Raw genomic sequence first — 144,179 nt, 5'->3', positions numbered from 1 at the left:
AGTCATCCAGATAAGCCATGAAAATGCTCACTCCTGGGCCTCTGCATCTTGAGGGGAGTGCTGCAAGAATGGGGAAGATGGTTGGCACCCACACGCTCACTGCAGTGGGGGCACCCTACTAGACCACTAAGTGGTTCCTACTCTCTGCACCCTACTACCTAGGCCCCTGCTCCAGACCCCTTTTTTAATCCCAGTCCACAACCTTGCCATCGGTTCTGTGAGCTACCCAATGTACTTTGACAAATTACTTTCATGCTTAAGCTGATTTCCATTTAAACCTAGAAAGTTAACACGTGGCTGCCAATCTGTGAGGGCAGGAGCCACGTCTACTTAGGCTCATCCTTGCATCCCAAGTACCTAGCCCAGAGTTTGGTATCTACTAAGCAATGAACAAATATTTTAATTTCTTAATTAATTAGTAAGGTCCAGAAATAAATGAGTCATCCCAGTCTATCATCAACCGGAAAATTGAAGCTTAAATTGCAGATTCTCTTCAAGGATTTTTATATGGGAGATTATCTGCTGCTTGTCTTGGTTAAACAAAAACAGAACCTTTGACATTATAAAGAGTGAGTGACAGCCTTATATAGAAACAAAGAGAATGTGTTTCTTCTTGTGCCACCAAGTCTAGAATGGGCTATTTGAAAGACAGGCAGAGAAATGTGCGCCTTCCTGCGTGAAATATTCTCTATGCCACACATCCCAGAGCCTCTGATTCTTAAAGAGGATGATTAGGTGGATGGACAAAGGATAGGAAAACCAGGGATAGTTGCAAAGGAAGCCACAGTGTCCCTCTGCTAAGAATCGTAAGGGCAGGAGTGACTGACCAGGCCGATAGGCTACTTGCTGGATAAAGAACAGGGATAGGACGAGAGCAGGAAGGACTCAGCACACTGCTGCCTGTTCTCTTCCTTAGCTTCTTTTATTTCTCTTCCAATCTCTCAATTTGTCCTCCTTACACCACACACACACACACATGCACACACACACACACACACACACATGCACAGAGAGGCTGTGAGAACTAAGAAAGATACAGACATAAAACAAATGGAACTGAAAGAAATCCTAGCCCACAACCCCCTGGTAATGATAATGATGAAGAAAAGCTGCTGCCAGATGCATCTTGTGATGCCGCCAATGATCTAATTCTCTTATTATCAAGAGATGCAGGTAAAGGCAGCCTTGACAGAAGGCTCTAAAAAATCAAAAGAGCACAGCATCACTGGAACTGTTATCTGATCTGCGTCTTTTCAAAGACCAGGCTTGTGTCATATGCTGATAATAGACCCTAGCCATCAAAACGTTATTTTATCTGGTATCTTGATTTTAAAGAATTGTGGAAACTAGCAAATGGAACTGGGTTATTTATATAATGTTTGAAACTCTGTTAGTTCACTAGGCGAAAACAACAACACACACACGAGAAAAATCAACACCCAGACTAGATAATAACATAATGAAAAGCAACCGCCTTGGTGTTATAGGCAGCCAAAGATGTAGAATGTAATTTCCAAAGTAGAACGGACATTTTTCTTTCATAATTTCATAATGAAAGTACGAGTGAGTGATAAGTTGGCACGTGGGTGCCCACCAGCCAAAATCCTTACCCACTAGTTCTTGGGCACTGCCAGGATTCAAAGACATCACTGCCAGCAGATGGAGACCTGTGCTAAAGAAGAATCTACATCAGGAAACAGCCCCATCTATTAAGTTATACAGGGATGAGAGGGTCCCCTTGGAGGAGACGCAACACAAAATTAAAAAAATAATAAAAGTTTTAAAAAATGTTTAAGTAATTGAATGTAAAAACTCCCCAGAAGCATGACCTAATCATTTCACTTTTCATGCAACTTAGAGAAGACATCTTTTTCCTTCAGTGACTAGACATTAATCAAATGGACCTCTACACTTGAGAAGATAAATGCCAAGCAAAGAAAAGGAAGGCTTCTGTATATTCACCTTACCTTTTAAAGCACAGGCGTTAGAAATGAATGAGATTTTTGACCATTTATCACACAGAGAGACGGATTGTCTCCCAGAAATTTTTATGTCAAACCACACCTGGCCATACATGTTTGTCTCTTGATTCATGAGCTCTAAATATCACATTGCAACATTGTTGGGCTTAAGCCAAAAGTAATGTGTTTAAAACTCCTTCCTTGCAGTCTTAAATTAGCTGCAATACTGGAAGAAAAAAGCTGCCTTGATGGTCCAAAACTATGGATAATCTGTGTTATTTATTTGGTGTTTTAAATATATTATTTAATGGGGTTTGGGCAGTATATTGACCTTCCTAATGAGGTTTGACTAAAGCCAATATTAAAATTAATGTGCTCTCCCTGAGCACCCAGTGACAGAATGTAAGAGAAGCTGTCTCGGAAAGGTCTGAGGGCAGAGAGAAACCAGCTTGGCAATAAAAACTGGCCTTGGACAATCTGTATGCAGATGATCAAGAACTGACTTCATCACTATTACAGATTCCAGGAACCATCATTTCAGACCAGGCCCAGTGCTCAGTGATCAGAATATATTGATAGAAAATATTGATTACAGTGGTTATAGCTTGTGGAAACACAAGAAGAGAATATAAAACATCCTGAAAGTGGTTTTAAGTGGAAAGACCAGTACCGCACACATCAGAACTCCATGGTCATTGAAACCACTGCAAATAATGCTTGGGACTGGCCAGTCCTACCGCACATCTACATTCTCTTCTTGAGCCTACATGTATTCCAGCCTCACTTGCATTTTTAAGCAGTTATTAGGATGCTCACTTGCTAACCGATCTCTTCAAATAAGCCCTAATTCTTATTCCCAGGCATCACAGAGCCATGTCTCCCCTAATCCCTGACCGCACAGCCAGTCCAGGCCAAAGGTGATGCAGGTGAATTTGTCTCTTCCATCTTGCAGCTTCTCCATTGTGTCCCTTTCACTTTCCCCCTCCTCCTGAATCTCCAGGTTGAAACGATTAATAATAGCTTATAGCATGGCATCTCCTGGCAGCTCCAAAGTAGATTTCAGAGTATGGCCTGTAGTGAGAATCAGCTTGGGTTCCATTTACGTATCCTTACCTGGTCACTTCACAGCTGCGTATTTTGGGGTGGCTTATTTTGCCTTTCTCAGACATGGTTTCTCCACTGAAAAAATTGGGGAAAAGGAATGAAATTATATTCACAAAGTTCGTAATACCAAGAGGCACTTCTTTGTAATCGAAAAGATGTAGGTGGACCAGGGTTCCTCATCATTAAGTCTGGAGATTTAAAGACTGCATGCTCATTTCTTTAATATAGTCCATCTGGATATTTCAAACTCCAAAGGGAATTTGAGAGGTCAAATTACCCAATTCATCCTCAGAGTAACCATTTTTAACTGTCTGCCTATTCCACGGCATCCCAAACAGGATAATTTCTATCTCAAATCCCCTTAGGTTAAATCCTTTGGCATATTCTCTGAGCAGATGATACAGATGTGCTCCTTCTCTTTGTATCTGGATCCTCAGCCCAACTGGACAAGGCGAGCAGGACAAGGAGCAAAGAAGACAAGCAAAGGACAAGGACGGACTTCCTGGCAAACTTGCCTAACTTCCATTTCATGTTTAAGATACCAAAATAGTTCTTCAAATATGCTTGCGAACAGTGGCACTGCCCTTGAATATGCTCCCCCGGCTCCCGTCTGAGTCAGTGTAATGAGTCTGCATTTTATAAGAGCTGAGCCTGGTCCAAATGGAACCGTGTAACTGTTAGAAAGATTAATGGACTGTATCATCCCATGGTTGACTATAAACTTCTAATTGTGTGAATCTCAGTGTGGCGTCTCGAGCTAAATCGGAGCCTGCTTCCTCAGTCGCTAATATCCACTGATATCGTTCATTATTTTTCTAATGCCGACCCTAGGTACATCAGGCCTGGACAGATCCCTGAGGAAAACAACAACTTTTGTTGTAGGTACTTGTGAGCAGTCATTATCACTGTTGCCAATTAATTCATCAATCAGTGTTTACCAAGCTGCCACCGAGAAAGGGGACGGGCACTGAGCCGTGCTGAGCGAGGAAAGGATGGAGGAGTCTATGAAGACCAAGGCTCTGCTCTGGAGCAGACCAAAATAGGAGCCAAGAAACCTCTTCCCGAATCGGGACTGTGTGACATCAGGCAATTCACTTACTCCTCTGAGCCTTAACTGGGAAGCAGGACACTAGCCAGGCCACCTACCTGAGGAACAATGGACACAATGTGTGTGAACATGCTTTGAAAAACATTAAGCCTGACATGAAAGCATTCATCATAATCTATAATAGAAAATACAAGTCCTGTAGAGCTAAGACTAAATCAGGTTAACTTGAGTGTATTTGCATCCATTTTCTTCCTTATAAATTCATGCTCCTCTCTTCTCACATTTCAGAACATTTGTAGTGGTTCCTCCACAAAAGTAAACCCTTCTCTTTTTCAGCTTTGAAATTGTGTGCAGAGGGTTCTTTAAGCTGCATTTGCTTTGTCCTTGACAGAATCACATTCTATTAAAAGAACCATCAAGCGTTGGCCCCTGGGTGGGATCAAGAGAAAGCTAGAGATGACTTTTTTCCTCCACCCTTACCCACCAGCTCCCTCTCCCACTCCTTCTTTTTCTGGCTCCCTTCTGCTCCTCTAAACAGGAAACACAGAACTCTCCACCTCTTGATGCCCCTCCATCCTGCAGGAAATTGGACCATTGAGCAAAAGTCCCACAACCACTGGGTCCTTCATCCCAGGCACCTAATAGTATAAATTGCTTTTAATCACTTTGCAAAAATGTCCTTCTCTCCTTCCTTACAGCTGCAGTTAATGACCATTCCCTCATGTTCTAAACAGTCTTTTCTTTTCAAGAAATGAGGGAGAGAAGAATGTTAGTTATCTGTACTGCTACAGTGTGTTCTGAAACTCTGGATGGCATCATGCTTGTTGGAGAACGGCACCGCAAGTCTCCAAAGTGAATCAAGTTGCTGAGGTTTTCAGGATACGGATGTTGGCATAACTTCCCCACACCCCGTGCCAATTTAGATGTTTAAATGTCTAGGGAGCAGTCAATATAGAACACACCACTGCAGCACTAAGAAAGTACCGTGGCTGCAGTCCTGTCGAACCAGCATGTCCCCTTCTGTTCTCAAACTTCTCTTTTGACTCGATGGCGACATAGTAATATGTATGCCCTCCTCAGTCCTGGAAAGAGCATTGCTATTGCTCGCAAAATGATTCAAGCCTTGGCCTGCCGCCTCATTTATAACAAACTCCTTTATGCTCTATAGATCAGAGAAATGGGCTGATTAGGAAGAGATTTGTGTAGATTCGAACCTGCGCTTTGAATGATAGAAAAGCTAAAACCTATTGCACTCTAGAGTTTAGAAGTACCTCTCATTCCATCAACGTCTCAAGTTGTTGCAGTGAGGCCTATGAAAAGACAATCTCAAAGAGGCCTGAAAATCATGAGCTGGCAAAAGGTGCAGTATCAGATTTGACCAGCAATAGCCATACAGCTTTTACCAGAATATGCGAAGGTCATGTGTTAGCCAAGATGACTTTTTGCATCACTGAAGGAATGACGGCTAAGTTTGGGTCTTAAGACTCATCACCACATATCTTCTGTCACTTCCCCCCAAGGATGAGTAATAGTCTCTGAAATTTCTTCCTGCCGGGGTTTCTCAGCTGCATGAAGGGAGAGGGAAGACTGGGAGGGGAAATTAAAGCAGGGGGAGAAAACGGAAGGAAAAGACTCCTAATACCAATGAAATTCTGCCATTTGCAAAGAATTTTCTGTCAAATCTGGACTGTGTGAACTTTGGTAAGTGAACAAAACACCCTGGATGCTACTGAAATAAGGGAGGAAACGGTTAAAGCCTTAGAAAGCCCAAGAAAAGGGGCTTCTGTTAGCTGAAGGAGCTGGTGTTTTTCCTTTCATCTTTAAGAGTATAAAATGTGGAGGATATGAACAAACAAAAAGCCCAATAAGACTGTTTATGAGGAGAAGCAATATAGCCCACACGGATAATGTATGACAGAGAAAGGGAAAGGAGGTTCCCCAAACAGAGTACGGACACCCTCTTCCTGGGCGCAATGCACAAGATTACCGATGCCACCCTCAGACTCCTTGGTGGCATTTCAGGACCTTGCTTTACAGCTCCCTTTCATTACATTGGGATGTAAATAATTGATAACTTGAAGGGACCCGAGAAACTATGGCAACTGAACACAGATATTTTTTATGACATCAATTACGGGGCTAGTGACTTGATGAGAAAAGGAAAATATTTCAAACTACACTTTAATGATCTCCACCAAAGAACCCCTAGTGTTCCAGATGAAACGTGGGTCTCCAGGCCTTGATATGTTTTTATTCCTCCATTTTCCTCCTCATAGGGAATGTAAGTTAGCTCAACAGCAGAGATGGTTAATTGTTTTCATGTCTGTACTTTGCAGTGGTGGCTTGCAGCCCTCCTTATCCTAACAAAGAGGGAAAGACCTGGGGGGCATCGGGGGCTTGAGAGGAGATCGCTTGCATGGGCCACCTCAGGGCCACATGTTCATGATAGAGATGTTATGGAGTTAGCCTTGGCGACTAGGACGATGATCGTAGTTGAGATTGTCGTTTATGACATTACAACACCGGGGCACGTTAGAATGATATGGTAAGTGGTAGCATTAAGGCTGTTGAAAGGAAGTCAGAGTTCAAGTATTTGCGCACGGAGCACTTTATGTGGTGACGACTTCCGAATTTATAGTTGTCAGGACGGGAGTGGAAACATTGATTTGGTCTGAGAACGGGTCTGTTCATGCTTGTGTCTGGTTGATTGTGAAGTCCAGTTCATTTTTCTTTTCTTCTGGCAAAACTCTGTCAAGACTGCTATTGCTTCATGAGAATAGTCCAGAACTATGTCTAGAAGGCTATCCAAAAACCCAGATGACAGTGCAGTGGGAGATGTGCTGAACACTCATTGCACAAGGGTGGTGAGGGTGCTTTGAGGTAATACTGGGGTGAGGGGCAGAGAGGGCCTGGGGATGTCTTAGAAGGAAGGGAGTGGAGGATGGGGAAGATGCTTAAACCCAATTCCAAGAACAATAAAATGCTATTCTAATGTGACTCATTACATGTATTGGAACCCACCGTAAGTCAAAACATACACCTTGAAATATCATTACAGGACCCAGGAAAAGTCTCCTGGAATTAGCTTATAATAAGGGTTTGAGTGTGTTTCTCTACTCCCAGCATTATTACCGTTGAGCTGTATTTCTTTCATTCATTCTTTAAAGCAATGCAATTCTAAGCTTCCATATCTTGTAAAGAGCTGCTCACTGACTTGGCTCGCAGACAAGAAGAAAGGGAGGCGAATGATACAGTGAAAAGAAGAATTCTTCCTCTTCCTTCCAGTTTTCTGATATAAATACACCCTTGTTTCTCTAATTTCATTTCCTCACCACTCCTCTATGCTTTCTTAATGCTCTGTGTCTTCTGGTGATGTCAGCTAAGCTATAGGATGTAAGATCTTCAAAATGTCAGCAGCAAAGTGCTTCCTGTGGCTTCCTTTCTGGCCATCTGTAAATGGCACTAGGAAAAATCAATCTATTTTTATAAGTCTTCCAAACCCACCTGGGTCTACTTAGGAAAAATCTACAAGTGAAATTTAATGAAATGTTCCTAAAACGCCTCCTATTTACATATCACAAATGAAACGTTATTTTGAAGTTGGAAATGGTTTGTGGAATAATTGAGTCTTTTCAGATTGAGCCTGTAAGTACAGTTCATATTGAAAACTTATTAATGGAGTAGATATTTTATAACATCTGTGTTAATTGGATACTGCTGATTGATCATCAATAAAGCATTTGGCTAGAAAATGATGTCCATATTTGATGGTCTGGAAACTTTTTTCTTCCATTTTATGCCACCATAACTGCCCAGTCTTATTCTTGCCCATCATAAATGTGTAAAGTTTTATGGACTAAGTAATGTCAAGTGACACAGTGTCAAGCAGATCTGGAGACAAGTTGGAAGAGTATAGACAGAAAAGGAAGTTGTATGGTCTATGCCAGCTTTGCTTGTAGTTTTAGTGGGTATTGATCCCTTTTTACACCCTGATTTAGCATCCTGAATTATGATACAGTATTAAATTTAAATACCAGTCGAGGCCTCCTATCTCCAAGTTTGCTCTAAGTCACAGCCATTTTTGACTCGGTGGCCTCTGCCTCTCTGGAGTGGGTGTTTCATTAGAATTGTCCATAAAAGACTGCATGGCAGTCAGCCTGCAGTGGACAAGACAAGTGGTGCTTTGTAAGTGTCTGGAGGGTCCGGAAGCAATGAGTGGTTTGGTATAACAGAAATATTCACACAATCACAGTCTTGAAAGGAATCTCCGGAGATCGTTCAGTCCAGTCTGCTACCTCTGGGTAGAAGCGCACATGACACATTCCTAAAGTCTTCAGAAAAGGGGGTTCCACAGACTTGCTTGATGACAAAGTTCACTACTTGACAAGCCTAATGCTCAGGGCAGGTTTCCTAGCCCCTCCCCAAGCCCCCGCCCTTCGCACTCGCTCCCATTTCTCCCAAGGGAACGGGCATTGAAATCCCACGTAGTCTACCACAAGAGGAAGGAGAGTATAATGTATTGGTCAAATTTTTTGAAAATTAGGAGTCCTTAAATTTTTAATTAGGTGTAATGCATTACACTCCAGGTGTTATTTATATAGCTTCTATTTGTTGCATATAGGCCAGGGCTATTTTTGTGAGTGGAATATGTCTGAATACCGTGCTAGAACTTCTTTTTATTTTAGAATCAGAGAACGTGGATTGAGTCCTAGAGTCTCTTTTTAATAGGTGTCAGTTGCCACTATTGCAAAATACATGCTGTATTCCTATGATATTTAATGTCCAAATATAGGAAAGGAGGAGAGAGAGAAGAGGAGGAGAGAGGGAGGAAAGGGGGGAGGAAGGAAAGAATGAAGGAAGGAAGGGAGGGAGGGAAGGCGTGAAGGAGAGAGGAAGGGAGGGAGCGAGAAAGGAAACTATTGGTCTAATGAATTTAAGTCTGTGTGGAACCCACTCCCACAATTTGTGAGTCTTATATGAGGCCATCCCATTTCTCCTTGCTCATCACTGAGGCAGTGCAGGGAAACGGGAAGGAGCAGACATCCAGTGGACCACGGATTGCTTTATGTTCCATGCAGGTGAGAAGTTACCCTTCCATTACTGGTCTGGATTCCAGGGGTATACGGGGGGAGCACAGACGGGACAATGGGAGAGCAGAATGTGATTTATTCATGCAATCTAAAATGACTCCTTTCAGGTTGGCCGGGTGGCGTAGCAGTTAAGTGTGCACGTTCCACTTCGGTGGCCCGGGGTTTGCAGGTTCGGATCCCGGGTGCGGACATGGCACTGCTTGGCAAGCCATGCAGTGGCAGGTGTCCCACATATAAAGTAGAGGAAGATGGGCACAGATGTTAGCTCAGGGCCAGTCTTCCTCAGCAAAAAGAGGAGGATTGGCAGCAGTTAGCTCAGGGCTAATCTCCCTCAAAAAAAAAATGCTATGATTCCTTCCTTGCTCACCTTGGGCAAATCTATGAATTCGTCCCTTACAGTGGTGAAAGAACAAGAGACAAACCCATGTTTAGACCGAAACAAGGGTAAGGTGAGGATTTTCTCTTTTGCAGTATGAAGATACGTATGTTTCAGAAATGAAATAGTTTAATTATATCTGGAATTCCCATTCATCACTTCTATTATGAAAATGCAATAATTCATTGGGTTTTATGAAGAGTTAAACATTGAACCTCCAACAAATTAAATATAGCTTTTTATTTCAATCAAATGACTAGCTCCCTGAACCATGCGTTTTACACAATTATGACATTTAATCTTCACCCAATGGGTGAGGCAGTTTTTCTCCAAGTGTGGCTCCTGGACCAGCAGCATCACCTGGGAACTTGTTAGAGATGCACGTTCTCAGGTCCCGCCCAGACCTACTGAACCAGAAGCTCGGGGAGAGGCCCAGCCCTCCGTGTTCTAATGAGCCCTCCAGGGGCTTCTGATGTGCAGGCAGTTGAGAATCACTGCGTTAAGGAATAGTCCCACTTTAGAGATAAGACACCTTGAGGCACAATGAGTTTAAGAAATTTTCCCAGTACCACAGTTTACTTGGGAACCCATTGCCAAGAACATAGATAAATGATAAATATACTCCAGAGAAAGAATTTAGATTTTTTTTAAAAAAATTAACTAACAACATATGGCTTAAAACATGTCTTGCTTGGCCAAATTTCTGTCTAGAAAATTCTTGAACTGAAGCACTTAGGACTCAAAATGTTAAACTCAAATGCCAGGTAGGTGATGGGAAAAAAAACGCCTGGAATCAGAAGGCCCAGCAAGCAGATGGCTCATGGCCTATGTGAAGGGGACAGCCAGTAGACTGAGTGCCAGCAGAACAATGCTACATCAAAATAACCTCTCAAGAGAAGCCAGGAAGGGGCCTACCAGGTGGCATAGTGGTTGAATTAGCACGCTCCACTTTGGTGGCCCAGGGTTTGTGGGCCTGGATCTTGGGTAGAGACTACACTCTGCTCATCAAGCCATGCTGTGGAGGCATCCCACATACAAAATAGAGGAAGATTGGCACAGATGTTAGCTCAGGGCCAATCTTCCTCACCAAGAAAAAAAAGAGAGAGAGAGAGAGAGAAGCTAAGAATCCAAATTTGTGAGTGAAATCTGGCAACTTTAAAACATTAGCTACTAATTCATAAATTTTGAAAAAACTATACAGATTTTAAAAAGAATACATGGGTTTGCTTACAGCGTGCCCTTTTGCAACCTCTGGCTGAGAAATCATGATAACAATTAATAAACCCAGATCAAAGACTGAGGGGTATAAGGTTTATGGAAAATACGTGTGGGGAGAGGCGTGGGAAATTGAACTCAAGGACCCATGCTACGTAATCAGGTTATCAAAACTGTGCCTAAACCTGATGGCTATGGCATAGTGGCAATTTTTATTAACTCACAGTTTGGGACAGTGTTTTATAATATCATCATGCTTGTACAATCTTCACTGAGATCTTGCGAGCACAGACCCTAGTTTCATGAAGCGACTATTTGAGCAAATGTTGGAAAATCACCTTTTGAAGCGTGTATCAAGTGAGCATGTGGGCACCGTTTTAAATTCTCATTGAGAAAGCCACTCTGTGGACTGAAAAACATCCAGAGGAAGCAGGTTTGGAAAGGTTACTGCAAAATCCATCTCAACTGCAAACAGAAGTGATTTTAATGCCTGTTATTTTGGAAGCAGTTCAAAGTTGTTTTTTCCATTGTAAATAGCATTAAAGTGCTCCGCGGAGGCATATTACTTTTTTCTTGGCCCACTGCACTTCAGTAATGGTTCTTCTACACTGAAGGCACAACAATAAGACTCAGGAAGTTATGCACAGTATATCAGGGACGGCAGGGGAGAAGTGGGAGGGGAGGGAAGAGGAGGTCATATGGTAAGTATAGAGAAGAGAAATTTGGGGGCGGAGATGCTGTGCATGTGAATACCAGCCAAGACAGGGAACATCTGGAAAACCTGCTCTGTATTATGTGGTCATGCCACAAACTTTTCCAAGGAATCACATAAGGAGAGTATTACATTTTAATTAGAGCTGGGATTGATCCAGAGAAAAGGGGGGAAAAAAGAGGCTGGTTTGGTGAACAAGATGCAGTGTAGTTTGGCTGGGTCCACGAACTGTAATTAACCACTTGGCTACCTCTGGATGTGCTCTGTACGTTCTAGTAGCTCGGTGACCTAACGAAACATCACACTGGGCTCTTGCTCAGCCCTAACCTGTGAAAGGAGAGCAGAGACAATGGGCAAGTGTCAATTGAAAACAAGGGGTTAAGTCTGGGGCATTTTTGCGGAGGAGCACCAGAAAGCCTATGCAATATCCTCATTTCTCCCTTCCTTTCTTGTTTATGTCACATGGCAAGTTTATCAGTTATTCTCTAATAGTAAGAAGCTAACAGGGAAAAGAATAAATATAAGAATGTAATAAACTATGTAATTTCTTTAAAGTAATATTATTCTATTTCATTTTATGAGAAAATACATGTATTAGGCCAAGAAATACAATAGTCCATCTTGAATCCTCAATAGAAATTTAATGCATTTTAAATGCTAATAATTTATTAGCTTTTTAGTTAAGCATCTAACAAAGTTAATAGATCTAATATTAATAGAAAAGAATGAAAGAAATATTTCCCATAACTTTTTTGTTGCTGTTGTTTCAAATTCATCCTTGTACGTTTATTGAGCTCGGACTGTGGTGGGTATTGTCCTAGAGCACTTGGCCCCTCCTCTTAAGGGACAAACAGTCGAGTAAGAGAGACAAGGCATAGAGCCTTGAAATGTTCTAACACTATAAAACAAGGATATATATGATGGCCACCAGTAAATTGCCAATGGTTCTGTTGCTAATGTTTCAAGAGGAAGCATCATGGGCTCTGGCGGTAGAGAAAGCAAGAGTGGCTTCCTGAGAGAAGCAGCATTTGTCTCGACTTTGACGGCTGGGTAGAATCTAGGGAGACGGAGAAGAGAAGGATCAAGTAGGGAGTGGGCCATGCTCTGAGCAAATACCCAGGAAGGCATTAAGGGTGTTCAGAGGACCCCTGAGAAGAGGCTCCTGGAGGCGACACAGGGAGGGTGACTTCTGAAAGAAGCCAGTGGCCAGATTGTACAAGGCATTGACAAATGCTGTATATGGGGTATTATATAGGGATTGTAGAAAACCTTGTTTAAGGAAGGATCTCTGGGGTAGAGAAGAAAAGCTTACAAGTGGAAAGGCTCCAAAATGAGTAACTAAGTATTTCAGGAGTACACACACTATATACGTACACCAGGAATCAGGAAAGTGGGATACTTCCAAATGTTCAAGGAATGTTTCTGTCTTGAATGGGATCTCTGCGGCGTACACCAGTTGGGACAAGATGTTCACTGTGATTTCTATGTTTACCTTCCTTTATACCCCAGACCCAAAATTGTTATGCCATCTGAAATACTCCAAATTCCTGACCCCTTGCATTACTGACCCCATGCCTATAACATGTCAACTCCTTCTCTTTCCTCTTTTGGCATATCTTCTCCAGACAGTATTTTGCCCTAGTACACAAGCTGCAGACTTTCCAAAAGTTGGAGAAATCTTGCAAAGAAGGAATATGGCATCTGATGCTTGGAATCACCCTCCCTCTATCCTCTTTCAGCTGCTGTGCATACATACACTGCTTCATTTTATTTAATAAGAGAGCTCAAAATGTTTCCCAATTCAGAACATAACCCTGCATGCTGTTCCCTCTAGTCTAAGCAGAAATCCCTTTCTTCTCCTCCTCTAACACAATAAACCAAATCTAATTGGAGAATAATTATAAAATACACTGATATGCAATTTGTTTCACTAACCCAATAATTAATTAATATGCTACTTATGGTTTGGAAGAGCTCTTAAGACACAGCACAAATTCCACTAGATGAAAGACCAAAGACATAAACCAGGGGCAGCATCTTTACACAAGACAGACCAGGAGAAAAAGATAAGAGGGAGAAAAGACAAGATCTATTTGGCCTTTTTGAATCTATGGTGAGATTTGTTTTACCGCATTCGAGGATTCTCCTCTCGCTCTTTTTAACAAGTGAAATAGCCTGTGTGTTTTGCAGATGAATTGGCAGCAATACTCATGCAGCTGAATCCAACTTGTGGATGAGCTTTTTGATGTTTAAATTTTCCAGCCACCAGATGCTTTCAGGTGAGAGGAGAGTTCTAATCAATGGAACCCATCACCCATCCACTCGTGGTTGATTTGATTACACATGCTATGCTCATCCAGATAATACGCGACTCCCAGGCCCTTTTCCTTCACACAGTTGAATCTTGCAGCAGGAAATGCCTTGGCTTTTCCTTTCCATTTTTTCAAATGTACAGTGTGCATAAATTGCTCTGGAGATCTCATTTAAAATCATTATAAACCTATCTTCTATATGTTTTGGAGAGGTGAGAGTTGAAGCTGAATCCAACTCTGTGATTATTGCAACAAGCAATTATTAAACAATCGCTAAGTCAACCAAATCTTTTAAAAAAATATTGTTTTCTTTTGGACAACTGAACTTATTCCTTATAGCTGGGTATAAGATTTTGGATGACACCGACTGATGGTCCAGCAATGCACCTTCATAAACTGAAGGATATTATGTCATGTTTTAATCCTCTCAGCTCTGTCTCATAAAATTCGCTTTCATCTTTAGAAGTGTGGTAAACTCTGTAGTACCCACCACCTGGGAGGCTGCAGTGTATCTCATCCAAGGGGGACAGAACTTGAGGGGATCCAGAATGGTTTGTGTCACTATATCCTCTTCGTCACGGGTTCCTGGCAGGCTTTCTTTTAATCAGCTCCTTTCCTTGGCAAAGCGTGCTTGATGCATTTCCCCAGCTCAGCCTGGGTGTGCCTGTGTCAGACCCCTGTTTTCCTGGAGACCTCATGTTTGTGCAGCAACGACAGTTCGCTTTGGCAGGCCAGCACCATACATGACGAATGAGGATTCAAAACCTACAAGTTCAGCTGATTTCCAATCCAGGGCCTACATGAAGGAAATAGTAAATCCGTTGCAATGTGGTTCCTTGCCAGGGTCTGCATATGAGTACCGCTTTATATCTTTATAGCTCTTAACATGAGGTTTGTAATTCAGCTGAGACTTGCCTCATTTTATTGAAAAACAACTGATCGATTGCCTACCTATTGTCTGCGGCAAAGGATGTGCCTCACTAAGTCACCGTGTTTTAATCCACATTTCTTCCACACAGGATGTTATGTAGAGACCGGAGAGGCTTTCTGCTCACACGCAGCATAGTTAATTATTCACATCTCCGTCTTCAGTGTGTCACCTGATCCTTTTTATCCTGCATTAGGAGTCTCCTGAATTTGGCAAAAAGAACAATTTCTATGCAAGCTTACTTTTTAGGAACGTGGACCTATTTCGAGAAATTCTTTTTTTCTTTCAAAAAAAAAGAAAAACAAACAGTGTCTTTTATAGCCATGGGATTTTCCTTAACAAAGAGAATTAGTCAAGCCAAATACTCTGGCCTCATCCGTGTCGATTCATGAAAGGAATGCTGATTAGGAAATTCCATTTTATTACATGAAGCCATATTGGACAAAGATAAGACAAACTTGCTTAAATGAATTGCTATTTCAAGATTGGAGGAATTTCCAAACTATAGAAGATTGAAAGGAACAACTCCCTTCCTTTCTAAGTTCTGCACTGTCCGTCCTCAATGGTTCTGTCGTATTTTAGCTTTTAACTGTCTAGAGTCTAGAGGGAAATATTTCTACCTGTTTTTTCTCATTCTATAGAAAGTTTGTGGCACAATATGTATATGGATTTTTTTTTTTAATAAAGATGACTGTGGGATAAGGCAAATAGATGCATTCAACACTAAGAGCATCAAACCTGATAAATAGGTGAAAACAGATTACAGACTTCCTACAAATCATTTTCACACAGACTAAAATATGCAGGGAACATAGGGATTGCTTAATGAATGCTTGCTGAGGTGGTGATAATGTTCACATAATACAATGCTCCTCAAACTCCTGTGTTCTATAGAGCCACCTGGGGCTGAGTTAAAAATGCAGATTCCTGAGCCTATTCCCAAAAATTCTGATTCAGTACTTGTAGAATGGGGCCCAGGAGTTGGCGGTTTTGACCAACACCCCAGGTAATTTGGATGTAGGTGGTCTGTGGGCCACACTTTGAAAAAATACTGCCATAGGGCATGACTTGCAAAGAAAGCACCATTTATTTCCAGTATGTCAAGAGCACTTCACCAAGCAATAAAATGACAAACGCTCTCTGAAGAACAGACAGAACATTGCCAAAGGAAGGAGAGGACATTCTGTCCGTTTGTTCATTCACTCATTCCTTCCTTCATGCTTTAAATCCACTGAGCATCTATTACAAAGCATTTCTCTACTTGCCAGACCCTGCGGCTGCTCCGCCCCAGGCATAATCCGAGGTTAGTCCACAGAGAAGCCTATTGGCAGAAAGAGAATCATCAGGTGCGGAGGTCATTCTTTTTCTACTCCAATTTTTCTGTCTGTGAGGCCACTAGTCATCATTCTACAAGCACGTAGTCCTTGATCCAGAAAGGTCCCACACAAGCGCCCTCACTCTACTCCCTGCTTTCAGCATTCAGAACATTCTTTGACTCTGGAGGTTTGAGTGGTTGGTTGGCTTTGAGTTTGAGCCCACATCGCTCTACATCAGGATGGGCTCTCTTTGTTTTGATGACAAGAGGTAGTGCCTGGAAACTCAGGCAAAGTGGAGAAATTCTCTACTGGGGGAGTCGATACTATTTTTCTCAACTGAGAGCTAGTTTTCTACTGAGGATAAATTAATGGCATTATATAACTCCCTTTCAACACATATTTCTTTATCCCCTCAAGCTGAAGGACAGGCCAATTAAATTTATCCTTTAAAATAGACCACGTCCCAAATTCCTTAAAATTGTATGACAATAAATCATATTTAATACCACTGTATGTACTACCTAGTATAGGGCTCAGATAAATAGGGTTCTCATGAAATCTCTGATACAAGATTTTATTCAGGCAAAGTCGTAGAACATATATTGCCAACAAGCACAGGAGAAGTGAGAACTGGTCCCTTTTTCCAGCCTTGAAGCCCTGACTCAAGGTGGTGCCTTGAGGTAGGATTCAGTTGACTACCAGATGCTTGGAAACTGGCAACTCAATTGTATAGCTAGAGAAGTTCTATTTCCAGATATGGTGATATAGGTTTTTTCAGACCAAATTTACCACAGAAAATAACAAAAGTGTTGGATAAAATATTAACCAAAACAAGTCTCATGTGTGTATCACCAAACTGACAAAGCTGTAAGGAAATACCAGGCCAAAATCTAAGGCAAGGAGGGAAGCTAGAGAGGAAAGCGATGCCTGAGCACCACAGATGCTTTCATCCAGAGGCAACTGCTAAGTTGTGTTGGTCCCATGTGGAGGTGGACAGAAGTCAAGGCTCAGGGCCAATGCAGGAGTGGGAGAAAAATCCTTCCCCTCCTTAAATAGAGCCCAAGGTCTACCCCTCAGTATGCATGTCAACCAGAAGTAAACTGGCCTCCACTACACCAGAGGTGGAGAAGGGAAGGAAAGTGGGGGACAAAAGAAACCCATTTGTGAGATATTATGGCCACAGGCCAGCCCTCGTGTGAATTTGCACCTGGGTTTGTCTTGTCCGGAGGTTTCAGACAACTGAAACTCTGACCTTGATTGAAGGTGTTTGAGGACTGGTAATGCCCACAAGTGCCACGCAGAAACAAAACCTCTCTGGAGGAATGTGCCTTCTTGACAGGCCTCAAAGACTCCCACACGTGATTTGTCAACAACAATGACAAGTACACATACAAAAGCTACCAAACACACTGAAACAAGGCACCATGAGCAGCTTTGCTATCTGCTGGGGACCCCTGATCTCTGCTCCCTGAAGGGAGAGTCACTGGGAGAGAAGAATGCACCTGCCCGCTCCACCTGACCAGGGGCCCTTTAATCCATTTCATGTTGGATGAAAAGTTTCTGTGAGTAGAAAAGATTAAAATACCTATTTATGTATTTAGGGGAATACAAACACTGAGGTTTCTTAATTACATGACTCAGAGTGGCACTCCACTCCCTGACAATTAAGAAACCAAATAGAGTAAAAGTCATCAAATTCCTTCAGGTAAGAAACTAACCTATTTGGAAACAAATTTTATATGTGTGAGGAATTCAAAGAGCACAAATTTTCTTTAGAATCTAAAAAAAAGACAAAAGGAGGAATTTAGTATCTTGACCCATTTTCAGAGGCAAAAACTGAGGTGTGAAACTGAATCCCAGGCGACAAGGAGGCCAGAAGCAGCACAGAAAAGTGGCCTGTGGTCTCCTCAGGATTCTATACAGCAGACCGCGTTCACCCAACGGCCATAATCTGAATTCAACAGGCTTCTTGATTTTGTTCATGTGTTTTAGATTCAAAAAGTGTATTTTGCCAGAATTCTTTGCCCTTAATTTTTAAAACCATGTGTGTTTTAGGGTTAATTTAATCTGCATGTTTCCTATTTCCTTACAATTAAACGATCAAAATATTGTCCTTTAAAAAGTATTTGATGTCCACGAAATCTTCTGAGCCCTTTCAATAAACTTCTTAAAAGGGTTTTTTATCCCACTTAAAAACAGAAGTTGCACTGTGTTATGGGTGAGCTGATGCAGAAACCAAGAATCTCCTTTAAATTTCAAAATCCTTGAAGTCTGAATAATTTCTGAACTTGAAGAAAATGAGTTCACCCATTACTAAAGTTTCGGTGTTGCTTCAAGAAGACATTTGGAGCAAAGATGACTTCTATAAGAAGGGAAATCAGGGTCGCAGGAGAAGTTGAAGATATGTGAATTTAGCTCAGGCCTCTGAGGAACAGCTGGAAGCCTAACTTGTCACATTGCCATCCATAGAGCAAGGAAAAACTCAAATGCACATCAAATGTTTGACAGGACTAAAGAAAAATGTGATGTCCATATGAAATAATATTTGTTCAGAGTGCTAAGAAAACAATGGAATATAAATGCATGGGTTTCAGCACATCCAATTTGCTCTCTAGTATAATCTTCTGCTGTTGGCAGCCCCTGGAGAACTCTTAATAAATTTACCAACATTGAATAATTAATTCCTCATAAAAGATAAACAGGATTTGTTATGCTAACTCTAATTCCTGTTATATAGAACTGCAGAACTGCGGGGGCAAGGCCGGAATGGAGAAGGTCTTTCGTAGAAGGATTTGGACAGCAAGCCGGGAAAGTGAGCTGGGCTTTGTAGAAAAATCTCTCGCCTGCTCTGCTGGCGTTGACATTGACAAGAGCCCAAGAGTTGAGCAGCAAGCACGCCTGTGAAGGGAAAGCTCTCCAGCCAGGCTTCAGGGTGCATTCATCAGGCATTTCCAGGGAACCCATAAATACTTCTGTTCTGCGCAGTTCCCAGCTCTTGGAGAGCACAGGCCCGTTATCGCCAAGCATCAAATACTGAGCAGACAGGATGCAGGGGCTTCCCCACCAGGGGAGCTGGCACATGAGCTCTAAGGAAAAGGAATCTGAGTCCGTTTCCTGCAATTGTTAGAGGATGGCGGCCTGGTCCTTGGGTGTTTCGAGTCCTGTGTGCATTGCTGTTCTCACGTGATTGCTAGGATCTCCACGTCTCCAGGCCTTAATCTTCTACTACAGGGAAACCTGCTCTGCTTAGGCACCCAGGAGAATGAAAAGTTTGATTTTTCTATTATAGTTAATAAAATAACTTATAGAGTGCTTCGCAGTTTGCAAAGTTCTGACAGATGCATTAAATATGTCCTTTGATAATGCCGTTGATTTTAATCACAGCAACAATAATAGTAACAATAACAAGCATTATTAGAACACCTGAGTTTAGTAAAGTTGTAGGATACAAAGTTGATACATAAAAATCAATTGTATTCCTACATATTAGCAACAGACACTTGGAACTTTTAAACAGCTTTGTTAAGGTCCAATTGACATATAATAAACTGCATATATTTAAAGTGTATAATTTAAGTTTTTGCGTCTATGTGTGGGTGTGTATATATATATATATATATGCACCCTCTTGAAACCATCATCACAGTCAAGAAAAAGCATGTATCCATCACCCTCAAAAGTTTTCTTTGTCTCTTTGTAATCCCTCCTTCTCACCCCTACACGCCCTCTGTCCACGCTCATCTGTTTTCTGTCACTGTAAATTAGTTTGCATCTTCACAATTTTTACATATGTGGAATTGTAGACTGTGTACTCTCTTTGGCCTAGCTTCTTTCACGCAGCATTATTTTGAGGTTCATCCACATTATTGCTTGGGGCGATTTGAGTTTCTTGGATCTGTAAGTTTATAATTTTCATCAAATTTGAAAATTTGTTCAGCCATTATTTCTTCGAATACTTTTACTTTCCCCTCTCCTCTCCGTCAAGGACTCTATAATACATATATTAGGACACATATCAGGACTCAGTAGCTCACTGATGCTCTGTTTTAAGGTTTTTGGGGGGTTTTTAAGTCTTTTTTTAATCTCTGAGTTTCATTTTGGATAGTTTCCATTACTTCAAATTTACTGATTTTTTTCCTCTTCAATGTCCAATCCACCATTAATTCCATCTAGTAAATTTCTCCAGCAACAATATAGTTTTCATCACTAGAATTTCAACTTAGATCTTTTTTTTAATACTCTTCCCATCAGTATGTAACATTCCTCATCTTTCTTCTAGTTTCTTGAACATAGAGAATACAGTTATAGAGGGGCCGGCCCCGTGGCCAAGTGGTTAGGTTTGCATGTTCCGCATCAGAGGCCCAGGGTTTCTCGGTTGGAATCCTGGTGCAGACATGGCACTGCTCATCAGGCCATGTTGAGGCAGCATGTCCAACATCCCACAACTAGAAGGACCCACAACTGAAAATACACAACTATGTACTGGGGCGGGGGATTGGGGAAAAAAAGGAAAAATAAAATCTTTAAAAAAAAAAAAAGAAAAGAATACAGTTATAGGAACTCATTTTAAGTCCTTGTCCTCTAGTTCTATCATCTGGGTCATTTCTGAGTAAGTTCCAATTGAATGAATTTTCTCCTAATTACGCGTCACATTTTTCTGCTTCTTTGCATATCTGGTAATTTTTTTATTGGATACCAGACATTGTAAATTTTACCTTCTTGAGTACTGGATATTTTTCTTTTCTTTTTTTTAATATATTTTTTTCTTTTTTTGAGGAAGATTAGCCCTTAGCTAACATCTGACCCCAATCCTCCTTTTTTTGCTGAGGAAGACTGGCCCTGAGCTAACATCTGTGCCCATCTTCCTCTACTTTATATGTGGGATGCCTACCACAGTGTGGCTTGCCAAGCAGTACCATGTCTGCACCCGGGATCCAAACCAACGCACCCTGGCCGCCAAATCAGAACGTGCGCGCTTAACTGCTGTGGCACCGGGCCAGACCCTGGATATTTTTCTAGTCCCAAATATTCTTGCCTTCAGTTCTGGGATGCACTTATATTACTTGGAAACATTTTGATCCATTTGGTCTTGCTGTTAAGCTTTGTTAGGTAGGACCAAAGTGGCTTTTAGCCTAGAGCTTATGAACTTTATGAGGATTTTCTACTCTAACTGGTAGGAACAAAAACTATTAGCACCGTGAGAGCTCCCGGTATTGTTTACTCTAAACTTTTTGAGTGTTTCTTTCCCTAGCCCCTGGTAGTTTCCTCTCCAGCATGCACTGATCAGCACACAGCTGAAGACTTATGGGGACTTTCTGCAGACCTCTGGAATTCTCTCTCAATGCAGTTTCATTCTGTCCAGTACTCTGACCTGCAAACTCTAGCCGTCTTGGCGTTCCTGAGCTCCCACCTCTATTTCCTCAACTAGGGGAGATTGCTGGGCTCTGCCTGAGTTGCTGCCCTCTCTGCTATGGTCTGGAAACACTCTCCAAGTGATGAGCTGGGCAATGATCATATGACTCACTTTATTTTTTTTCCGTCACTCAGAAATCACCGTCTTTTGTTGCCAGATGTCCCATGACTTGAAAATCATAGTTTTATATATTTTGTTCAGCTTTTTAGTTGAGAGGATAGATCCAGTCCCTGTCACTCCATCTTGGCTAGAAACAAAATTTCCCCTACTGGAAACTGAAATTGAAAAAGTATATACTATTCACAACGGTATCAAAAATATAAAAACCTCAGGGAAAAGTTTAATGCAATGTGTGTAAAACCTGTATACTGAAAATTACACATTTCTGAAAGAAATTTAAAATGGACCTAAATAAATGGAGAGAGAAACTGTGTTCATTTATCACAAGAAACAATATTGATAAGATGTCAATTCTCCCCAAATTTATCTCTCAACTCACTGTAATTCTCAGAAGGCTTTTTTGTAGAAATAATTTTAAAACTTATCTGGAAATGCAAATGAAGATCTAGAAAATTAAATTATTCTGAAAAGAAGAACAAGTTTGGAGTAATCATGCTACCCAATTTCAAGACATTATAAAACTATGGTACTAAAGATGGTGTAGCATTGGATTGAATATAGACATATAGATCAAGGAAATAGAATACAGAGTCCAGAAGTAGACCCTCAGATCAATGGCCAATTGATTTTCAGCGAAGGTCCCAAGCTAATTCATAGGAGAAGTGATAGCCTTTTTCAATAAATGGTCCTGGAAGAAATGATCATATGAAAAAAACATATATATCCTAGACCCCTACCTCACACCATCTACAAAAATTAACTCAAAAGGTATCAAGTACTTAAAGGTAACATCTAAAACTATAAAACTTATAGAAGAAAATATAGGGAAAAAACTATTTATTGGAGTTAGGAAAATATTCCTTAGATACAACACACAAAAATAAATGAACCACAAAAGGAAAAATATGTTAAATTGGTCTTTATGAAAATTTAAACTGTATTAAAGAGTCTGACTCCATTTTGATGTCTGATTTTGACTGCTGACAGATTTCAAGCCCCACTCTTCCCCCTCCTCCTTTTGCCCTACATCTGGACCAGCTGATAAGAAAGCCCAGATGCTCCCACCTTTGTTGCCAACAGGAAGTTCGAGCACACAAGCCCTGGCTTTCATGCGCGGGAACCCTTACTCCAGCCCCATTCCCTAACTACAATAACAACAAAACCAGTCTCTTTTCCTTGCTCTCTCAAGCCACTTTTGGATTTGCTGAGGAACCAGCCCTGCCCTCCCCAGAAAATCTCATTATTGAGTAATAAACCTTTTCATACCTCCTTGGTGCATGCGTGGCATCAACAGTCTCAACACATAAATCAAATCTGGTGGAGAGGAATCCATCCTGTTTCTATGGGATAACCACACAAAACCTTTACACGTCAAGAGACATCGAAAAGAAAATGAAAAGGCAAGCCACAAACCGGGAGAATATATCTGCACACATATATCTATGAAGGACGTTTATCTAGAACATATAAAAGAACTCTTATACCTCAATAATAAGAAAACAGACAACCCCATTTTAAAAATTGGTAAAAAGATTTGAACAAATTATTCACTAAAGAAGGCATATGAATGACTAAGAGTCATATGAAAAGATGCTGAACATCATTCATCATTAGGGAAATGCAAATTAAAACAGCGAGATATCACTTCACACCTACTAGATTAACTAAAATTATAAAGACTGACAATACTGAATGTTGCTGAGGATGTGGAACAATTGGAAATTTCATATATGACTAGTGGAAATGCAAATAGTGCGGCAACTTTGGAAAGCAGTCTGGCAGTTTCTTATCAAATTACACATAGACCTACCTTACAACCTAGTAATCCCACTTTTGGGTATTTACCTAAGAAAGATGAAAACATATCCATACAAAGACTCATACTTGAATGATTGTAGTAGCTTTGTTCATAATAGCCAGAAACTAGAAATAAGCCAAATGCCCACCAACTGGTTAATGGATAAACAAAATGTATTTCCACATAATGAAATACTACTCAGCAATGAAAAGGAACTATGGGTACATGCAACATCACAGATGAATATTGAAAGCATTGTGCCAAGTGAAAGAAGCCAGACAAAAAAAGGCTGCACACTGCATTTGTATAAATTTATATAAAATTCCACAAAAGATGAAAGCAGGGGTATGGAAGGGGTTTGATGGGAATAGAGCACAATAGAACATTCTGGGGTGATGGCATTATTCTATAACATCATTGTGGTGTCAGTTACATGACTATATATATTTTTCAAAACACATTGAATTGTACCCTAAAATTGATACATTTTATTGTATGCTTATTACATCTCAATGAAAAATTTTAGAATCAATAGCTAGCATCTATTGACTGATGAAGCACTGTACTGGGCTCTTCAGATTGTTTTCTGTTTCATGTACATTGTCTTACTTGAGTGGTTCTGAAGGATGATTCCATAAAGACGGGCTCAGGGAGGCCAAGGGGCTTGCCAAAGATCATACTATCTGTAGGTAAATTGCAGAGTTGGAAATTTTTATTCTAAATTCAGTGCTCTTTTACGTACAAGGCCTCTTTTTCATGAAAATCCATGTTTTTAAATCTTTCTTGATATTTTCAATGCGTTGCTTTACAATACCTTAAGTAATCAAGAAAAAAGAGGCTCTTTTCATCAATCTCTTGTTTTAACTACGGGTTAGTTATTTATAGAGGTCTTTATAATTCTGTATGTGACCACTTCATTTACCACTTATTTTATATTTCACAATAATTCCTCACCCTGATAGAGTAAACAGATTATTCCTTGTAACTTAGAAATTAGCATCTTCTCACTTTTAATGAGAACCTTGGAAGGATGGACTGTGAAGCTGATGAAGGAAATATCCCATTGTAGATTAGCTACGATAGAGTAAAAGTTGGGTCTGTAGTCCCGAGTAAGCATTGTTTTTGTCACAGTTGTACTGGAAATGGGGAGGATGTGCTGCCTTGGCCTTATATTCTCCTGCTTTAGATGATGGCCTAAGAATGTCACCATGATGGTTTTTGCCATAGCCCTGAGTCACTTATGCTATTATTCATTTAATTTTTCTTTAAGCTTCCTACTTTTCATATCTATTCTAATCCTAAACAACGTCTATGAAATCAAAGATTTGATACGTTATGGCCTTTTTTGATACACAGTAAAATACATACCTAACAAGCTGCAAAAGGAGACTTTTTCTGTCATCTCAGAATTTTGGCTAAAGTTTCAAAGCTTTAAAAAAGTAATGAGAAGTATCCCAGCAATCTAATTCAAGGTGCTAATAGGTGGATAAGCTGGTCCTTGAAGACTGTCAAGCGAAGACTGAAGGTTCAACAGGAGGAGTAGCCTCAGTGGGGTAGAGAGTACTGTGGTGTTTTCCTTTCTTTCCTGTGGGCTCTTCCTCCCCCACCTTGAGCAAAGTAAGAAGGCTTCAAGAAAACCACTTATAGAGACTGATGCTACTTGTCAGACATGGAGTATGGCCTCTTACTCCCTACCTGGAGGTAAGCTCCAAAGCATTAGCGAATTCTTGGGAGAACTCCAAGTTGTGTTCCCTGGAGTTTGGAAGAAGGAAGAAGTCAAAGGGCCAGAGGTTAGCTGGTGCTGCCTCAGGCACAAGGAGAGAGGGCCAAGTGGAGCTAGTTGCACTTCTATATATGACAGACAGAGCAAGATATGTGAGCTCCTGTGAACCCCCAGGATGATGCCCCAGAAAGTAGGGGGGTTACAGCCATCTTGAAAGGATGCTGCTCAAGATCCACCTGCTGAGGTAAAGGAACCCCAGCAGAAAAAGGCTGATTGAGATAAACTGCCCAAAGACTGGAGCCAAGGGGGCATCACACAAAGGCAGAGAGAGAATCCATCAGCTCATCAGGGAGTGGTCATTAGTAGGGTAGTGGAAGCATCTCCAAAAGACTCATAAAAATACCCCCAGAGAGAGCCAGCTTGGTCCTCTGTCACAAGGACATAGCTCCAGACAAGCCAATATTTCTGTTTTTCTCTAATCCTTCTCCTCCTGACCTTGACTCTGGGAGAGCCAGAGGCAACCTTGTGAATTGGAATCTGTGACTCAAGAAGAGCAAAATAAACTTTCACTCCCTTTTCCTACTATTGGTCTTCAGGATCAAGGGTCAGAGGGTAGAGGGTAAAAACTCTGAGGTGGATGAAGGATTGAAATTTGGATCTTTATTTGACTGGAACTTTCAATACATGAGCATGAAACTGTTGTATTGATGAGAAAACTCTAACCACCCAAAAGTGATTAGGAAAGTTATGAAACTGGTCTAGAATATCATACAGCAGCAGGATGGAGATCTGAGAGCAAGGAGGAAGGCAATAGAGAATAAAAACAATGCTATTTCCTGATTATATCTTATGATGTTCAACCCATTCAATAAATTGTTAAAATTTAAGATATTCATTCATGTACCCCTAAAATCCTGTTACATTCCCCCAGTGACCCACATTCTATATTCCACACTTTGGGAAAGACTGAGTCACATCACACTAGAATAAGGAGACCGTGGAGAGGACAGCATTTCAGCACTGAGATGGCCCTTGGCCATTGTCTATGTTAAATGTCAAATAGAATCAGTTAGAGATAAGGACAGAATCTCAGAGATAGCAAATGACTTGCCCCAAATCACACAGCTACTTATTTAACCAGAACGCAAGTATTCTAATTCCTAGATCAGAGTACTTTCCTGAATACTACATTGCATCCCTGGTTCACCGTCGGTAAGTTTTAATATGGTATTGGAAATTTAATTATTGAATATACATAATTTGTCTGCCTGATTGTTTTACAAAAAAAGAAATAGCAACTCTCTGAATTTCCCCGGTTTAATTAATACAATATTAAAACTCTGGGAAAATAAATTGTCTTCAGATTCCTACTCTGTCTCTAGTATATCTGCCAGGCCACCCTCTTATCTGAGAGGCTGGGCTTGAAAATCTATGAATAGGAGCTTTTATGTAGGGTATTCATAAATTCAACGAATGTTCATTGAACTTCTCAGGTGCCAGGCCCTGTGCTAGGCACTGAGAGTACAACAGAGAAGAGGTGGAGTTCTTGCCCTCCAGTTGTTCAGCATCAACAGATGAGAAAACAGGCGAATACAATAGAGTGTGGTGAGTGCTCTGATGGAGGAGTACTGCCTGAGAATACAAGAACCAAGGGGCATCAGAACCAGTCTTAGGGGCCAAGGGCACTCAGGTAAGGCTTTGCCTAAATAAACACAGATAAATACAAATACAAATATAAATAATGTTTGGTTCACACCAGAGGTCATGACTAACTAAAGTGGCATCAAGATTTCCACTGGTTCATATGATCAGGTGGGCAGGAAGAGAGCTCCTGACAAACTCCACGTACCACCTGGTGGGACTCTAGGTGTAGAGCCCTCTCCTCTCCCTACGTGAGTTAGAAGAAACAACACGGCACCCCGAGCAGCCAGGAGAGGAGAACCAGGTTGTTCAAGAATGAGAATCTGCCTTGAAATTGCACCTGTTTCCGTGATTTTGCAAATGAAGAGATTTTGCAAATGACGACATCAAAATGCACAGCTAAATTGGCCAGAGCCCATGGTAGGCGGAATGACGGCCTTAGGAAGATGTCCACACCCTAATTCCCAGAACGCGGATATGTAACCTTACTTGGCAAAAGGGACTTTGCAAATGTTATTAAGGTTAAGCACCTTGAGATGGGGAGCAAATCCAGGATTATCCAGGTGGGCCGATCTCCTTAAAAGTAGAAGAGGAAATCAGAGAGTCCGAAGGAGATGCAACCACGGAAGAAGAGTCAGAGAGATGCAACCTTCCTGTCTCTGAAGAGAGAAAAGGGGGTATGAGCCAAGAAATGTGGACAGCTTCTAGAAGCTGGAAAAGGAAAGGATTCTCCCCAACCCTGCTGATGCCTTGATTTTAACCTAGTGAGACCTGCATTGGACTTCTGACCCACAGAATTGTAAGGTAATACATTTGTGTTATTTAAACTGCTAAATTTGTGGTAATTTGTGATAACAGTGACAGAAAACTAATATAGAGCCCGTGACTCCTCACTGGAGTGAGCTGAAAGTGTAGTTAGGAAATAGTTTCCAGGAAAATAAATAACATACCAATAAGCTAATGTCAAAGATAACCATGCAAACTGTTTTCTTCGTGTGTGTTTACAGAGGGATACAGTAGGCTATCTTAGTTATTAAAGGAATGCGTTTTCATTGCGGGGAGGGAAGTTTCCTTGAGTAAGATGTATAATTGTCTGCAGATGCTGGTGGTTGACCTCAAGAGTCTAATGAGAAGCTCACTGTGTGTTCACTACGTACGTCTTCTCCCAGTGGGAGAATAAAGGTGGTGATCATCAGCCAACTGTCAGCAGAGAGAAGCCACCGAGAGCAGTGGCCCGGGTGCAGACCTGAGAACCTGAACCTAAGCTTTCATTCTCTTTCCAGTACTCTGTGCTGCTGAAAATGTACCTAAGGAGACAGACAGGTTATTGAGGCAATAAAAACCAGAGATACGTGGTGTGAGACTCATTACTTGCTTTTACTGTCCAAACAATCAGAGAGAGTAATCTGTAAGTATTCCCTCACAGTGATGGTGGAAATGAATTCTTCTTCCCCCTTCTTAGCCATAAAAACGCACCCATGAGGCTACGTGGAATTGCATCATGAATTTTTCCTTCGTCCTCAGCAGGATCCTGCTTTGCGTTTGCTAAAAGTGGGATTTATGTGAAATAGACTCTTATTCTCTCTAAAAGTTCACCTACAGGCGCAGATCAAAGGATAACAGCTGTGTGATAAAGCGCCTCTGCCCTTATGACGTAATGGCACTGCCCCAAATGTAAATGCTTCCAAGGTGTTTTCCATCTTTGCTTTCCACGAAGTACAAGTCATTTGCCGTTTTCTTTTGTTTTCCTGCAGCCTTGCTCTTTGCACCTCATCTTTATTCATGTCCCTGATGATGAGGTGTTGCTTTGAGGAGCTTTACACAATATCACAAATCCATAGAAATGGCAAGGTCTTCAAGAGTCCCTCTACTGCTCCCCTTTGCTCTCTAATCTGGGGCTTTGCCCAGGCCGGCTGAGGTAGAAGATGTCTTCCATACTCCTAGCAATCCCCGCCTTGGAGTCCGTTGATGGCTGAATTGTGTCCCCCAAAATTCATATGCTGAAGTCCTAACCCTAGTTCTTAGAACATGACTGTGTTTGGAGATAGGATCTTTAAAGAAGTAATTAAGTTAAAATAAGGCCATTAGAGTGGGCCTTCATGTAATACGACTAGTGTTCTTATAAGAAAAGGAGATTACGACACAGACACTCAGAGAGGGAAGACCCTGCACAGATATAGCGAGAAGATGGTCGTCTGCTGGCCAAGGAGAGAGGCTTCAGGAGAAACCAACCCTGCTGACACCTTGATCTCAGACTGCCAGCCTCCAGAGTTATGAGAAAGCACATTTCTGTTGTTTAAGCTGCCCAGTGTGTGGTACTCGTTACGGCAGCCCTAGCAAGCGAATAGAGACCAAACCTATTAGTCAATTTACTGTCAGAAGAATTCTCCTTATGTCTAATAAAAATCACACTTGCTCTAAATAGTAGCCTTTTATTTTATCTTTCATGGAAAGGTTAGCAAGTTCTTGAGACAATGTCCTGAATAGATTAAGGGAATCCAGAGTATTAGGCATAGAAGGGGTGTAGAGATGACTATTTCAACCACTTCTCAGGGATGAGGAAACTGAAACCCAAAGAGGTTAACTGATTCTTCCAAGGTCACACTGCAAGCTGGCGGTCGAGCCCAGGAGCTGGCCGCAGGGCCTGGACCCCTGGCCCACTGCTTCCTAACTCACACCAAAACAACTAGGAAAGTTTCCAGAGAAACCAACGTTGAGAGGCATAGCACGAATCAAGCGAGTGGGGAGTGGAGGGTGGGAGCACAGTTTCCCTGCATATGGTCGCTGTTGGTTCTTATTTTCCAAGATAATAAAAACTGCGCAAAATTTTAAACTGTTGCAGACTAAACAGTTCTGGACTTCATAATCAATCAGAGCAATCCCTGCACTTCTGACAACGAACTCTTATCTGGTATTACAATTTCCCTGCTCTGGGGGTTGGAGGGCGTCACCACTAGCCCGCCCCGCCATGGTGAACCCCGTGACGGGACGCGCCGCCTCGTGTAAACCCAGGCATGCTCCCCTGCCTCTCAGAGTTTCGTCCACTCCCTCATCTGTCCTCCATCTCCCTCTTTTTGCCCAGAACCTTTCATCTCACATCTGTCTCTTTCTAGAAGCTCTTTGAAGGACAGAAAGCTCTACGTAAACCATAAGGTAAGGAAACATACAATTTCATTATCTTACTCTTCTCTCTTTTCCTCTTTTTTCTCACCAGTCCTTCAATCCCTCACATGGAGAAGGAGCAGAACACACATAAAACTCAGAACACTAAACTTGCTCACTTTGAGTGCAGGTCTCTCCCCCGAGAGCACATTGAACCCATCCATTCCTCCGCGCGCTGGGGCCCCTGGAGCCGAGGCAGGGGCTCAATCAGCTGATGGTGCTGACTCCTGGGGTCGCAGCCCTGCACAGGCTCGGGAGCAACGAGCGGAGGCAAAGTGTGCAATTCAGGGGTGAGACAAAGCCCACTGAAAAGAGCACAAGAATCAGGGGCCAGAGCTGAGCTGGATCGTGATTTCTCTGCCATGAAGTAAGCAGAGTCGTCTCACGTGAACCTCCTGACTCATTGGCCCTGGATTCTCAAAGTGACGTCTGCAGACCACCCATGTCAGGATCACCCAAGGGCCTGTTACAAACTCAGATTGCTGAGCCCCACTCCCGACTTACAGTTTTAGCAGCTTGCCAAAATCAGGGGTGATAGCCTTTAGGACACCAGCCTAATATTGTTGCATTGCTTTAAAAATCAATGAGATGGACATTCTAGAATATCAAGAGACTTTGGCCAAATAGTCACTTTATTGTATCTTCATTTAAAATAAGATACTATTAAATGTTATTTCGATACTACCCAAGCTGTTTTCATTTAAGGGATCACCCCTGCTTCTGACAAGTGTTGAAAACATTTATGAAACCAGACTCTCAGGGCTGGGGCCTTGGGATCTGCATGTTCATTAAGCTCCTGGGTGATTCTTAGGTTCATGAATACTGGAAAACTAATTCCCGTAGTTTCCTTTCCTGATCCTTTTGGTTGATCTTTTGGGAAGAATAAAAGGAAAGAGGAAAGGAGGGAGAGAGGGAGGGAGGAGGGAAAACCCCCCATCGTCACTTTGGTGCTGGGTTCGGTTTGGTCTGCGCTCGCCCTGTCAAGTGGGTGCCCTGTCACCCAAGTTTGCTCTGCGCAGCATCCAACTTTCTCTCCTGTGTGGGGCGGAGCATTCGCTATGCACAGTATTGGTGGGACACAGTGCCCCACACCTGTGGGCAGCTCAGGCCTACAGAGCTTCTCTAGAGGCCCAACCAGGAGCCAAGGCTTGAGCACATGACCACATTCAGGCTTCTGAAGCTTCTGCCAAGATGTTGACTGGGGGAGTGAGGGATGAGTTTGGAGCAGTGGCAACAGCATCCTTTAGGAGCAGTAATATCTTAGCCAGATCACATTGCCTAACTATCATCCACTTGAGAATGGTACCATTTGATAATCAGACAATTTGGTATGACAGAAAGCCCTGAGCTGGTCATTGCAAAATTCTGTATTAATCCTGGCTCCACCCCTGCGAGCCACCTGACTCCAGGCAAGTCTCTTGAGCCTTCTAGGCCTTACTTGCATCATTTATAACAAGGAAAATCATTGTCCCCAAGCTGCTTAGTAAAATTGTGGTAAAATCCAAATTTTAAATGTATGTGTGCTTTGCAAACTGCAAAATACAATAGAAATCTTAGTGGAAAGTGAATTTTTAAAATGGATACCTATTTTCACAGAAGCAAAGAATTTCCACCCAGCAAAAATTATTTTTAGAAAGAGCTTCTTGGTTTTCTTGTGTGACTTTTAAACTTAACATCCAACTTGGTGATTTTTAACATCATGAGTTTTTATATTTTGCTAAGTCCCCATTGTGTCATCTGTTATCAGACAGGCAAATTCCCCGAAGGAATAAAAGCATTAAATAAAATACTATACACACTCCAGTAAAAACTTCCATCCATTTCCCAACAGCTGTTGCTTTTTAGAGAAACCAAATATTTTTGGAAAGGGCCACAAACATTCTGGATTCAAACCATTTATTAGCTTTGGAAACGGAACATGCAGTCATCTTGCCAGTCTTAATCTTGCAGTTCCATTAAACACACCACAACTGCATCATAAAACAGAAAAGGGAAGAATTTATAAACAAATAAAGCAGTTAATTGGGGCAATAAAATAGCGGTTCCCTCCAGAGTGTGGAATTGGTGTGTTTCAAACTACAGAACCCTGAAATCAGATTTTCAGGGGTCTAGTGACTACTAGAGGCAAGCACGGATCAAAGGTTTCAGGATTGCTCCCGGGTCCACTTACATCCACTGCCATGCCCTCAGCAGCCCCTGTCCTCTTACCTTGCATTGGCTGCAAATTTTTCCAGGGAGATGAGCAGCCCCAAGCCCAGTACTCTCCTGATCTCTGTTCCACAGCCAGAGTTCCAGTCGAAGAAGGAAATGCTAGGAGATTTCACAGCTGTGGCTGCGTCTGCAACACAACACTCAGGTGGGAAGATGGCAACACCTTCTCAGATGTGTCTTCTTCTATTTCCTGAGTCATCCCCCCTTGAAGACTGGGCAGTGCAGTGACCTCATCATGATGTCTCTCATGTGCTTTTTCAAGAAAAGAGCAAGCTTTGGAGCCACACAAATTAGGTTGATATCCTACCATTGCCTCTGCCTTGCTTTATGACCATGAGCAAAAGCCAGATCTTTAATCTGAGTTTTAGTCAATGCATATTTATTGAGCACCTACCACATACCAGGCTCTGATCTTTAGATTTTTTAGCAGTTAAATGGTGATGGTAAATCCCTGCCTCAGAGAGTTGTTGTGAGAATCAAACGAGAAAAAAATATATATACACGCGTATATATGAGGTATGTATGTATACCCTTGCATACAGTATATGGTCACAAATATTCACTCCATTCATTCAAGGAGCAGATGAGAATTACAGTAAATATATTGTGTGTCGAATAAAAATTACAGTATTTTGCATAGTATTGCTTTTATTCAAGAAAGAGACAGAGAAGACTTAGAGTATCCCCACCCACTCCATAAATGAGCCCTGGCTTCACTCATGTGAACTGTGGAATACTCAGGGCGGACTGTGGGCTCTGAGGGGCCGTCTGTGACAGTGGGATAGAGCAGAGCCAACTGGTCCATGTGGGAAGTGCACTCATGACCTTTGCCTTGTTAACACCCAGGACCTGCACTCTCTCCCACCCTTGGAAGTGTTTACAGTCCATTTATGTAATCAGATGCACACACACACACACACACACACACACTATCTAGCAGGAAATTGTGCCTCTTCATAGAGGTCTGGTTTTCAGTATGTTTTGTTTAAACTCTCTAGAGATAAACTGCCATTTACATTCATTTAATAGCCCCCATAATACATGGACTAGAGCTGTACCCAAAAGATGCTCGATTAATGACTTGTAATACTATGAACAGTTATTTTCCTGCCTTAAAAAAGAATGAGATTAGAATATGGTACTCTTGTAAACTATTTTCCAGGTCCTAAGTCAACGTAAAAGAAGAAAATACCTGGCAGTCAAAATTTGTGTGAAGCCTACGTAGATGCTGGATGCTCCTTGAAATCCTTCTAAGACATAGAAACTGCACGTGGGCCGCGGCTTTAGAAAACATCGACTAGGACACTAATGGCTGAGGTTAGAACCCAACACGGGCCCTACAAGGGAGGCCAGGGAGGTGGCATGGGGGGAAGGAAAAGGCCTTAATCTCTTCTCCAGGTTAGCATCTTAAATACTTACAATTCAAAGGTTTCTAGGCTGTGCAGGCAATATGCTGGGTTAACTGGTTTCCAAATGTACTGGGCTTGCTCAAACCTAAATGAACCTTTTACTTTTGGAATCATATGTGGCTGGAGAGATTGAACCCATGTGTCTCATTCATTAGCACATTGACTGTAAAAATATCTTTAAATTATACTCTGGAAAAGATCTGTAAATCTTAAGCAAGCCTACCATCTCTTTCACCTTAAGACCTACTGGATCTCAACTTTATGGGTGACAGTACTTTCTTCTCGTTTCTAAGCCTTGCCAGCTCTTGTCTCCTCTTACATGTAAACGAAGCTCAAGTGAACCAGGAGGCATTTGGAAGGTAGCTGGAGCGTTGTTCTTTCATCAGCTCACCTGGTGCTCTAATGAAATATCTAAGAGGCCCACATCTGGTACATAACAAAACCCAGAGGAGAATGAAGACTCCTGGCTGCTGAAGTGTTTTAGCCACTAGACAAAGCCATCGCGACATTATTTCAACCATAGCCGATGCCAGGATTTTAATGGGACAAAGCTGAAAGCCCTTTTTCTATATATTTTTCCTGCGCTGGGTTCACTGGCTGTGCTGCTCCCATGCTCCCTCCACAGCACCATCAAACTCACTCACAACCCAAACAAGGAAAATGCTTCTTAACATGACAGAATCAAACACAATAACACTTATCTCATACTCGCATTTCCCCAGGGTGGTGGCACTGAAGGACGGATCTCCTTTTTCTCCACCTCTTCTTAGTCTCCCAAATAAGAATAAATGTTAGATCTCTTTGCAGGAAGAGACAGTTATGCCAACCGCAGAGGACATGTTCTGACTGTCAACAGTGATGGATGAGATTCTGTACATTTAATAAATATAAATGTCATAATCCAACCATCAAATTTAATAAACAAAAATACCACAAACCATCTTTCCTCTCTGCTCCATGTGCTCCTTTAAAGCTGATAACATTAGAACACATTTTGCCCAAGCTGTAACCTCACCATCTGCGTGGCGCAACTTCTGAAGACTTGGCATGCGCTAGAAAGAAAAGCAAATGACTTCACGCTGAGAAAAAAAACGGTGGATTTTTTTTCCCCTCTTTTTCCTTCTCACCCATTTGTTAACTATAGAACCAGATGTAACTATCTGAGCATAAGTTCAACCCTCAAGAATTATTAGGGAAGCAGGTCACAGGGAACATTTTTTTGCACGAGCTGCACAAACAAAACTGAAAAACCTGCTTCACTGGCAGGCTGAGTTGTGCATTTCAGGGCTTTGATTTGAAAATGTGTGAGATGAGATGCAGAAACTAACTGATTAAAGATACACTTTCTTTTGATGGCAAATTAATAATCATAACCACAATGATAAACACATAGGAAAAATAGTTTCATTCCGGGGGTATACAGAGACCAGATTCAAAGCTATAGCTGGAAAGGGTTCTTTATGTTGAGTTTAGGAAACTTCAGTGGCTAAGGGAATGATGAAAGGGGTAACCAGGTCCAAAGAATCTTAAAGAATGTCTAAAAGGAAGAGAGAGCCAAAGGTATGCTAGACCTAAATTTTTTTAAATTCCCTTTTACTGAAAGTCTGCTATGTCCCAGATATCTTACACACATTTTTATAATTTAATGTCATTGGATGTCTCAAGAACACACACCAAAAGATACTACTAACCCTATTTAGCAGTAACCCTATTTAGTGGATACTATGACTACTTAGTGGTTAAAGTGTACAGAGGCTCTCTAATGTGGTCAAGCAAACAGCACTAAAATGTGGGAGAGGAGGATGAACTTCTCCAGAACGGCTACCCCTTCGTCTCTGGGACACCTCAGTTTTTCTTTGGGGAATTACTTTTCCCTCACTCTCACACCGCATTGTTTGACCCCCACCGCCCGGTTCCAGCATTCTCATTTCTGATATCTGCCTCCGAGCCCACGTTTGCGGCTACTGTGCAGTGTGCTCAGGAAATGGCGACATTTGTGGCCGGGGTCATTGTCAGCTGTAGAAAGGACATTTCTTCACCCCTAGAAACCCCCGAGGTGTTCAAGTTAAATCAAAAGAGACCGTGGGCTTCCGGATATGTCCACTGGTTGCTGCTATTCTCATTTCCCAGCAGGGGTGTCTAGGCGGCACCCTGTGCAAACACCCACATAAGAGAAATCATTTGACCTCTTCCAGGTGTGGTGTAGTTCCCCTCTCTTTTGTACCTAATGCACACCCTGCAGTTCTTTCAGAGAACGCTTCAGATTCACACTGGACACAGCATACTTCCTAATGAAGCTGGGGAAGCTGAGTGGCCATCATGTCCCCTTTCTGGTTCTATGTGTCTAGAAGCGGGCTTGGATTATTGGGGTCCTGCAGCTTGTCTCAGTGACTGGCAGAGCAACATGTGTCCTAAGACTGAATTAACCCAGCAGGGAGAAGGGAGAAATGAAGAGGGGCAGTCTCTGCACATTGACCAGCTAGGCAACCTCGCTGGAAACTATGAGTCTCATGGGTTCTTTACTATATAAAACCCAAACACCTGCAGTGCTGGGCAAAAGGAGAGGTGAGAGGATGGAGCCTGAGCAGAGAAGTCCTTTCACTTAAGTTGAAGTCTCCCCACATTCCCTTGGTAAAAAATGCAACGAGAAAATATCTCAGGATTTTGCTACCAAATTACCACTGGGACATCACATTGCAATTGAAAAATTTTTTGTGGAGCTGGGTGGGATCTCTGATTGCAAAGGGTCTGTTTCCCTTCTTAGTTTTGATTGGACCACAAGTCATTTTTCTAGTGTCACAAAAGTGCAATAACTTCAGCGTAACAATTATCATTTTTCCTCTTGACAGAACTCTCAGGCAATGGGAAGCAGCAACACTTGGAACAAACATTGCTACTTACCAGAGAGGATCACAGGGATGGGCAAAATTTCACAAGAGACAGTCCCTGACCTAAAAGCTAGGAATCAAATTTCCGCAAACGTCATGGCCAACGCTATAGTTTGAAGACCTCTGCAAGTTTCATAGCATGATTTCGCACTTCGTTACTATTGCGAATTTCTTCTCTACAGAGTCTTCTAGGATATAAATAAATAAATAAATAAAATCAAGGGGAGGGGGCAGAGCCGTGGGAACCAAATTTTTCACCCTTAGTGCCCCCCCTCCAAAACACATATCAATGGTAACTGAGAGGTGGGAAAGTGGAGAAGGAAAAATATGGGACCCATGCCTCCTTTCTGTTCAGATCTGTCCTTTCTTACTTGCCAAAGTTTTTTAAGAAGAAGAGAAGCATGAGATCGTGTGGGCTGCTAAAGGAAGGCGCCCTTCCCCCCGGGCCACATTCATATCGGCACTGAAGCCAACAGCAGAAGAATCTGGCATCCGTTGTTAGTCATCCTTTTAAATTCAGAATACTAAACAACGAGGCGGATACCCTGCCTCCTTAGTTGAACCTTAAAATGCACATGTCATTTTAACTGTCCTCCTTGGGCTCTGGACTCAAGAAAGGTTAAGTGTATTCCCCAAAGATGCATAGCAAGGGTTTAGAAATTAATCCCGGACATCTGGCTCATTTCTACCTCTACATGAGGTAACAATGGCTGACTAACAGTAAACTTATCTTCAAAGTGCTTGCTTGCTATTTTCCATCGCTAGATATTACCTGGTAGTTTGTCTCATAAATATTGTATCATGATGATTCCTAATATCTCTGTCAGAGTTCTTAACTTTTACGATGATAGGCAATGTAGAAACACTTTGTCAGACATGAGGCCATAATGCACAAAATAAGTGACTTCCAAATGGGCTACAGCTATCTAAAGCACGTCTGGTGAACCTGGACGGCAGTGAAATCAAAGCTTAAGTGCTGTCTTTGTGAAATGAAATGAAATGAAATGAAATGAGTACCGCTGTCTGGTTCTTTGTCTTATGGTGAACTGCTTCAGCAGCTGCTGTCTTTTTAATTAAAAACAGCTCCTTGAAACAATAAACCCAGGAAGAAACTACGGGAGGCAAAGATACAAATACAGCAATTCTCTAACACCTACGACACTGTCGGCTCAGCGGCTCTATTAGCGTAAACAGAAAGTCTAATTCCTTACATTTTAATTTCTCTAAATTCCAAAAGCAAAGTGCCCCCATGAAGAACTGAGACCATCCTTGGAGGCTGGAGACCCAGAAACAAATTACTCCTTGGGATTCTATCGCCCAAGGTTCAGTTGAGAACATTTTTATACAGATGAACCAGATTAAAATAAATTTTGAGGGCAATCTTGAAGAGAAAGAGACATAAAACTTTTAAGATTCAACTTCGAAAAATTGCAGATAGAAAGATAGAAGGGTTTTACTTGGGTGATGGTGAGCGGTTTAGGCATTTTTAAAATTTTTATTTATTTATTTAACTTATTTCAATCCCCTGCCTCTTTCTACCAAATATTGCAGATGGCTTACAAAAATATAATAAGAAAGGACTTTTAAAAATTGAAATAACCTAAATGAAAATTTTACATAAGTACTAACTCCAAGAGTGATATTGGTAGAGAGGAATGTAGCTCATATGCTAGTATAGAGTTGCTCCTAAGCTTCTTAGGAGCCAAAATAAAAAGGGAAACAGAGTCACTTATAACATTCAGCATGTCAACAAAACCAAACATTCAGGAGAGCCACACTTCCTGGAACTGAGACCTGGAAGCATTTTTGCTGTGGCCTCTCGTGAAGAGGATGCAGGCTGATGCCCAACAGCATCCCTACGGTGGATGCCACCAGCAGTTCCTGCAGGCGGGTTCACCCTCCTGTGTCTGCATCACGCCAGATCCAACTGAGTGAGCACGATTCTAGGGAAGGCAGGCACTGTGATGGTTTCAGAATAATCTAACATCGTGAGCCTCAACCCTGGCTATGCATCAGAATCTGAAGTGGGGAGCACTGGAATATCCTGATACCCAGACCACATCCTAGACCAATTAAATCAGAATATCCGGGGATGGGTCCCAGGAGGCCGTATTTTTTTAAAAACAGTTTCCCAAGTGATTCCACTGTGCAGCCAGTGTCAAGAGCCTCTGTGATGCATGCCCTCCCTTCTTGCTCCCACAGGCACCTCCCCATTCCATGCCCCCATTATGAGGCCCAGGGCAATACACAAGACTCACTTCAGCCTCGAGGCTTTATTTTTCGCCTGCCTCTGTGAATAGTTTTGACTGTAGCCATCTTCCCTGGAAGACCCTCCAGACTAGCTGCACCTTGGCTCCGACCTAGCTCCTGCTGTCAATCTTGATGAGTTAACTTTTAGTTCAAAGATGACACCAACTGTAATCTTTGGGTAAGCATTTGTCTCTTTAGTCACAGCCACCACACAGACACAAATCTGTGATTTTTCTCTCTTTTTTTAAACATAATGTAGGACATGTCATGCCTTTTGACAGGTGCTGAAGAATGGCTCACTCAATACCCACTCCATCCCTCCCCCCATCTCCTCTGCCTTCTACTAGGAAGGTTGGAAGTTAACATGCCTTCTCAGCTTTCCATATAATGAGGGTGGCCTTGTGGCACAATTCTGGTCATAGATACAGGCAAGGCCCCTGGGAAAGACTCCTATTCTAAATAAAAAGACAAAACTACATGAAGAAAAGGTTTTGCACATCTCCCTTCTTCTGGCCTGAGAACAACCAACTTTAATACAAATGGATGAAAGAAACACACTAAGCACAGGAAGAGAAAAGATGGGTGATAACAGGAAGCAACAGCACCAGCTCCAAACTACCCATCCTGGGGGTTCTCATCACATGAGAAAAATAAGCCCCTGTTTGGTAGTAAGCCACTGTAGTCAAGTTTCTGCTGCACACAGTCTCATGCAATCCCAGCCAACACACACACGGGACCCTTGGACAAGGTGGGCTAGAACAGTGTTTTTCAAACAGCAAGTCACAGTCAGTCCTAAACTCAATTAACCTGAGATCCTTATGTAGATGCAGACGTGGCCAGAGATGATAGATAAGAGATAGATTTCAGTAGAAATGAAGGGCTTCCCTAATCTCCCCAATTTCTCCTCATCCACGGCAAGTCAATATGGTTGTGACTTTTTCTCTGCTGTAAGAATTAAGAAGGAACATGGCGACTGCTCTTATTCATGAGGAGGAAAAACAGACTCGTTTTTTAAATCCAAGGATCACAGAGAAGATAAGTTAGATTGTCCAAGATGGGGAAGGGCCCCAAGGATTAGAGGAATTGGACGTGGCCCATCCAGGGCACAGAAGGATTCCCCTGAGCAGGATGGGAAACAGAGGGTGTAACAAATTTCTCCAGTGGTGAAGACCTGTGTCCTAGTCCTATGAGGAGACCAGGTAGTGGATGGTAAGGATCCTGACCTTGAGAGTTGGCAGGGTGCCCCACGGTCAGCCTGAGGCAGGTGAGGGCTCTGTGGGCTGCCCAGACCAGCACTGCTGGACAACGCTGAACATCACCTTATTTAGCAGAAGTCTCATTGTAAAGAGTAAGGCCACCAAGAGCTAGGACCACTGTGTTTCAAGTTTTCCCGGCACCACTTAAATTCTGGGATTCTTGTTACTTCATTGGAGGCAGAGGGAGTCCCTCAAAATAATTGATATTGGACACACTTTGGTCAGAGGGAACTTGGAATTAATATGACTGGGAAAAACAAAGAATTGTGAGGGTTGACGGTTCTTGCATCTGAGCCTTGGAGAATTTATTCCTATTTCCCAGTCCGTTGTTGAAAGAGGCGTTCATTCCACAGTATAATCTTTGGGAACAACCCAGTCACTGAGGATTATATTTATCAGAAGATAATTAAACCTTGGAGAAAAGGTTCATATTTGTTTTTGATCAAACTAGAGAAAAGAAATAAGGAAGCCAGTTTCCCCTTCTGGTGAGGCTGTAGAATCATTCAATTGGAGAATGGAAGGGATTTTGAAGATCATCTGGTCCCACCATGTGATGCTCAAATCTCCTCCCCAAAATCCCCATCATTGCATCCCCTCCAACTTTGGCTTGAGCATGCTTTCTGCGCACAGGGCGCTATATGGGGCTCAGCGAGACAAACAGGAAGTGAGGGCTCTGCCCTCAAGACACTCAAAATGGAGAGGCGAGAACTGAGAGCACAGAGGTTTATTGTAACGCTTGGTTTTGGTGGGAAGTGGGCAGATAAAGACCGGGTAAAGTCTGGAGTAGGGGGTTATCCCCAAGAACGAGGGTCTTCTGTGAGGGTCTCTTGGGGGTGGGAGTCAATGAGAAACTGTTCAAAGGACACACAGGGAAAATCTTGGTAGAGCGAGGACAAACTTCGCCAGTTCCACAACTTGGCTGAGGACCAATTGGCAGGGGAGGGTCCTAGAAAAGTCTAACTCAGGTGGCAACAGGACAAAGAAAAAGGGTAAAAATATACATTTAAGCTCAGCAATGCTCTATTCACAAGCCAAATCTTACTTCCTACTCTACTCTGTAATATTAATTTTCCCCAGGAAGATATTGCATTTCATCTGGAGTTCTGAAGCCATTAACAATGCACTCGAGTTCTTCCCCCTCTGTGCCCAGCAATAAACATTACTGAGCCCAGCAGCAGGCAGCTCTCCCCGCAGTCTGTGAGGGACTATTGGGGGAATTTGAAAATTTTATGGTCTGAAAAGTGGGCCTTAGCACTTTAGCTTTTATTCTCTCAGAGAGCTTATAAATCCCTCTTCATTTAGCAGTTTTCAAGAAAGTGACAGCTTTTGTTAGTCAGGCTAAAGCGAGATTAGAAATAAAAATTTTAACCATTAATCCTCACTGATTAAAGTGAAACCAGAAATCAAATTGTTACCAACTGTGTGCTAATTTCAGCTTAATTCTTTGGCAAAAGGCATTGGAAATTCTCGACTCACTGCACTAATTCACAACGCTTTCGTGCTGATGGCACAAAGTCAAGGTCTCCTTCCCTCCTGGGTCCAGAGTGTGAACAATGACTATTTCAAAATCAGTCCAATAAAACACAAACATTAAATCCTTAGCTATGCTGTTTCTCAGCCATCACTTTCTACACCACTCTCTCCTCCCATTCGCCACCAACCAACCTCCCCCTCCTCCACCAACTGCAATGAAAAAATGTCTCCCCAGAGACGAGAGAATCACAGCTGAATGGCTGGCCTTTCCGCATCAAACAGAACGTCTGCAGCATCAAAGCAGGTGTCGCCCCCCCCACCCCCTCGCAAGCCGTTTCTATTACACACAGTGCTGGGAGGGAAGGAAAAGCTTCATGCCAATAAGCCACATCAATTCATCAATCAAAATGAATTCATGCACTAATTAAACTAGCAAAAATTTAAAAAGGCATTTGTGTTACAGACGGAGAGAGTGGAATGGCGAGGGACACACGGAGTTAAAATTCCAGGGAAGCAAAAACTTGACAGGCACAGCACCAAATAGAAAAGGCAGTAAATATATGACCAGAACTAACAGCAAGCCTTTCCTTAACCTAAAAATAATAAATAAATAAATGGCACTCGCACACGCAAAAGAGGCAAATATTTTCCTGGTTGGGCCAAACATTAGCAGAAGTGCCCTCTGAATTGTGTACATTCATTGGGGAAGCCTGTGAGCAAAGTAAAACTCTATCCCTTTTTCTTCACATCCACTTCCACCTTATTGCTGAACATTTCTCTTACTCCTTTTGATGACTTTCCAGGGCCACCATGTACAGATGTACGGTTAGTGCACTGCACAAAAGCTTCCAGCTGAGGGAAGACTGGAGGCTGAAATCTAGTCCACGCTCTGATGGCCAAGTCACAAACTCTGGCGTGGGGTTGCTGTCATCAGGAAGTAGTGCCTCTTTCTTCATACAAAGGTGCCCTCTGCTAGTGCATACAGAAGACTGTGACCGCACAGAGGCTGGCGGGTCATCCTTGCTTTTATTTACTTCTCTTGTCTCCTGTTTCTCTGTTTCCTCCCTCTGAACTTTGAACTGAGTACTTCTTCAGCTGTTTCAGTATATCATAAATATCTGAAGGAAAAGAAAAAAACCTCAATTATCCATCCAAGTGTTTCATCTCTATGACACCAAGTATCCACATAGAGGGGAAACATCTTAACACTGAGTATTGCGTAGACAAAACATCTGGTTGATCAACTTACTTCATGTTTCTTTCAGATGCTTGAATGCCATAGAAACACTCTCATACCCACTCACAGGCTGGGTTCTCCTTTGTAGAGTGCAAACTAGTTGTTTTTCTAGGTTCAAAGAGTCTAATTCAGTACAGTAGGGGCCTGAGAGATAATAAAGGGACAAAGGGGCTGTTTTCCTCTTACACCAAATAAGCAGCATTTAGCTTATATGCTAAATATCGGGAGGAGAGAACTTTTTATCTTTAGTTCAGTTGCTCTGACGCTTCATCTGACAAACAAGATTCTTTCACTGTCTCTTGTCTGTGCTGTATTTCAAGTAGAAAAACTTTATTATTTGCCTCAATATTCCAATTTTTACAAAGTCTTTCAGGTACACCTTTTTCTATTAAAGCTTGCTCTTGAAAACCAGGAGTCCAGTTGAATGAGCTTCCTAAAGTTAATATCAGGGCACACAAACTCAGCTATCTTTGTTTGAAATAATGGAGAAGAAGGATTGTAATATAATGAGCATGTCATTTGAACGTAGCCTCCTCCCCAGAACACTGTAGCATCCTACCAGGTAAGTGGCAAATGTCATTCTCCTCATTTCCCACAGAGAGTAGAGGCCAGTAGAGTGAAATGCTAGGACCATGGTCAGACAGTGAGTCAACAGCATAACAGAGAACTTTTCAGATCTTCCCAGAACCGGCTCCAAGACGACTCACTTGGTACACAAGGGCTGAAAACCAAAACTCCTTTTCTTTTCCCCAAGGCAGACCATGAAACTGTAAAGATGAGCTGGCATTTTGTTTTATTTTGTATAATAAACTGTTCTTTTCACAGCACTTCGCCCCGGGGGAGTTTCAAATAGCACTGCTTGGCTGCAGCTGCGGGTGTGGCCGCGCTCCATCCAAAGGCAACTTGGAGACCACAGCTGTGTCAGGCAGAACGGATCTTAAACTTTACATCTGGGTTGCACACTTCCAAGTTCACCCCCCAAACAAGTTGAGTCATTTTCACAAGCCAGAACCCTCACACGGAGGTTCTGCTCTTCCTCTGCCTGTCGGTACTTGAGGCGCATCAGATAGCCCTGCAGACTGACACCCATATTTGCCTCAGGCCAATTTCTGAAGCATCCGCGAGCCATCCCCTTGCTAATCATGAGAAGAGTCCACACCGCGTTGATAACAGTGGTCAGCATTGGCACGGGGGCTATGGGACTGGTAGGGTTGGTTTGTTTCATCGTGATCTCTTGGGTTCTTTTTGTGTGTGTGACTGTCAGTTCTCTCTGACAACTGGGATATGTCCCCAAATCCACTAAATTCTTACACATTTCCAGAAAATTTTACTTCAAGGGTTTTTCTTTGATCCCTTCCTTCCAGCTGGAGCAAATGATTGACAACGTAACCCTCCAATATTAGCGTCCAAACCCAAGGACGGAAGTGTGAACTCTGAACCCCTCCTCACCCTCGAAGTGGAGGCAAGAATCACTTGCTTCTTTGTTTCATTGAGCAAAATTTCTGGGCCTGTGAATGGCTTCTTTTCTGCCTGGATTACACGAACATCAAAGTAAGCACCTCCCGAGAGGACCAGAGAGGACACGCAGCCCCGGCCGCATGGCTGGCCGCTGGATCCCAGACCACCGTCTCGGGGGCTGCAGAGAGCGCCCGGGAGGACCGGCTCCCCCCCCCGGTGCGGTGTGCGGAGCGCCCGCTAGGGGGCGCGCCCTGACCCCGGCCAGCGGGCCTTTGTTCGCTTGGCCTAGCGGCGGGTCCGGGCAGCTGCTGGGCGGGGACCAGCTGTGCGTTCCTCGGGCAGTAGAGTGCCCGGCTCTGTGCGGTGTGAAGAGCGCTGGGTCTGCCAGCGGGGATCCGCGCTGTATGGGGCTGAAGCCTCCGTCACATCCCCCGTATCCGGCTTCCACGGGAAAGCCGGCGCGGTCCCGCCAGGCCACGGCGGCGCCTGGTGTCCCCGCGCGCCGAGGGGATGGGGACGGAGACCCACAGGGGTGCAACGGCGCGGGCGGCAAAACCCAAAACAAAGCCAGGAGAGCGCGAGCGGGAGGGGGAAGTGGGGGGCGGGGGAGGAGGAGCAGCGAGAGACAGAGGGAGAGAGAGTAGAGCTGGAGGGTGAGAGAGAGAGAGACAGAGAGAGAGAGAACAGCTCACCCAACAAGTCCGGAGTGCAAAGCCGAGTGCTGTCCCCTGGGAGAGACACATGTCCTTCAGGAGGACCCTGCCTGCCCTTGGGTGCTTGTGGACTGGTAGAGGAGACAGAAGAGGGAAGCACGCATTTCCGTTGAAGACAGAGTGGGTTCAACTGATGTAACTAACATGACAATATTTACACTTCTCAGGATCCTCCTTCCTAGAGAAAGGGGCCAACACTTCCCTCAGAGAGCCGCAGTAGCTTCTTTGTGGAGTGTCAGGCTGTCCCAGAAGAGACTCTGGGATCTACGGCCTGGGAAGAGCCATGAGAACACAAAATTTTTTTGCAGCTAGCAACTCTGAACAGGTTCCTGGGACCATGGCCACTTTCTTCTCTTGTCACTCTTTCTTCTGCTCCATTTCAGCCAGTTGGCCTGCCTAGTATTCCTGACCAGGAAAATAATCCATAACCAATCTATAAATGAAAATTTGGGTGAGTTTATTCTGAGCTAAATGTGAGGACCATGGCCCAGGGCCTTCCTTCCCCAAGGAAGAAAGGGCTCCAAAGAAGTGGGGTGGGCAGAGTGGTTATATACGCTCAAGGAGAAGGTTTCACATATGACTGGAATGTCCCTTTTACAATAGTCACAAGACTGCTCTGTCGGCACAGCCATTGATGGACACAGCAGATAGGTCTGTGGTCTCAGTGGACACAGCAGGGTGGCAGGTCTATTGTCTCGAGTTGGGTGGTCACAGGTGAGCACAACAGTCAGTTCTTAGCCTAGGAAGAGATGCTTATCCTTAAGGAAATGCCAGTGTGGGGGAAGTTGCATCTTTATCTTTTAAGGCCATTTGTTCTTGTCTTTGGGACATAGCAAATGCTTAAAGCAGATACACAATGCATGCTCAATGGCCATGTCAGGTCCTTTTGGAAAAACAAAGCAGGCAGAATTAGGATTGCACCAAAAGGCTTCTTCATATACTCCAATATATCCTATTGCTTGCCATTTCTATTTGTCATTCCTATAAACTTGTAATGCCTGGGTCTGTCTGCAGCCAGGCCAGTTCTGCACAGAGTAACCTATTGGTTGATGCCACCAAGAAGGAAAGACTGAATGCCGTCCTGAGAACGAAGGTCACTAGGGACATTTTTAGACCTACTCCCCTTAGTCTGCAGTGGGGGAAGAAGCAATAGAAGTTGGCCACTCAGGTTTAAACACTGGCTTTGAATTTTAAACTCGGCTCAAGGTACAACAGGAAACCAGGCTTGGACTTGGTTAGTTCATTTCATTTTGGGATCTGAGCCCATTAACACCTAAAATACACCACTTCTTTCATATGAGCATGGCTGAGACACTTGGTCCTTTCCTGGTCTTCTTTTCTTCAGTCATAAAATTGAGAGGTTGGATCAAGGTGTCTTCCAGCTCCAAAATTAGAAGACAAGTTGTATCTCTTCAGGAATTTGCAGAGCAATGTTCCCTATTTAAGTGTATAATGTGGTCATGGAATGAAGAACATGACAGACAAACTTTCAAAAGGAGAGAAGTAGCATAGCATTTTCTCCAGCTGAGTCTCCATTTCCACATTTTTCATTTCTAATGTTGGTAATTTACTGTTCCATGAGGTCACGTCTAAAATAGTTAATGCTCCTTTGTGAGAAGGCAGTGTCACCTTGAGACCCAGTGTGGAAATCAACCAGGGAGACCTATGGGCCAGATGGCTCGCTGTTCAGGAGGAAGCCATTTTCCTCTGCTCAGGAAACCCTCATCACCCAGACTTTAGAATCCTTGGGCTTTCAGTACCAAACCCTGGCAGGATGTAGCAGAGTTTTCAGAGCATGTCACTGTTTGGTTTACACTTTGTCCTCTTCTCATTGTTGTGTAAGTTTGGGGGTTTGAGGACAACAGGGAGACGCAAATCCCACTTTGTGGCAAGAACATTGCTCAGTATGCACATCAAATTTTAACAGTTGTGAGAATGTGCATGATTAAGGCTGTTTCACCTAACATTTTTTTAAGCTGAGAAGCTTCCAACAGTGAAATTTAAAGTCTGTGGCTAATGAGGAACACAGGTTTTTTTAAACTTCATGTTCAGAGGGCAGCTCTTTTAGCCTCTCTGTTGGAACTATGACAATGTGGGTCTGATAAAATATGACTTGGTTTCAAACTATCAAATAGCTTTATAAAAATGTTTGGACTAGATTTAGTTCTCCTGAAAGGTGGCAGATTGATAGAGCATGGATAAAGCAAGTCAGCTTCCAGGAATGATTGCCTCATGAGAAACAGGGCCCTTCTTCCTCCAGAAGGACGTGGACATTCCCAGACAATGTCTTAACTTGCAGAGTTCTCAAAGCACGGATCCCAGCTTTCTTCCCTGCTGAGGCCTCTGGCAAGAGTGGGAATTGTAGTAGGAATATACAGTGGAATGATAGCTTCCTGAGATTAGGGGTCACCACGTCATTGCATTCTGATCAGCCAGAAGCCAGCAGGGCTATCACCATGGCCAAACCTTCCAGAACAAGCCTGTGAAACGTGTCCTCTGAGCCCTCTGATCCACTAGGTTGGTTCCTCCCTACTGTGGTTTCCCTCCCCCTCCCCCTGCTCTGGCTGACCAGAGCCCCACCCTGTTGGCCCAGCCTCCTGGCCCCACTCCTTGGCTCTTTCCCCTTCCTCCATTCTCTTTCCTCACTGCCTGCTAGGTACTTTTGCATCTCATTTGTGTGACTGGTGCACCTAAGGCCAGCAGCTCCATAAAGCAGGAATGGGTTCGTCAGTCACCGTTTCTTAAGAGCAGCTTATAAAGCTGGGCAAAGTATTTTGACTGTAAGCGTTGATTAACTTCAAATCATTTAAGTATCACTTCTTTGAAATAGCAGAAATTGTTTTTAACTCAAGTTATTATGGACAACAAAAAAAATAAAGGATTAGTTGAGACAAATAAAGCTGCACTACGGAATAAACAATGCATAGCTCATTAAATAATTTTTAAATTATTATAAATAAAATAACACATACATGCGTATACTCATAAATGCATATTAGGCATCAAATAACGCTTAGCTAGATTTTCCCCATGGTTTGGCTCTTAACTACCTCCATAGCTGTCTGGAGCCTTTAGCACAGAATAATCGAAGAAAATGTGTCTGTCTTGTTCACCTTCTTCCATCATTAGGAGATGGTTCCCTTCTGGGTTTCATTGCTGACGACTAATTACAAAAAGGTCTGTCTCTGCCCACAGGTTCAGAGCTCATGCTTTCCAGAGCAGTCGCTCTCTCTTCTCTCCCTGTCTCCCTCCCTCCTGAAGTGATGGGAGGGCTTTTACCAACTATCTTGGCTTTTTACTAGATAGAACAATTTATGGACTAAGCACCTTGCCCACCCCACAGAAGTCAATCCTCCACGCTTAGTTCCTGGGTTGACTATTAAATATTCCTTCTCTTCCTTGCTCCTGCATTTGCTGCTGTGGTTTCAACTGTCCAGCAGCCATCTCACTGGGAAACGGTTGGTTCATCACAGCATGCTGGTTTCTGAAAAGCTCCGTGAGCATCTTCACAGAGCAGGTCCAAAATCAGGAGCCAATTCGTCAGCCAGACCACGTGACCCCCTTCAAGATGGAAGCAAAACCATTTGCCCCACCGTCTGACTGGCCAACAAGTACCCCACGTTTCTGTAAAAATCAAATCAGCCCACACATATCGATTGCGTGCATTCTTAGCAAAGCCATCTGCTAGGTACTAAGTAACCAGACACAGGATCAGGTGAGGTTGCTAAGAACACTGCAGAATTTCTGAAAATAGCAAATGGAGCTACAGGAAGGAGAGAGAGCTGCCCGAGGCCAAGCTGTGGCGAATCCTGGAAAGCAGTGCGTGACACTGGAGGTCCAGGGTGCCAAACAGCTTCAGCAGAGCGGCATATTTTTACAGAGTTCATTTAAACCATTATGTCGTGTACATTCTCTTTTTAAAAATGATACATCACTGCTGACAGTTGGCATGTACTGTTTTCATAGCTTAGCCTTTATAAATATTACGAGCACATATCACAGCAGTATTGTTATAACGAGTTACAATGATGTGTTCTTTGAAAGAGTGCCAATGACTGGTTTATATCCTTGGTGATGTTGCAGCATCATAATAAATGTGGTATAAATCTTTTCCCAGGTTCCTTTAAGCCAAGAATACTACATGTGGGTTGTTGGGTTCCCCGTGTCACCTCCCCCACCTTGGAAACCCCTGCTTCCTCAAACCTTTGATATATGGTCCCCAATTTTGAGGATTTTAATATGGCCAGTGATCTAACTGCACTCCTTTAATAGAGGGCAGCCTTTATTATAATCTGGAAATAATTTTCATCTAAATATCACCAACAGCCAAACATAATAAAATATGTATAAGTCAAGTAACATTACACAGGGGCCCTGGCGGTTCCAGCAGAGTCAGCCACAGCCACTGCACAGCGGAGGGGCTGAGGCGAGGGAGGCAGGGAGGGAGAGAGGGGGAGCATGTCTGCTGCTTCCACAGGGACGCTGGCATTGCTGGGGGGAACGGGAGACAGCGTCACCCTCTACCAAGATGGCTCTGTTAACTGAGGAGGAAGGCCAGTGGGTTTCTCTGTGAGTATCAGGAGCCAAAAGGAGAGGCTGAGCCAGTGAAATGAGCAGCAAGCCAGACACAGAGGACTGAGAGCTCATCTCTTCTGGCCGTGAACATACTTTCTCGGTTTGGACAGGTGGCCTGCTCTCGGTTCCCTTCTTTCTACCCGACAGGACCAGGATAAGGGCTGAGCCATACAGACCTTTAATAATGGTGCTAAGTCCACGCTCACTATTCTGGGGAAACTCTGGGTAGGAATAACACTGCCGCAGTGGTCCCTCTCATCAGCTCCTGAGTCACTTTCTATAGATGGCACCATGTCTGCCATTTGAATCCCTGAATTGCGTCCACAAAAACAGGTTCCAGGTGCGCCGCACCCTTCAAGGTAGGGTGCATTCAAGTGATTCCTTGAAATTGTAGGCATGTTGAAAACGAAACTGCTGAATCTTCGCTCATTAAATCTTCATGTAATTCTCCTCCTCATATACATGATCCAAGAACTGCCTTCAGATAATCAGGCCGTCTCAACAGAAACTGGCTGTGGAAGCGGAATTGATGTACAGTCAGCTGTCCCAAGCTTGAGGTGGCAATTCTTTGGCCACACACTAATATATTCTTTATTATTCTTTATTATTAACGAAACCACACTTGAATCAGTTAGAAGAAACCCAAGAGAGTGTGGTAGGGGCATGCATAAGAGGGCCAGGATGGAATACTCTCTGTAAGGGGCGCCCTTCATCCAGGCTCTAAATCACCTGCATTCCTGCCTAGGCTGGGGTTACTTCATTACCTTTTCCTGTGAATTATTAATGCCAGAAACACTGAGCCTTGAGGCAAGTGTTGAAGAAAATTCCACGGATGGAGGAAATGAGCCCCACCTATTTTCAAGTGCTTCTCCTTTTCTTTTGCTGGAATTTCCTCATTTCCCCCACCGGCTTCTGAAGTGTTTGTGCATTTGAAATAGCTGGTGTTTCGGTCATTTGTGGATCTAGTGCTGTTGCATGAGTTTGTTTATTCTTTTAGAAATATCTTTTTGAAAGAAAAAACTAGTTCCTGTAAGTTTTTCACAGGGCGTGTCCCAAGTCCCAAGTGACCTGTGAGGAAGGGAGTTCTGAGTAAATTCTCTACCTGCTTTTTCCTTTGGTGTGAGAGTAAACTGGTAGGTGAAAACTGACTTCCATCGGTGACCCCTTCCTGTTGCCACAATGATCTGTAATCTCAAAAGACAGACGCTCAGAGTCAGGGTGCCAGGCCTCCTGCTCTCGCAGCGCAGCACAGATGCGCTCTCCTCAGTCTCATCTCCAATGTCCCTCCCTATCCCTGGTGCCCCCAGTCTCTCCCCTTCTCCTCCTCCTCTGTCTCTCCGAGCCCCCTGGGAGCACACTGGGTCTCAGGACTTCTAACTTGCCCTCTTGTCCTGCCACCTGCTCAGTAGTCATGGACACCCCGCCCCCTTGACTGCCCGGGAATGTGAAAGGCATCTTATTCAAAATTAATTTTATCATATTCCACATCCCCTAAGGACCTACCCCAGCACTGGACTTACAGGAGATACTACGTAAATCTTTGTTGGGTGATTGAAATCGGAAAGATTAAGTCAAAAGAAAATCTTGCATGTGTGTGCAGTTTTTAACGCCCTAAATATGCGGACCAAAGAAGACAGAAAATTGGAGATTGGAAGAGAACTGTGGACACTTTTTGGGCCATAATTTCCAAAATAGACATATTTCCGAAGAAAACTCCAGTAATTAAGTCACTGACTCTTGGTTCAAAATGGTCTTCTAAAGGGGCTGGCCCCGTGGCCGAGTGGTTAAGTTCGCGCGCTCCGCTGCAGGCGGCCCAGTGTTTCGTTGGTTCGAATGCTGGGCGCGGACATGACACTGCTCATCGGACCACGCTGAGGCGGCGTCCCACATACCACAGCTAGAAGGACCCACAACGAAGAATGTACAGCTATGTACCGGGGGGGCTTTGGGGAGAAAAAGGAAAAAATAAAATCTTAAAAATAAAAAAAAATTTTTTAAAAAAATGGTTTTCTAAAGATGAGTTTGACTGAATGGGGAAGAAAAGGTTCATAAAGCTTCTGGAATCTCAACCACATCTCAGAAAATAAGCTCTTTAGGAATTAGGGATAAATGAAATCAGAAACATGTGGAATATATTTCCCTTTAAATACATATGAGGGTAGAAATTAAGAGGAAAGTGTTCAGCTAAAGCTATTTAGGGTTTGGCTTTACCCACAATATCTGAAAAATAGTTCAAGATGTTAGATGAACCCAAAATGCAACCACATTCACCTTCTCCTGAAAATAGAATGTGTGTAGCAGCTGAGGGGGGACATGTTCAATGTCAAGTTAATAAAAGGAGAAAAAGGTATGCTGGAGCTGAAAGAAGGAGGGAGCGTTCAAATACACACAGAGAAAAAATGTTAAAAGCTAGAGGGGCTACACTAGCGAGAAGGGGCAAAGGAATCAGAAGTCTCGGTACTGGTTTCTGAGACGCGCACCTCCCGGGAGCATGCGGTTCACTTAGCGAACAACACTGTTTACAAGACTCTTTCTTTGGTCATCAGACTGACCCTCAAAAATTTAAGCTATTGCACCTTGATTACAACAGAGGGGTCTTACAGACACTAAAGAGGTTGGAAATGTGACTGGCTGTTAGCCAGAAGTTTTAAAAGAACTGATGCATTTTATGCCTAGATAGTTGAACTCCTGGCACCCAGACACTCTCAGTAAGTCAGGACCCTGTATGAGGGAGAGCCTGAGGACCATCTCTCTAGGACTGCTGAAAGCAACAGGACAGACTCTTAGTCGACGGGTCTGCTTTCATCCTTGCTGGGATCCAACGGATGGTAGAGCTGTCCCCCCACTGAGCAGACACAGAAGGACCAGTTTTCTTCAGAGCCCACAGGCTGTATACTCCCACCCTTTCTGCCATGTCCAGTCTGTCTGGATTGATGGGAACCATGGCCCTGAACCCCCCTTTTGAGCTAGCGATCCTTTTCTTTCTTTTTTCACTGGACCTCAAGACAAGAGACAGCAATAAATTTGATTTGTGCCTTGTCAATACTTGTGGAGTCTGGAAATCTCAGCAAAGGAGAAAAAGCCTACTTCTTGCCCCACCTGTAGAAAACAAGCCTTAAATCAGACTAAAACACTCAGTAAGACTGAGATGGAAGAACAGGAACAAATGACCATGTTCCATAGGATGTCCTTGGGATTTGGGGACATGAGCTTGGCTAAATCTCTGAACATCTTTTTGTTTCAATTTTCCCACTTATGAAATAAAGGATAACACTATCTGCTCTAACTTCATAAAGGTATCGCTACGTGATCAAATGAAATAAAATTTGTATAGGTGCTTTGAAAAACATAAAATGCCCTGAAATGTTGGTCTCCAGCCCTCCACACCATTCTTCTAAGCTCTGGGTGGTCTATTTGACATCTCTACCTGAATGTTCTACTGGTATCTCACACGTAGCACGTCCAAAATGGACCTCTTGATCTTCCCCTACAAATTTCTACCTATTCCAATTTTCCCATATGTGCAAATGGCTCCACCTCCCAACCAGATGTTTAGCCAGAAACCTGGGAGTTTTCCTTGGTACCTCCTTGTTCCTCATTCTCACTGCCAATTCATCACCATGCCCTATTGATTCAACTCCATTCTTCTGGAATCTGGGCACTTCTCTAGCCCAGGTTCTATCACTGCCACCTGAACCACTGCAAGAACTATTAGTTTCTCTGCATCCTCTCCATCCCTACTCCCCCTCCTCCCTCCTCCACCTCTCCCCACCCCCGCCCCACCCCTGCAAAGTCCATTCTCCTCACTGCAGCCAGAACAGTCTTTTGAATTTGATCGTGTCATGCTCCTGCTCAAAACGCCTCTGAAGCATTTCTGCCTCCCAGGGACTTGAGGGAAAATCTCAAGAACATAGGAATGGAGAGAAGGCTCCACAATGTTGGGACTTAGGATATGTGACTTACCAAGGTCTTTTGCTGTGAGACACACATGCAGAGCTAATATATCCCAAAACCCTTCCCTCTCCATGGTAGCTCTGACTGAGAACGGATAACTGGGGCCCCCTCAGCCAGGAGTCCTCACTGGACACCCCAACAAACAGGGCCCCCCATTAAGAGGATGTGTGTGTGTGTGTCTCTTATTTGTGTAACTTTTGTGCCTGCCATCTGTTTACCAGCTGTAATTTCAAGAAGGGAAGAGGGGAGGGAATCAAGTATGAAGAAATGAATAACAAAATGAGTTCTTTTCTATTTGTTTTTCTTATTGATAATAAGTATCTTTAACGGTCTGAAAATATCTCTCTAAATTTTGAGTATTTTCTTAATGCCTTAAAAATGCTAAATCTAGAAAAGCCTCTACTTTGCTAAGCACCTGAAAAGTTTCTGGATAACAAATGTGTTTGAAATTTAGAATACGAATAACTCTGTAACATCCATGTGCAAAGTCTTGGCTCCATGGATTATCTAAGACAAATTTTTAATTTAAAACTGACTTCCTCTACCCACCCACTATTAGTGATTTGTATTCAAGAAAGAAAAACTAATTTTAACGTTTTCCTAAATAAAACATATTTACAAAAGATAGATCTACTACCAGAAATATTCTGTAACGTTTCACAAAGCTCAACATAAATACTTCCCGAACGATCTGCTGTTTTAGATTATTGGGTCCGAATTTTAATGCTTTTGGCCAAAAGCCATTTCAAAACTTCCAGAGTAAAAATCAAATATAATGTAATTTTGAGAATAGGTCATACATTATGAAACAGAACAGAACTAAAATATTTCTAAACATTCAAAGTTTTTGTTTCAATTATCTGCACTTTCATTCTATTCCAGAGACCCAAATAATAAGAGTTAACTAACTGTTTTTAAATTTTTGGTGGCACCTTTTCTCAGTGATCTTCAAAAACTTCCTAGACACGGTCTGTGTCAAGTATAATTCAGCTCAGATGCAGAGGACTTCCGTGATCTGGGCAAAGTTGTGTAAGCACCGTGCAGGGAGAACGATGTTGAGTGTCATGAGCCTTAGAACCTGTCGCTTCCTCTCTACCTGCCACGTCCCTGACAATCAGCTGTGTCATCCAAATTCTTAGAAGTTCACCTGCAAAGTGAGAATACAAAGGCTGAAGATTTCTCAAAAATGCTTTCCAAGTTCCAAAATGCCTGATCTGTGAGTCTATCATTTAACATACAGAATAATTCGTAATACTTGGTAATGGGAAAAAGCTTCTGCTAATGAATCTGTTTAAAGCGAAAACTAAAAATTCAGAGTAAAAGTCAGAGCCTGAGGGTAAGCTTTGGAAGAGACTTCACCTTGAAAAACAAAACTAAAAATTATTAAAAGTGGTTTACTTTATCATATTTTAAATTTGGGGTTATAATTACAACTGTGAATTACTTGTTAGAACCAAGAATGAAACAAAGGAGAGCTTTTCTTCACATAATTTTTCTACCAAATTTTGTCATGGTATACCACATTATGGTATCCCTTACTATCATAAAAATGGTAAAATCTTTTAGAACGTCATCGTTTTCTCAAGGGCCCTCTTAATCATTTGATTTTCAAACATTTCTGATGAATTAGTATTCCATCATCATTCTCCCTGATTTTTTCTCTTTTACATATTGCTCATTTTTCTAATTCTTTCATTCCCATCTGTCAGTAGCTTTGTGTGTAATTCAAACAATTGTAAACATTGCTTTTATCAACTTCACAAAATCCTGCGTTTTTTGCAAGATTTGCAACTTCACTTTGCAGTAGATTTATATTATTTTGTCAAAGTAATTGGCAAGTTGAGCATTAAGTAGGGGAGAGATTTTTAAGTGGGGGCTAATTTTACAAGTAAATGCATAACCTCAGTGAATACGTTCATGTTATGGTCACTTTTTGCTCCTGTGCACATTTTATAATGAAAGGGACTCAGGTAATAAGGCAGCTTTGTATCTGTGAGTTCTGGAATCTATTTCTCTTGTCCACACAAATCCATCTTGTATAAAAATAATAAGGTGTTTCCATGATTCCTGATCCCTAGGAAAATTTCTATGGAAAAATATTACATTTTAGAAACAGAATATTAACATTATCAGAATTTTCCTCATTTAATAATTAATAAATGAAAGACTTGACAAAATAATGCCATATCAACTCCAAAACAACTATTTGCTATGACAGCTCACAGCAAAATTGTGATAACTGCCTTCACAGGACATTTCACAGTGAGAAATACTCCTTTTTTAAAACACTCTTGGCAGCAGAATCCATGATGTCTTTATGTGAAAGTCCATTTATCAGGTGATAAGGCAGCAGATCACCTCACAGGGATCCTCAGCTTGAGGTCATTTGTTTCTGAAAAAAGATGGTCTCAGTGGGGCCTGCGTACACATTATGGATAAGAGAAATGGATTGACCTATTGACGCCGAAGGGTAACTTTTAGAATATCTAGTGAAAACAAATTCTTTTACAGAAGGTGTTTGACCAGCCATTCTGACAATTTTGCTTTCCCTGCACTGCTCCTTTTCTGAATTTGTCTGCAGATGTGTCGTTTGGCTCCAAGATAGAGCCCTAATGTCCATATAAATTAATGGTGCTAAGTGTGGGTTTCTGAGCCAGGAATCCCCTTCAACCCTTTACCCCAAAATGCCTCTTCCAAGCAGAGTCTAAGACAGTGGGTTGCATTTGGTAGAGTGGGGAACCCAGGAAACGGGAGTGAGACACTGGACGATAAAACAGGAGAGAAAGTCGAGAGAAGGATATGTTGTTCCATTGGTCAATGCTGTGGGTGACTCCAGCTCAACCCCACCAGAACCTTCTGAGAAACTGTATAGAATGTACCTCTCAATTATCTGCCTGGGGAGCAGACGGAGAAAGCATTTCTCTTCAGCCTCCCATTCCCATGGACCAAAGGTTGCCTGTGAGGCCTTACCTTCCACACTTCCAGGTTGCATGTGTGAGTGGGTTTCCATAGGCATCTCTCTCAACCGTGATGTCAGAGGGGCCTCAGGCAGGAAGCAAGAGATCCGTGGTGTAGCTGAGGTGAGGTCCTGTCACATTCGGTCAGCATGAAGCTAATTACAGTAGCAGCAGCTAGAACAAAAGGTGGCCATGCAGACGAAGTGTTTGACATAAAGAGAGAAAATCAGTGAGGTGAAGACTAACAAATGAGTTCCAGTCAGGGTACCCAGCAGTGATGTCAGTTCTAAGTGTTGCTGTGGTTGCCAAGAAGAATGGGTATCTTTGCAGTACTGGTAGTACTGTGACACATGGGGCACAGCCAAGGGACCTTCACCCCTTTGCTCCATTTTCCACATTCTTTCACAAATGCCATTTTCACCATGTTTGTGACGTCTGCCTCTACAGGAGGATGGGTGAGCTCTTCAAAGCTTAGCATTTCAAAAGCACACTCAGCTGGCCTTCACAGGGCCCCATAAGTCTCCAGTCTAATCTCTGCTTCCATAGCTAAGAGGCCAGCAGAGGGTATGGCTTGGAGTAGACACTCTATAAATAACAACTCTTTTTATTTTTATTCCATAACTTTTAGCCGCTCTACACTCCTTTTGCCTATACTGTTAAATTTTTTTCTTTTTGTTTGTTTGTTTGTCTAAACGCTACCTCACTCTAAAAACTCCCTGAGGTGGCAATGCCTATGTTCTAAAGTTAAATCCTACCACTGTCCGTGCGCAGCCCTATGCAGGGAAAGCTTTCTCTAGGGCTATTCCGCGGAGAATTAGAAGCTCAAAGCTGAACCTGATTAATGAACATATTCATCTATGACACAAATATTTACTGGGTACCTCTTATGTACCAAGCACTGGTTAAAACACTCCACCACTATTCCTTCCCTCAAGGATTCACACTGGTCTCACAGTCCAGGGTGGGAAAGGAAAACAGTTCAGCAAAGAGACAGGTATGACACAGAGGGATGGAGATAAACACAGGGAGTTGAAAAAATAGTGGTCTAGCTAGGGGCTCCAGGAGCACAGAGGAACGTGTGCAAAGTCCCCAGGGCGCCTGAGGGATGCGGAATAGGCAGATCATGAAGGGCCTGGTATAACATGCTGAGCAGTTGGCATTTGATCTTGAAGGACACAGAGAACCATGCAAAAAGATCCAGAATCTGCCCCCTTCTCACCACCTGGTCTAAGCCACCATCGTCTCTTGCCTGGATCATTGCAGCAGCCTCCTAACGATTCCCCCTGCTTCCGCTCTTGCCCCACTACAATCTTCTCAATGCACCATCCAGAATGATCTCGTTAACTATAACTGAGTCCATGTCACCTCTCTGTTCAAAACCCTCCCATAGCTCCGCAGCCCTCTCAGAGCAAAAGTCAAAGTCTTTCAACGGCCCAAAGGCCCTCAGGGATGTGCACACCGACACCATGCTGTTACCCCATCTCCCCCTCTCACTCAGCTTCCGCTGCCCCGCCCTCCTTGCTGTTCCCCCAACACAGCAGTCATGGTCCTGCCCCCTGTTTCCTCACCTAGAATGCTCTTCTGCATATCCCCATGGCTGGCTATTCCTGTTTCATACAAATCTCTGCTCAAATGTCCCTTTAGCAGTGAGGCCTTCCCCAAGCAGGCTCTATACAAAATAGCAAATGCCCTCTCCTGTCACTGGTCCTCCCTGGCTCCCTTACCCTGCTTAGTTTTTGCCTTAGGATGTATCTATTAATCATTCTCTGACATATATATACTTGTTCTTATTTTATACACACACATATATACTAACATGTCATTTATCGTCCCCCTCCCTGACTAGAACGTGAGCTCCATGAGGCAGGAACTTTGTTGGGTTCTCCTCTGCATCCTCATTGCCCAGGTCAAAGAAGCACCTCAGTAAGGATTCATTGGATGGGTGAATGAATGACTGGAACAACTTTAAACAGGAGGGTAACAGGATCAGACGAATGTTCAGACAGCAGCATAGTTGAGAACAGATTAAGGAAGAATAAGACCAAGGAGGCCAGGCAGGGTGAGGGCCTGAGCTGATGAAGGAGCAGAGGGGAAGGGAGGAGGGACAGAGGGCAAGAAGTATCGGCAGCTGAATTCTGCCCATGGAGCAGACTGACTGCAGGGAGTGAGTGGGTGGAGTTGGGAGGACCCCTGGCTTGTGGGAGGGAGGGAAGGAGAGAGGAGTCCTTCACTGAGACGGAGAGGACAGGAGGATGGGGGGGAGGGGCTGAGGGAGGGAAGGGCTGAGGAAATCCCCACTCATGGCCTCTACTTGCCCTGTGAAATGGAAGATAACAAAAACATGTTTGCTGAAAATGAGGGGAGAGTTAACGAGTTAAGGAAAATCTACTGTGAGGGCTGTAAGAGAAAGTTCACAAGGGACATATGAAAGGATGGATATCAAAGAGAAAGCTCATAAGGGACTCACATGGAGGACAGACATCAAAGGCAGCCTTGAGTAAGAACAAAAGACACACTGGAGCCATGAGAGGCTTGTGTGTGAATCCAGGCTGTCCAGGGTGTGAATCCAGGCCTGCACTTACCAGCTCACCTCGGGAAAGTGATTTAACCTCTTGATGCCTCAGTTTTCTCATTAGGAACAGAGGAGCAAACACTATCACACCCTTAAATAAGATCAATGTGCCTGAAAGTGGCACAGAGCTGGGGCCTGGGGGGGGGGGTCCCCATTTGTGGGACCCAGAATTCTTCAATTCGGAGAGCATTCTTTAAAGAATAGCATATAAAATAAAAGCGAAAATTTACTCAGAATGAGAAAAGAAATTCCCAGAAATTATGCATTTTTAAGCTGCCAAATGCCACATGCATCACAAAATTCAGAAGAACGATACAGTATTTTTATTAATTAATTGCCTGGAATACCTATAATATTTTTTTCTACATTATTTGCTTGCATACTCTTGATCACTGCTTTATATGGAAATGATTTTGTAATATGATTTTTATAGAAAGAATAAAAGGATAGTTCGGTCTTTGCTCTAGCTTAGTTGAACTAAATTTGTGTTCTGTTATGGACAGCTGGGATGCAATAAACAGACAAATCTCTGTTTGCAATATGGCTACAAGTCTGTACCCTACAAATACAAGAATTGTGTTTTGTTCTATTTCACACATTCCTATCAAAAAAGATAAAATGTATGGTGGGTGTCTTAGTCCATTTGGCTGCTGTAACAAAAATCCCATAGACTGGGTGGCTTAAAAACAGACGTTTATTTCTCATGGTTCTGGAGACTGGGAAGTCCAAGATCAAGCTGCTGGCCGATCGATGTCTAGTAAAGGCCCTCTTCCTCACTGATGACTGTCGTCTCACAGTAACCTCATACGGAGGAGGGCGAGGGGGCTCTCTGGGGTCTCTTTAATAACAGCATTAATTCCATTCATGAAGGGTCCATCCACCCTCATGACCTAATTACCTTTCAAAGGGCCCACCTCCTAATGCCATCACACTGGGCATTAGGTTTTCAACATACAAATTTGGAGAGAACACAAACATTTAATCTACAGCAGTGGGTTTATGTATGGTGATATATGGTTCATTATGGAGTATATTCCTGACAGAAAAAAACTCCTGCTTTCACTGGTCATTAATGAGAGTAGTTTCTGGCTCTGTACATTTCAAACCTCATGTCTCCTTCATCGCTCACCTATTTCTTATGCCAGGTCATGCAAAGCATGTTGATGCTGTGCTATGACTTCTGGGCTCTGCATCTTTGGGGTCTGATGCTGAGTGAGTCAGTACAGTGGGCAGTAGAAATATCTGGGACACCGTTTGTACACTGTAACCTCACTAGACACGGAAGTGACTGCAGACCCTGTAAATATATCTCAGGAAACCCAAACTAAATGCTGTCCCAATCCAATTTCCCTCAACCAGATCTCCAAAATACTGGTGGCTATTTCAAATACACCAGCTACCAAATAGGGGAAGTATTGAGAGAAGTTGGAGTGGACAAAGACAGTGGTCCTAACCAATTGCATGTAAATATCTTACTTTTCTAAACTTTACAAAACATGTGGCCAAGTGAACATATTACCTAGGCCCCACCCCGGGTATTGGAAGGAACCCATGCAAATGAGGAACTCTAAAGCTTAAGGTTCGTCAGTATCACGGTAAACTTGTGTCTCGTTGGATGATAAAAGGTAGTCAACACATCATTACCCCTCCCCATAAGCTCTTCTGGGGCAGTGCCTCCTAGGACTCCTATGCCCAGCATCCAGGGCACGGCTGCGCTTGCAGGGTGTGCTCAACCAATGCTTGACAACCAGTACACTTTATTCACCGTACGCAACTTGACTTAACTACACTTTAGATGGGTTTTTATTTGAAGCAGTTCCAATTTTTTAAAATAGAAAAATAGACAATATTTGCAATACTCTGACAGGATTTCTTAAAATGTAGTCTATAATAACATACTTCTAAAAATAAAAGAGCTAGAGGTTGGCTTTTGAAATCCAGATAAATTGCATACGAACAATGCCCTCATAATAAATTCAACTACCACTTCATTTACATCAATATTGTACAGATGGACACAAAGGAATTTATTATAAATCTTGGTCTCAATCCACACTCTTCACTAAAGTGTGTTGGGTTTGGATTATTTTTTTTCTTTACCAAATAAAAAAGGAAAGAAAAGAATAAAACCAAACCCCCTCCCACAATAATTTATTATATTTACTTTTTAAACAATTAATTTTTCTCAAAAGACAAAATATGCTGCTATAACCTCTTCTGTCTAGAGAGCAGAAGTAGAAGGCAGACTTTTCCAGGGGCTTGAATATTCTTTGTTCTAAGTAAGATTCTAATAAATGCACACAATTTATAAGTGATGCTTTGAGGACTATCTCACAGAATTTAAAGCAATCCGGGATTTAATAGCAATCAACAGAATCAAGGCAAAGTGAAACTATAACAGCTGAACACACTGGAAAAGTGGAGTTTGAATTGATGCTGCATATTATTCATTTTGACAAGTGCAAACTCACATTGAAGATAGCAGGAGTAGAGACAGGGACTGCAAGGAAGGGTAATACAAATGGATTATTAACACAGAAACAAATCTGACTTTAAACCTGGCATGTCTCTTGGTTAGCAAGAATAATAATAAGGGCTTGAATTCTCATTGTACTTTGCATCGAAAGTAATCAAAGAAGTCCCAAATTTTCCTGGGAGATATGGTAGTCAGTCTACACCAGCTATATCTTCCAAAGGAAACCTATTACCAAATTAAATGTGTGCATGGGTGCAGATAGGCAACATCAAAAACGCACTCAGACACTGAGGAATATGGAAAGTAAAGTTGCAGGGTTCTGCCCGCAAAGGTCACCCAGGCAGCTAATCAGAGATTGGCCCAATTCATATAGTTCAGTGAGGCACTGAGAGCCCTCACAATGCAATGAACTCCAGCAAGTCTCTGAGTTTCTACTGCAGACTAGCCAGGAGAAGCCCTAACAAAACATCTCAGAAAACTGCCTGTGATTGGCAGGGCCCAATGGACTTTCACAAACACTCCAGTAGGATGGAGAGGGCAAAGATAGAATCAGGATTCCAGCTGTGCGCGGTAAACGCCAGGCCGCAGAACGTGTATTGAGCCCACCTGCCGCATGCATACACAGGCACTGTGTCCATGTGTTGTCTCTCTCTCAAAGTAATCCTATGAGGCAAGTGCTATTATTATCCCCATTTTACTAGGAAATTGAAGCACAACGAGGCTGAGGAATTTGAGAGGGTCGCATCTGGTGATGCCGAGACAGTGGCAGAAAAGGAGGAAATTTACTTAGTGGACATAAAGTCTGTCCTTTACAAACGTTTGTATTTTATTTGTTTGCTCACTGGATCTGTGGATTATTCCGAGACTGGCAGATACAGTCAAACTTTCTGGGTTCCAATTTCCCACAGAGTGCGTCCAGTGTCTCTTCTCTCTGGTCAGGTGATTCCTTAGTAAGAAATTTATAAATACAGTTGCTAACCTAATGCCCCAAACTAAACCAAACAAAGGAAGAGAAATCACCGGAATGCACCTACCGGGGAGTCTGCTCCTGGCAGGGAATCATTGCCGTGTCTGCTCTGCGCAGGGGCACCCACAGTCTAATAAAGAGTTAAGGCGGCTGTTCAGTACCGCCGAGGCTGTCACAGGTAGCCATTACTCTAATACCACTGTTCCTCCTGAATTAGTGTCAAGTATGTAAACCCAAATATATATTAGCATAAATATTGAGGAATGTTTAACGCTGTGCTGTATTCTTGATTTATAGGAGGACAAAACAAAACAGATAAATCATTTTCCTTAAGTGCCATGGCAATACATCTTTAAATAACCAGCCCCTCAATTCTGAAGGCACTGGTTTCTCCTTTACCCACATTTGTAATTCTCATTAGTATCCGATGAGAACTGCACCCACCAGGGAGAAATAAAACTGAATGGATACCTTGCTCCTCAGATTTTCAGAGCAACGTGAATAGAGCAGATCTTTTGACTCAGTCATGGTAAAGGAGTGCCAGGAAGAGAAGGAATAGCAAAACGTCAGAAACTCAGAATTAGACGTTCATTAACATTGAACTGCACTAAATTCAGCAAAGGTGGAGATCTTAAATAGATTAGTTTCATATAGGAATGTTGCAGACCATCAGGGAAGGAAGAATATTTAAATGAAAGCAGGTCTTTCTTATCGGCCCTGGAAGTCTGATTTTCAGATCCACCAGGATATACATTGCTCTTTAAGAATTAAAAAGGGGAAGTAATTATCAATAACATAGTCAGCTTGTGAATGTCAGACAGATAAAGTCAAGCTACTTTTAAAAAATCAATGAGATACAGAATCGGAATTCATATTCTAATGGACGGGCACAAGTAAAGAGAGGAAGGCAGAACCCCAGCACAAGACTCAAGATTTTCAAGTTCGGTCCAAAATTTTCTCTCAAGATGCTTCTGAGCACGAAAAATAAGAGTGAAAAAGACTGAGGAGACAACTGCCAGCAATGTGCTAGCTTCTTACCAACTAAGAGCGCTTTGTTAGATATTCAAGATTTTCCTAAACTAGTCCTTAAACTGTTGGTAGTTTAAAATCGGCTGTGGTGGCGTATTTACACTATGGAAATCAGCAAATGCTACAAAGCAGACTCCCCACCCGCCCATCCGCCATTTTACCAGCACACCAGTTGTCAACTCCTAGGATGTGTCCAAATATATTTTTAGCCCAGTTCCAAATTCCTAGACTTCTACTCTCACATTTTTAAATATTGAGTCAAAGTAGTGCACTAGGTGCCAATTCAGTGAATAGAAAATTTGCCACTTTGTTTAAAATGCATTGGGTAATGAAGATGGCGCCCAGTAAATATGACTGTAAAGGATTACTGTCTGACAAAAAGAGCACTGGCCTGGGAATCCAAGGAAATAAGCTTGACTCCCAGCTCTACCGCTCACCAGCTGAGTGGCCTTAGGCAATTCACTTCACCTTTCTGAGCCTTCCTTTCCTTACTCCTCTACATAACGAGAATAATAATACCTTCCCTGCCTATGTCACAAGATTGTCTTGAGGGTGCACATAAAACCATATTCTAAACTGTGAGGCTCTAAAAAATGTCAGGAAATCCACAAAATTAGTCGTGTATAATATTTTTGCCTTATTTCCTACCCTTTTCTCATAATTTACCCTCTATCATGGCAGATGATTCTATCACCTGTGTTCTGGGGCTGTATCTTGACCCCCAACTGTCCTGTGAGGTCTCAAGAGCAGGGATTAAGGCGTGTGTTTCTTTTGGATGATCCATAAACTAACACAGCTTTACACGCATTGCAGTGCCCAAAACACTGACTTCTCGGAGGGCAGCCCACTCCAGGAATGAATAACCAAGAGTTCTGCAGAACTATAAAGAAATTTAATCCACAGAAAGGTTCTTGTTTATCCCCTCGGTCTCAGCATCTTTTTTGATTCCTCTGATTAGAAATTTCCTCAGATTTGGTCTTTGAACCATCTACAGCCTCTGTTTCAAATCACTCCTCTAAATTCACTGATTCCTGAAGTTCCTATGTCCCCAATGCACAGATTCTTCCCAGTCTACACTGAATTATATGGGTCTTGTCCCAGTAAGCAGCAGAACAAAGATGCCACAGGTCATAAAGTAATCAGGTAATAAATCGATATCAACATCCATTAATCCTGTTCACATCAGTTCTCTACTGTTCTCCTTTGTGCCTTTATTTCTTATTTAGATTTTTACAACCCACTAAAAGGACCCTCTATTTTCTCACTGTGGAATAACATGGAGTAGTGAAGAACATATATAAGATTTTAGTCTCAACAGATCAAGGTTCAAATCCCAACTTGACCACTTAACTAGTTGCATGACTTTAAGGAAAATTATTTCACCTCTCTGAACTTCAGTTTCCTCATCTATGAAATGAGAACAATAAATTTGCTAAGGTAAGGGATGAGAGCCAGCCCTGGTGGTCTAGTTTTAAGATCCGACGCTCTCACCACTACAGTCTGGGTTCGTTTCCCAGTCCAGGAACTATACCACCTGTGTGTCAGTTGTCACACTGTGGTGGCTGTGTGGTGCTGTGATGCTGAAAGTTATGTCACCGGTATTCCAAATCCCAGCAGGGTCACCCACGGTGGACAGGAGCTTCCAGACTAGACAGAATAGGAAGAAGGACCTGGCCATCCATTTCCAAAAACAGTGGTGAAAAAATTGGCCATGAAACCCCTGTGAACAGCAGCGGAGCATTGTCTGATACAGCACCAGAAGGTGAGCGGACGGCACAAAAAGACCAGGCAGGGTTCCGCTCTGCTGTCCACAGGGTTGCTGGGAGCCAGAACCAATCCCACAGCACTAACAATAACAAAGGTATGTGAAAGCACCTAGCATGGTGCCAGACGCAAAGCCCCTCCATACTCACCTCCCCTCACTCCAGAGATGCTTCAGCCCCTACTGCAATCGCTCGGAATAGGAAGACAGTCTAACACATTTGCCTTTCAGCCTCCTGTTGGCAATTAAGAACTAAGCTTTTAACTGGCTGAATTAATTGAGGTAAATCATTGCCTGTTACTGTCTGGCAACAGTTTGGGAATGCTGCCTCTGACTCATCGAGGTTGAATTTGATCCTCCTAGTTGCCACTGTTTCGGGGAGGTTTGGGTTTTCTTCCTCCCCTTCCTTACCCTCGCACCTTTCTTTTTTTCTCGTTAGGTAAACAAACATTTATTGCATGTCTATAAGAGGCAGATAGAGGTTTGTGGGGCCTGAAGTTTATAGGATTTGGGAGACCATCTTATGAGAAAGAACATAAAACTGCAAATACTGAGTTAGGTATAAAAGTGAACATATCTTAGAATGCAAATGGAAGGTACCCTGAGGCTTAACATTTATTCGCTTTCCAGTAAATCTGTGTCAGACGCCTACTGCGTGCCAGGCACCGTGTGAGGCTCTGGGAATACAGGATGAGTGCGACAGACAGTCCCACTCTCTGGATCCAGCAGTCATAATTTTCAGACAATGCTGAGTCTTCTCTTGCCTCCCTGGAGGGCTGCGTGGTCCACACCCTTCTCACAGTTGAAAGCCCTTGAACACCAGCATCCTTTCCTGTTTCTTTTCTACTCTGCACTAGAAAGAACTCAGATCTTCTACACTCGGTGGCTATCTGCTCTCTCAAATTTCCTCCAGCTTGAAAGAGAAGACCACTTTCCCTATAGGTGTTAGTGGCGAGATTCCTGGAATTTTCCTAGAATTGCTCATTTACAGATAAAGACATGGGGTCCGAAAAGTGGAGCAATGCTTTCAAGGAAGAAAGATAGTTATCAATCGGCCGAGATTAAAGCTGGGTGCCCTGCTTTGGGCTATAATGACAGTTCTGTTACACCACATCGTCTCCCCCAGACTTGCTGTCCAAATGAGGAGTAAGAAAAGGCAGACAAACTTTATCCATCCCTGGAGAGGAATCTTAGCAAGCCGGTCCTCTGTGTGCATCATGGATAGCTGTTTCTATTACTTTCTCCGCACTATAACCAATCAGCCTTTAAAATTCCGCGGTTGTCATTTTTGGGTTGTGAGGGTTGTTTTTGACAGCTTTATTTAAAAAATACACCAAGGTCTAAGAAAGAGTTACATCTTTATAAGTGTTAAAGATAAACAAAAATTAGACTGTAATTCGTTCTTTTCATTTTAACCTTTATTTTCTCTTTCTCCCTCAAGAACATGGTAGTGTGTGTCTAAAGAGCTGATTCAATCTTGCGAAATTATCGTCTTTTTCTGGTCCGGATATAAGAGTTGGGTGTGTGTAACTGCTGAATCTTTTATCTTAAAGGAACAGGGATTAGCCACTAGATGTTCCTTGAAAATTTATCAATGTCTAATGCATGCAGAATATTGTTTAACATTCAGGACAATATAATCTTGCCTTTTCTTGAACTTCGCCTTTTGATTAAATGGTACTGGCATTCAAGAAATAGAAACAATGATCCCTGAAAAACCATATATATGAGATAGATATTGATTCCATTTTTCGAGTAATAGCAAACCACAACGCTGCTGTGAAATTATCAAATTTGGGTTAGAAAGCCTTAAAGAATGAAGGCTGGGGGGATTTATTGTACAATGAACATATCGCATCTTCGCAACAGCAGAGAAAAAGTATGTAGCAATTGCGGCTGAAAACATCAATGTAAATGTTATTATGCCTTCGCCGTTCTCAGTCATATTGGCTGCTGTCATCTCGCAGTGTTGGTTGATTGTCAGAGGAAAGCAGGGCTGTTGTCTATTGGCTCACCAACGTCATATGATCCCACGGCCTCACTCACGTAAATCACCGAGTGAACTGTTGTGTGAAATCATTCCTACACCCTTTGGTGAATTTGCAGTGTGACAGCTCACACCAGAAATAGATTGGACATCTTCAGACCACATTTACGCTTCTGACAATCCATCCAGAAACCCGTGGTTCCTGTGAACCTCAGGACTCCCATTCTTATTTTCTCTAATTCATGTCCCAGGCGGCGTGGTCTTCGCGCCCTCCTGGGCAGATCGCATGCTTCTTTAGTTGTTGAGCCTCTCTTTGCGTCTGTGCAACGTCTCTTTAAGAGATTTCACAATGAACGTTCTGCAGCAGCTCAAACTGCCTTTACAATTGTTGTGATTTCCCCAAATCTGATAAAGAGCTTAGCAACGCATTTCAGTCTTCGTGTTTGGATAATTTATGTGGTGAAGATATAACAAAATCAGGATTGGGAAGACACTGAGACATCTTCTCACCTGCAAAAAAAAAAAAAAAACACCACAAACTGCATCTCAGAATCTCAATGTGAACAACATTTTGCTTCACAGATTTCTTATTTTCTCAATACATAACAACATTTTCTTATGGTGAGAGCGAGGGTGAAAAATAATATAACCTTTCCGGAGGACAATTTGGTACTATCCTGATGGAGAAATTTTGAGATGTGTGCAAAAATATAGTTATAAGAATGTTGAACCAGAGTTGTTTATGACAGCAAAATAGCTACTTATGAATATATGTATTTATAATTATGTGATATATACTTATAATTATAATACTAAAATAAATAAATGGATAAAGGATAGATAGATATGAAAATAACCTAGATGTCTGTCCAAACATGAAATACTCTGCTGTAATTACTGAATTTTTTTGAGATTATGTTTATAATTTTAGCACATCTTAGTAAGCAAGATACCAAACCCAGAAAACATTAATGATTTTTAATACAAAAAATTTAAAATATCTTTGGTGTAGCAAAAAACCACAAAAACAAAACAGGATAAACCAAAGTCAAATGCTCGCAACACGTATGTTGAAAAAAAGTATGTACAAAGAGCTCTTACAGATCAATTTAAGGAGAAAGAGGAGGAGAAGAAGATACTGATAGAAAAATAGTCAAGGAGCATAAACAGATAATTCATGGAAATCCGATGGCTAATAAACAAATGAAAAGATGCCTGGCTTCACCAATAATCAATGAAAAACAAATGAATGCCATAATTCAACATTTTTCAGCAATTAGACTGGGCAAAGGACCAATAATATTCACTCATGGCAAAGGAGGAAGGAAACTGGTGGTGAGAGTTAAATTGGTACCCTCCTGGAGAGCATTTGGAAACACATAAAATAGTACATATATCTATAATAACAATGTAATAATCACTTGCATGTATTGAGTGCTGAATGTCCTTGGGCTAAGTGCTTGCACAGTTACATGTGTTAACCATGTAATCCTCACAGCTGCCCTATGAGCAGTGCTGTGCACTCCACAATTCTAGAAGGCACTGTTCACATAGACTTCTACGTGAATGGTGAGTCCTGGAGGCAGGCAGAGCAGGCTCCCTGACTATGAGGTGGTCTAAGCCCTGAGAGGTTATGTGACTTTCCTATGGTCATGGCAATGGTATGATAGCAAACTAGCACTCTCAAAAAGAAAGAAAAAAAGAACAAAGAAAAAGCTCTGATTTGTAGCATTTGCCAATTCCTGTGGTGTAAACTCTTCCACCGTGGCAGATGTCAAGCTACCAACCTGAGGTCACTGAACTCGGAATGGGAAGAGATGTGCACAAGTGACTCTCAGGGGCCAGCCTCAGCACTCCACAGTTTGTAAGTGGTACAACCAGGATACAAATTCAGGCAGTTTGGCTTCCAAAGCACGTAGCCTTGGCTCAGAATTCTGTACCTAGGACAACACAAAATCTACAAAATACGTGTGGCCAAAGTTACATGTGGACGAATGTTTGTAATGGAGAAAAACTGAAAACAATACAAAAGTTTATTTACTCATTTATCAGTTATTTATTGAGAGCCTATTATGTAGCAGTCACTATGCTGGTGCTGGGGATACAATGGTGACAGTCAGCTCTGTGGACATGGACATGGTTCTAGAGCTGACAGTCCAGTGGAAAGACAGGAGACAAACACTTATGTAAATTGTAACTCATCCAATGAAGGAATATCATATAAATGGAAAAAATAAATGTGTGAACACACATATATGTATTCTATATATATAAAGATAAAAAGTTTAAAACTTTTAGCATAAATTATCTCATGTAATGTTTTCTTCTTTATTTAAACTGTAAATATGTATGACATAATTAAATATAAAAAATTAGATAAACATCATCGCTGTGCAAAGATGTTTGAGACTGTGGTTTAAAAGAAAGTAGTTATAAAACAGTATGCGTAGTATGATTCCTTTTTACTTTTTTTTAAGGAAGATTAGCCCTGAGCTAACATCTGCTGCCAATCCTCCTCTTTTTGCTGAGGAAGACTGGCCCTGAGCTAACATCCATGCCCATCTTCCCCTATTTTATGTGGGATGCCTACAACAGCGTGCCTTGACAAGCGGTACATAGGTACGCACCCAGGATCCGAACTGGTGAACCCTGGGTCACCAAAGTGGAACGTGCACACTTAACCACTGTGCCACGGGGCCAGCCCCAGTATGATTCCGCTTTTTAAAAAAAATTAATTTTGCATAAGAGAAATGCTGACAAAGATATACACTGAATTGTGAGCTGTGGTTGATTATATAATGCTTTGTCTTCCTCTTTTTGCCTATCTTTACTTAACAGTGTTCTTACTGTGAACATTTGTAGCTTTTGCAATGAGAAAAACAAAAAAATATAATTTTTTCTTTTTGCTAAAGAATATTCACCCTCAACTAACATCTGTCCCCAATCTTCTTCTTTTCGCTTGAGGAAGATTCCCCCTGAGTTAACATCCATGACAATCTCCCTCTATTTTGTAGTGGGTTGCCACCACAGCGTGGGCGCCGATGAATGGTATAGGTCCATGCTGAGGAACCGAACCCGGGCTGCCAAAGCAGAGTGCGCTGAACTCAACCACTAGGCCACGGGGCCGGCCCTAGTATAAATTATTTTTAATAAAAAAAGTAATAAACGAAAAGGTGAACCAGTGAGACCTCTTAGCTTTGCCGCATCAAGAGGCTCAGGGCCACTTTTCTGCAGTAAATCCACTAGAAAGAGTGAGCTGGTGGGATATCTGTTGCCTCGGAAGGATAAATATGGGCTCCCAAGTTTGGAAGTACCGTGACGATTGGTGGAATGTTTCCCCTTTCATCTAGGTGTTTGCCTTCATGTAATAACAGCAACTCAATGAGCTGGTCCAACCCAAGGGGACAAAAAAGAAAGAGAGATGCCCAGTAAACTCCAAACATGAAATCACCTCTCCTGCTGGAAATCACGGTCAGGTTTAAACGAATTCACACATTTTACAAGTATTCCTCTGCTTCCACTTATCATGCCAAAGGTCAATCTACAGTTTACATTCATGTCAATATGACGTGTCCAAACCATTGTAATTCTTAGAAAAACACAATGCACAACTGCACACCAGAAAAACAACCACCCAGCAAGGGGAGAAAATTCAATAGCATTGGGATTGCTCAACAAACCAACAAAAGCCAGGAAATTCAAAGTTAAGTTTTACACTCCCTCCTTAACTCCCTACTATTGTGAAAGAGAAATGAAAGGCACAATGGCGTGTGTTAGGGGTGCAATGTCAGCAGTAACAGCACTTCCAGGCTTTTATTGACTTGTGTCATAACCTTAACATTCTATAAACAGGGCATTTGGCTTAACACCTGGGCCCTTTAAAAAAGAAATATCTTCTGGAAGCCTAGACTAGGGAAACCCAAAGAGGTTCCCAGTCTCTTAGGTATACACAGTAAATCATTCCAGAGAGAGGAAACAGATAAAATTGTTGTTAAGATTACAGCCTTTCTGGCCTCTCGGGAAAATAAATAATTACAACAAAGAAATTCTATTTACTTATGAGACCAGAAGAGACTCCTGAGGAATCTGGCCTACCAGCTAATGACTAGACACATTCTTCCTCAAAGCTTTGCATTTAGGGAATAAAAGTATTGCTCAATGGTACTTAAAAGTGCTAATAGTTTAATGTCTCTTTTCTTACCACTTGCCAAATACCGCAAGCTTCTTTTTGAATGTTCGATGCCTGAGTAAATTGAAATTCCAGCCAATTCAAGGACGACAGAAACACTTTTAGAAGTTAAAAAATAAGTGCAATTTCATTACCAGGCAGGCAACCTAGACCTTTACCTTTTTGTAACCTGGTAGGAAAAGCGTACAGAGGAAATTAGAGAAGTGAGTCCCAAAAAAGTTCCTTTTCATGAATTGGCTTGAGATTCTGAGTAAGGAGAGGCGCTTTGCAGACCCTGAGCACAAGAATCTCCTCCCTGTGGAGAAGCTCTGACCCTCAGGAGGAGGGTGTGGAAAAACCTTCAGCTTCTCCCCACCCACCCTGATGGAAACTCCCCTCTGCTTAACAGTCATGATGAAAGATTGGGGCTCTTTAGGGACCCCTAAGGTTTGGCTCCTAGACCCAAAGTCAAACCAAGGAATGATGTGGGGATCAAGGTTATTCTCCCTGGTAACATACGAGGATTCTGGCAACAGAGCATAAACTTCAATTGAGTGAACTCATTTCTTCTTTGGAATCTTCACTTTAGTAAACATCACTGGTCAGAACTTTTCTTAAATGATTAAATAATAAGCTACTTTAAGGCAAATTCTCGCCATGATCATCGACTATCAAAAGTTATGTAATGAACAGAATAACAGTTACCAATTACTAAGAACGCTTTAAAAGTTAAAGGAATTTTCTCCCATTTTAAGGTTACTTTTTAAAAAATCAGATAATGGGTATAGAATTGTATCAAATGTTTTGGGGACGTTTTTCAAAAAGATCATACATTTTTCCTTCTTGTATTAATATGATGAATAAAATAAAAGATTTCATCATGTTAAAACCACCTAGGCATTTTTGGAGTAAACACAGACCCATTCACATGCAGCTGGCCAAAGTCAGTCACGTGACCACATATAGCTGAAAAGGAGGGGAAGGTAGGTTCTTCGTGTGCCCAAAAAGACAAGAAAATGGGTTTGGTGAATAGCTACACAGGCTCTGCAACACCAGCTGTGCCATCTCAGAACCTACAAGAATACCAGGTGCCACGAGGAGGGGTTCCCCGAGGAAAGGACAAGTCACTAGCCTTCTTCTCCATCTCATCCCCAACTCAAAATAACCAGGAAATAAGGATAATCTGGAGTGAGTGGGGTTTAACTGAACTTTCTTACCTCATAAGAATAAGATAATTCTTGGACTCACATCTCAGGACTCTGCTATCATATCAAGAATGGAGAAGGTCTATACTCCCCTATGAGTTGAGTCAGTATATGCCATTACTTATATGTACTATTGTTTGTGTTGTAACTGGAAAATGATCCACATTTTCACATATGTTATGTTGTCTAATAAATGAAATGTATACCTCGTACAGAAACCAAATTGTGTATTTTATTTTTAAAATTAGAAACAGAAAGCAAAGGTAGGGGCCAGCCCCTTAGCCGAGTGGTTAAATTCCCATGCTCCTCTTCAGCAGCCCAGAGTTTCGCCTGTTTAGACCCTGGGTGTGGACCTAGCACTGCTCATCAAGCCATGCTGAGGCAGCGGCCCACATAGCAGAGCCAGGAAGACCTGCAGCTAGAATATACAACTATGTACTGGGGGGATTTGGGAAGAAGAAGAAGGGAAAAAGAACATTGGCAACAGATGTTAGCTTAGGTGCCAATCTTTAAAAAAAAAAAAAAAAAAGGAAAGCAAAGGTAAAGAAATAACACATTTAGCTGAAAAAGTGAATAATCTATTTTGTAGACATTTTTAAATTGCAATTATGAACTCAATGGATATTGTCTCTAAAGGTAAATTCCATCTAAACATGAGTATGGTGAGTAGGATCTTGTCCCTCTGCCTTGCCCAGGAGCCATTCGTGTGTCTGGCTTCTTCAAACTATCTATTCTATTGACAGAGAATGTAACTTTTCTTTCCTTTCATGCATCAGCCTTAATTTGATTGATCAACTAGATCCTACAGAGACTTGACAACGTCTAAGTGACATTATACAAGGTTAGACTGAAGCCATTGATTGTTCCAGTCCCTAAAGCCATTGATACACACTGCCAGCCAATTCATTTAGAACAAATCATATGACACTGTATGTCCCAGGATGGCAAAAAAGCAACCTTCTATTTTCACATGAAATATTTTTAAAAGATTTGCATATTCTAGAAGGCTGAAAGAAACATTCAAAAGTAGGAAAATATGAATGACAGTTGAATCTCGAAGATGATTCTAAACAGAACATTTTAGAGTACTTCTTCTCTGCCACTGACCCCCTCTCAGACTCTCCTCTCTCTGCTCAGGGTCTGAGGAAATCACCATAATACCTTGCCTCTCCCTGGTAGCTCCCCAATGACAACCTGGAAAAGTTAGGAAATATTTCCTTTTTTCGGATAAGAATTGGGGCATAGAGATCTTAAACAATGTCCCCAAAGTCACTCACAACTGTAGTGAGGGAGTCAAGTACCAACCTCGAGCTCTCTGACGGACCCCATGGCCATGCTCATCCCCGACACCATGGTGCTCTCCCTGTGCTGTCAGGTTTTTGATCCAGAGATGAGTTCCACCAAAAAGAGGCTCACAGGCTCCTCTTTCTCCCACTCTTGGTGCAAAAGCTAAGGCTCATGCACTTTTTGTTTCTCCCAGGACAACAACGGAATCTTTGCCTTATTAAGAGTCTGGAAACTCCACACTTCTTACACGGGAGCTCTTCAAATTCCAGGATTCCATCACTTTCACCACTTCTACTGCCACTGCCCTGCTTCACCACCGCCTCCCTCCTGGATTAGTGTAGTCATCTCCTAACTGCTTCCCCCCACTGCTCCCTCCCTTCTCCCCACTACAGTCTATTCTTAGCCAGACAGATCCTTTGAAATCCTAAGCAAGATCGTGTCACCGCAATACTCAAAACTCCCCAGGTTAACCAAAAACTCAAACCTCAGTGCGATACCACTTCTCACCCACTAGGATGGCTATAAGCAAAAAAGACAGCTAGTATACATGTTGGTCAGGATATGGAGAACCTGGAGCCCTCATACACTGCAGGAGGGAATGTAAAATGGTGCGGCCACTCGGGAAAAAAATCTGGCAATTCCTCAAAAGGTTAAACATAGGACTCAGCAACTCCACTCCTAAGTGAGAAATAGAAGTGAAAACATATGTCCACAAAAACTTGCTCATGAATATTCATAGCAACATTATTCATAATAGCTAAAAAGTGGAAACAACCCAAATGTCCATTAACTGATGAATGGATAAATAAAAAGTGGTATACACACACAATGGAATATTATCCAGTAATAAGTAGCGAAGTACCGATGCATACCAGAATAAGGATAAACTTTAAAAATATAAATGAAAGAAGCTGGTCACAAAAGATCGCATATCATATTATTCCTTTTGCATGAAATGTCCAGAATAGGCAAATCCACAGAGAAAGAAAGTAGATTAGTGGTTGTCTGGCACAGGGGGACTTCGGGGGAATGAGAAATGACTGCTGATGGCTATGGGATTCCTTGTTGGGGAGATAAACACGTTCTGAAATTGATTGTGGTAATGGTTTCACAACTTCGTGAATATACCAAAAGCCATTGAATTGTACACGGTCAGTGGGTGAATTTTATGGTATGTGAATTATATCACAATACTGCTGTTATTTTTTCAAAAAACTCTCCAGGACCAAGCACAGAACCTGTCACATAGTGAGTGTATAAGAAATATTTGTTGAATGAATGAAGCCTTTTCATTTGTAGATCAAATTAATATCACAGAGTGAGTAAGCAGAGTTCAGACAGGGAACTTGGGTCTTGCCTCAATAAATCATTCTTTGGGAGGCCTTCACTGAAACCTCAGAATCTGGTCACTCCCCTTGGTCCAGTCTCCTTCAGTGCTCGCCCTTCCTTTTTTGTCCTATTCCTGTCACATGATTACCTGTACTCCGTGAGGACAGAGGCTGTAGCTGCATCCCCACCACCCCCATCACAGTGCTTGGTGCTCAACTGAGTGCCTGTGTGTGGAATCAATCAATATTTATTTACACCCACTTTCTTTAAACATCTACTTTATGTCAGGCAATACAGTGGATGCTATGGGGACTATAAAAAAGGTTAACAGGCTTCTGAATTGTTTGTCTTGTTATTACAAGCATATACTACTTTTGCAATGCAAAAATAAAATAATGTAAAAAAAGTTCTAAGTCTGGTTTTTTTTGAATATTTGAAAGAAAAAAACATGATAGTTTACTCAGAAGGTCTGTCACTGATATCTGATAAACACAGACATGAACATAGATAATTTGGGTACAAGCCATGACATGCTAAGTGGCAGAATAGAATATATTAAATATGAATGCACTTCCTGGTTTAACCCTTGGCTCAGCCACATATTAATTGAGTAATTTCATGTAGGCTGCTGAGCTGCTTGGAGCCTCAGTTTCCTCATCTGTAATTCGAAGATCCTTACACTGTTACCCCACTTCATAGGGCCCTTCTGATGATAAAACAAGTTAAACAATGTAAATATTCTACAACTTATCAGTAGCAATATTAGCAATATCCACAAAGAGAAAGAGTGGTCTCTACAGAGACCTGGGAAGGAGGTGACCCTTGGCCAAGGGCTTCAGGTTGGTTAATGCCATGGTCTCTGGAGTCAGACCACCCAGGGTTCTGATCCTGGAGTGACCGCTTACTAGCTTGGGGAATTGGGCTGAGTTGCTTCTCATTAGACTCATTTTTTCTTACTGTTAAATGGAGAAATTAAAAGCGTCTACTTTATGGAGGTGTGAATTCAACGAGAAACTGGTATGTTGTATGTGTTCAGCAGATGGTAAGGCTCCCATTGATGGCAGCTGGTACTCAAATCCTGATCCTTAAGAGGGCACTATGCTGAGCACTTTACAACCTGGGTAAAAAGATAACGGGCAAACAACCTTCTAACCAGAGAGAGGCACACAGGCCGCAATGCCCGGTGAAAAATTATTAGCCACCTCATAGTAGTTCATTGTGATCACATCCTACAGCTATCTTCTAAAGACTATCACAGTTACTGAAGCCAAAGTTTTCCTTTCTGGAGCTGGCTTGAAATGCCTTACAGAGAGCATTAAAAGCTTTCTAATAGTTTGGCAACCACTGTCTTCCCCTGCATTGGACTATCAGAAACTTCACCATAATGTTGACCATTGTTAAACAAATTGTAGTCATCCAGAAGAATCGTGTCAATGTTGGGGACAGTATTCTTGTCTGTCTGGTCTCAACAGGACACTGAAGATGTGCTCTAGGTTCCAGAAGGGGAGGAAACCAACAGGCTGTGTGCATCAAGAAACTGCCTTTGGCCTCATCTTAGTTGAAGGGTTTGGGTCACCATTTCCCGCCCTCTCATCTTTGCCATTATATATTCTCTTACTAACTTAATTATGAATTCCTCACCAATTTCCGTGGTTCTCAAACACTAGTGTGCACCAGAATGACCCAGAGAGCTTGTGAAAACAGTTGCTGGGTCTCACCCCAGAATTTCTTATTCACCACGCCTGGCATGGGGCACTGGAATTCACGGTTCCATCGATCTCTGGGGTGAAGTGATGCTGCTGGTCTGGGGAGCACACTAGGAGAACCAGTTACCTATCCAAACAAACAGCTGCTTGGGAAAACAAAAAAAAACAACTAAGGCTGCCTTTCTCTTTAAAAGAACTCTGACAGTAGTAGAGCCTTTCAGATAAAGTTCAATGCATACAGCTCTGGAGTCTCTAAAGGGTGGACATTCTGAGAGGCACTGAGTCAGGAGCTGACAGGCTGCAGCTGCTCTGATGAAATATCCTATAATAGCGGCTGCTTGTCTCCACAGACCTCCCTGAGCACAAAGCGTTCCCAGCCCAGCTGCCTGCTCCCAGCTTCCTGGAGTAGAGCAGCAGCTGGCCCCACTTCCCTCTGCTCAGGGGACCCCTGGGTGTGGTGAGGACCTGAGGCCAGTGGACCTCCTCCCCACTTCCTCCCACCTCCTGACGTCAGCTCTCTTCCCCGGGAAGCAGGCTACACTGTCTTGAGGGCCACCACTGGAGGTTTGGTTGCCATGGTAACTGATCCTCTATCTAACAGAGGGGCAGAGGACCCTGGTGTGTGATTTGATGGGTGGGCTACACCATTTCTGTTTTCCCAAATGACAATTATTTCACCACTAGGAACTCCTTTTGGGTTAAGCACTTTTCAATCCAGGAATTCCATCTTACAAAACAGTCCTCGGGAAGAGTGTGGATCCCTTTATCAATGGAGCCTGGCACCGGCCTCAGAGGAGATATTGCCACACCTCACCCATGAAAGGATGCTGACAGCAGCTACTTTGCCTCCCATACAATTGTATCGAAGTACCACTGAGAGGTACTTGCTGAGGGTAGGAAAGGGAGTGACTGTGACCACAACAAACTGAGGTTGGGACCCATAGCTCTTCCTACATGTGGCAATGTTTTTAAAATCTCTTGATCAAAAGTTGAAGACTAGGGATGGTCACCAAGTCCCTTACCAGTCTTCCCATCGTGAAGCTGCGGAGAAACGAAGGAATGTTCTTTGTGATTGGACTCCTACCGAACAGCACAATTTATTGATGCTTCAGGACAAACACACCTTCGTAATTTGTATTTTATTTTGCTATCATCTATTTTAAGATCTTGAATCGGGTTTCAGATAAAAGAACTAAAGCCAGGATGTTTGAGAAATTAACAGATGATATTTAGCAAACATTTTGATGGGTCATAAAGAAACATCTGCAGCCAGTCTGGGACTAGGAGTGGTGTGTTGGGAGAAGGAGGCCCCCGGCCAGCAGCTGCATTAGGTTACAGACCCAAGCTGAGCTAAGGGTTCAGAGCTGATGTCAGTGCAATTCAGTAAGTCCCCAGCAGGGGGAACCCTTTTGCAGTGAACTCTTTTTTTAATAGCTTTGCTCCCCAGCTGCAGACCTTACAAATAATTGGCATTTTGATTTCTCTAACCCTCTGCTTCCTCCTTCAAAGCAGACATTCCCCTCCAGGAAGCTTTCCTCCCACCTCTTATGAAAACGGACAATTTGACGGGAGGTGCTCTTGTGGGGGAGGATTAAGAGCAAAATCTGAGGAAAGAAGACAGTCAGCGAAATTAAATAAATTATGAAGAAGGTTGAATATATACTCACAAAAGTTTAAAGATGGTCTTGCCCGATTTTCTTGACTGACCCAAAGAGCACAAGGAATTCCTAGATTGTCTCTTAAAAGTCTGAGTCAGTAGAGCATCTGGGCATCAGTATTTCATCTCTCAAGGGTCAACTGTGTCAGCTGACACCTCGTCCCTATGTAGAAAGCACCCAGTACTCTCCTGGCAGTGCATAAGTAATCACAATAAATAATCCACTTATCATCCAAAACAATCAGCCCCACTTTAGACAATCCTAAAATGTCTTGGAAGCAAACAATTCAGAAGTGGATGTCAATATTCTTCTCTCAAAACCAGGATCCAGTATTACTAGCCATTACTATTTAAACATTTTAAATAACCTTTTTATTTGTCCTTTGAATAAAATTAGATAGTTTAATTCCTTACACTCACACTTCACAGCTCTGTAGACACATTTAGGCAATATTCTCATTTTAAACTTGCTATGGATTTTGTAATTTGATAGGTGTTTTTTCATTCCTCTTTTAAAGATTTTCTTGCTGGAGTTATTGTCTAGAAAGGGTTTCACTGTTCATACTAGCTGTCTTCTCAGCCACATTTAAAAAGCCAATTCACTCTAGAAATTTTAAGTCATTTAAGCCTCATGAGATAGATGTCCTGTCACCGAGGGGTAAACTGAGGCACAGAGAAATTAATAACTTGTCAGAGTACACAGAACTGGCAGGTAGCCCAGTCAGGTTTTAAACCCAAGAAGTCTGGAACCAAATTCCAAGTACTTAACCACTATGCAATATTATCTATAAGGAAGGGTCCTTGGTTATATACAAACTCAGCTAATAAAAGACTCTTTTAGTTAAATGTGATACCCTATGTAAGGTATCTAGTCCAATGCCTGGCTCATAGTAGATGCTCAATAAAAGTTGGAGAAGGCTAGATGGATGGATGTATATTGACTCTCTGTATTCACTTAGTGAAGAGGTTGAGAGCACAGGGGTAAACAGAACTGGGATATTTCCAGCTCTTTCCATTACTATCTGTGTGGCCTTACTCAACCAACTCAATCACACTAAAATCAGTTTTCCCATCTGGGATAATACTAGTGTTCATTTCACAGAGTTGAGGTCAGGATCAAGGAAATAATGCGTGTGAAGACTTAGCACAGGGTCTGGCGCAGAATAAAAGCTTGCAATTCTTCCTTTCAGTCTCATTTAGACTCAGCTTTATTTAAGGATTTAATCAGTCTATAGTGTCACTTAAGGGCAAATACTTACTCAAATGTTTCCTCAAATAAGGCCAATCAAGAAGCAAGTTCAAGGCTTTTTGGAGAGACACAGAAGCATTTGGTCATCAATATCGAGTGAGGGTTTTGAGATGAAGAGCACTATTAGCAAATCAGTTACGGACTGAAATTTGGCAAGATTTACAGAGCTTCGAGTTCAATACTCCTCCTGTAGCCGATACTTTTTACTGCGTGAAAGAGAAAGCTGGAAACTCTGCCCTTGAGAGGCCTAGAGGATAAAGAAATCAGACAGAATAAGCTCAGATAGGCCACGCTCAGGCCACAGAGAGGAAGGGAAGGTTTCTCCCTCCTTCCCTCTCCTTGCTCCATCTCATCCTAACACTGCTCTTCATTTCGTACCCACTTTCCCTGGCCTGACTCTTCCTCATCACACCTTCTCCTGGAGCAGCCTTTGAATGGTGAAAGAGCATCAGGAGCTGCCTTTGCTGCCCAGGGGCTGTGACAGGGGCCAGGTGGCCTCAGTGAGTGACCAGGGGTGATTGAGGCCTGAGGTGGAGGGAGAGTGACTTCCCTGAAACCACCATAGATGTGTAAGGGCCATGGGCATCTTTACTGAATTGCCTTGCTATAAGAAAAAGGAAATGATATTCAGTCCTAAAAGTTGTATTTTAGACCATTGTGTGAACCGTAATTGTTGACTCAACATCAGTCTAGGGTTTTCCAGCAGTCACATGCCTTGCTGGGAAGTAACACTTGCACAATGTCTTCCTGGGAATGCCATGGACTTATAGGCAACTTTTAAGATGAGATTTTAACATTGCTATTCTCTTCACCATTTCTTGATGGTTTTCTTCTCACTCAAACTGATGAGGATCACATAGTTCCAAAATACATGAAGAAAAAGAAAGAATGCAAGAGACCCTGCTGCTGGTGAGAGCAAGAAATAGTGAAAAACATCAGAATCCCTTAATGACCCACACACAAGCCTGGAGAGTCTGTTTTGTGATATGTGTCTTCATATTGTACATCTCAGGGGCCCCCAAAGGGCAGGTGGGGAACTTTTACCAAAAATTATAAGAAATAAATCCCAAAGAGATTTCACTATACAATTTATTTGTTCATTCACATTATTTTGAGCTCCCATTATGTGCCCAACACGGAGCTAGGAGCTACAGAGAGGACTGAGGCACAGTTGTTACCTTCAAGGAATTTGTGGTCTGGTGGGAGGGAAAGTCAAGGAGCTCAGCCTTCCACAGTGTGAAAAGTGCAATAATGAGGTGTAACAAGGGCCATGGGTACCAGAAAGGAGCTCTGAGAGGGGCATCTAATGTAGCAAGGCTCTCCAGAAAAGCTCTGCAGGGCATCTGACCCTTAGCAGACCCAGTGGACCTAGAGTAGGAAAGGTTCTAGGCATCAGGAACTGCACCAGAGCATGAAAGCATGTGGGGCAATTGGCAACTACAAGAAGCGAAGCTTCTCATGGGAAACCATGCGAGATGACTCCAGAAAGGCGGGCACGGGCCAGATTGTGAAAGTCCATTAGGCCAGACTAAAGAATGAGAATTTTATCTTCTGGACAAAAGGAAAACACTAAGGTATAAGTTTGAGAGTGATATAATCATATTTGATTCTTGGAAAAATTCTGGTAGGAGTGTAGGAGCTTGTTGCCAAGGGTTGGTCTCATGGTAGAAAGACTATTACCCATGCTCACTCTACAAGTCCTTTCCAAAGTGAGTGCTTACTTTACATCAAGCGGAAGTCATGACAGTCCAAACTGGTAGGAGCCCACTGCTCCAACTCTGACCCCTCCTGCCTGTGGCAGATTGAGCAGAGCTGTGAAGTATTTGCAGCTCCTCCCATTAAGAGGTAGTTCCCACTCCTTGAACCAGAGCTGGCCTTATGATTCTCTTTGACCAGTAGAATGTGGCAGAAGTGATGTAATGAGACTTCCAAGCCCAGACCTCAAGGGATCTTGCAGCTTCCACTTTCACCTTCTTGGACAACCACTATCACCATATAGGAGTAAAGCCCAGACCAGCCTCCTTGAGGGTGAAAGACCAAGTGGAGAGGGAGGCCCAGACATTAAGCCATTCCAGCAATTCACTCACATATGACAGAGACCATCCCCCACCAGCTAGCCTCTGACCAACTCACCAACCAACTGTAGCCACATAGGTGACTCCAGGCAAGAGAAGCAGAAGAACTAGCCAGCTGAACCCAGCACAAAGTACAAAATCAAGAGCAAATTAATGGTTGTTTTACAGTACTATGTCTTAGGGTGGTTGGTTACACAATAGATAACTGGGCCTCCTCAATCCCTGAAAACTGGCACTGGAACAAGCTGTCCAGAGCTTCACTGGAATTAATACTGTCTGGAGGATAAATATACTCCACATACCTTGTAGAAAAAGGGTTTCTGCTAGGATTGTCTGAGCATCTTTCCCTCCAGAGTGCCAATTAGGATGCCTGGATTTCTATAACTTATACCTACCTATAAATGCACAGCCCTGATTGATGGGGCATCAATATTAATTAATAATTCATAGTATGGCCAGACTTTTTTCACATGTAATCACAACTTTAAATCTCAAGAAATGCTTCTGTAGATAGCTGGAAAAGCAGCTTTTCCTTCAAATCCTGACTTTAAAAAAACAAAATTATCTTAGCCTCTCAGGACAGAATTTTGAGAAAGCGTGTGAAAAAGTCAAAGTTGGCCAGAGATGCCATTCTTCTCCTCAGGGCAGGATGCCCCTCCTGCAGAATGTAGCTTTCATGTGAACAGACCCCACCATGGGGACAGACAAGGAGAAGACAAAATGGGCATTCATGGCCTCCCCTGTAAAACACTCGGATTCCATATGGTGGCGAATAGGGGAGGGGCGCTTGAAACCAAGTTGATGTTATGAAATTCACAGCATCTGAATTCCTGCGTGTACATCAAAAGGGAAAGCCTTGTTGCCACACACTTGAACTCATTTTGAACCTGCAGGAATTCTCTGTAGCATGCTACCATGCTTCATCTTTGTCCCATAAATCTAAAGTTAAGTTTTTTTCTTTCTGCTGTCAGTACATCATACCCAAATAGCTAGACATATTTTTACCAAATTTAGAGGATGTGTTTGGGGTGTCCTGACTTGAAAAAATAGGCCCTGGGGTTTCCAAGCATGAAAGTCACTTCGGGAGGCCTCAGGGGGCAGACAAAAATGAGACAAGAAAGACACTTCTAACCACCAATCAGAGACATGGCAAGGAATTAAAACGCCAGGGCCAGAGCAAACAAAACAGAGCTTCAAACGTGAGCCCAAACTGTGATTCATTAAGGGCTCCCACTGCAGGCATCAGTTCTTGAAGGAGCTGCGTCTCTCGAAGCTGCATTTGTGGTGATCCCCAGGTGAGCAGCAGTGGGAGTTACTTAGACAGCAAGGGGTAAGGATTCTTTCCAGCAACATGGGGGAGGCCAATGTGTATCGTAAATACACACGGGCAGTGCCCTTAGAATATGCACTTTTTGGAAACAAAGACATATTCAAAGCTGAGTTTAAACCTGACTAAGAGATGACGTCATATACTTTTTGGTGAGACTTCTCTTCACAGTTGGGTAGTTCATAGCTTCCTCTGTGAACAAGCACAATTTGTTCAATGTAAACTGTTCTATCAGACACCTGCCGTGAACCTGCCAAGACCACTTGCGTGTTTCCGTTGGTATTAAGTAATGTTGTCTGCATATTTACACAAGCGCTCACAGCAGGCATATAATAAACAGCGGTGGGATTAATGGAGGAAAGATTGAATAAGTGAATGAATGAATGTTGTCTGAGGAGCTCTGAAAGGGAGTAACATCTAATAGAACCCTTCGCAGAGGGCCAAACCTTGTTAGCTAGGCTTGAAAGTGAATGGCATCTTTAGTTTCATTACTTAATAGAGTGCTGAGATTTTTCAAACTACATTTAAAGGACCTAAAACATAAAACCGTGCCTTTAAAAGGCCAAGATTACAGCGCTTCCATAACACTTTTCATAAGAACTGTTCGCTTCACGTTTAATATTGGCACTGCCACTGTTCCTGCAATGAATTGACAAAACAGTTCAATACACCTCATTTAGAACCATTATGGGGCATTTCATCAAAGATCTGGTTATGAATGTCTCCAAAGAAAGGATCAATGAGGTTTTTATTATGGTTGGGAGCGATTTCTTTAAGAAAAAAAAAAACCCTGTGAAATAAAGGTGACTAGAATAAAGCATGACTTGGGCAAAGGACGTGTTACATTTTATTCGGTTGAAAGTGAAAATAATTTTTTATTTTTACAATAGTCTGTTCCCACATATATTATCCATGTAATTGTTTAGGTTTCAAAACCCACTTGAAGGCAGTTTTACAGGCGGCACAGACAGACTATTCTCAGGAGCTTGTGCTCAGGGACTGCCTTAAAGAGAAAACTGCCTTATAATTAGCACATTTGGTACAGTGGCAACAAAGCACCCCTTGGAGGGCAAATCAGGCCCACAGCTCACCACACTCCTCTCCCAGAAGAGCGTTAGAGCCAGGTCCTGGTGGCTCGTACGTGGTACAATTGGTTCAAGGTTCCTTTGCATTGTGGTCTTAATTAAGGATCCTATGAAACACGGTACGTTTAATCATTTATTTGTGTATCTTCTTTACGCAAAATGCATTAACTTAGCCTTGTGTGGTTCTATTTAGTCCCAGATAGTCTTATAATTTGATAAGAAAAACATTTCTAACTGGCTTTAATATTTTTCCTCAGTTTGTACCTGCCAAGTTAATGATTTGAAGGAAGCTGGACAAAATTTTCAGAATTGTCCTGTTTTATATTGTCTCCTCAGTTTTGTTCAGCCCTATTCATAAATCCTTAACACTTTTTGTCCTTTATACAAATCTCAGAAATACAGAAAGCAAGCCCTTGAGAAAAGCAAACATTGTTTTCCTGTAGGAATCAGTCAAGGTTCTTTGGGTGCAAAGCAAAGAGCCAGACTCTGGCTAAAGCAAGTCAAGGATGGGGAAGTGGGAAGGACACTGGGGCAGCTGATGGAGAGGAAGAAAGAGGGAAACAGTGAGCCTCAGGCGGGACCGGAGGAGTCCCCGTTAGAACCCCAGCCTAGGCTCCACCAGCCTCCAGTCTCTCAGGATAGAGAAGCTGATTGGCCCAGCTAAGTCTAGCATCTCTGCCCCTGAACCAATCAGCTGAGGTCAGGAGCTGGGGTGGAAACCATAGACAGGGTGGCTGAGGACACCAAGAGATGAGCAGCCACCCTCCCTTATGTCCACTACACTCTACACTCACATCTTGTAAATATTCTCTAAGTGACTCATATCTGTTGATGGTAAGTGCTTAGATTTTTTCAGAATAGGCTCAACAATAACAATAATAACTGTTATTTGTGCAGTTTTACAATTTCGAAAAACTCGGTATGTGCTATTATAAATAGCACACTATTATGAATAATAAGCCATCATTTGTTGAATACTCACTTTCTGATGGTAAATTACCACTTAGTGCGCAAATAAAGTGCTAGGCTTGTGCTAAACACTTTGTATAGATTATCTCTAATTGTCACAACAAACTAACTGATTTGTATTATCAAGTTTGTCAGATCATTTGTGGAATAAGACAGGATGCAAATAAAGTAAAATAATAAATACAAAACCAAAGTGATATCTTACATATGGACTCATTTGGCCTTCCTAAGACGCTGATGAAATTATAATTATTCACAGTACACAGACAAAGATGCCAAGGCCCGGAGAGACAGAGCGTCTGCTGCATATCTAATAAATGGTAGAATCCTCTTCTCCTAACTTTCTGTCCCATGCTCCTTACAACAGTAGGCCAATGGAGCTTGAGGGAATCTATTGGTAACGATATTTCTAGAACTTTGCTTATCTTAGATAAATTCAGTTTTAGTTTATAGGATCAGCGGTAATTACGGGAGTAAATCCTTCCTGAATTGGGTTTATATTTTGTTCACTTATTTTGTTTGACAGAGAAGAGGGGGAAACGAATGAATTAGAGTCCAGTCTAAACTGCCTTAATTAAGAGACTTGATTTCTCTCGTACCTAAGAGTCTGGAGCAAGCAGGTCAGGAAAGGCAGGGCAGGGCCACCATCTTTCACATGTGGCTTCTGGTCATCACCATTTCCCAGCCAGTGGGAAGGAGGAAGAGGGAAGTTTAGGGAAAGTAGCTTAGGCTTTCAGACCCAGAATTTGTCAAGTCTCACTTCAGCTTACCTCCTATTGGCCAAAATTTAGCCACATGGCCAGACCTACTGCAAGGGAAGGTGGGCATCATCCTCCAACTGAGTGGACAAGAGCCCACCTAAACCGGGGGGTGCTGTTACTGAAAGGGGGTAAGGGAAAGTAGAAACCTGGGGGAAATTAGCTGTTTCTGACACAAGCAGTATCTTTACAGGTTCTTTCTTTAAGCAATCAGAGTTTGGAAAAATAGTAACCCGTAATCAGGCAGATCTAGGTTTTCTGGGGCCTGAAGGTTATACAATCTGGGAGGAAGAGTTGTATGAGGAACTTTTTCAAGAAAAATAACACAAAAATATCTAACTTTTGGAAATGTTATGAAAACATATGATCCTAGGAACACATTGCTGGTCTGGGGTCTGTACAAGTGAGAGGCCTAGAAGCTTAAGCCTCATTACCTTCAGGATAAACCAGTTTATGCCTGTAACAGCTGTATTTCTCTAATTCTTTATTCATGCAAATTTATGAACACACAAAAGCTGTGACTCTCTCTCTGAAATGAAAAGCTGAGTCAATGACAGAGACAGTCAGTGTGGTTTTCATAATAGCTGGTTTGTCAGTCTGAAGCCCGGCAGCCCAGCTGGTGGTTGAGAAGCCTTTACTAAGCTGTGCTGACCAGTTAGTCTGTGTTTGCCATAAGTAAACATGGCTGAAACAATGACTCATAAAAAGCAAATGCTAATGTTTGTTTGTTTGTTTTGTTTTGTTTAAGCTGAACTGCAAGAGCTGGACCCCATTTTTGACCCTGCTGACCAGCACTGTGGCCCAGACAGGAGGGAGCAAGTATCCTCCGCCGGCCTCAGGTCCCAGATCCATAAAGCAAGGGGCAGAGCTGGGTCTTGCTCAGGTTTCCTACACTGGAGGGAAGATTCTGGTGGAATCTTAGTGAAACATGCTCTTACATGCTTCACTTTGTGGACCTGAGCCCAAAGAAAAATGATCTGTCACTAAAATGGTTGCTTAACCATTTGCCTGGGGCAAATCACAAAGTAATGCGAACACAATTTTACTAAAACTACACCTTGAATGGAAACGAGAAAGCTGGTTGTAGGGGTCCACCCCTCCTGGAATGCCTGCTTCTCCATTAGATATTTCCAAATGTGCACAGTTCTCCTCAGCACAGCATAAATGCTCATTCATTCATTCATTCATTCCAGGAATATTTATTTTCTGTTTGCACTATGCAGTATGGAAATTAATAAAGGAAACTTTAACTTAAGTGGACGGGGTCACAGCCTATCATACATTGTCAATCACACCAAACAGGAAAAGATAGATGCTTCCTCTTTGACAGGAAGTAAAACTACTTCACTACTGAAGGAAGACTTCTCTCCCCACCCAGCAACAGCCCAGCCAATCAGAAACTCTGCAGCTCAGCCAATGAGAAGCTATTGCAGCCCTGAACTGCTGCTTTCCCTCAATGTGTTTTTGTTTAGAACAGCCCCTCCCTGCTGCCCCTTTTTCTCTATAAAGTCAGCTCACCCTCCTTTCTTTTCTGGATTTGGCTATGGTTTGCCATAGCACACATGTCCTTAATTGCAATTCTTTTGGCTATTCCTGAATAAACTCATTTTGAGATAGAATAACAGGGAAATTTGTTTTTTAAGTTGATGACAGGTAGGCCTGAGGATGCAGGGCTGGATGTGGGAAGGGCAAGGACATCAGGTGTACACACACACACACACACACACACACACAAAATACAGGGTGACAAGGGCTGTGCCAGAGTTATGCTATTAGTCACCATGAAGACTATTTCTCTCCTTGGCTCACCAGGCTGGAACAACCTCTCCTTTTTCAGAGCACTGGGTGCACATGACACCAGTCACATCCCCCTGCGTGGCACTGGGCATCAGCCTTATCCTTCTCACTGTAATGCGAACTGTGGAGGATGACAGGACGGAATATGAGCAGGTGTGACTGTGGAACGGATGCTGATATTTGTTAAGCACATATTTTAAGTCAGGTAGTTGACATAGTCTATTTTATTTAAATCTTATTTTTAAAAACTCAGTGAGGAAGATAATATCCCTATTTTGCAGATAAGAAAACTGACGCTAAAGAAAGCAAGCTTAGGGAGTTTGTCCAGGCTCACATACCGGTAACGGTGGAGTTAGGATTTGAGCCTAGCTGTCTGACTGCAAAGCCAACATACTTTCTAGATATCAGACCTACTCATTTTTCTCTTACCTCACAGTCCATAGGACAATTGATTACTATTTGTTAACAAGAGCATCTTTCTGCTGAAACGTCAGTCTCACTGGGCCTTTCTTCTTGGGCATGTTTAGATGAATAACAAGGAAACCTACAGCAGCCTGGTTTCCCCTGGCGTGGACATCCATCAGTTCAGGATGGACATGTAGAACCCCAACTACCCTAGCCACACTCACTAAATAATGATCACTTTGTAACAACTTTGACCTCAGCCACATTTAAAAACATTTTGGCAATTAAACACTCCAGAATATTATGTCAATATATTGTCAATATCAAGCCTGCTGGTAAACAAATGCTCGGCACTTCCAGTTCTTAAGAAAAAGCAAACCAAAGAAAAAAGAAAAAACCAAGGCCATGATTATTGGAAGTGTTTTTTCCTCACATAAACTGATTTCTGTGTTGACTGGCAGCTCTGTGATTTAGTTTGGCTAGTTACAGTCATACCAAAAGAAAATTTTCTATTTACCAAATCCTATTATATATCTTATTACTGGGGTATGGGAAAATATTACCTAGTATTTCCTATTTAGTGTTCGTGGAAGAGAATCATTTATCTTCCATTTTAAGCAAAAGTAACTAGATATGTTTTTTTAGCTAGTATTAATATTCCAGCCACTAAGTTCCATGTGCTGTTATGGAAATAATATATAATAGATCATTGAGAATAAAAAAATGCAGCCATAACCCACGTGATATATACTGTTTTCAGCACTGATGTGAGACCAGCGCAACTCCGTGCTGATTTCGGATTTTGTGTGTATGCTCTGATGCTCTGTCTAAACTCTTATCTCAGCCAACTTTGCACCAAATATTTGAAATAACTTATTGTAATAGTCCAACTATTAGTGGAATCCAACTCATTTAAAAAAATGAAAATCTTTTGCACTAAGAGAAGATTCAAGACCCTTCATATGATACAACAGAAAACTAACACCGACTAATAGATGGAAATTGTTCTCAAAAAATAATAATAGATATGTGGCTATGCGGGCCACTACTAGCAGGCCTGCAATAGCAGAGGGACTTGAAGCAGCCAGCTGGGAAGACAGAACAGCTACTCCCACAGTCATCTGGGCAAAAAACAGATAGTTATTTCCTATTAGTTTATTTCAATGTAAATAGAACCTTTTAACTCCAACTGTAATATACTTGAAGCTTTGCCAGATTTCATAAAGAGCAGAATCACCCCATTTTTGTTTTTTTCAGGCATGGACATTTTTATTTACCTTCTTTAATGAACTCAAGAATCACGGAGTTTGTGTAGCTCTGTAAAACAACTTTACAGTTGAAGACACTGAGGCAGACGGATGCAAAGTAGGCACGCCAAGTTCATAACCTTCTGGTAAGGCCAAGATGAGAAGCCAGTTTTCCAAATCAGTTTTCTCAGTCTCAACAGTATAGACATTTGAGACCAGATAATTCTTTGCATAGGGGGCTTTGCTGTGTCCTGTTACCTATTGGACAATACTCATCTCATTCTGAGCCTATTATTTATGAATAAACTGATTCCAAGCTCTGAACTCTCTCTAGTCTGCTTCTCTTTATCGTATCAACATGTGCATTGTAGGATATTTGTCAACATCCCCGGCCACTACCCATTTCATGCCAATAGCACCCATCTCCACAGTTGCAACAACCAAAAATGTCTCCAGACTTTGCCAAATGTCCCCTAGGGATCAAAATTGCCCTGGCTGAGATCCACTGCTGCAGACCTACCATGACTTGCCTAACGATTCCTCAGCCCCAAGCCAGTCCCAGTTATGCCACACGGTCCAGCTTTAGAAGTGTCACTTTCTGAGCAGTCCACGCTTTTCCTTGGGAGTAATTATGCTGGGATAGAAAGAACACATAGGATTGAGCAGATTTAGATTTGAATTCTGGTTTTGCCACTCACTTAGACAATATTTTAATTTCTCTGACCCATTTCCTCAATTGTAAATGGGAATGACAATGCCTATGTTCAAGGTTAAGTATTAAAGAAACAGGCTGTGAAAAAGCATGACTCAATGCCTGGCACCCAAGAAAAGCATAGTAATGTTAACTCCTTCCTGCTTGGATCCTTCAAACCTTGAACCTTCCCAGTAATCATGGTACCAAAACTTCTAGAAAAGAAGAAATAAGGTGGTACTGGAGTATAGATCTTGAAGATTCGGGGTTGGAAGAGCTGGTCTATCTTGGAGAAGTTTATGACCAAGCTTTGTCTGGAAATCTCCGGCCTCTGCAGAGAACAGAGTCTACCTGAGTTCCAGCTATCGCTGAGGCTAAACCAAGAGAAGGACAACAAATAGCTAGGATCCAACTGGGAGCAGGTAAGATTCAGGCTCTGGGGCCGGGGCCGGGAAAATGAAATGTGGGTGAGTTTGTCAGGAGGTCAGGCATCGAGGGACTCCCCACAAGTTATAAAGATCTGATTTCTCCAGGAAATCTTTACATAACAGAAGTTTCTTCCTTTTGGAAGCCTGTGGCAGTGTTAGAACTTCAAAACATGTTGAAAACAGGACTACCAATTATCTTCCATAGAAGAATATCTAGAAAAACTTTACCACACATGGCAAGGCAATGTGATCTCAAAACCACAATTTAGAAAAAGGATTAATTTTCAGTTCAAACTTCCCAATTCTTAAAATTTTATTTTGCCCACAGTGCTATATTAACTGTTAGACAATGTCCATCTCATTCTGAACCTATTATGTATGAATGAACTGATTCCAAGCTCCGAACTATCTCTCTTCTACTTCTCTCTAGAGTATCAATTAAAAACACGTGAATAATGGAAAATAGAAATCAATAATTTAAGTTAAAAATTTTTATTTGCACTCCCTTCTTGTTGCTTTTAAATTATAGCATTCTATTTCAATAGAATTAAAATGCTATGTCCTTGAAGATATCTGTAGCAGCTTTGTCTATAATAGTACCACCACCATCACCAACACCACCACCAGTAACGAAAACCTGGAAACAACCTAAATGTCTGTTATGGCTTGAATTGCATCCTGCCAAAAAAGATATGTTGAAGTCCTAACCCCCAGTACCTCAGAATGTGACTTTATTTAGAAAGAGGGTCTTTGCAAATGTGGTCAAGTTAGGATGAGGGCTTCAGGGCAGGCCTTAATCCAATATGATTGCTTTCTTTATAAAAAGGGGAAATTTGGACCCAGACACAGATATACATAGAATGAAGACTACGTGAAGAGACACAGAGAGAACCGCATGTGAAGAGGAAGTATTAGAATGATGTCTACAAGCCAAAGAATGCCAAAGATTGCTGGGAAATCACTGGAAGCTAGGAAGAGATGAAGAAGGTTTCCCCGACAGGTTTCAGAGGGCGTGTGGCCCTGCTGACACCGTGATTTTGCACTTCTAGTCTCCAGAACTGTGAGATAATAAATGTCTGTTTTTTAAGCCATGCAGTTTGTGGTACTTTGTTATGACAGCCCTAAGAAATAAATACAATGTCCAACAAGAGAGACACACTTACTTAAATTATGCTACATCAAACTCATGAAATAGTTTTTTTTTTAAAGATCTGGAGTCTCAAATTTTTTTTCCTTTTTCTTTTTTGAGGAAGATTGGCCCTGAGCTAACATCTGTTGCCAATCCTCCTCTTTTTGCCTGAGGAAGATTGTTGCTGAGCTAACAGCTGTGCCAGTCTTCCTCTATTTCATACGTGGGATGCCACCACAGTGTGGCCTGTGGGCGGTGTATGGGTCTGCGCCCAGGATCCGAACCCGTGAACTCAAGGCCCCTGAAGCAGAATGTGCGCTTAACCACTACACCATGGGGTGGCCCCATGAAATAGTTAGAACCACTAAAAATGATCATTTAAAATGATTTTATATATTTATTATAATATAAACAATAAATAGGATAGAGGATGAAATAGATTATAAATGGTATTACACTGAATGTAATGATATAGAATATCTGTTACTTGGATGATACATTGCAAATATTAAATCCATGAATTTGTATGTCCCACCGTAAATCACGTCTACTTACAATCTTTTTTTTAAGGAAGATTAGCCCTGAGCTAACTGCTACCAATCCTCCTCTTTTGCTGAGGAAGACTGGCCCTGAGCTAACATCCATGCCCATCTTCCTCTACTTTATATGTGGAATGCCTGCCACAGCATGACAAGCGGTGCCATGTCCACACTGGGATCGGAACTGGCGAACGCGGGGCTGCCAAAGCGGAACGTGCGCACTTAACTGCTGTGCCACCGGGCCGGCCCCTATTTACAATCTTTTACTTCTTGGGCTAACCCCACAGGGTGATTGCTCCAGAGAAGAGACGTTTCTAAGTAGTGTAGATGGGGTGGTGTAGTCAGAACAAAGAGGCTGTGGATTAATTTCTAGCCTCAGAACCACTTTTCTTTTTTCTTTAGTGAGACGCTGGTCTTGAAAGCCAGACTAGGTTGAGGGAGAGGGGAGCATTTAAATAACAAAATGCTTTTGTTAAGACATCAAAGGTGAGGCCTTGCCAAGCAGCCCATCATGTGTTTCTTTGAGGAAGTTTCCCACCCCACAAGTTGCGGGGAAGCTTGTTGGATAGGTGGGGAGGAAGGCTGAAGACAGGAGGGCTTTGGCCCCACCTCAAAGTTAGACTCTAGCAGCAAGTTGGCCTACACCAAACCAGAGGCAGCCACAACAAATAAACTCCAGAGGACAGCATGCGTAGTGAAAGAAAGGCTTTCCCGGCTCACCCCAGAGTCTGCATGGTTTGGAGAGGTCCCAGAAGTTCTTGCGCGCCCCTCAGCGTAGACACAGACAGTATCAGCTGAGAACTAGCCGGGGGCCCACCGGGGTGGGAAGCTAAATGGGAGAACTGGTCCAGGAGCCAGATGTAGCATGAAGCACAGGCTCAAAGCGCCTGCAGCGCCATGTGTCAAGGTAAGGGATGCCAAGTTCCTAGGGGACACCTCCTCTGTCCACACAGATTGCAGGTTATACGAGCAACAGGCCTCAACCTCAGCTGCCAGCCAGCCCTCCCCTGTGGGACCAGCGCCACCCTGGTGGTCATCCTCCCAGGAAGCCAACAGACCAGCAATTTTACAACAGGGACAAATAAGGATCCCAAGGGAATCACCAAAGGTTCAAGGAGCCCCATCTCCGTCCACCTCATCGCTCATAAACCCAGATCCTCCTCAGAGGAGGAGGGTAGGGGCAGGCCCAAGGGGAGTCCATTTTATCTAAAACATCCGAGCGTTTATAAAGATTGTTTCAGTGATTGCCTCAGACTAAATTTACTAATTAGCAAAAACCTAGTTTTTAACGCTTTTTTCTACTACAAAGACACAAATGAGGATTCATGAGGAAGACCAAATTGATCTTATATCTTAAAAAGTTATATTTTTTTGCACATCTGAATCTATTGTGAGAAAACTTGTGACCTACTACATGTGTATGTAGACAAAGATTAAAAGGAAATATCCAAAATGAAAATAATTTATTTTCTACATGTTCTCAAAAAAGAACATCTTGCCCAGCCCCTGTCTCTGAAGAAGGTTCCACAGCTCTTGCATAATAGCGTATTTACAAGAAGACTGTCTACACTTTTGGAAAGCAAACATCTTTCCAGCCAAGGCCTGGTTCTCAGATACAGGCTTCAATAAAGTTAAGGATGTAACTTTCCTTTTTCAGTCCTCAATCCATCCAGCTTTTTGGAATGACTGAGAATAAAAAAATGGAGAGAGAAATAGAAATGGCTCAGAAAAATCTTCACAACATCATTCATTCCCATTCACCTGCTGATAATCCGCAGCTGTCACCTGTGGACAGCAGCCTTTCTCAGCTACCCAGAGCCAAACATGCTCCAAAGAGCCAGAAGAGCTGCCCCACATCTGTGGCCACTTTTCCCTTCCCACACTTTTCACAGCTCAAGTGGTCTCTCCCAAAAGTAATTCAAACTTAATGTGAAAGAAGTGTCGGCATGGATTTGTTTCCTCACTTGTCCCTTATTTAAAAGGAAGGCCAGCTGTCCCATGCAGGTTGCCTGAGAACAGGGTCAGTCTCGTGACTGGAAGTGTCTGAGACGTGTGTTTTGAAGGATGCGATGACAGGGTGGCGGTCCTCCAGGGCAACGCCTTCTCTCTCTGTGCATCAGGTGCCAGGAATCCGAGCATCACGGACTCATTCCTTTGGTCTTCAAGATGCCTGTGCTTTCAACAATTACCTCTTAAAATGCTTCCACTGACTGACAGAAGCAATACCTTCAACATTCATCAGCTACCACTCACCCAGGATTGATCAACCTGCGGTGTGCAAGACCCAAGAGGACAGGAGCCAGGTAAGTACCAGAAGGAAAGAGGAATGACCCAAGAGATGGGGAAGACCAGGAAAGAGAAATCTGGGGAAGATTCCTTCACTCTCAGGAAGTAATTCCAGGAAAAATAGCTAACCATCTTAAAGGGCATCGCTGGGGTTGGCCCTCTCATACCGTACCTCGTTTGCTTTTCATAGCAATCCCTTGAGGAAAGGATTATCATTGCCAGTTTACAGATGGTTAAAATGAGGCTCAGAGAGTTTAAGTGATTTGCTCAAGGTTACACAGTTGTGGAACTGTGAGTTGGAATTCAAGCCTGCTGATTCCAAAACCCACACTCTTTCCTCTATTTTCCGTTGTGTGTGCAGGTAGAGGATAATTTGAAGGTACTTGTTAAAAGCACTAAAAAATAATAACTCTGGCTCTTCTACTTTTTGAATTTTAGTAAGTTATCTTAAGAAATAAATCATAGAGGGACCGGCCCGGTGGCACAGTGGTTAAGTGCTCACGTTCCGCTTGGTGGCCCTGGGGTTCGCTGGTTCGGATCCCGGGTGCGGACACGGCACCGCTTAGCAAGCCATGCTGTGGCAGGCGTCACACATATAAAGTAGAGGAAGATGGGCACGGATGTTAGCTCAGGGCCAGTCTTCCTCAGCAAAAAGAGGAGGATTGGCAGCAGATGTTAGCTCAGGGCTAACCTTCCTCAAAAATAAATAAAAATAAAAAATTATTTAAAAAAATTTTTAAAAATAGAAAGAAATCATAGATATGTCCAGAGATTTAGCCAGAAGGTTTAGCTAGAAGGCAAAGTAATCTAGTATTCAACACTGGGGGAAGAGTTTAAAAACAGTATGTTATTTCTAAACAATAAAAATGCTATGAAACCATTAAAATGATGCAGAAGGAAATAGAATGAACCTAAAGAGTTCACAGCTATGCTGCCAAGTTTGTCTGTTTATTTGTTTGTTTTAAGCATGTGTTTTGGTTACTATTGCTATATAACAAAGTACCCCAATTTTTCCATTTTTGTTTTTCTCAAAAAATTGTAGGTCAGGAATTTAAGACGGGCTCAGCAGGACAGTTCTTGCTTGGGGGTCTCTCTAGAGATGGTAGTAGGATAAAAGCTCACTCATCTGGAGGCTGACCTAGACTGGGCATCTGAGATGGCTGGCGGCTGGGACATGAGCGTGGGCTGTTGGCTGCAAGGCCTATGCGCGGCCTCTTCATATGGCCTGGGCTCCCTTACAGCAGGAGGGCTTCGGGCAGTTGAACTTCTTGCACCATAGCTTAGGGTTTCAGCACAAGTGTTAGGAAGAGCAAGGCAGAAGCACAATCACCTTTTCTGTCCAAGCCTTGGAAGTCACACAGAGTCACTTTAGCCACATTCTGTTGGTTACAAATGAGTCAGAAGCCTGCTCAGGTACAAGGCAAGAGAACAATAAAAAGGAGTGTCAAAAAGTTTAAAACCATTTTTTTAAGCTGCCACAGCATGTTATTAAAGAGTTTATCTAATATAGTTGCATTTTTGTTAAGTTGACATGTGGCTAGCAAAAAGACTATAAATACGTAAATAAAATATTAAGAGTAATTCTCTCTGGAATTTGGATGAGTTTTATTTTATTATCTTTTTTTGCCTGAATTTTTTATACTGGATCTCTATAAATTTTGTGATCAGAAACAAATCAAGTAAAAATATTTCATTTTTCACATTTGCAGTGAACACTGAAATAATATTTTATTTCCATATTCTTCACTAGCTAGGAACTTTCCCCCACATATCCATCTTTCAAAATCACCACAGAGCAATCTATCACACACAAAACCCTCGGTACAAATTACACATGAATTGATACTTGTTTTCTATCACATTCATGTCAATAAATCTCTCAGTCTTATACCACCAGTTACCTGCCATGTCTAGCAATCCATAATGAGCCTGGGAACACAATCAGTGTAGGATGCCATCAAGGAAGTGATCATGGCCGTGGCCTTCTAATGCAACACCTTCAGGAACAGTCACACAGGCCCCAGCCACATTCTCCTGAATATGGCAATTTTGGGGGCAGCTGGCAGTATTTTTTTTCTCACGGAAAGCAATAATAGATCACAGATCAATCAGTAACATAGGATTTTGAGAATGTTACTCTGGAAAGAAAAAAAGACAAAATCAGCTCAATTGGCTAAGTCCACCAAAAATGATAGATACTGTGTATCAATCAAACGGGTAGACCATGACTGGGACAATCCATTCATTTAGGCTACCTTCAATGCCAATACTAATTTCCCACAGACAGAATGAACAGATGTCTTTCACTTAGTGTGTGGAGGTATGTCCTAGACCAAAATATTCGCAAAAGTCTCAGAGGCTGGACCATATTAACGACCCTCTCTTTTTTTTCCCCTCCTTCCCTGAAAACACTATTAAAAAACTAGGGTCACCAGCTGTTGCATGCCATCAAGAACTAAAGAATTTATGGCAAGAGTCCTATTTAATTACAGCTCATGAAACTGATCCTATGGTATTGCAGACCTTATATATAAATATTATTTATATCCCAAACTTTCAGGAAAGCAAGGTCTATTTCCCAACCTTGCCAAAGGTCAGGGATCTGCCCCCGATGTTAAACATAAAAGGTGTTGTATAACATAGCTAAACAGATTACAGGCCGGTTTGCAGACATGGTTTTCTTCTCCACACAACGAGAGCTCTCCTTCTCTGACAAGGGATAAAGCGCGCCATTCAATACACACCCCCTCGTAGCCAAGACTGCCTGTCTGAAGAGTGTGCACTTAATCCAGAGGGCCATGGGGAGCCACTGAGGGCTTACCAAGAAAGGACTGAAGTGATCTAAACTATACCTTAGGGGGATTAAAGCTGAAATTAGTAAAATAGAAAACAAAACTACATAAATTTGAAAACTAGTTCTCTGAAAAGGCTAACAGGTAAACTCTTCCCAAGCTTGATTAAGGGGAAAAAAGAGCAAAACCGTAAAATTAGGAATGTGAAAAAAAGGACATAATCACAAGTTCTAGAAAGGCTAAAAGGACTATAATAGAATATTACCTAAAACTTACAATGACATGTTTGAAAACCTAAAGAAAATGGATGATTTCCTGAAAAAACACAATTTTTCTTGGTTGATCCACAAAGTAGTAAATGTGAATAGACCGTGTACACAGAGAGGTAATGACAGGCCACCTACTGATGAATCCAAGAGATATTTTGGGATTGGAGATTGTTTGTAAGGAATGAAAAAGTGATGATTGAAGGTAATTCTTACCAACCTGGCTTAATTGAGTGAAAAAATTGACTTCATGCAGCACAGGGAAACCAGAAGGAGGAGCTGAATTAAGGGGAAAGATAATGAATCACCTTGGAAACATCATAAGGTATAGACAAGTGGCGATGTACATCCAAGTGGCATAATATAATGGCCACCAAGTATGTACACCCACAGACTAATCAGGACAATGCACTGGTATGCAAGAAGAAAAGAGATTGTATTTATTTTTATTTCATCTTTTCTTAACTTCTACATGTCTGTGTCATTTCATAATATGTAAAATACACTAGTACTATAGTACAAATACGCTGTGTATATATAGCAGGGTGAATGCTCAAAAGTTCTTTTTAGTAATTTGGATGAGTAATCGAAAACATTTAGAGGTATATCCATACAGGAGAATATTACTCAGCAACAAAAAGTCTGGAAAACAAACAGTCCTAATTGGAGCACATTGGAAGGCTTGTTTTCTTCAAGAAGATGTAATTTACACTTAATGTGTTTGAACACATTGAAAGGAAATTTGTGCAATTTCAGGAAAGTTTGTTTTGAACTCAGTGATAAGTACAAAGATATTAAATAGCAACAATAATTTTTTAAAAAACAAACAATTATACACTCTAAGGAAAACAAAATATTGGACAAGATGGAAAAGTTATTAAATTACACTACATGGTTCAATGCGTGAATAACATTTACAAGGTCACAACTATTTAAACACAATGCAGATGTTGACATAAATAAAACTGCTGCCCAGCTATATTGAATGGATGAGGACATAGGATGAGTGACATAGGAAGGGTGTGTGTAACATGGGAGGAAGGTGGAAGGGTTACAGCTTCATCTTCCAAGTGAGAAGTCAATATGATAGATAACGTCTGACATTGACAAATAAAAGTAGTATCTGTCAATGTAAGTATGAAATAAGAAGGTAAATTCAAGAAGAAGGAAACATTATGCTTGCCCTCAAGGAGAGCAGAGACTCAAGGGAGAGAGAGAGAGATGTGCAAAAATTATTTACCATACATTTGGGACCCAGAGGACAGAGAAACTAATTCTGCCCAAGGACCTGAGGAAAGACTTCACACAGAAAGTGCAACAGATAACAGGGAAACCCCCATGATCCATTCTCTCCATCTTTTCATCACTCCTTCCACCCTAATGCCACTTTGGGTTTTAACTGAGCACTAGGTCACTAGAGATGCTATTTCCAGCCTCCCTTCCTGCTAATTAGGACCATGTTACTAAATTCTGAAGGGAACAGATGTGATGTTTGCAATTTTGGGGTTATATCCTTAAAAAGAAGGCCCTTGCTCTCTATTTCCTATTTTAGCCCTTCCCATGGGCTGAGATGCAGGTCTTAGTCGCCTATTTAGACGATGTGGACAAGGACAAAACCCCAGGGGATGGCAGAGCAACAAAGCAGAAGGCACCTGGGCCCTGGATGACCCAATGGAACAGTGCAGCTTACCCCAAGCTGTCCACCAGCTCAATTTAATGTGAAATAGAAATAAACTTTCCCCCATGTTTCAATCACTATTAAATTACCTCAGTTAAAGCATCCAAACTAATATCGTAAGTAACATGGAGAACTCAGTCTGGAAGGAGTTCATGGACAAGGTACAAAAGAGAGAGGCATGGGGGCCAGTAACAATGAATGTGGGGGTGGAGTGGGGATGCCAGAGGAGGCTGAGTGGGAAGTTGGAACTCAATGGTGAAGTTATGTTAAGGAGTTTTCACTTTATCTTATAAGAAATTGAGAGTTAATCAAAGGTTCCTTCATATCAATAGTGCAAGCTCTGTCACTAAAATGATGAAGTAATTATCATAAAAATAATCTATAATTTAATTCATGCATTTTTCAAACTACATACAAATAAATTTCATGCGAACTATATATAACAGATCGTATACGATACTTGCTATCTTTAAGAACGTCCTGGTTGGAACTAGTAACTTTTCTACTATATCCAAACTGGTCTTCCTCCATTCAAAATTATCAATTCAGAGTCTTGGGAAATAATTTCTTATTTCATAGATAAAATAGTCATTTATAGTGATAAATTTATCTTCTCAGTATTAAGAAACTTCCTATGAAAATACTCTTACCTTATTAAGCAATATTTCTAAATAGTCTATGACGCTGAAAGAAAATTCAACTAAGATTAATAAATTGACAAGAAAGAAATAAATATTTAACAACTCCTGGTGGAAACACTAGCTGGATATCAGTATGGAAAATGAAAGTAAATCCACTTTACCTAAGATAAAACAATATAAAAGTAAAAATAAAAAGATGACAATTCTCATCCCAAAGTGGTACAAAGGAACTTTATAAGCAATTGAAAAACACTATTGACAAGGTGGATGAGATCAACCAAAAGACAAATGAAAAATGTATCCTAAATAAGAAGAAGACAAAAGAAGAAGAGATGGAATAAATAAAGTTGTTTGCATTACATGTGAATAAAGTGTTTAATATTTTTTTTAAAGTGCATGAAAATCCATAACACTTTCTACTTTTTACTAGGCAAATTTACAAAATGAGAATGGATGGAAAGGTACATATAAAAGTCAACAATTAGAAAAATATTCAGATTTCCTAATATTAAAAATGCAAATTGAAAAAACTGTAAGCTAGTTCATGCTATTATAATTGTAAATTTTTTGAAATTGCATGTTTCTTCATACCAGTAGCACTGTATATTAGTAGTCTTTTTAAAGAGCTATTTAGAAGAATACACAAGAGCTCTATAATCAATCTCTTTTGTGTGTATACTAACTCACATTGAGTAGCATATGCCCTAAGAAAATATTTAAAAGAAAAAAAAGCTATTTGTACAAAGATGTTTGTAGCAATTCCATTTATATCTTAAAAAAAACCACCAAAAGTTGCGAAATGGATAAGTAAATTTTAGTGTATTCCTATTGCTATAATAAATTGTTATATAACCATTAAATAATACTAATATATGTAAAATTGTATGCAAAAAATGTTTGAGTGAGACCCAAAAATGTTAAGTAGAACATAAATTATTATTTACTGATTACATTTATGTAAAAATTTAGGTCTCTACATTGAAAAGTATCAGAAGACACACACAAAGGTAATCAACTGGAGTTTAACATCAAATGATTATTTTTTTCTGTAAAATGTTGAAGTGTGAAATAAAAAGTAAAAGATTAATTAGTAAAGTTAAAAATAAAATACTCCTACCAGCTTGTAATCACCTCAAACCCCAGAGTAATAATTGTAATAAGTTCTGTTTACTGTCTAACATGTGCCAGCAATTTTTTTTTTTTTATTAAAGATTTTTATTTTTTCCTTTTTCTCCCCAAAGCCCCCCGGTACATAGTTGTGTATTCTTCGTTGTGGGTTCTTCTAGCTGTGGCATGTGGGATGCTGCCTCAGCGTGGTCTGATGAGCAGTGCCATGTCCGCGCCCAAGATTCGAACCAACGAAACACTGGGCCGCCTGCAGCGGAGCGCGCGAACTTAACCACTCGGCCACGGGGCCAGCCCCCACGTGCCAGCAATTTTGCTTAGCTCTTTAAATACGGGATCTTGTTTAAGCATCAGAGCACCCTTGCAAGCTGGAAGTTAACTTCCCCATTTTACAGATGATAAATTGAGGCTCAGAGACATTAAATAATTTACCAAATATCGCACAACTAGTACTTGGTAGGGCCTAAATTAGAATCTAGTTCTGCCTCCAAAGATTTTAGTGAAAAAAACTTTCTTTCATGAGGATCAAAATAAGCCATGCTCATTGGGAAAGATATGGAAAGATACAAATAGTATTTAGGCGGAAAAAATCTGTAATTCCACCATCCAGAGACAATCACTGAATATTTTAACGTATTTTCCTCCAATAGTTTTTCAGTATATTTTCTTTCTCATAGCTGAATTTGTAATCTACACATAATTTCATATCCTAATTTTTAATTTAACACTACATCATATTCATAAGTTTTAATGGTAGCATAATATGCTCTTATATAGATATTCTACCATTTAGTTAATCATTCTACTCATGTACATTTAGATGTTGCCAGATTTTCACTATTTCAAAAAACATTGCAATAAACCTCTTTATACACAAATCATGCTTGGCAAGAAAATCAATTAAAAGATGAATAATTGGAATAAAGGGTATGGAAATTTTTAAGACTCTTGTTACATTTTATCAAATTTCTTTCCAGGAAGGTTATATCAACTCACACCAGCAGTGACTGGTGTTTTATCTTACAACATCCGTACCATGACTATTACTACTTTTAATCTTTGCTAATGGATAGGTGAAAAATTAGGCATACCATTCTTGTTTGAACTTACAGATAGAAGTTGCTTTTCCACATTTTTTAAAAATGCAATATTCTTTTTCAGAGGTTATGCTAATTCCCCTGAGTTATTCCAGTTTTAGACATGTCAGGAAGAAATCATAAGCCCTCGAGCTTTCTATTACAACATGCTGCCTCCTCAAATAAAGTGCATCGTTCACCTTTATTCCATTTATTCACCCACTCATCCATGCAATCCTTACACAACCTTTATGGAAAGCATTTTAACAAAAAGGATCATCTTTAAAATATTCATATCCTTTAACTCCACAGACTTTCGTCTAATAGAATGCCTTCTGTAGACCAGTCACATATGATTTGGTTTCTAAAGAAACTTGAGAAAAGTAAACCCAAGGAAATAGCCCCTATCTTTTGCTTTTCTTTGTTTCTATCACCTAATTTTAGAAGAATAAAACATATTGCCAAGAACAGCTGTCCTGAAAAGAGTGGAAAATAAGCAGGTGGTGCCACCTGTAGCTACGTGCTGATAGCTGGTTTTTCTCGATTTTCTTCAGAGCAATGCCAAGCCTGGTTAAGATTCTAATTCAAATTTTCTGATAGACACATGAGATAAATAGATAGTAGACGGTTGGTAGATCGCAGACAGCTAGACAGATAGTAGGCGAAGGATTTGTTGTTAGTACCACCCAGTCGATTCTGACTCCTCGCAACCCTGGGCAGAGCAGAGATGAAGCGTGCTGGGTCTTTTTGCGCCATGCTCTCACCTTCCAGCGCTGTATCAGACAATGCTCCACTGCTGTTCATCAGGTTTTCATGGCCAATTGTATCGGCAGTGGGTGGCCAGGTCCTTCTTCCTGGTCTGTCTTAGTCTGGAAGCTCTGCCAAAACCTGTCCACCATGGGTGACCCTGCTGGTATTTGAAATACCAGTGGCATAGCTTTCAGCATCACAGCAACACACAGCCACCACAGTATGACAAGCGACCGACTGGCGGTGTGGTTCCCTGACTGGAAGTGAACCTGGGCCACAGCAGCAAGAGCACCAAATCTTAACCACTAGACCACCAGGACCAGCATATGATGGATAGATAGATACATAAATAGACAGAGGTAGATAGATAGATGATAGATAGATGGACAGATGATAGAGAAATAGATAGATAGATGATAGAGAAACAGATAGATAGATGATAGAGAAATAGACAGATGATAGATAGCCTCTGAAATAGCAATGAATGGTCATCTGACTATCTAATTTAACCTGCTATAGAGCAGGTACGCTATTAAACAGCTGCCATATCAGTCACTTACAGTATGTCTCAGGGTTGGGTTGATTTATTTGTAAACACACTACACCTCAGGTCTGACTAACAGAGTCTCTTGGTAGGAGACAGCAGACTGGTGCAGGTTAACTCTCCCCCATCCATGATCACCTCCTCTGCAACAATACAAAAGCATTAGCTATGTCTTATGTGTGAGTGTGATGGTGGGGATAGGTGCGTAAGTCTTAAATTGCTGCAAACCAATAAGCCTTCAAGGCTCATACACTCAAGCATGCATGCATTTGTTCACTTAACATGTATTGTGTGCTCTAAATTTTAGAGATAAAATAAAAAATAGGATGGATAAGGTCCCTTTCCAAGTATAAGGTCCTTGCACGGTGCTTACTTTCTAAAAGAGAAAGATGGGAAACATAAGGAAACAAGTTTATAAACAAGAAAATGTCAGCTTGTGATAAACATCAATAGGATGCTATGGTAGTGGAACTGGGGGCTGGGCAATTTACACTTCCTGAGCACAGGTAGGTCTCTCTGAGGAGATGGGTGAGAAGGAGCCAGAAGTCAGCCCTGATAAACCTCCAGGGAAAAGGGTCTCAGGCAGCAGAAGACCTTGAAGGAACAGAAGGTCGACCAGTGTGGCTGGAGTACGTAAGGGCTGGGGGAAGCGAGCAATGAATAAGGTTTGAGACAGGAGAAACAACCTTATATGAGGTCCTGTTAAAAGGTTTAGACTTCTGTATGAGCTATGGGAAGACTTTGAACGGCTTTAAATGTGACAGGGATGTCGGGGAGAGACACAATCTGATTTATATTTCTCCTGTTTGCATGGCTATCTCCCTCACCTCCAATTTTTTGCTTGAGTATCACCTGCTCAATGAGACCTCCTCTGACCACCTTATTTAAAATCGTGAACACTAACCCTCCTCTCCTACCACTCTCTTCACACTTCTAACCCCTTGAACCTGCTCAACATTTTCTTTTCCCAGGACACTTATCACCTTCTAACACACCATGTAATTTACGGATTTGCTGTATTTACCTTTTATTGTCAGTCTACCGTGGGAATATAAGCTCCGTGAGGAAAGGGATATTTGTTTGGTTCACTGACCCATCCTAACAGGCTGGAATGGTAGCCAGCACATAGTAGGTCCTCAATAAATACTTACTGATTAAATGAATAAGTTACATGAAGATAATAATTTGGTGTAATAAAGAAATAGCATATTCATGTTTTAAACCAGTTTTTCCCATACAATCATCTGAGAAAACCACACTCTTATCCACAGCAGTGGAAAAACTGGGATGGGACACTGCAATACCTGTTGGTCATCCCACCCCATTCTAATCATCTCAGGGGCAATTTTCTTATAGTATTAACAGCCAGCTTCCCCCAGGACTGAAGAGCTGCTGTGTGTTAGTCCGTGGGCATTTACTCCTGCTGGCGAGTCATTCCACCTAGACTGTCACAGGGGCGTGAAGCAATGTGCATCTTACTGCCTGTGACTCCTTGTGCTTTACCATAGAATCCTACTGCCAGTAATAATAACGCGACCATAAAGCCCGTTCGTTTACTGGAATGTACTACTCCGGATTATGCAGCTGTAGCTATCAATATTGCGTAATCTCACAGAGGTATACGAGATGATTAGCTGCTACAGTTACTGAAGCTTCAAGCACGGACAGCCTAGAGAACTCGCAAGGTTATTATAAAATATAAAAATATGCTGATAAGTTCTGCTTTTGTACCTCAAGATCATACCCACTCCAGGCAGGGTCGTAAAAAAGAACAAAGTAGCCACAGTGAGGCTCAGGAACAAGCAAAAGATGGACTTGTGAGGGGAATGGTCCCGACCCTCCTTCTGTGCATGCCATTTTATTCCATAAGGTCTACTTCCTTCACCTGTGAAAAACATAAAACACTCTTGCTATGCCTCAAGATTTCTGGAGCCACCACTCTAATCAAAATTATAATCCTCTTCATAACCCCAAAGAATTTCATGACTAGAATCTAGGGCGTATCAGCAGAATGCCCTGAGGGTTCAAAGTCCCTCGTCCCAACCTCAGCAGCTGATTTGTTAATGGCGAGCACTGCTCCCATCTTTCTGGGAATGCACAGACACTGCTAGTTGCCTGCCCAGGAGCCATTCCCCCTGTGTCCTCCCCTTGAGAAACTCCCCTTACTCTGGCTTCCACTGTTTCAGCCGTATGTTTCCGAGGGTGGTCTGTGGTGTGCCATAATCCTGGCCAATGAGGCACAAGAATCTTCTTGTGGGGCTTCTGAAAAGATTTTCATTACATGAGAAGAAACAGCCTCTTCGTGCGCTGTGGTTCCTTCAGCTGGATGTGTTGTGTCTGCACAATGCCTGAGAATGAGGCAGCCATCACACACCCAAAATCAAAAGACAAGTTGGCATGCTGAAGATGGCTCAACAGAAAGATGTGAGAACCTGGGTCCATGATGCTGTCGCACAGCTGTGAATTTACCCTCCTGGAGCCGCTCTGCTTCTGGACTTCTTGATGTTTATGGTAATAACACTCTTAATGAGTAGAATGATGTGGTGAGCTGGATAATGGCCCCCTAAGGATGTCCATGGCCTAATCCCAAGCTCCTGTGAATATGTTAGGTTACAGTGCAACGTTGAATTAAAGTTACAGATGGAATCAAGGTTACTAATTGACTGATGACCTTAAAATACGGAGGTTATCCTGGATTATCTGGGTGGGCCCATCGTAATCACTACAGCCCTTAAAAGTGGGAAAGGGAATCAGAGTGAGGCCCAGAGAGATAGTAGTGTGAAGAGGACTCAGGGGGACATTGCTGGGGGAAGGGGCCACAATCCAAGGAATGTAGGCAGCCTCTAGAAGCGGGGAAAAAGCAATGAAATGCATTCTCCCCTAGAGCCTCTAGAAGGAACTCAGCCCTGCTGACACCTTGATTTCAGCCCAGTGAGACTTGTGTGGACATCTAACCTACAATACTGTAAGGCAATAAATTTGCATTGTTTTAAGACGCTAAGTTTGTAGTAATTTGTTATGGCAGTCATTGAACACCAATACGGATGACCATATACTTTATCATTCAAATCTGGGCACTTTCGAGAGTGATAGGGGTGCTATTAATAATTTGGACAGAAAAATAAGGGTGCATTGCACATGTCCTTCGAACACCTCACTTATTGCTTAAAGCACTGTGAATTGGGTTTTCTGATATTTGTGGCCAAAACTATCCTAATTATAGTGAACATACCAACACATTCCATATATTGGTATAAATTCATTCTCAGAACGCTTTAATTTTAAGACATTAATTTCAACACACAAACATAGAGCCTATACCACAGGCATTAGGAAATGCCTCAATCCGGGCGACAGCCACACAGGTGGAGGGCTCCCTTCAGAGATGGAGAACCAGTCGGTAATTAGCTCTGAGTGAGGAGGAAAAGGAAAAGAGGAAGAATCAGTCCCAACTTTCAAAAAGTTTACAACTAAGTCAGAAAGACAAACGTCACAGAAATTAAGGGCCTAATGGACTGATTTATAGAAGTAGCTGTTTCTTGGCAGCCCTCAGAATACTCCTGTGCCAAACTGTTTTATTCCCCAAAAAACAAGGGAAATGGAAAACTAGCATTCTCAGTCCCAAGTCTAAGCATCCTCACTCCTAAATGCTGTGAGAGTTCTTTTCCCAAAGTGAGCTAAAAGAAATGGAAAGAAAAGTTTGTTTTGAAAAGCTCAGAAAGGATTTGGCCTTATAAAAGGATGACAGTCCACAACCGAATACAGAAGAAAATATGTGTGCATAAGAATCCCACTTAAAGAAACTCTATCTTTAATGCAACTCTATCTTTATGCAAGAACATAAGGATCAGCAGTGGAATGAGCTCAGGAAATTTGCCTCGGGTGCTTAAGTGGAGAACAGCAGCAGAGTTAAGAGGCCAGGGCTAAATGCACAAGAACCCTGAAGGAATTAACGCAGATTATCTATCTATGAAGTAATGCAAGAAGAAAGAGGTAAGTTCGGGGGCTCCAGCTTGGGAAAGGAATTTCATTTCCTGGGATCACTGGAGCAGTACAGAGCCCCATACACAGAGCCATAAGCCTGGGGAAGGATCAGAGGACCCTGTGGCTGTGGCCAGTCCAGGCGTTATGGGAGAAGGACTCCATTTACCAGAACAATTTCCTGCATTGGGAGGAACAAGGAAAGATGAAGGGAGAGTCTGTTGATTTAGGATGCATATAGGAAGAGATTCAACCTCCTGTAAAATCTGTTGGAAACCAAAAAATGACTTTTGCTTTTAATCGATTTGTTCAGGTGTATTAGAAAATGGAGAAAAGCAAAGTGCCCTTTGAAAAGAGAAGGCAAGTCTGAAAGGACTCTAAGCGGGTTAAAGAAAACACTGCTAAGGCTGGGAAGAAGAGTTAAAGAATACTTAGGAATTCCAGGCAAAATAACCTTTATACCAAAACAAGTATATCTATGAGGAACAAGGCACCTGGAATTTGGCTCTTGATGTGTCTTATTTCTGTGAGAGAGGAAGCCAGGGAGCCTTAAAAATATCAACATTGATTGGCGGGGAAGCTCAAGACCCGGTATAAACAGTCCGTCCAATTGAGTCAGAAAGATGCATCCTCTCCAGCTTAACTTCCACCTGCGCCACCACAAAAAGAAACCACAATTCCCATCTAGTTAATAACTTCTTCACTGCTGTAAAGAAAAATGGCTCTACTCCATTCAGAATCTTCTTGAACTCTCCATAGCTTCCAGCCACTGATCAATAGCTATTATCTTGCTCCTGCTGCTGAAGCATCCTCCCAGTGTAGCCGACTTCCTTGCTTCCTTCCTTCCTTCCTTCTTCCCTTCCTTCCTTCCTTCACTCCCTCATTCAATAAACAAGTATCAACACCCCCCGAGTGCCAGACTCTAAGGGAAGATGAATAAGACCCTGTCTGATTCACATCCCAATGTAACACAGTCTGCTTGGGCAACAGAGCCAGAAAGGTCATCTGCATTTCTTTAGACTCACCTTTTCCATATTTTCCCAGTTGCCATCCTAGGCAAGGTCCTCCTAACGTCATCCCAGGGCTTTATCAACGACCTCATGATAGGCCTGCTTTTCCGACTGTTCATATAGGTACATTGTAAACCTGGCTCCCACCCCAGTTTTTTTTTTTCTAATGAGGAAGATTGGCCCTGAGCTAACATCTGTTGCCAATCTTCCTCTTGTTTTGCTTGAAGAAGATTATTGCTGAGCTAACACCTGTGCCAGTCTTCCTCTATTTTGTATGTGGGATGCTGCCACAGCGTGACTAGATAAGCAATGTGTAAGTCTGTGCCCAGGGTCCAAACAGGTAAACCCTGGGCTGCTGAAGCAGAGTGCACAAACTTAACTACTACGCCACCAGGCTGGTCCCCCACCCTAGTTTCCATCACCCTGACACCAGAGACCCGGCTATGCCTTCTCTTGCTCAGCAGAGCCATTGTGTTGCTCTGACCAAAACATATCTTCCCCACACTCTTCTACAGGTCATGTTAACTCTTAGGAACTTAGCTCAAAATTTAAGGGATCCAAAAAGTTGCCTCTGGCCAGCGCCCCTTAACCCATTATCCTTCCTGTTATCTGTGACGTACTCTGAACATAAATACACATTCATTTCTATCTTCTCTTGTTCATGTGTTGCTATTTAATTGTTCTGTGCATTTTGACTGACTTAAAAATTGTCCTTTTATTTGATATTCTGAAAGCACCTAGTACAGAACTGTACTCATAGTACAACAGGTAAAATGTTGTTCAACAAATCATCATTAATTAATCATTAATTAACTGTGGAGAATAAAGCAATTTTCCTCTTCCTTCCCCAATTGACCAAAGTGCCCTACTTCCTCATTACGATAGCAAGAGTGGCATGTCTGACTCATCCCAGGCCAAAAAAAAGGCCAAGAGTCATGTTGAGCCCGCATTGTCTTCTATGCATCCTCTATGACCGTTGTGAAATACTACTGCGTTGAATGCATCACATTTTCATAGTCATCTTCTTCCTCTCAATCTCCACAATCAAAGTTTTAGCCCAAATTCTGTCTACCCTAATGACAGGAGCCCATCTCCAAGAATTGGACACAACACCCACCCACCCACCTCAACCACTCGACTCAACAATTGAGACAACCTGTTGAGTGCTTTGAAGATGGTCATGGCACGTCTAATGAGGAGCACCTTAGATAATTCCACTCCCCTTGTCCTCCACTTTACGCAGAACTTTATGGAGTAGCCTCGATTGGCAGAAAGTCACCTGTGGCCTTTGGAGCCAGATGGGCCCAGGTTTGAAAGCCAGATCAGCCACTTAGAAACAGTGTAAAATGGATGACATTACTTACTTCCATGTGCCTCAGTTTCCTCATCTGTGAACTGGAGATAATGCCACCTTCTTTGCAAGATCACTGGGGGCATTAAATGAGACAATAAATGCCAGTGTTGTAGCTTTCCAACACTAATTCCCTTCCAACTCACCCTACTCTCCCACAGCACCCACCCTGTCCCCACTTCTTTGAAGGCTCACAGTGCCTTCTCTCTGCCACTGGATAACATTTTTATTTTCATCAGAAGGACTCCTTTCTGAGGCAAGTGTCAGAAAGTCCAATGCAAACTGCTTCAGCAGGATGGGAATTAATGGGGCCAAAGCTGAGAAGGCCAGAGCAGAACTAGCGTCAGACTCAGCTGGATTGGAGCCCAAGGATGTCTCCAGGACCCAGCCCTCTCTGGCTCTTGGCTGGGCTCTGCCCTCTTTCCACTGCTGATGCCCTTTTCAAGCCACATGGTCCATGATGGGGCATCTGCTCGTGCCTCCCAGGTTCAAGTCTAGCAGGAAAAACCAGCCTCCTTTCTCTGGACTTCAAAACAAAGGACTTAGATGACCTCTGATGGAACTAGCTTGGGTCATGGGCCCATCCGTGAACTAATTACTGCAGCTGGGAGATGCAGGCTGGATTGGCCAGGCTAACAAGAGAACACTCGCGAGACGTGCCACCTTGACGCACATGCTGAGATTAGGAGAGCGTCGGTTAAGATGGCAGATCTCTGCTTTGAGTTGGAGTCGTGGTTAGAGTCAGCATGCTAGTGTCCAAGGGCCAGGAGAGGGATGCTTCTGAGCAAAGAAGCAGAACGAGGCTTTTGGAGATCCCAGAACTTTTGAGAGCTTCACTATTTTGCTCTGGTCCAACCTGGGTCATGATTAAGTACACAGCTTCTAGGCTGCCTGGGTCCAAATCCAGGCTCTGCCACCCCCTGGCTTAAACAAGTAACTTCTCTGTGCTTCAGTTTCCTCGTGTGTGAAAAAGAAAGAATTACGAGTCTTCAGGAAGTAAAAAACTGAAGACAGGGCTTGGCTTTGTGACCACTCAGGAAGGCGTCTCTGTTAGTGGACACCTTAGGGAAAGAGAGCCCACAACACTGCCACGGGCATTAATGTTGTATTGGAAGTGGATGATTAAAGCTGTATATGTGGAACCCTCTTCAGAGGGAGAAACAATGACCTAAACTATGAGTTTCCAAATTCCCCAAGATGTGAACACAAAAACTGTATTACACTTAAAAAAAGTGTAATTAAAATGTAGTTAAAATAAAAATTTTAAAAGGGATGGATGGCTATTTAATGTCCTATTAAGCTCTCAGGTGCCTTTGCTCACACGGATGGGCATCTAACACGCATTTCATTACACCAGGAAAGCTAGAGGCCGGCTAATTGCATACCCGGCAACAGCATTCATTACAGAGGCCCCTTAATCAGATGGTTAGCGTGAGTGATTCTCTTTGGAAGGTGACCTGACTAGTATCTAAAAACACTCAGATGTCCCAGCCGGGTTGATGGAGGGCAGGAAGTGTAACCTTTGACCAGGCAAGTGGTAACAATGTTGCCCTTTCTGCAACCAAGAACCAAAGGAATTAAAATTGAGTCAGTCACCAAGTAGATTGCATTTAGGGTCACCTATAAATCTCTCTGAAGCATTTACCAAAATGTTTACTTTTCTTAGTAATTTAAAACGAATGGGAAAAGGCTTTGTACCAAACATTGAAGAGAGAACCTTGGTTCCTTCTTCATCGTTCCATTCCAGCCATCTGCCTTTCCTTCCTCCCAGAGTACACTTTTGCTGAGCACCTCCTCAATGTGAAAACGGTACTGCAAATTACGGCTAATTCTTCCACAAATTAAATATATTTCTGCTCCCTCAGATGAACAAGTTGAAATTATTCTTCAATGATGTACATCGGTGGATGACGCTGAATTTCTCACAAACTAAAGCAGAGATGAGGAAAATTCATTTCATGCAATTTATTTTGAATCTCCCTTTGTTTTCAGCTTCCCCTTTAATAACCTTCAAAATTTCCTTTTGCAGTGCCACCAAGAATCTGAGCGGGACGCAAGGGACCCAATTCCGTGGTTGTTCTTGTTTGTAGCTATGCTATTTATTCTAGGGATGGGGGCAGAGCACGGATGGGGGTGTTCTTTTACAGTTGCATTAAAACCAAGCAAATGTGAGTATAAAAGAAACTCACACCTGCCTCTGGCTTCACTCTGTATTGTACGGTTTGGTCTGTAGAGTGTAAAGATTTTGGTCAGGTTGTAACTCTGCTTTCAGATCTCCTTTCTCAGCTGTCTCAGCATTGACCAGGACTCCTTAAGGACCGATGCAAAGTACGTGTAGCTTTGATAATGCTTCCTACTTTGACACTACATCATGTTATCCTTCTCAAGCAACATATTGATTTTAAAATTGGCTTCCTGACTTCTAAGTAATTGTCAATTCGTTCTTTAATGGAGTTCCTGTCTACTGAACATACACCCCCCCTTTTCTTTTTCTCCTTTTACAGTGAGGCACAGTCTAAATCTCTCAGAATCATTCTTGTATCCTTAAGATAAAAGAATTGAGGAAAACAAACGGAGTTCTGATTCATCTCCAGGAACTTTCTGTGCTGCTCCGTGAAGATTCTCCCAGCAGTCCGTTTTCACGCTATTCCCGAACTTTAACTTCAAAACCGCTCATAGCATTGGTCCCGTTGTAAGAGAGATGATTTTGTTTTCATATAGCAAACATTTCTGTTTGGATTTTATATTTGTTTTATGAAGACAAATTGGCCTCCACCCCATAGTTTACCTGCCAGGTAAACAACACAGAATTTACCTTGCCTTGCAATCTTGTTTGTAATCTACACTTTGTATACATTGTGAAGAATGAGTTAGAAATGCTATGTGGATCTCGGAATGACTGGTGACAGACAGGGAAAGAACTTGAGGGCCAGGTTATTTCTCAGGGTGTCCAACTTCTGTTGGTTTGAGTCATTTCTGAGAAGTCCTGAGATTATCTCTTTATTAAATAGACACCCAGGTAGATGGAACTTTCTCTGCAACGAATGCCCTTAAAGTTTACAGAAAAGTAACGAAAAATAATAGCAAGAGTACAATAAGCTACAGTGAGTGTTTCATCCAGACTCTACATTGCCTGTCCTCAGACTGCCCTCTCTTCCAGGGGAACCTGCTGCCTAGCCTCCCGTTTTCAGGGCCCCCAGAGGTCCGGCTTAATGCTATCTGTCTGTGGCAGCGCTTCAGCATAGTAACTGTTAATCATCCATTCAACAATGTTTCTTGTGTGTTGGCAACATTCCCCTTACACCCAGGCAACCACTACTCCTGCCCTGGGCCCCACAATCTAGAGAGCTGACTGTGGCCCATTCCCCCCTTTTGAAGCCATGATGCAGATGCTCAAGACTCCAGAATTCCCTGTCCAAATGGCCCTGGGGAGGAGGCAAAGGACTAGCTATGGTGGGGTGGGGGAGGATGGAGCTTGAGTGTGTAAGGCTGGGGTGTGCAAGGTCGGAGGAGAAAGTGGGGTGGACTAAGGCCCAGGGCCTCCACGTGCAGCTTTGCCTCAGGTCTTGCATGCAGGGTATTGGACGGTGAAGGAGAGAGACCACCCCAGCATTCCAGGAGCCCCCAGCCCAGCTAGGAAGATAAATGGCAAGGGAATAACTAGAAGGGCGATGGGTTCTGCAAATGAGAAGCACAGGGTGCTTTGGGAGCCTCTGACTCGGGGGAAGGCGGGTTGGCAAGCCAGGCTGCAGTGGGGAGTGGGTTGAGGAAGTTCTGCCCACAATTTCCACCCACAATCTCCCACATACCCAAGGCAGAATTCATACACTAGGGCTCAAATGTGCGATGACCGTAACTTTCTTCATCATGCATAAGTCTGACGTGCTAAGGTAAGGTTGTCTCTTCTGATTTCAAGCAGTCTTTTCCAGTAGAAATCATTTTCTTTCAAGTTCCCTGTAATTGACAAATACACATTTTTCTTCCATCAGCAGCTGAGTGGTGTCTTAAGAGCAAGATATCCATTTTTTAAAATAAAGAAAGCTACTTGTTTTCTCATAAACCATAGAGTGTAAAATCTCCACCTAGCTATCATTTCAGATGTAGCTTGACTCTGAGCTCTACGACCTTGAGCCAGTCACCTCATCTGTATACTGGGGGGAACACTATCTATCTCAGAGGTTGGCATGAGGGGTAATGAGATGAAACATTTAAAGCACAGAGCACAGAGCCTAGAATGGGGTAGGTTTCGGTATGAATGCTAGTCATACTTCTCTGTCCTCCCATTAACCTTAGAAACCCAGACTGGTTTTCGAACACTTTTGAATTTTAAAAAAGAAAGAAATGCTGCCTCCTTCACACTCGCTAATATTCTGGTTCACTTTAACGCTAAGAAGCGGTGATTATGTTTTCTACAAAGAGAGGTGCCTAATAATAAATACATGCATGCATACATAGCAGAGAGACAGAAACAGAGCGAGCAAGGAAGCTACTCCTTCAAGGTGAAAACAATTATAATTAATGCAAATATTGTCATCCAGACTTCTGTTTTATTTGCTATTCAATTTGTAGTTTGAAATCAGACAAATGAATTCCTGACCTGGAATGGCATTTTTGGAAAGATACTAAAAAGAAATCATGTGGTGTTGCCAAGGCTGAGAGTTGCAAACAAGTCAACGGGTGTGAAAATGAGGAGCATCTCGACCCTCAGGATTCCCTTTGAATCTGCACATTTCCCCGCCTTCTGTTGCTATTTGGAGTGTAGACATTCCTTATGTTCTACTCACTTATCTTTTTTCCCCATCAGGCTCCTACCTTCTAGACTCTACTTCTTAGTTTTACTAAAAAGCTTTCCAAAGGTGAAGTTCTAAGATAAAGAATCAAATGCTGGAATTATCTAAACTCCAGTAACTCTGAAGACATGAGAATCCACAGAATCATAGCTCTCAGGGGGTTGATAAATAGCACTTTCCTTCTCATCTAGGGTTTCTGCTGTGTTATGGTAAAGTAACATGCCATCCTCCTACAGTTACTGTCTCTGCCTCCTGTACTTTTAGGGGCTGACAAAATCAGACACCTATATTTTTTGTTTTGTGTGGTTTTGCAGGGGAAGGTGGATCTTTATGCATATAAATGCCCTATTTTCTAGATAATGTAGTAAGTGCAGCCTAATAAAGTTTTTCTAAAGGCAGGGTGACTACTTCCATAAAACAAATTTAAAGATAAAAGCTGTTTGGAAGTCTGTTTTTAGTTGTTGAAAAAAATAAGGGACACAATAAATAAAATGTTAGAAGAAATTGACATAAAAAGCCACACCCATATTTCTCCCACTCACACAGCTACTTTCGCTATTTTCTCTGCAGTCTTTGTCAGTTTACAAAGCATTCTTAATTTAAATGCCATTGTGGTTTTTGCTTTTTAAAGTTATAAACATATCCCTGGTTTTCTACAGAACGAACAAATTTTATTCTTTCACTGTGAACCAATATAATTTAATTACTGTTAATGTTTCAGTCACAGTGATTTATATTTTGATAATTGCTGTCTTACGAAGAATTCAAATGTTTTAAAAATAGCATCTTGGAAACCAAACCATAGCTCAGAAGCCCTCCTATTGTAAGGTTCCATTTTTATAGATGGGGAAACCGAGGTTCTAAAGAGGATCTGGCACTAGCCAGGATTATTCTTGGCAGATCCAGGACTTCAACCCAAGCTCCCAGAATTCCGGGCCCAGCCACAGGTTTCTGCCCAGCCACAGCCGCCGCCTGTCAGCCCCCAGCATCTCCGTTGGATCCTCGGTGGATGGAGGAGTTGGTTGCAGGTCATGGAAACAGAGCGTCCTGGGTATCCATTTTCCAACTCAAGTGGATCAGGCAGCCGATACCTGCCTCTACGCAGGGCTGGTTTGGATAGTATAATCCTAACCTGACTGGCCAGAATGTGATTCCTTTTCTGTCTTTGAAAAACTGTTCTTTATTTCATGGGAAGCTAGTCCTGCGTACTAGGTCCCAACACAGTTGCAGTCCTGGATAGCGTGTGCAGACTCCGAGGCTCTGGGAACGTAGGATGTACTTTTACGTAAATTTCCCTGCAGCCAGCCAGCACCAGGACCCTCCCGGAGGTAACACCCTGGGGTCCTCTTGGTGCTTTGGGGTGGGACAGGGGCCTGAGGAAACTCAGAGCTACGTGACTTTTTCAGAGACATGGAGTCAAACCGGAAGCCAAGCCCTGGATACACCAGCACGATTCTCAGCAGCTGGCTTCACGGATGAAAGATTTCCCTCTGGACTGACAGAGTCGGTGTAGTTCACACAGTCACAGGACAGGCTTTCTCCCAACACACGTCATGGGCCTGCAGAACCCCGGGGTAGGCGTTAAGAAGGCGGATGGCAGGCAGCAGGGGTCAGCCGACCCGGGGAGTTCTGGAGAGTTCGAGTGTCTCCGAGTGCTGCCTGAACTGCTGGTCCTTCTCGCCGGGATTTCAGCGACCCAGCTGACTGCAAGCGAACCAAGAGCACCTGCCCCAGCTCCCCCCGGCCTCGGAAGCCCTCTTGTGCAATAACTTGTAGGAAGGGCTGAGCACAGCTGCATTCGAACTGAGGACCTGGCAATGTGCACTAGAAAGGGCCGTATCGTTTACAAATCCCCGGAGCCTCGCCATGTATTTGACTTGTTGCTCTTAAAGTTTCACATCGTTTCCAACATGTTAAGCCACCACTTCAAGGGTATTATTGAGTCTGAGGGAGAAAGCAGCCCCTGAGCGTGTTCCGTTGGCCGCCTTTGCCCTCCCTCCGCCCTTGATTTCACAGCTCACTCACCCAGAGCCCGCAGGCGTGTCGTTGGTTTGAGGAGTCAACGCTGCTTTGCTGGTTCGGAGGATCCGTGTGCTGATTATCTGTAGAGAAATCAGCCCTTGGAGACATGCGTTAGAGAACACCTACACCCGGCAAAGACAATTCTTCATGAAAAATAGTGACACGGCATCCTGCAAGATTTCAGAAAAATACAAATGGCTTCTCCTGGACAATCAAGCATTTGTCAGGAATGTTAGACAAAGAAGGTTTTATGTTCACGTCATTATTACTGCTGCCAGCAGCGTTTGTTTGATACAGAACCAGCTGGGGCAAAAATCACGTTGCTTTTGCTTCACGAGTAACATTGCGCTTCCATGCATGCTCCTGGTAATGGATAACCATAGTAATACGCTGAAAACTATGCATTTCCTTCTTAGTCTTCTGTCCAACCAATATATGATCATAAATATTTAGTGACTCATGTGTATGTTTATTAAGTATACATTATCTACTAAAGAAAACCAAAATTACATAAAATCTGACACAGAACTTTTGGATCACTTCAGAATTTGTGTTTTTTTAAACTCTTCTCTTTTTTTACCACTTCCTAGTTCTTCAGACACGATTACCAATCTTGGAACGTATCAGAATTGTGTTTTTCTGTTCTATTATGATTGCCATTTTGCCACTTCCTGGTGCTTATGGATCTAAAGGCATTAAAATCTTTTACATTCTATCAAAATTGACAACTAGCTTTTTGCCCCAGTATCGCTCTGCTTGAGGCATTCTCTGATGGTGAGTGTTTGGCAGCATTGTTTTTTATCCTATATACTGATGTTTGTGACAAGACTGAGAAATAAACATGCAGGGTGTCCAAACTCCTTCCCTTCGCCAAACACACATTTCATTCCAAAAGAAAAGTGATGTTCTTGCTCATGCTCTTTTGCAAAAGAACTAAAAAAGGAAACATGATGCAAAAAGTTTTAATATTTCTTTGAGTTGAGGGACGATGTATAATGGCTTGTAATGATTAGTTTTAAAATAAACTGTAAAATAATATGTACATTCTAGTAGCATCTTAAATGTGAAAGTTCCAGATAGAAAGTTCCCATAGAGGGTAGCAATTGAAAAATTAGACCTCTGGAGTCGGACTTCCTAAGCTCAAATCTACCAGGCATTAGCTGTGTGATCTTGGGCAAACGACTTAACCTCTCTGTTATTCTGTTTCCTTATCTGTAAACAATAATAGTAACCTACCTCAGAGGCAGTGAGATTAAATGATGTTGTATGGTCAAAGCACTTGTAACAGTGTCTGTCATGATATAACAACTCAAGTATTTGCTATTTTTATTTATTGTATATAAAATGTAAGGATTAAATGAGATACTTTCTAAAGTTTCTTTAGACTCTAAAGCTAAGATAGTAATGTTGTTATGATGTTTTATGCTACTTGCTACTTGGCAATTGCATGTCAACATTGGTAGACATTATAGCATACTATTTACTATAGCTGTAATTCCTTCCTACTGTTTGCAGTTAGCTAGCTTTTATACTACAGAGCACCAAATGTGTTGAAGCATCCTGTCCATCACATTCCCAGAAGCTCCTGAAATTATTTTGCAGGGCCAGCCCGGTGGTGCAGCGGTTAAGTTGGCACATTCTGCTTCGGTGGCCCAAGGTTTGCCAGTATGGATTCCGGGTGCGGGCATAGCACTGCTTGGCAAGCCATGCTGTGGTAGGCGTCCCACACATAAAGTGGAGGAAGATGGGCATGGATGTCAGCTCAGGGCCAATCTTCCTCAAAAAAAAAGAAAGAAAGAAAGAAAGAAATTATTTTGCGTCTGTTCTTCAGTATAAAACAGTTTGTGCTAAAGCACAGACAAGGTGGTGCCATATTGCTTCCTGCTGCATTTCTATATCATGCTGTAAAAACTTGTTTTCTTTTGCTCTCTTAATATCCAATATCTTATTCTGCATAGGGGAAAGTAATAGCACTTTTCATGCTCATATTGAGGACACTAAAGCATTCTATGATTGATAAATATACCAGGCCACTATGAAGGTCCCTTTCATTTAGATAATCAAGCAGAGACACTATCCCCTCAATTACAAATCTTTTATGGAAATAGTTGGCAATTTGATTGATAATTAAGCAACATGACAGATGAACCATGGATTTGGAGATGAGAAATTGTAACTATCAGAAGGCAGTAGCCTGACCATTGGAATCACATGGGATACTTGTTGAAAATATAAATTCCCAGACCTTTCTTTGGAGCTCTTGGGTGTGGCCAAGGAATCTGTATTTCAGTGGGTGCTCCATGCAGTCCTTGTGGCCAGGCAAGTTTGGGCAACACTGCAATAGTCCAGAGAACAGATCACTGGCACCAGCCCGTGGGAGAGGCAGTGGGAATGGAAAAGAGGGTGTAGAGACACACACACTTAGAAGTTAGAGTCACTATGGGCATTGACTGTAATACTCATATTTCTCTGTATTTTATTATGGTGCTACTACGGAAAATATATTTAAAGGCCACTTCAGAAGCATCATAAATTTCCAATGACCTCTACTTCATCAAAAAAGAAACATCTTTTACTTTCGGGATTCTTCAAAGGAGAAACTCTTTTAACTTATTTAGAAATCTCTTTAATTTCAGAGGAACAAAGCAATGAAACATTGTGTCCTTAGTTGTCCAGAAAATTCAATTCAATAGATACTTTTTAAGTATTTTAAGGAACCATGTGAGATGCTGAAGGAAGTATAAGGATGGAGTCCTTGCCTTCAACTTGCAACCCAGCAGGAAAGAGAAGAAAAAATCCCAACTAACCCTAAAGAAGAATAATGTGGAAAATGGAAAAGAGAGAGGTAAACAAACTGCCATGGGGATGCTGAGAAGGGAGAAATTACGTATTCACATATTAAGAAAAGTCCTCATGGTTGCAGGGTATAAAATCAACACACATAAATCAGTAGCATTTCTATACACTAACAATGAACTAACAGAAAAAGATCTCAAGAACTCAATCCCATTCACGATCGCAACAAAAAGAATAAAATACCTTGGGATAAATTTAACCAAGGAAGTGAAAGATCTATACAATGAAAACTACAAGACTTTCTTGAAAGAAATCGATGATAACATAAAGAGATGGAAAGACATTCCATGCACATGGATTGGAAGAATAAACATAGTTAAAATGTCCATACTACCTAAAGCAATCTACAGATTCAACGCTATCCCAATCAGAATCCCAATGACATTCTTTACAGAAATTGAAGAAAGAATCCTAAAATTCATATGGGGCAACAAAGACCCTGAATTGCTAAAACAATCCTGAGAAAGAAGAACAAAGCTGGAGGCATCACAATCCCTGACTTTAAAACATACTACAAAGCTACAGTAATCAAAACAGCATGGTACTGGTACAAAAACAGGTGCACAGATCAATGGAACAGAATTGAAAGCCCAGAAATAAAACCACACATCTATGGACAGCTAATCTTCGACAAGGAGCTGAGGGCCTACAATGGAGAAAAGAAAGTCTCTTCAACAAATGGCGCTGGGAAAACTGGACAGCCATATGTAAAAGAATGAAAATTGACCATTCTTTTTCACCATTCACTAAAATAAACTCAAAATAGATCAAAGACCTAAAGATTAGGCCTGAAACAATAAGTCTTCTAGAAGATAATATAGGCAGTACACTCTTTGACATCAGTTTCAAAAGAATCTTTTCGGACACCATAACCCCTCAGACAAGGGAAACAATAGAAAGAATAAACAAATGGGACTTCATCAGACTAAAGAGCTTCTTCAAGGCAAGGGAAAACAGGATTGAAACAAAAAAACAGCCCACTAATTGGGAAAAAATATTTACAAGTTATTTATCTGACAACGGGTTAATCTCCATAATATATAAAGAACTCACACAGCTTAACAACAAAAAAATCAAACAACCCAATCACAAAATGGGCAGGGGACATGAACAGACATTTCTCCAAAGAAGATATATGGATGGCCAATAGCCACATGAAAAGATGCTCATCATCACTAATCATCAGGGAAATGCAAATCAAAACTACACTAAGATACCACCTTACACCTGTTAGAATGGCAAAAATATCCAAAACCAAGAGTGGCAAATGTCGGAGAGGCTGTGGAGAAAAAGGAACCCTCATACACTGTAGGTGGGAATGCAAACTGGTGCTGCCACTATGGAAAATAGTACGGAGATTTCTCAAAAAGTTAAAAATAGAAATACTTTATGACCCAGCCATCCCACTACTGGGTATCTATCCTGAGAACCTGAAATCAGCAATTCCAAGAGTCCCATGCACCCCTGTGTTCATCACAGCATTATTCACAATAGCCAAGTCATGGAACCAACCTAAGTGCCCAGCAACTGATGATTGGATAAAGAAGATATGGTGTATATATATACAATGGAATACTACTCAGCTATAAAAAAGACAAAGTCGTCCCATTCACAACAACATGGATAGACCTTGAGGGTATTATGTTGAATGAAATAATCCAGACAGAGAAAGACGAACTCTGCATGACTCCACTCATAGGTTGTAGTTAACATATAGACAAAGAGAACTGATCGGTGGTTACCAGGGAAAGGGGGGGGTTGGGGTGGGGGGAGGGCACTAAGGGTGAAGTGGTGTACCTACAACATGACTAATAATAATGTCCAACTGTAATTTCACAGGGTTGTTAACTATCATAATCTTAATTAAAAAATGAAAAAAGAAAAGAAAAGTCCTCACGAAGAAGGTGTCATTTGGAATGGTCAGAAAGACAAGGAAATTTTCACTAGATATAACTATGGACAGAGAACATCCCAGGTGAAAATGAAATGCGTGAAGAAAGCCCAGAGACAGGAAGGCACAGTGTGGGCATAGAATGTTATGACTTTTCCAGTTTGATAGAGAATAGAGCCCATAAAGGATGGAAGCGGGTAACAGTGCTTAAGAGGAGGCAACAGTACTCAAGATAGTTAGGCTTAACTCAAGGGCAGCAAAAATCATTGAAGGTGTCCCCAGAAGTGATATGATTGGGATTTTCTTTAGGAAAATGTACCTAGTGATGATCAGGAGGAAGGATTGGAAGAAAGGACCAGAGCTAGGGAGTTTCAACATCATGAAAAAACTCACATTTTCTCCACTTTGAAGATAATTTCTTTCATGAAGTTGAAACTCCCAAATAGTTAAAGGCACTTGTTCTCAAAGTTCAGCATGACCAGAACCATCTGGAAGGCTTGTTCACACAGACTGCCACAGTTACAGCCGGGGCTTCAACGCCCCTCTCAGCAACTGATATAACTACTAGACGGAAAATCAGCAAAGATAGAGAAGAACTGACTGACCCATCAACCAGCAGAATCTGAATGATATTTATAGAACTCTACCCAACAAGAGCAGAATACACATTCTTTTCAAGTGGCCATGGAACATATACCAAGGTTGACCATATGCTTTGTCATAAAACAAACTTAGACAAATTTAGAAAAATTGAAATCATACATATATGTTCTCTGACCATAATGAAATCAAACTAGAAATTAATAGCAGACAGCAAGTAAATCTCCAAACACTTGGAAATAAAACAACACACTTCCAACTAATCCGAGAGTGAAAGAGGAAATCTCAAAAGAAATTTTAAAAATTCACAGAACTAAATTGAAAGTGAAAATACAACATCATAAATTTGGAGGTTACAGCTAAAGCAGTATTGAGTGGAAAATACATGTTATATTAGAAAAGAGAAAATTCTCAAACCAATAACCTAAGTTACCATCTCAAAAAACTAGAAAAAGAAGATCAAAATAAACCCAAAGCAAGCAGAAGAAGAAAAAAATCAATGAAATTGAAAATGGGAAAACAATAGAGGAAATCAATAAAGAAAAACTTATTTTTAAAGCAAAAAGTTAATAAACTTCTAGCAAGACTGATAAAAATAGAAGACACAAATCACCAATATCAGGAATGAAATAGGAGATTTCAGTACAGATGCTACAGCCATTAAAATGATAATAAGGGGGCACGACAAACAACTTTACACTCATAAATTTGACAACTTAGAAGAAATGGACCAATCACACTAGAAATTCACAAACTACCAAATCTTAACCGAGACAAAACAGATCTTCTGAATAGTCCTATTACCATTAAAGAAATTAAACTCATAATTTAGAAGTTCCCATCCCCAAATTCCTAGGCCTGGATAGTTTCAATGGCAAATTCTACTACACACTTAAAGAAGAATTCACACTAATTTTATACTCTCTTTTTCAGAGAAAAGAAGAGGAAGGAATAACTCATTTTATGAAGCCAATGTTACCCTCACACCAAATTCAGACAAATCGCACAAAAAAGGAACCTACAGACAACTATCTCTGATAAACTTAGACATAAAAATCCTCAGCAAAATTTTAGCAAATTGAACCTAGCAATATACAAAAAGAATTATATATCACAACCAAGTGAGATTTATTCCAGGTGTGCAAGGCTGGCTCATTATTCAAAAAGCAAGCAATGTATTCCAACAAATCAACAGGCTAACAAAAAAAATCATACAATCATATCAACTAATGAAGGAAAAGCATTTGACAAAATTTAACACTCGTTTATGATAAAAACTCAGCAAACTAGAAATAGGTGAGAACTTTCTCAACTTGATAAGCGCATCTACAAAAAAATCCACAGCTATCGACATACTTCATGGTGAAAAACTGAGCACTTTCTACCTAAAATTGGGAACAAGGTAAAGACGTCCTATTATGGCTCTTATTCAACATAGTTAGCTCAAAAAGGATCACAGTCTTACATGGAAAATTATGAAACTTTTAGAAAAAAAATAAGAGGAAAACTTTGGGACCTAAAGCGAGGAGAAGAGTTTCTAGACTTAGCACCAAAAACCCAACCCACAAAAGGAAAATTTGATAAGTTGGACTTCACGATTAAAAACTTCTACTCTGCAAAAGACCCTGGTAAGAGGATGAAAAGATAAGCTACAGACTGGAAGAAAATATTTACAAATCACGTATCCGAAGGACTCTCAAAACTCAACGGTGAAACCAAACAATCCAACTGGAAAAACAGGCAAAAAACGTGAGCTGACATTTCACCAAAGTAGATATACGGATGGCACATAAGCACATGAAAAGATGTTCAAAATCATTTGCTATTAGGAAAATGCAAATTAAAACTACAATTAGATATCACGACACACCTCACAGAATAGATGGCTAAAATTAACAACAGTGGCCAGAAACTGGATCATTCATACACTGCTGGTATGAATAGAAAATGATACAACCACTCTGGAAAACAGTTTGGCAGTTTTTTTAAAAAAACTAAATATGCAGCTACCATATGACCCAGTACTTGTACTCTTGGGTATTTATCCCAGAGAAATGAAAACTTGTGTTCACACAAAAACCTGTACAAGAGTGTTTATAACAAGTTTGTTCATAATGGTCAAAAACTGGAACTACCCAAATGTCCTTCCACAATGGAGTAGTGAAGCCACTGTGAGGCATCCTTACCGTGAACTACTACTCAGCCTTTAAGAAGGAACAAACTGTTGATTCATGCCACAGCCTGGATGAATCCCTTAGATTTATACTGAGTTTAAAAAAAAGCCACTCCCAAAAGGTTACATACTGTATGATTCCATTTATATAACAAATATAAACTTACAAATAACAAATAAAATTGTAGAGATGAAGAACAGACGAGTGGTTATAAGGACAGGAGTAAAGGGGAAGAGGGTGGGTGTTGCTACAAAGAGATGACACAAAGGAACCTTGTGGTCATAGAACAGATCTGTATCTTGATTGTGATGGTGATTACATAAATCTGTGCATGTGATAAAGTCGTATAGAACTACACACGCACACAGTTGTCAAACTGGTGAAACCTGAATAAGCCATGAGGATTGTCCCAATGTCAGTTTCCCGGTTTTGACCTTGTATTCTTGCTGTTCAAGATGTCAGCATTGGGAGACACTGGGTGAGGCTACAGAGGACCTTCTGGTACCTTTGTTTTATGCAGCTTCATGTGAATCTATAATTACTTCAAAGTACAAAGTTAAAGAAAATAAACTCAACTATTTTTACAAAGGATGAGGCACTCATAAAAGTGAGTCTAGGGGCTTGGGTGGAATCTTTGGCTTTTTACCTTATATACTTCTATAATTGGTTGAGGTGAATATATAATAAAAATGCAAATCTCAGGGGGCAGAAACACACACTGATGGTGGGCTCCACTCCTAGAATTTCTGAGTCAGTAGGTCTGGAGGACTTAAGAATGTGCATTTCTAGTCAGTTCCAAGGTGAACTGATGCTGTAGGTCTGGAACCCAGACTTCGAGAATCCCAGATTAAAGGAAGTAGGAAATCAACCCAATCCTGGCTTGTTTGGTCTGATCTAGAAGATCGTTTCTCTCAAATAGATAAATATCAGTTCAGATATAATGTCTTTCGACTCAAACAAATGGCTACTCAACCTGGTCCTGGAAAATAAGCAAGTTAATTAAAATGAAATAAAATCAGTTTGTAAAGGGAGATAGCCCTATCTAATCTGTAACATGAAATGAATTAATTCTTCTGAAACACCAGAAAAGCAGCCTTTGTGAAAATCTCCTGCTCACCCTACACTTGGTAACCCAGAGTTTCATATTTTCACATCTACCGCCCGAAGGAAGGACGCTCACCATCTTATGGAGATAGAAGCCCAGCGTAGCTCAGTGAATAAAATGTTATTTTCTTTCTCAGTTCCTTTCTCAGTCACATGTCATGCCCTCTTCTCAGAATGTTTATCACCACCAAGAGTCATATTTCTGTTTGAGTATCTGGTGAGGAACTCCCTACTGAACAGGCCAGGGAGAAGCCCCATAAATCAGAGTCCAAGGTCCACATTGCAGCCTTTCCAGCCAGTAGTGGGACCCCTGAATATTCTTCAAAGCTAAGGACTTCAGAGCAGCACTCTTAAAAATAAAGATCCAGTTACTCGGCGCTGGATGGCATTAGAAGTACTCCAAATCCCCAAGTGAGCAGACCCTGAGGGGCTGTGAATAGTTCCCTTGGCTTCTCGAGAACCCTGACCAGCACTGACCTAGTGAGTTCAGGGAAAACCTCCCCATCTGCAACGCCGGCCTTCTCAGGGGTAAGAACAAGTGCCCACTGGGACACCGGGAGATGGAGATAAAGTATAAAATCATGGGCCTGTAACTATCAGTAAGAGATCGTGACAATTCAACATAAAGAAGCTTGGCATGTCTGTAGCACTTTTGGTCTTAAAAATAGCACTTTGGAGTGTGAGCAAATTCTGAATATTCCTATGTCCCTCCCACTCAAAGTGTGTTCCTCAGACAAGCAGCATTGGCATCGCCTGGGAAACTCTGCGGAGTTTCCCGCCCCACCCAGCCCCACCCAATCAGAATCTGCATGTTAACAAGATCCCAGGTGATCCGTGGGCACTTTAAAGTTTGGCAGCTCACGACTAAGGTAGTATAAACCTGTTAATTACAGCAGCGAAGCAGCCGGGAAAGGGGGTAATATAGAGGCAGGGCTCTCATGAGTGATGGGGGCACCACCACAAACACTACAAGACCACGCTGGACAATGAAGCCATGTGGACCAGGCCTGAATAACTGGGAAAACAGCCATATCTGTGACACTCTGCCTCATAAAATGCCCGTGAAGGCTAGAAAGCTCTGAATTCAAACCTCACATGTTCCCAGAGAAGCACTCATTCAACCCCACCATTTCTTAACTGAATTTCTTGTTTTCCAAATAACTGGTAGTTTGATAGTTTGTAGAGGTTTATTGTTGGGAAAAGTTTGGAATAACTGAATAAAATAGCAGACGAAGTATTCTGGAAAGGTGACAAAATTTATCAGAGAATCATTACGATTGTTCCTTTTCTTTCTTTGTTTTCAAACGTCTAGTTAAAGTGATAAAACCATACGCACTGAGCGAGGAGAGAGGCCAGGAAGTAGAGATGGTCTGCAGGGACCTTAATGGCGTCAGCGCATCCTTGGGGCTGAGTTTGGCGGTGTTTAGAAAATTTCTTGCTGTCTTGCTTCCTATGAACCTTTATGTAAACCTAGCTTTGTAATAATCACAGTAACCATAAATAATTTGAATAATTAAAGTTTAGGTTTTGCAGACAGTTTCAGCATTCAGTTTAAAACATTTTATCTAATTACACAAAGATTTTTAAAATATGTGCTAAATGATGATGCCAATATACGATTGGGGTAACCCTGCAATATCCTTTTCTTTTGAAACAATATTATTTTGATAAGAAGATAAATAGTCCTTTTTTGTCGTGGAGAACTGTAACTGTGTAAACTATTGGGGGACCTTTTCTTACTTATCAAGGAGAATTTGAGGGCCTTCAATTTGCTTAGGACTTTGCAAGAAGCCACATTCACATGTGCACCCTGCCTCTCAGGAGCTTACCATCTACATGAGGAGGCAGACATAAAATCATGAGATACACTCCACAGGAAAAATTGGTAGAATTTTAAATCGGAATATCAGGGGGCAGATAAATGAATCTCACTGAGATATTAGATGAGCTACTGACAGAAACTAGAATGATAGGTGAGGAAAAGAGTAGTGGATTGTGAATGGGAAGATGATGAACTTGGCTTTGGACCAGTGACTGGGAGATGAACGTGAGACGTGGATTGCTGCAAGTCAGTGTAAAGTTAAGTGTGAAATGGACCCTTAATACCAGAGGAACTGAACAGACTCATCAGCAGTGAGTAGTGACTTGAAGCTCCACGCAGTTATGACTTGTATTGAACCTTAAAAAGAGATGAATTTATCCAAGGTGGAGTAGATCAGATAACGGAGCATTGTGAAAGTACAGTAAGCATTTTAGATTTGAGTGAGTAAGAAATAGACACTAAAGATTTTTAGGAAAGAAGTGATGAAAACAGTGTGTAAAAAATGTTGGAGCAGGGAAAGTTCTTGTTCAAGGCTTCTAGAGTTGAAATCCCTGTTGAGAGGGACAGATAAACAATATATTTCAAAGAAAAAGTAAATAAAACTTTGAATCAGACTATCAGGGAGTTGGTGAAGGAGAGAGCCGAATCTTACAGGGAAATTGGTAGTACTAGTGACAAAGACCAGAAATATAGATGGGGAAAGAGAGGAGGATTGTGAATAGAAGGATGATGAAGTTGGCTTTGGACTCAGTAAGTTGGAGTTGACAATGAGATAGCCAAAATGGAAACACGTACAAGGCAGCAGGGCCAGGAGGAGGTGGGAAGAGTTAGGTGCCATGGGTGCGGAATTTACGACGATGTCACTCACACAACCCTGAGAGGGAGCGCCTCCTTAAATTTTGCACCTGCGACCTCAATTGCTTCATCCTAGTCCCCGCCCTGCTGGGCTGATGGAACTTGAGTTTAGATGAAAAACAAGATTGGAGATCCAGGCTTGGAGGTAAGCAGCATAAGAGCAAATGTTGTCCTCAGGAGGTCTTCAAAGTGGGCACCAAAGAGAAGGCAGGATGGAGGCGAAGAAAGAAGAAAGAAGAGCAAGCAAATCTAACATAGGAGGGGCAATTGGAAACTTAGGAAAATGGACATGTCTATATAAACATGGTAGATTTAACAGATGCTCTTACTGTTACTCCCTTCCAAATCACCATGGAAATGGTAATTAAATAATTTTTGAAAAAGCATTCACTCATAAGGATTAAGAGAACAGGTGAGGAGATGAGAGTAATAAAACTGTGCAAGTTTGGGCAGTAGGTGGAGAAGTCATAACTGTCTAGGCAGATTCAAGCAAACAGAAACTGAAGCCAGCAGTGGGACAAAGTCTGGGAGCAAATATATTTGCACCACAGAACCCCAAAAGGCTCAGGAATTGGAGGCACTTGACACCTCTGGGGGTAGGGGTGTGGGTGAACTGAAAACAAAAGGATTGGTTAAAATTCTGCATATTCTAGAGCAGTTATATATAACAGCTTCCCTTCCCCAGCCAGCACTGTTAGGCAATACCCAACCTGTAACCCGGCAGAATTTGAGAGGTCTATTCTCTTGAAAAGTTGAAGTAGAGTGACTCTGAACACAGGAATACAAATCACAGCCAAGCATAGAATTGTCTTACTGAAAACAGAAAGACTAAGTGAAAGTCTGCATTCGGCACAGCACCCTTCCCCAACTGGATTCCAAGAGTGCTGGGAGCCTGGCTTCTATCTCCCAGGCAGGAGTTCCCTCTGAAAAAAACTGAACAATCTAAAGAAAAGACCCTTAAATGTGAACAGCATCAGGCACTCCCCTGAGAGAACGCAGTCAGGTCTCCTAACAGTGGAGCATAGTGGTCATCCAGCACGGACTTGGACACAGTCAAGTGTTTAGATTTCCTGAAGCAGAAGCGAAAGACATGAGGTTCCATATTAAGAAGGCTCTTCGAGTACCCAGCATAGTAAGTGAAAAAAGGCTGATATCAAATCTCATAATCATGAAATTTCAGAACTGTGGAAACAAAGAGGAAATCCAGGAACTTCGATGCAAGGGCCACTCACAAAGGATGGCATAGGAAATCTTAACGGCAAAGTTGGAAACCAGAAGACAGTGGAGCAATGCCTTCAAAATAGTGAGGAAAAATTATTTGTATACAAGAATTCTATTCTCAGCCAAACTGTTGATCAAACGTAAGGACAGAATAAAAACATTTTGGGAAATATAAAGACAAAACAATCATCTTCTCTGCATTTTTTTATTAAGAAGCAAATAAACAAGAGACTTAATACCCCAAAAGGCGATAAAACATGAAAGAGGAAGATTTGGAATCCAGGAAAAAAGGATCCAACACAGCGAAAGGCAAAGAGAATCTCCACGATGATGGTGAAGGGAGCCTCTTGGGCAGCGGCCATGAGCCGTCTAGACTGGAGCAAGGGGGAAAAGAGCTTCTGCGGGGGCGTATCTAAGAAAAAGCTTACCTGATTTGTTTGACTGTAGTGAGAGCAAATGTATCCCTTTGTCCAAGGATTGGGGCTAAACTAGAACAAAGAGAGAAAGCTAAGCAAATGCAAAAGAGAAAGAGAGTTATTACTGCTAGGGAAACAACATAGTACATGATTTAAAAAAAAACACATATCATATCATATGGCTGAGCTGTGTGAAAGATGTACATAGTCATAAACTTTGAATACTGATCTCACCAAAATGAATAAAGGAGAGAGGAAGGGAGAGAAAGCCAAACCTCATCATTACAGGTAGGAAACTCACATATAACACCTAAAGTGAAAACAAAATGTTTTTAATAGCCATGTAAGGATGTTATTCAGAAACACAAATACTAGAAGAGCAAGTTAGAAGATTTACAAGTGGTTGCCACTGAAAAGGGCTCAGGGGCGAAAGGCTGAGCCAGGGGCTGCCGGTCTTAATCTTAAGGCTTTAAAATGATTTGCCTTTTAAAGTTGTATCTATGGGGGCTGGCCTGGTGGTGCAGCAGTTAAGTGTGCACATTCTGCTTCTCGGCGGCCCGGGGTTCGCCGGTTCAGATCCCAGGTGCGGACATGGCACCACTTGGCACACCATGCTGTGGTAGGGGTCCCACATATAAAGTAGAGGAAGATGGGCACGGATGTTAGCTCAGGACCAGTCTTCCTCAGCAAAAAGAGGAGGTCTAGCAGCAGTTAGCTCAGGGCTAATCTTCCTCAAAAATAAATAAATAAATAAAAATAAAATTGTATCTATGAATATCTTTATAAAAGTTTAAAAAATAAGGGGACAAAAATAAGCAGATCGAGATATCAAAATAAATCCCTTTGTCAAAATCAGATGCATCTACAACAGTGAATGCATGTTTCAAATTTAATGACAAAACTTGTTAAACAATCTGTCAAGTTTTACAATCTCAAGTTAATATACTTTTTTAAGGAGGAAAAATGAGGTTTGTGATGGAATTGTACAGCCACATTATTAAAAAGTGGTTTTTAAGTTAGTTCCAATTACATTAAGTACACTTTAAAATCCTAAATATTTTATATTCTTCTTTGTAACATACACCAATTGCTCTTTCCCAAATACATGTTCATTCTTGTGAGTATTTAAAAACAGCACTGGGTAGATGATGTGTAAATATGAGATGTCCAGGCCACGAAGGTTTAAAAATTCATTTCCCATGTTTTCCAGATGTCTATCTGGTAGAACCCCTCACTGATTTTTTTTCCAATTCACTATTTGAATTGTTTATCCCACTTGTAAATATGAGTAGCTTTAAACAGCGGCTCACAACATATTTCAACTGAAACAGAAACATTTCTCTGGGACAGAAAACTGCACTGGATTCAAACAATAGATTAGAGATGAAATAGTGGTTTTGTGGTTGTTTTTGACATCTAAAACGGGCTGAAGTATTTTCATCCCTTTGCTGCCTGTTGTTTCTCCAGATACCTAATAACTTTCAAGATTCCTGCACATTAAATGCACTGAAACCCTGTCCAATGCAAAGTGATATTTTCCTTTCTATTTTTCATTTCTGGATGCTGGCTCCAGTCAACAATATAATCATTTTCTCTTATTGATTTTCTCATAAAGTGTATCCTTGTTAGGTTCATTGATGACTATACATTACTGAGGCACCCGATAAAATTTCGTTGTGTTATTACCACCACACAGGAAATGCTTTTTGCTGGATGAGAATAACTACTTCCCAAGGTGAAGATGGAACTGGGTTTGACGCAGAATTCCAGAGAACAGCATCCTTATTTGAAAACTAATCATCAAGAGCTCCCACCCTCAAATCAATTCAGTATTATTCTCTGCCGAGAAGACACACTGTATCATTCTAGCTTGACTTCAGTTTTCCAATTAAAAAAAAAAAAGATGAATTTTCCCACTTAAACATTCAACAATTGAAAGCTGTAGGTCTTCAAAAGAATTCGGATTCTCTCATGACTGGCCTGGGCACAGCACCTTCTGAATCACTCTGAATAGTTTTTGGAGGCCTGTATCTGATTAGCTAGAATCGATTTGGGCTACAAGATTTGTTAAAACAACTCAGGTCAATAGTGACTTTGCAGTTGCTAGGTTGTATAAATATATAATCCACAGTTATTTCCCCCATTTTTATTTGGGGGTTTCATAATAGAGTATAATCTCAGTAGGCCCTCCTTTTAACTGAGAAATCCCGAGATGGTCTCTCATTTTACCAGAATTATAGGCTTCCTGAAGTTCCTAATGCACCATATGGACAAAAACGACAAAGGATACATTGTTAAAGTTTATTCAAAGGTTATGGATTATTCCCAGGAAGTCCAGCTCAAAAGGAAATAGAATGTTAATACTGTCACCTAAAAATTGGATATGACATCCTCTGATGAGATCATTTATTTCTTAGCTGCATTTCCTCTCAGCCTGTGCCGCTCCTTATGGAGGGGCTCGTGGAGATACTGTTTAAAAAAAGAAAGGAAAATTTTCCTCCTGGTGGGAAATTATTTTTTAAAATCAATTTCTTATTTAAAATTAGAATGATTGTTAAATTTCAATAATAAAAGTATTCAAAGCCCCACATAGATTAGATGACAGCAAATTTATGAATAAAGCTAATTTTAAAAGTTAGGACACTTAAAGCTAGCACTTTGCTACATAAGAAATGGCATATGATACTGCAATGCTTTCTAACTCAGTCTAATCTGAATTAGAGAATGTATTAAATCAAGGTTGTTTCATTTCTTTAAATCACAGACAGTAACTCTTAAAGCTTGCAAAACACTGCTAACCAGAGATGATTTAGGGACCTGATCCTGATTAACAAATAGAGAAATAATTCATTCCAATTGCACATGACTGGCTGCTTCCCCAGACTTAAAACAGTATGTACATGAAACTCTCTTTTGTAGATTATTAATTTGCTTGACAAATCCGTTCTGCAGTCTAGAGGTCCCAGTTCTTGTCTCGATTTTCAGAGCTCTTCTGACTGAAGAGGTTTCACTCCAGTTTATAGGCAGTACACTGGCTAGATTTTCAAATAACCCAACTTTGCTCCCCATTACCCTACTGTCTTCGGCTTAAACTGGAGCAAGTTATTTGTATATCTGCAAGCCTGAGTTTCCCCACTTCAAAAGCGGGGCTGGGGGTCTGTGTAAATTCAAGTGAATCAAGTGTTAAAATGGAATTCGATCCTAAAAAAGATGACCAGGCAGATAGCAGTTTTCTGCATAAATCAGTTTGAGGGAGTTCTGACCACGATAACATCCCGCTTGGCCATTGTATTCGATGTATGTCAACAAAGCTACTCTTTTAGCCATTCTAAAAAATACGCACTTAGGGACTTATAAAAAGCACCTTTTTATTCCTTAAATCATTTTTAAAATAGGCTGTGAATGAGAACTTAAAAGTGCTTAAGAAAATATTATTCATTCTGCAGAAGAGTTACTCCGGCCTAGAATGCAATCTGGTCACTTGGGACTAGTTTAAGACTACAAGCAAGAGGAGGGAAAGTCATTGCCTTCCTCCCTCTGTGACAAGCCAAACCTCCTCAGACTTGGCCTGTCAGCTCCTGAGTCGGGCTGGGCCATCTCTTGGGACTTCTGCAGCCTGCACATGACCAAGATTTTTGAATTCAACAAGACAGAAAATCGCAAAACTAAAAACAAATTTGCAGTAAGGGAAAAAAAATGTACTTTGCTTTCCAGATTTTATTTTAAAACATTTATTCAGGCTTCTCTATGATTTCAAGCCCCACAGCCCAAAGGCATTAAACTGTATTGAAGCTTAATGGCCTGAAAAGTTTCCTTTTGAATTAAAGCACATCCAGTCCCAAAGGGCGGAGGAGACGCATCTGCAGCTAATCTGAAAATTCCATTTCTGATCCTGGACTTTGAGGACGTAAAAATAGCCAGCAGAATATTTTCAAATCACATAGAGGAGAATACGATTTCTGGGAGCTGGGTTTCTAAACCAATGCCTAGTTAAGGGAATTTTACACGAGTGCAGAATGACCTGTGATATAGTGAGGTTTACGTGGGCATGAGAAGAAAAAGAATAAGCTACATAAGCTTGTCCAGACTCTATTTTCCCCAAGTGACTCATTTATTGTAGAGGCAAATTCTAGCACCTTTCATTTTATAGATAAAATGGGGACCTTGTTTCCAGACCAATGGGCTCCAAACTAGGAATGACGTGCAGGGGACAGGTAGCAATTTTAAATTTTTTTATTGAATGTGCACTACTTACCATCTTCTTTAATTTTCTGTTTAGTGTATGTAAAGGACATTTAATGTCCCTTAAATAAATAAATGTGCCTATGTTGGGGTGTTCAATTAAGTAAATCCAGAGACAGCTCTCTAGACACTATAACCAAGGCACAACGAAGCTGTTCTAACTCTAAGTGAGGAATCCCCTGAATGCTGCAGCCCCCGTGGCTCAAAGAACCTGGCCAACAAAAGCTCTATCACTGGATTTTCTGTTACTACATCCTGCTCTTTTTCCTTTCATTAAAATATATATATATATGCGCTACTGTGCCTCGCTAACAATGAGACTATAACGAAAGCACAAATAGCTGGGTCCTTGCAAATCTTTATTATCAACTGTCATTGTAAAATATGTATATTTGTGTTAGTGTAAAACAGAGAACCTGACACAATTGTGTTCCATTTGACATCCTATTTATTACAGTAGCATAGATTATCTCAGGAATAGAGATAGAGAAATGCTCACTATCAAAGTGGACATTTTTAATATCAACTTCAATCTGCCATTTTTGAAGAGCTATTTTTATTTCCATACAAACAGGATATCAAGTATAACTTTCTCTCTCTCTCTCTTTTTTTTTTTTTTTTTTTTTGGTGAGGAAGATTGGCCCTGAGCTAACATCTGTTGCCAATCTTCCTCTTTTTGCTTGAGGAAGATTGTCTCTGAGCTAACATCTGTGCCCATCTCCCTCTATTTTGTGTGTGGGATGTCCCCACAGCATGGCTTGATGAGTGGTGTGTAGATCTGTGCCTGGGATCTGAACCTATGAACCCCAAGCCACTGAAGCGGATCATGTGAACTGAACCACTATGCCACCAGGCCAGCCCCTCAAGTATAATTTTCTTTTGTTGATTAACTGTCAGTGTTTCCTCTTTTGAGTGTAAGTTGCCTGAATGATTATTTAGCAAAAAGGAGAATGGGGCAATTCCTGAGAAATATAGATTCTGTTTCTAAGCTTTAGGATGTTCAAAGGAAGAAAGAACAATGCAAAAAACTATTTAAGGATTTGGAAATTTTACTTTATTTTAAATTAGATTTTTAAAGATCTCGATGACTTAACATTTCAAAGTAAGGCAGAATCACCCTCCAAAAGCTGTACCCTCACCTTACGGGATTCCAGTGATCACTGCCAATGAACATCTTATTCAAACAGCTTTTGCTTTTAAAAAATTTACATTCTTATAAGGTTTAATATATCATATTTTTATTGAGATATAATTGACATGTAACATTATATTAGTTTCAAGTTTACAACATAATGATTCAATATGTGTATATATTGCAACACGATCACCACAATCAGTCTAGTAAACATCCATCACCAAATGTAGTAACAAATTTTTTTTCTTGTGTAAGAAACTTTAAGATCTACTCTGTCAGCAAATTTCAAATATACACTACAGTATTATTACCTATAGTCACCACGCTTACATCATATCCCCAGGACTCATTTATTTTACAGCTGGAAGTTCGTACCTTAATACATCTTATTTTAAAGATAAAATGCCTGGCAAAGTCCTGCAAGTCTCAAGGAAAAATAAAAACTATCAATACGCTCAGTTTGCTCCATGGGTAACAACTACCCCCTCTCCTCAGGACCTTTTCCTCCTTGCTCCGGTGGCCAAACCCTCACAAGTCTCTCTGTTGGAAATTCTCATACCTCTTGGAGACCCTTATCATACCTGGATTGAAGCAATTAATTGTACACTTCTGGTTTTAAGATGTTGTAGATTGACTTTGCTGTTCCCCAACATGGCTTCTGAAAACCAGCCCCAAAACAGTAAGAGAAACAAGAAACAAAAACACAAGCTGCATCTTTGATGAGACTATGAGTCATCTGAAATCTCCAGGCATGAGGGATGCACGTGGAGAGCAGGTGGAAGGCCGTAACCGACTTAACTGAGTGGAACGGGTGAAAGCTCAGTTTCTGCAGCCGGACAGACTAAGGAGAGTCAGCCAACAGACTCCCCAAGCCAGGAAAGCCTCAGGAGTGCGAAGCAGCAGGTGCCCGACAGGTGGGAATTAAACGCCTGGTGGTGAAACCAGAGTGTTCGGCTGACATCTACATAGGGAGCAGTCGTTCACCCCTCCCCTCTCTGGGATCCTCACCCCACCCTGCAAGGCCCAGAGATGGGAAGTGTAGTCTCTGGAGAAAGAGAAAGAGACTCAGGGACACGAGACACAGCAAGGAGCAGTGGAGAGATGGCAGTGACCGCTCATCTTCACATTAAACAATGGGATGCCAGGCTCCTCTCCCACCTTCCTTCCAAATGTGACAGATTTATACACACTTGACAAGAGATTCTAGCCCCTTGAAGGACAGCCTCAGAAAACAGACCAATAGAAACTTACATTTGGCGACGTCGTTGGAAAAGGCAGTTCGCAGTCTGCTTATTCTACACTGATTCTCACCAACAGCTAAGTTCCTCACACACAAACAGCACCTCCAATCTTAAATCTGTACCTCACTGCTTTCTCGGCAATTCCCCTTTAGGAATTTTTCCTAAAGGAGCAATCAGACAAGTGGACAAAGATGTGTATTTAACAATGCCTAATGCAACATTAATTATAATAGCAACAAAATGGAAACCTAAATGTTTCCGACAATAGATGATTGGTTAAATAAATGTCATAGCCACTAAAAAGGGCATAGTATATGTACTGACATGGACAGAGACTCATGGCATATGGCATAGTGATAGCGGAAGAAGGAAGGTTTCCAAGACTGTATAATTCCACTCATAAATATATATTTATATATGCATAAATAAAAACATGAAGAGGTTTTTTAAATAGTGGTTATTTCTAAGAGGTAGAATTATGAGAGAATTTTGATTTCTCTGTATTTGAATGTTTTATCAAACGTATCAGAAATCAAAGATAATTCATGTTTGGAAAATAAAATGTTACAAGTAATTTTAAATATAACCCTTGCTCTTAATTATAAACTTACAGCCAAGAAGTACCAGACATTTGAGAAAATCCTCAAACACGAAGGACAGAAATCTAAACTAATAAACCTGGTGGTGGGAGGAAAGCACCTCTAAGGTAAGAGAAACAAGGCGGAAGACAACATCTGAAAAACTGCAGTTAATATCCTCAGGGGGAAAAGAGAAAATATTGTATCCATGAAACAAGAAGAAGCTGTAAAAAAAGAGGATAAATAACAAAGAAGAGCTTTTAGAAAAGAAAAATACGACAGCCAAAAGAAAAAACCTACTAGAGGGAGTGGAAGATAAAGTCAAGAAAATCTCCTAAGGAAACAGACAATGAAAGAGAAATATAAGAAAATTAGAGAATCAACGTAGATTACCGAGAAGCTGATAAATAGAACTGACAGAAAGAAAGAAAAGAGAAAATGGTTGGGAGAAAATTCTCAAATAAATAATATAAGAAACATTCCCAGAACTGGAGTTTATAAATCTGAAAAATGAAAGGCCCCCTGAGAGCCTAGTATACTTAATGAACAATGCCCACATCAGGACATTTTAGGACACGAGATAAAGAGAAGCTCCTAATAGCTTCCGAATGGGAGTGGTAGACCCGGTACCCACAAAGGATCAGGAATCAGAAAGGCATCAGACTTCTCAAAAGCTGCATCGGAACCCAGAGGACGATGAAACAATGAAGGTCATTTTCAATTTAGCATTCCATAACCAAACCATCATTCCAATGTGAGGGCAGAATAAAGATAGCTTAAGAGACGCAAAATATCAAAATAATTACCTCTCTTGCCTTTTTTTCTCAGTAACTCTTTTTTTCTCACAAAACGAGTGAGCAATACAAGAAAGAGGAAAACATATGCTTCAAAAAAGTAGAGAATTCAATTTAGGAAAAAGGCAAAGGAAAATCCCAGGACCACGGGCCTCTAGAGCAACCAGTTCAGATTAGAGCCGGAAGACGCAGGATCTAGGAAAGATGTTTCCAGGGAGAACAAGTTAGGGGTGGGGTATAGGGAGAACCGGATAAAATAGGAGATAGATTAACCCTGAGGGAAACTGGACTGAGAGCCCGTAAGTGAGTATGGAAAGACAGATTAATGGGTACAAAGAAAACAAATCCAATGAAACTCAAGGGAGTCAGACACTCCAGGGAAAGTGAAAAATTACGTGATAGAAGAAATGTAATCATGGTACACTGCTTGGCCCAGACAACAATATTGATAGTCATAATTTTATAATCTCTGAAATACTGATCTAACCAAAAATAATGGGGAAAGACTGGAAGGTAGTGTAAGAGAGCGAAGTCCCCTCTGCCAGAGTAGATATTCAATAGGTGGGGAGTAAAACTGATGACTCAAGAGAGAGCAGCATAACTTATTTAGAAATATGGAAGTCCTACCAGAAGAAACAACTGAAAGCTGGAAATAGTTGAAGGATGGGGGCCAGAGCTCTATTGCATAGTCAATGAGACCATTCTTCTTCATCGAAGGCTTTCATAGCTTTTACCTAAAGAGGAACGTCAGTTCTGATATTCTACTACAAAGCGCCTTAATTCTATAATTTAAAAAGAAAATGACCATGCTTTGTTAAACACTTAATATCAAAAAGCAAAGAAATTCCTCCCATTTGACCGCTTTCATCACAGACCTGCAAAGCCCTCTTTGCCAAGATGAATTGGATCAGACTAGACACACTTCTGGCCTGAAAAATTACAGACTGTCTCCAACTTGCACATGGATTTGTTTCAGAAATTCCTGGGCCAGTTGTTTGGAACATGGGGATTTTTTTCCCTTCCCCTCCCCCATCCTAGGAGACATGTTTTAAATGATTGCTCATCACAGGATTCTGAATGGCGGCTTCCTCAGGTAGAAAGCAGAGAGATGGGATGTGGGGAACCATAAATTAGACGCAGGTTATTGTTAAGACTGAGCTTTTGTGTTGGATGGTGGGTTCATGGATACTTATCACTTCCTAAAATTATGTCAATAAAGTAAACAGTAAAAGGTCCAATGATAAGAATGTGTCATGAACTAAAAATACCAGTCCATTTCTATGTACCTGAAGCCCAATGAAGAGAAAAATATATTAGCCCAGAATCCTGTTTAACTGAGGATATAATAGAATAGGATGGCACATTTGCCCATAGGTTGAGCAGTTACATGCCATAAATAGTCATTAAACACGTCCTCACGGGTAAGGCGCTGAGCAAGTCCTACAGCTATGATAATCAACAGAGACACGGCCGAAGGCCTGTGGGTACCGGAGAATCACCTTTATCTTTGAGAATTCAGAAATTATATTTAAATATAGACCATTTCAAATGTTTTAAAAACATACATATAGGGTCGGCCCGGTGGCACAGCAGTTAGGTTCGCACATTCTGCTTCTCGGCGGCCGGGGGTTCACTGGTTCGGATACCAGGTGTGGACATGGCACTGATTGGCAAAAGCCATGCTGTGGTAGGCTTCCCACGTATAAAGTAGAGGAAGATGGGCATGGATGTTAGCTCAGGGCCAATCTTCCTCAGCAAAAAGAGGAGGATTGGTGGTGGATGTTAGCTCAGGGCTAATCTTCCTCAAACAAACAAACTAACAAAAGCATACACATAGTAATTCCCATATGTATCCCATTACTAGTCATGAAAAAAAAATGAGAGGAGATAGTAAAATGGATTAGAAGTATATTTATTTTATCTTGATTGTTGGCACTTGTGAAAAGCAGATTTGATTAGGAATATGGACTGTTCCAAGAAGGTCCGAGCAGGTTCCGAAGGGACATGAGGGTCCTTCTGCATTCTAGAGGAGCTGCTGATGCTGACGCTCCCTTTTCCCTTGTCACACATGTCCTTGAGCTCTGCTTTAACCTTGTTAGTCAAGATTAGGGACGTATTTAGGTCACAGATATAGTGAGTGCATGTGAATACTGAGAAAGTAACTAAAGTCTCTAAATTCTCTCCAAAAAGCAAATTTTTCCTATTATTTTTTTATTCTTTCTTGTACACACATTCTTTTCCAGAGTTTCTCTCAAGTTGCTTTCTCTCGTGCTAAAAATGTCTCTGAGTGTCTGAGGACAATACAGGTTTTAATCCAGAGAGATTCTGGCTGAACACCATACTGCACTCACCTCACAGACCACACAAACACACCTGGTTTCACACACCACACACACACCACACGCACACTCACCCCACATATACCTGGCAGCTCCATAGGCAGCAGGACCCTCTGTGTAGTGGACCCAGACCTAAAGGTCATGGTCATACATCAGGGCCAAGGCTTAACATGGGCTCATTCAGAGAAAATGTAGTAATTCCTGCAGCTATACCCTTACCAGGGGCTGGGCCTGCAGGATGCCTGGTTCCCAGTCCCCAAACACACAGCTCATCCCCCTGCCACCCAGAAGAACAAAGCTATAGGGAAAGGCAAGGTACTTAAAGGGAAGGTTGAGAGGAGAAATGTCTCATTATTTGACTTACATAGCACTTACTCTTTGTCAGGTCTGTTCTAAGTGCTTTACAAATATTAACCTGTGAAGTAGACACTATTATTTACATTGAAAGATGAAAAGACGGAGGCCAGAGAGGTTAAGTAACTTTCCTAAGGTCACATAGCTACAAAGTCTTGGATTTGATCCAGGCAGTCTGGCTCCAGAGTCTGTGCTCTTAATTGTGACTCCGTGCAACCTCCTTGAGGCTGAGCTAGAAAGGCTACTCTCTACCTTTCTAAGTCCCGACATAATTAATAAGCTGTTTTCATTATCAGAAGGAGTAGAGAGTGGGTAGGGAAAGTGCTTGGGGAAGCCCAGCAGAAGGGGCAGAAACTAGAACGGGTGAGTCAGAGAAGGAGAGCCCAGGGACAGGCTCTTTAGACAACGAGAGTCGGTTACTCCCTGGCCAGGACATGCTTAGGGATGGATAATACTGGTGGTCAAGGTAGGGAGAGGTGACTCCAGGCTTGGAGGCCACTCATAAATAGGAAATAAGCCAGAAGTGGAGGTTAAAGTCTGCCTGAACTGATGAAAGGACACTGGCCCTCTGTAGACAGAGCACAGTGGAAAATGAAGCCACATCACTCTCATTAGAGAAGCGTATAAACAGCTATTACAGACTTTTGCTTCTTTTCCCGTCAACTCAGTGGACATTCACAAAAGGCCTCCTATGAGGAAGGCATAACATTGGACAGAGTGAAATAAGGAACGCGGCCCAGATTTTTCTCATCTCAGTGGAGCCTTTACATTTAACTTGATGGTGGGCACGAGCTGTTTGATGGGGACCTCGGCCCCCATGGGCACTTGAGCCCCAGACAGCACAGTCTGCAAGATGGGGAGGAGCAGGCTTCTCGAAGCAATGCCAGTTGGAGGGAAAATGAATAAATAAATGGGGCAAAAAAAACAGAGGAGCCAATGTTCGTCAAGATAAAAGAAACCCACAATAGGAAGGTCAGCCACTCCAAGAATAACTGTCCTGCAAAAACAAAACCAGGCCAAATAGACCGTTTCCTACCTCAGCCAAAATCACCCGCCTTCTGAAGTCAGTGTTCTGTTCCGGTACTTTTTTCTCCTTTATTCCCTATAGGTTCTTCTAAGGTAGGCCATTTTCTGTGAGAAGATATATGTGAGCAAGGTTTCATTTGACATCTGTTTTCCAACCATTAAATTTGTGGTGACTATTTTTAGAACAAAAGATAGTTTAAGAAATAATTAGGTGCCCAGGTGTGATACAGACTAGATAGCAGCAAATGTTTTTAGGATTATGTCTAAAAAATTCAAACTGACTGAAAAGTAAGAAAAAATAATGTAGATTTGAAGTTTGTTAACATGATCAAATTTTTTAAATTCAGCAATGTAATGTGCCTGTACCTCAATTTCTCCATTTGCATGCCGCACTGTTGTTTGCATAAAATGACTCCCCTGACCCCTCCCAGCCCCCAGTCTGTGAGGCCAGCATGATCAGTTGGGTTTCCAGTAGTGGTGATGGATTAGCTCTGATCCACCCTCACCCTTTCTCCCGTTTCCGCCCATGATGAATGGACACCATTACAAGATGGCGGCTGAGGTTAGGAGTGCAGCCTAGGGGAGCTCGCCCCCATGGGGGAATCAGACGCTGGACCTTGGCCTCTTGTGTGCCATGCTTTAACCTACTGAACTAATTGGCCACAGAAAAATAAGGATGCTTATCACTGACTTGCCAAATAGAAGTGCTCTGAGAATATACTTTAAAAAAGAAAGGGCATTCTTAGAAGCTTCGCTTCCACAGTAAAACAGCTATTTAAACACCAATTAATATTATTGTAAGTCAGGAACAGAGGCGGTAGCAATAAAAGCTGTTTTTCTAAGTCAACAACTGGCTACAGACTACATGGTCTACAAAATGAGTTTCCTAAGATCGTGTTTATTTTAGAAACATCAATACTAAAACAGCAGTAACAGAAAGTGTTTTTCCCCTTAGTTGAAGCACTGCTTGGGTATGTGCTATATCCAGACAAGCAACAACTGAACAAATTCTTCTCTTACATTTCCCCAAGTTCAAGTATACGGCTTTGAGCACACCGCAAGCTTTGTACAACAGCCTAGCTTCAAGCATGCAATAATCGCTCATTTCCTGGCCATTAATTCAGACATCATGCAATCACTCAAAGGCATCCATTTTCCTTTGCTGCTATTTTTGGGACTGCCGCCCTATTGTCATCCCTGCCTTAGACCCCTGACTTAGTCGTCTTTTAATTAGAGCCAGCAAGAAGGACAGGCGGAGTCAGCCTACTGGGGGCGATCCATCACTCGGCTTACTTTGCTCTCTGGCCTCGTAGATGACAGTTTATAAACAGGACATCTTGGATATCAAGATAGCTGCTTAAGGAAACAGAGGAACAAATGGTGACCATTTTGTAAGCTACTTCGCTGAGATTACAAACTCTTGTCTAGGGCTGTATTTACTGACATTGTATTGTGATTAAACGTCCAAATAAACTTTACCAATGATGATTCTTTGGAAGATGTTTTGTCTGAGCCTGCCCTCAGACCAACTATTGTCATAACCAAAGAGTTGTCCAGTGTTAACTCATGTACTTACAACTGAGCCATTGGGCCTGTTCTTAATGGACCTGCTTTTTAGATAAATCCTTTCCAAATTGGTCAACAGCAATAGTCTCAGTCCTGGAAAAGAGAAAAAAACAACTCAATTCTGGTGAGGCTCTTCCACTGTCATTAGAGAAAGCACTACCTATTAGCCTATAGAGTATTACTGTTCAATAGTCTTTTCCAGATAAAACTAAAAAATTTATTTTTGCCTGCTGAAATCTAACCATATTATCCCCGAGAGAAGACATATAAGACCCAAAGTTATATCAGGCTGTAATTCAACTGTACATCTACGTGGTGACCTGGTGCACATGCTGGGTGTTGGGTTACAGACACCCAGCCCTGCACTGGGGAAGCTTGTGGTTAGAGGGAGTGGTGCTGGTAAGGCTGAGGAGAACAGCATGACACGTGCAGAACCGGCAGTGTGTGGTACAGAAGATGCTAAGATGCTAACCCTAGAGCTGGTCTGCCTGGATTTGACTCTCAGCTCCTCCATTTAGTGTGGAGTGCGATCCTTGGCAGATTACTTAAATTATCTGTATCTTGGATGGTTTCATTTTATTATTTTGATGTGTTTCTTTCCAGTCCTCTGAGTGTGTCTGTGTATAATATATGCACACACAACAAAGTTGAAATCATATTTTTGACATATTTATATTGTATTTTCTACACTTGAGTACATCAGAAGCATTTTTCCATGCCAATATTATTTCTCAAGACTGTGTAAGAATACAATGTACTCTTATTAAGCAACTTTAACTTCTTAAGCAACTCCTTACTGTCGGACACTCACTCACTTTACTTCCATTTTTCAATATAATAAATTGTGATGAATATTTTTCCCTAACTTCTAAAAGAGCTTAATAGTATTGGATTGAAATATTCCATGAAAGATTTTAAAATTTTTATAGAGCTTCTTACCATTCAAATCCCCCAATATATGTCCTATTGGAATCATTCTTATCCAAATGGCTATTCAAGAGTTTAAGAGTTCTGTCCTTAAAAGTTTTGTTGTTTTGTAAAGGAGTGAGAAGTATAAAGGCTAAAAACAAAAAGCAAGTAGAAGTAAACATTTTTCTGGGTACAAAAATGGGTTTCCATAGAGATCAGAATTGGGACCATCTGATATTTTATAAGTATCCTCTAAGAGAACACAAGAGAAATCTCTCAGAAATAGACCATACTAAGATCGCTAAAATGTGAAATGCTGTTAGGAACAAAATACTAGAAACATCACTAAAACTGTGATTTCATATAAAATTGAGAGATGAGTGTCAGCCATTAGTCATGCCAAATGTGACTATGAAACTCTAGGATCGGGGCTTTCAGTTTTTCCAGAGTTCAAGGGCTTTCTCTACAGACACTGCCCCCTGGCATGGAGGCAAAGAAGTGAATAAATGTGGGACGGCCTCAAAAAATGTAACAAATAAACATTCTTTCTTTCAATAAATATGTACAGAACACAGACTATATGCCAAGCACTGTGCTTGC

The 144,179-nt window shown here is 41.7% G+C and overlaps 2 long non-coding RNA genes across 4 annotated transcripts; both read right to left on the bottom strand.

The window, feature by feature from the left end:
• Window positions 1–60,649: 60,649 nt before the first annotated feature.
• LOC111768750 (uncharacterized) lies at window positions 60,650–117,598 on the bottom strand. 3 transcript variants are annotated; one of them, XR_011428281.1, is made up of 6 exons: window positions 116,460–117,598; window positions 113,454–113,598; window positions 105,034–105,187; window positions 96,332–96,568; window positions 89,878–89,991; window positions 60,650–67,603 (listed from the first exon to the last, which is right to left on the bottom strand). It is a non-coding gene; the product is annotated as an uncharacterized lncRNA (long non-coding RNA). The 3 variants fall into 3 exon arrangements; XR_002801227.2 differs by lacking the exons at window positions 60,650–67,603; window positions 89,878–89,991; window positions 105,034–105,187 and adding exons at window positions 95,361–95,835; window positions 109,658–109,720; XR_002801228.2 differs by lacking the exons at window positions 60,650–67,603; window positions 89,878–89,991; window positions 105,034–105,187 and adding an exon at window positions 95,361–95,835.
• Window positions 117,599–118,117: 519 nt separating this feature from the next.
• On the bottom strand, window positions 118,118–141,216 carry LOC138918671 (uncharacterized). The gene is made up of 3 exons (XR_011428282.1): window positions 141,115–141,216; window positions 118,702–118,791; window positions 118,118–118,229 (listed from the first exon to the last, which is right to left on the bottom strand). It is a non-coding gene; the product is annotated as an uncharacterized lncRNA (long non-coding RNA).
• Window positions 141,217–144,179: the final 2,963 nt, after the last annotated feature.

This window comes from Equus caballus, chromosome 18 (assembly GCF_041296265.1).
Source record: "Equus caballus isolate H_3958 breed thoroughbred chromosome 18, TB-T2T, whole genome shotgun sequence".
Classification (NCBI taxonomy): Eukaryota; Metazoa; Chordata; class Mammalia; order Perissodactyla; family Equidae; genus Equus; species Equus caballus.
Note: the sequence above shows the minus strand (reverse complement) of the source record. Positions and strands in the feature narration are given on the sequence as shown.